This window comes from Astatotilapia calliptera, chromosome 6 (genome assembly GCF_964374335.1).
Source record: "Astatotilapia calliptera chromosome 6, fAstCal68.1, whole genome shotgun sequence".
Classification (NCBI taxonomy): domain Eukaryota; kingdom Metazoa; phylum Chordata; class Actinopteri; order Cichliformes; family Cichlidae; genus Astatotilapia; species Astatotilapia calliptera.
Window position 1 is genome coordinate 19,231,153 of NC_137427.1, and position 144,179 is coordinate 19,375,331.

Consider the following 144,179-nt stretch of genomic DNA (forward strand, 5'->3'; position numbering starts at 1 on the left):
AAATATACTTGTTAAATGACAAAAATCTGAAAAAAAAATTATTACAGCCACACAATCACAAATATGTACACATGAGGAAACACACATGCACAGAGAGACCCACACACAAGATCCAATTCAGTCAACCAGTCTAAATATATTGAATTTAAATCTTAGAATGAGATCATCCCATTAAAAGCCTTTCTCTCTCTCTCTCTCTCTCTCTCTCTCTGTCACACATACACACACACACACACACACACACACACACACACACACACACACACACACACACACACACAGGGAGAGAGAAGTTTCTAGGTCAGCCTGGGAGCTGGTGAATTTGAATCCACCAATCAGAGAGGCTGTGCACTTTTCCCCACCAAAACAGGTGCATCTGTTTACACACGCAGCAGCACAGAGAGACACAGGATTTTTGCAGTCTATTTCTCATAGTGACGACTCCCCTCAAACAAATGACCGTAATTTCCTAACCGTAGGGGCTAGAACGGTCATTCTTACACCGTTTTGTTCAGAAGAGATGGGGGAATCTTCAAGTGTTGACAATTTAATATTAAAATATGAATTTTTAGAGATATATGACATGGATGACTTGTTGACTTAGAAGCCACGAATTCCCCAATATGCAAATTTGAATGCCTGAGACCACATATGTGATTGGCTGGCTGGGAAGCCGTGCAGGCCCTGATTTGTGGATTTGAATTCCTCAGCCCTCAGATATGATTGGCTGGCTTAGAAGCCACGAAGGCCCCAATATGCAAATTTGAATGCCTCAGGACACTTATTTGATTGGCTGGGAAACTGTGCAGGCCCTGATTTGAAAATTTGAATGTCTCAGTCCTCACAGAGGATTGGCTGCCTGGGGACCTGGCAGAAATATATAGAAATACTATTATTAAGCATAAATACTACATTTAGTAGAAATACTATGTTTTAGCACAAATACTATAAAAAGAAGAAAAACTATAATTTAGCAGAAATACTATATTAAGCACAAATCCTATAAAAAGCAGAAATACTATAATTTAGAACAAATAGTATAAAAAGCAGAAATACTATAATTTAGCAGAAATACTATGTTAGGCACAAATCCTATAAAAAGCAGAAATACTATAATTTAGCAGAAATACTATATTAGGCATAAATCCTATGAAAAGCAGAAATACTGTATTTAGCACAAGTACCGAAAAGTACCAGAAATACTATGATTTAGCAGAAATACTGTATTTAGCACAAGTACCGAAAAGTACCAGAAACACTATGATTTAGCAGAATAGTAATAACTTATTGAAACACAAATGCACAGAGGGACACACAAACACAGGCTCTAATCCAGTCAACCACATGCTGTCAAATAAGGGCAGGGTCCTCTCTCTCCCACTAAACACACACACACACACACACACACACACACACACACACACACACACACACACACACACACACACACACACACACACACAGGGAGAGAGGACTAAGTTTCTAGGTCAGCCTGGGAGCTGCTGAATTTGAATCCACCAATCAGAGAGGCTGTTTTCGTTTTCCCGCCAAAACAGGTGCATCTGTTTTACACACGCAGCACAGAGACATAGACCTGCTTCTTTCAGTTTATTTCACATAGTGAGGATTCCCCTCAAACAAATGACCATAATTTCCTAACCATAGGGGCTAGAGCGGTCATTCTTACACCGTTTTGTTCAGAAGAGATGGGGGAATCTTCAAGTGTTGACAATTTATCATTAAAATATGAATTTTTAGAGATATATGACATGGATGACTTGTTGACTTAGAAGCCACGAATTCCCCAATATGCAAATTTGAATACCTGGAGCCCACATACATGATTGGCTGGCTGGGAAGCTGTGCAGGCCCTGATTTGTGGATTTGAATTCCTCAGCCCTCAGATATGATTGGCTGGCTTAGAAGCCATGAAGGCCCCAATATGCAAATTTGAATGCCTCAGGACACATATATGATTGGCTGGGAAGCCGTGCAGGCCCTGATTTGAAAATTTGAATTTCTCAGTCCTCACAGAGGATTGGCTGCCTGGGGACCTGGCAGAAATATATAGAAATACTATGATTAAGCATAAATACTACATTTAGTAGAAATACTATGTTTTAGCACAAATACTATAAAAAGCAGAAATACTATAATTTAGCAGAAATACTATATTAAGCACAAATCCTATAAAAAGCAGAAATACCATATTAAGCACAAATTCTATAAAAAGCAGAAATACTATATTAAGCACAAATTCTATAAAAAGCAGAAATACTATATTAAGCACAAATCCTATAAAAAGCAGAAATACTATATTAAGCACAAATCTTATAAAATAGCAGAAACAGTATGATTTAGCACAATAGTAATAAGTTAAACAGAAAAATTGGAAAAGCAAAATGGACAGCTGAAAAAATGCTGAACATGCTGAGGGTCCCTCAAATATACTTGTTAAATGAAAAAATCAGCATAAAAATGCACAGGGAGAGAGAAGTAAGTTTCTAGGTCAGCCTGGGAGCTGCTGAATTTGAATCCACCAATCAGAGAGCCTGTGTACTTTTTCCCGCCAAAACAGGTGCATCTTTTTACACACGCAGCAGAGAGAGGCACAGGATTATTGCAGCCTATTTCTCATAGTGAGGACTCCCCTCAAACAAATGACCATAATTTCCTAACCGTAGGGGCTAGAGCGGTCATTCTTACACCGTTTTGTTCAGAAGAGATGGGGGAATCTTCCAGTGTTAACAATTTATCATTAAAATGTGAATTTTTAGAGATATACGACATGGATGACTTGTTGACTTAGAAGCCACGAATTCCCCCAATATGCAAATTTGAATGCCTGAGGCCACATATATGATTGGCTGCCTGGGAAGCCGTGCAGGCCCTGATTTGTGGATTTGAATTCCTCAGCCCTCAGATATGATTGGCTGGCTTAGAAGCCATGAAGGCCCCAATATGCAAATTTGAATGCCTCAGGACACATATATGATTGGCTGGGAAACCGTGCAGGCCCTGATTTGAAAATTTGAATGTCTAAGTCCTCACAGAGGATTGGCTGCCTGGGGACCTGGCAGAAATATATAGAAATACTATGATTAAGCATAAATACTACATTTAGTAGAAATACTATGTTTTAGCACAAATACTATAAAAAGCAGAAATACTATAATTTAGCAGAAATACTATATTAAGCACAAATCCTATAAAAAGCAGAAATAGGATGATTAAGCATAAACACTACATTTAGTAGAAATACTATGTTTGAGCAAAAATCCTATAAAAAGCAGAAATACTATATTAGGCACAAATCCCATAAAAAGCAGAACTAGTATGATTAAGCATAAATACTACATTTAGTAGAAATACTATGTTTTAGCACAAATAGTATAAAAAGCAGAAATACTGTAATTTAGCAGAAATACTATATTAGGCACAAATCTTATAAAATAGCAGAAATAGTATGATTTAGCACAATAGTAATAAGTTAAACAGAAAAATTGGAAAAGCAAAATGGACAGCTGAAAAAATGCTGCACATGCTGAGGGTCCCTCAAATATACTTGTTAAATGAAAAATTCAGCAAAAAAATGCACAGGGAGAGAGAAGTAAGTTTCTAGGTCAGCCTGGGAGCTGCTGAATTTGAATCCACCAATCAGAGAGCCTGTGTACTTTTTCCCGCCAAAACATGTGCCTCTTTTTACACACGCAGCACAGAGGGGCACAGGATTATTGCAGCCTATTTCTCATAGTGAGGACTCCCCTCAAACAAATGACCATAATTTCCAAACCGTAGGGGCTAGAGCGGTCATTCTTACACCGTTTTGTTCAGAAGAGATGGGGGAATCTTCCAGTGTTTACAATTTATCATTAAAATATGAATTATTAAAGATATTTGACTTCTAATGCACCATAACTGAGTAGAGCGAAGCAAAAACTGCCTTGACTTGCCCTCAAACAACGCTTTGTAACTCGAAATCTATTTGGAGTATCGATATCATTCTTTCACCGTAAGAGACAGCAGGCTTTGGTGAACAGTCATGGAAATTTTCAGGTCTCTGTGGAAATCCAAAAAAAAGTTATGACGAGAGAAAAAAGTGGTTCATTTCCAGAGTTTGAAATCTGAAGAAATCTGAGCGAAGGACGAATTTCCTACCCTCAAACAAGTCCAACTCATTTCAGAACGGTAATAGGTGAGAAAGAAATTCTTGAATTGTGAGCGTCAGGGGTGTCTGAAGATATTCGGGGACAAGCCTCATGTCTTAACTTTGCTTCGTTAAGGAGATATGACGATTCGAATATGCCTCTCATTACAGAAATCCAGCGATGATTTTGAACAAGCTCTCCATTGACTTTATATGGAGAGTTTTGAGACCTTGTGTTGGTCTGAGGAGATTTGCAAAAATTCTATAAATCCCACAACAATGATAGTGACATTTTCTGAAAGCCAGCAAAAATACCTACGTTTTGATGTATAATTTGTGGAAGTTGAGTGAAAATTGAGCAAGTAGCAAGAAGTTGTTCGGACATGAAGTGAAAATTGCAAAACCTTCAGTGGCACACTGGAAGCCAAGAGCATAGCAACCATAACAACGCATGTATTTTGTGAAAAATCACAATTTTGCAACTGAAAACTTTAAGAGGCATAAAAGTAAAACAGTAAAAGATTTGAAAAAGCTGAATCATACCTGAATAGCCCAATAATTTATGAACATTTTAAAGTTTGAATGGTTGTTCTAGGTGAAAATATGAGGAAGTAGTTAAGTTTCAAAAACAAGCAAATTTTAGCAGAATTGCAGAAGTTTCCCATTCATTTCAATGGGACAAATTAAAGGAAAAAAGTGGAATATTTTAAAAAGTATAATAGTTAAAAATAGCAAAAATCATAGCAAGAAAGAGCAAAAATAGCAGAATAGTTTAAAATTTGAACGGTGAAAATCGGCTGAAAATTGTGGAAGTAGTTAAGTGCCAAAAAGTGTACGGAAGCAACTGGAATAATAAAAATAATAATAAAGTATAAAGAATAAAGAGAAACAGGAACTCAATAGTGTGGATGCTTAAAGCATCCACACAATAAAGAATAAAGAGAAACAGGAACTCAATAGTGTGGATGCTTAAAGCATCCACACAATAACTAGAAAGTGCATTTTCTGAAGAAACTGCAGTGTGAATGCTTGAATCTGAATGTATGCACTGAAATGAATTAATTGCTGAATTTTGAGTTAAAAATATTGAATGAGATTAAAAAAAACCAAAAAAAAACCCGAATTTAACCTGAAAACAAAGGTGCTGAACTGCTAAAAGCTGAAGGTTACACAGAAGAAGGAGTTGGAAAAAAACTGAAAATGTTTTAAATGTAAATTAGAAAACCCTAAGAAATGAGAAAAGAACATTTAGAGTCAGAAAACATCTGAATGAATATTAAAAGGTCATATTCTTTGAATCACTGAATGACTCAAATGTGATCCCTCCACTTTGATACACACAGTTTAAAAAGTTTAAATGCCTGAGCTTTGAAAGATACGGTGTTGGAAAGAGAACAATAATGGCGACAATTTGAGGGTAAAATGATGGCTGTAACACTGTGGACACAGCAGCAGTTGAAAGAGAAGTGCTTAAGATGAATCTTGGTACAGTGGCAGGCAGAGCTCGTTAAGCAGGCAGGTGTGAGCCTGGTTGCTATAGTGACCGCACCCAATGGCTCCATACACACGTACACAGACATGCGCCTCACTTTTGCTGCTTAAAATGAACAGAAAAGTCAGGCCGAAACAAATCGTTCCCAAATGAAAAGTAAAAGTCGTATTGACAAAATTCTTTCACCGTGAGCGACAGCAGCTTCTAGTCTACTGAATTCTCAGTTTTCATGCCTGTGGAGTTTATTATATGGACGTGGTGACAGTGGAAAGACACCATGCTCTTCTGATTTTCAAACGAACCTTCTGAGCCATTTTAACATTAGAGTCTATGGAAGAGTTGGAGGGAGGAGGCTGTGCATTGGTGACATTTATGAAAGAACCATAACACCTAGTACAATAGTAAACACATTGGATGAAAGAGGACAGCCATGGCTACGTTTTGAGGGTAAAATCATACCTGTAGAGCAAACGCTGCAGACACAGCAGCAGTTTTAAAAAATATTTTAAGATTAATTTTTTTGCTCCTCTCACTCTAGCAGTTGAGCTGCCTCACTCTAGCCCCAACATTCCGTCCCATACACACCCATTATAAACTCTGAAACGGGTGAAAAAACATCATGAAACTTAAACTGGAACTGAAGAAAAAGTATAATAGATATTGAAAAGATAAATACAAGTTGAATAGTTGAATGTCTTGTCTTCGTTTTAAAGTTTGAATGGTGGCTCTATGTCAACGTATGTTGAAGTAGTAAGAGTTTAAAAATGAGTAAGTTGAATGAGAATTTGAAGGGTCTCCCCATTGAAATACATGGGAAATTTTTGTTGAATAAAGTTGAATAAAATTAAAAATATAAATGTTAAAAATGAGAAAAATAGAAGCAATGTTGTCCAAAATAATAGGAATCTAACGATGTTTGAATGGTTTTTCTAAGTTGAACGGTTTTGAAGGAGTAGGCTTTCAAAAAACGTACGGAAAAATAAAATATAACTAGAAAGTGCATTTTCTGAAGAAACTGCAGTGTGAATGCTTGAATCTGAATGTATGCACTGAAATGAATTAATTGCTGAATTTTGAGTTAAAAATATTGAATGAGATTAAAAAAAAACAACAAAAAAAACCAAATTTAACCTGAAAACAAAGGTGCTGAACTGCTAAAAGCTGAAGGTTACACAGAAGGAGTTGGAAAAAAACTGAAAATGTTTTAAATGTAAATTAGAAAACCCTAAGAAATGAGAAAAGAACATTTAGAGTCAGAAAACATCTGAATGAATATTAAAAGGTCATATTCTTTGAATCACTGAATGAAGAAAATGTGATCCCTCCACTTTGATCCACACAGTTTAAAAAGTTTAAATGTCTGAGCTTTGAAAGACAAGATGTTGGAAAGAGAACAACGATGGCGACGTTTTGAGGGTAAAATGATGGCTTTAACACTGTGGACACAGCAGCAGTTGAAAGAGAAGTGTTTAAGATGAATCTTGGCAGAGTGGCAGGCAGAGCTCGTTAAGCAGGCAGGTGTGAGCCTGGTTGCTATAGTGACCGCACCCAATGGCTCCATACACACGACACAGACATGCACCTCACTTTTGCTGCTTAAAATGAACAGAAAAGTCAGGCCGAAACAAATCGTTCCCAAATGAAAAGTACATGTCGTATTGACAAAATTCTTTCACCGTGAGCGACAGCCATGTCTAGTCTACCTAATTCTCAGTTTTCATGCCTGTGGAGCTTATTATATGGACGTGGTGACAGTGTAAAGACACCATGCTCTTCTGATTTTCAAACGAACCTTCTGAGCCATTTTAACATTAGAGTCTATGGAAGAGTTGGAGGGAGGAGGCTGTGCATTGGTGACATTTATGAAAGAACCATAACACCTAGGACAATAGTAAACACATTGGATGAAAGAGGACAGCCATGGCTACGTTTTGAGGGTAAAATCATACCTGTAGAGCAAACGCTGCGGACACAGCAGCAGTTTTAAAAAAGATTTTAAGATTAATTTTTTTGCTCCTCTCACTCTAGCAGTTGAGCTGCCTCACTCTAGCCCCAACATTCCGTCCCATACACACCCATTATAAACTCTGAAACGGGTGAAAAAACATCATGAAACTTAAACTGGAACTGAAGAAAAAGTATAATAGATATTGAAAAGATAAATACAAGTTCAATAGTTGAATGTCTTGTCTTCGTTTTAAAGTTTGAATGGTGGCTCTATGTCAATGTATGTGGAAGTAGTAAGAGTTTAAAAATGAGTAAGTTGAATGAGGATTTGAAGGGTCTCCCCATTGAAATACATTATAAATTTTTCTTGAATAAAGTTGAATAAAATTAAAAATATAAATGTTAAAAATATGAAAAATAGAAGCAGTGTTGTCCAAAAGAATAGGAATCTAACGGTGTTTGAATGGTTTTTCTAAGTTGAACGGTTTTGAAGGAGTAGGATTACAAAAAACGTACGGAAGAATAATAAAATATAATAATAATAATAAAGATTCGAATAACAATACTGTGAATGCTTTTCAAGCATTCACACTAACTAGAAAAATTTGCATTTCCTGCGAAAATGCAGTGTGGATGCTTAAAGCTGAAGCTGTATGCAAAAAGTAGCTGAAAAAGCTGAAAAGTTGCAGAAATTGTAAAAACTTTGCAGAAGCAAAAGAAGTTTGCTAAAATGGAATAACTTAGCAGAACTGCAATATCTTAGAGGAAACATAATACTTGGCAGAAATACAATAGCATAGCAGAATTTATCAGAAATATTGTAACTTACCAGAAACATGATAACTTCTCAAAAATACAAGAATTTAGGAGAAATAGTATAAGATAACAGAAAGAATATATTTAGCCAAAAATACTTAAACATTACAGAAACACTATGATTTAGAAAAATAGTACAACAGAGCAGAAATATTGTGATTTACCAGAGACACTGTGATGAACTATGAATATTGTAATTTTAAATTGAGACTATGTTTTAGCACAAATATTATAATTTGGCAGAAATACTATAATTTAGCAGAAATACTATATTAAGCACAAATCCTATAAAAAGCAGAAATGGCATGATTAAGCACAAATACTACATTTAGTAGAAATACTTTGTTTTAGCACAAATCCCATAAAAAGCAGAAATACTGTACTATGATTTAGTAGAAAAACTATAATTAATCAGAAATACTAAATTTAGCAGAAATACTATATTAAGCACAAATACTATGAAAAGCAGAAATAGTATATTAAGCACAAATCTTATAAAATAGCAGAAATGCTATGATTTAGCACAATAGTAATAAGTTAAACAGAAAAATTGGAAAAGCAAAATGGACAGCTGAAAAAATGCTGAACATGCTGAGGGTCCCTCAAATATACTTGTTAAATGACAAAAATCTGCAAAAAAATTTATTACAGCCACACAATCACAAATATGTACACATGAGGAAACACACATGCACATAGAGACCCACACACAAGATCCAATTCAGTCAACCAGTCTAAATATATTGAATTTAAATCTTAGAATGAGATCATCCCATTAAAAGCGCCTCTCTCTCTCTCTCTCTCTCTCTCTCTCTCTCTGTCACAGACACACACACACACACACACACACACAGGGAGAGAGGACTAAGTTTCTAGGTCAGCCTGGGAACTGATGAATTTGAATCCACCAATCAGAGAGCCTGTGCACTTTTCCCCACCAAAACAGGTGCATCTGTTTACACACGCAGCAGCACAGAGAGACACAGGATTTTTGCAGTCTATTTCTCATAGTGACGACTCCCTCAAACAAATGACCGTAATTTCCTAACCGTAGGGGCTAGAACGGTCATTCTTACACCGTTTTGTTCAGAAGAGGTGGGGGAATCTTCAAGTGTTGACAATTTAATATTAAAATATGAATTTTTAGAGATATATGACATGGATGACTTGTTGACTTAGAAGCCACGAATTCCCCAATATGCAAATTTGAATGCCTGAGACCACATATGTGATTGGCTGGCTGGGAAGCCGTGCAGGCCCTGATTTGTGGATTTGAATTCCTCAGCCCTCAGATATGATTGGCTGGCTTAGAAGCCATGAAGTCCCCAATATGCAAATTTGAATGCCTCAGGACACATATATGATTGGCTGGGAAACCGTGCAGGACCTGATTTGAAAATTTGAATGTCTAAGTCCTCACAGAGGATTGGCTGCCTGGGGACCAGGCAGAAATATATAGAAATACTATGATTAAGCATAAATACTACATTTAGTAGAAATACTATGTTTTAGCACAAATCCTATAAAAAGCAGAAATACTATAATTTAGCAGAAATACTATATTAAGCACAAATCATATAAAAAGCAGAAATACTATATTAAGCACAAATCCTATAAAAAGCAGAAATACTATATTAAGCACAAATTCTATAAAAAGCAGAAATACTATATTAAGCACAAATTCTATAAAAAGCAGAAATACTATATTAAGCACAAATCCTATTAAAAGCAGAAATACTATATTAAGCACAAATCTTATAAAATAGCAGAAATGCTATGATTTAGCACAATAGTAATAAGTTAAACAGAAAAATTGGAAAAGCAAAATGGACAGCTGAAAAAATGCTGAACATGCTGAGGGTCCCTCAAATATACTTGTTAAATGAAAAAATCAGCAAAAAAATGCACAGGGAGAGAGAAGTGAGTTTCTAGGTCAGCCTGGGAGCTGCTGAATTTGAATCCACCAATCAGAGAGCCTGTGTACTTTTTCCCGCCAAAACATGTGCCTCTTTTTACACACGCAGGACAGAGAGGCACAGGATTATTGCAGCCTATTTCTCATAGTGAGGACTCCCCTCAAACAAATGACCATAATTTCCTAACCATAGGGGCTAGAGCGGTCATTCTTACACCGTTTTGTTCAGAAGAGATGGGGGAATCTTCAAGTGTTGACAATTTATCATTAAAATATGAATTTTTAGAGATATATGACATGGATGACTTGTTGACTTAGAAGCCACGAATTCCCCAATATGCAAATTTGAATACCTGGAGCCCACATACATGATTGGCTGGCTGGGAAGCTGTGCAGGCCCTGATTTGTGGATTTGAATTCCTCAGCCCTCAGATATGATTGGCTGGCTTAGAAGCCATGAAGGCCCCAATATGCAAATTTGAATGCCTCAGGACACATATATGATTGGCTGGGAAACCGTGCAGGCCCTGATTTGAAAATTTGAATGTCTAAGTCCTCACAGAGGATTGGCTGCCTGGGGACCTGGCAGAAATATATAGAAATACTATGATTAAGCATAAATACTACATTTAGTAGAAATACTATGTTTTAGCACAAATACTATAAAAAGCAGAAATACTATAATTTAGCAGAAATACTATATTAAGCACAAATCCTATAAAAAGCAGAAATACTATATTAGGTACAAATCCTATAAAAAGCAGAAATACTATATTAGGCACAAATAGTATAAAAAGCAGAAATACTATAATTTAACAGAAATACTATGTTTGGCACAAATCCTATAAAAATAATAAATACTATAATTTAGCAGAAATACTATATTAGGCACAAATCTTATGAAAAGCAGAAATAGTATCATTTAGCAGAATAGTAATAACTTACAAAATTACAAATATGAAGGCATATTGAAACACAAATGCACAGAGGGACACACAAACACAGGCTCTAATCCAGTCAACCAGTCTAACTATATTCAATTTAAATCCTACAATGACATGCTGCCAAATAAGGGCAGGGTCCTCTCTCTCCCACTAAACACACACACACACACACACACACACACACACACACACACACACACACACACACACACACACACACACAGACAGACACAGAGGGAGAGAGCTGCCGAATTTAAATCCACCAATCAGAGTGGCTGTTTACGTTTTCCCGCCAAAACAGGTGCATCTTTTTACACACGCAGGACAGAGAGGCACAGGATTATTGCAGCCTATTTCTCATAGTGAGGACTTCCCTCAAACAAATGACCATAATTTCCTAACCGTAGGGGCTAGAGCGGTCATTCTTACACCGTTTTGTTCAGAAGAGATGGGGGAATCTTCCAGTGTTAACAACTTATCATTAAAATATGAATTATTAAAGATATTAGACTTCTAATGCACCATAACTGAGCAGAGCGAAGCAAAAACTGCCTTGACTTGCCCTCAAACAACGCTTTCTAACTCTAAATCTATTTGGAGTATCGATATCATTCTTTCACCGTAAGAGACAGCAGGCTTTGGTGAACAGTCAGAGAAATTTTCAGGTCTCTGTGGAAATCCAACAAAAAGTTATGACGAGAGAAAAAAGTGGTTCATTTCCACAGTTTGAAATCTGAAGAAATCTGAGCGAAGGACAAATTTCCTACCCTCAAACAAGTCCAACTCATTTCAGAACGGTAATAGGTGAGAAAGAAATTCTTGAATTGTGAGCGTCAGGAGTGTCTGAAGATATACCGGGACAAGCCTCATGTCTTAACTTTGCTTCGTTAAGGAGATATGACGATTCGAATATGCCTCTCATTACAGAAATGCAGCGATGATTTTGAACAAGCTCTCCATTCACTTTATATGGAGAGTTTTCTGACATTGTGTTAGTCTGAGGAGATTTGCAAAAATTCTATAAATCCCACAACAATGATGGTGACATTTTCTGAAAGCCAGCAAAAATACCTACGTTTTGATGTATAATTTGTGGAAGTTGAGTGAAAATTGAGCAAGTAGCAAGAAGTTGTTCGGACATGAAGTGAAAATTGCAAAACCTTCAGTGACACACTGGAAGCCAAGAGCATAGCAACCATAACAACGCATGTATTTTGTGAAAAATCACAATTTTGCAACTCAAAACTTTAAGAGGCATAAAAGTAAAACAGTAAAAGATTTCAAAAAGCTGAATCATACCTGAATAGCCCAATAATTTATGAACATTTTAAAGTTTGAATGGTTGTTCTAGGTGAAAATATGAGGAAGTAGTTAAGTTTCAAAAACAAGCAAATTTTAGCAGAATTGCAGAAGTTTCCCATTCATTTCAATGGGACAAATTAAAGGAAAAAAGTGGAATATTTTAAAAAGTATAATAGTTAAAAATAGCAAAAATCATAGCTAGAAAGAGCAAAAATAGCAGAATAGTTTAAAATTTGAACGGTGAAAATCGGCTGAAAATTGTGGAAGTAGTTAAGTGCCAAAAAGTGTACGGAAGCAACTGGAATAATAATAATAATAAAGTATAAAGAATAAAGAGAAACAGGAACTCAATAGTGTGGATGCTTAAAGCATCCACACAATAATAAAGATTACAACAACAATACTGTGAATGCTTTTCAAGCATTCACACTAATAATAAAGATTAGAAGAACAATACTGTGAATGCTTTTCAAGCATTCACACTAATTAGAAGAACAATACTGTGAATGCTTTTCAAGCATTCACACTAATAAATTGGACTGGGTTAAAACACCACTGCACTCTACAGAAAGCGCCAGAGTCTTCTCTATTTTCTGAGGCGGCTGAGGTCTTTCAACATCTGTCAGGACAATGCTCAGGATTTTCTGTGAGTCTGTTGTGGCCAGTGCCATCCTCTATGCTGTTGCATACTGGGGCAGCAGGTTGAGGGTCGCAGATGCTAACAGACTCAATAAACTGATCCACAAGGCCAGTAATGTTTCCATGATGGAGCTGTATTCCCTTAAGCTGGTGTCAGAGAAGCGGATGTTGTCCAAGATAAGGACAACATCATGAGGACCTCCCACCCAGGCCATGATGTGCTGGGCAGTCACAAGAGCACGTTCAGTGAGAGAATGGGATTACCCCAATGCACCACTGCACGACAAATCATTCCTCCCTGTACAACCTGCACAGTACACACTGCAATAGTTACAACCTTTTACATATCCTCTACATTGAAAGTAACACGGTTTTACAATTTAGAGTAAAATGTCAGTCATCTATATTTTATCTGTGTAATATTCTGGATATTTATTATTGAGCTCTTTGTATATGTTACAGCTATTTCTTATATTTTGTAACATATTGCATTATTTAATTTAGTTCAGTCTGTTACTGTTCTTGTTGTCTTGGAGCAACACTAACCACATAATTTCCTTAGGGGTTAATACAGTATCCTGATTCTCAAATGCATTTGCTCTCCTTTTTCCACATCCACCACTGATCTCCCACATGTGAACTCCATCCATCCATCCATTCGCTTCCGCTTATCCTTTTCAGGGTCGCGGGGGGCACTGGAGCCTATCCCAGTTGTCATAGGGCGAGAGGCGGGGTACACCTTGGACAGGTCGCCAGTCTGTCGCAGGGCCAACACACAGGGACGGACAACCATTCGCACTCACATTCACTCGCACATTCACACCTAGTGGCAATTTGGATTATCCAATTAACCTATCCCCACAAGTTGCATGTCTTTGGACGGTGGGAGGAAGCCGGAGTACCCGGAGTGAACCCACGCAAACACGGGGAGAACATGCAAACTCCACACAGAAAGACCCCGGCCTGATGGTAGAATTGAACTCAGGACCTTCTTGCTGTGCGGCAACAGTGCTAACCACCGTGCCACCGTGCTGCCCCACATGTGAACTCATCTTTTGTAATGATGCGCTGCCAATCTACTAAAATCTATATTATTCTATTAATGATCCTGCATTAAGATGTAACTGAGGAAGAGCTACTCTTCCTCAGTTTTTCCTGACACTTTACACAGTGTGCCTGAGAATCACAATTTAAATGTGGTGATGTATCCCATATATCTAAATCCAGCTGCCTTACTCGCTATTACAACACAACACAACACAACACAACTCACTGATGTCTTCACAGACATCTTCAACATATCACTCATCCAGGCTGTCGTCCCCACATGTTTTAAAGCCACCACAATCATTCCGGTTCCAAAAAAGTCATCTCCCTCCTGCTTTAATGACTACCGTCCTGTTGCACTTACTCCCATCCTGATGAAGTGCTTCGAACGACTAGTCATGCAACACATCAAGACTGTCCTGCCCCCCTCCCTGGATCCCTTCCAGTTTGCGTATCGGCCCAACCGCTCAACCGATGATGCCATCTCCACTGCACTCCACTCAGCACTCACACACCTGGACAAAAAAGACTCATATGTTCGAATGCTGTTCATAGATTTCAGTTCAGCATTCAACACTATAATCCCCCAACAGCTCACTCAAAAACTGGTCCAGCTGGGGCTCAACACCTCACTGTGCAACTGGCTGTTGGATTTCCTCACCGGAAGACCTCAAACAGTACGGGTCGGCAGTAACACATCCAGCACCATCATTTTAAACACGGGGGATGTGTGCTGAGCCCCCTCCTCTTCACTCTGCTGACCCATGACTGCACTCCATCATACAGCTCCAACCTCTTCATCAAGTTTGCGGACGACACAACGGTGGTGGGTCTCATTAGCAACAGGGATGAGACCGACTACAGAAGTGAGGTGAGACGCCTGGCCACGTGGTGTGCTGACAACAATCTCTCTCTGAATGTGGAGAAGACAAAGGAGATTGTTGTGGACTTCAGGAGAATGCACACCCAACATGCTCCTCTGACCATTGACGGAGCGTCTGTGGAGAGAGTGAGCAGCACCAAGTTCTTGGGTGTGCACATCACAGAGGATCTCTCCTGGACGTACAACACCACAGCACTGGCCAAGAAATCACAGCAGCGTCTCTTCTTTCTCCGCAAACTAAGAAGAGCAGGAGCACCAGCCCCCATCATGCACACTTTCTACAGAGGCACCATCGAGAGCATCCTGTCGAGCTGCATCACTGTGTGGTTTGGAGCCTGCAATGCGTCCTGTCATAGAACCCTCCAACGCATAGTGAGAGCTGCAGAGAGGATCATTGGTGTCTCTCTCCCCTCCCTCCAGGACATTTACAGCACCCGTCTCACTAAAAAAGCCCTTTGCATAGCGGCTGATCCCACGCACCCAATGCAAAGCTTCTTCAAGCTGCTGCCGTCGGGGAGGAGACTGCGGAGTCTCCGGGCCAGGACCAGCAGGCTGAAGGACAGCTTCATCCATCAGGCCCCCTCTCCCCTCTCTCCTCCACGGTCTCACTGAACTCTGTCACACACACTCACACACACACACTCTCTGACTCACTCACTGGCCTGCACCAGTTACCAGTCACTTTGTGGAGCATTGGACTGCCATTACCTCATAAGACTTTGTGTTACACTATCTCATACCGTACATTACCAAATCTCCATTTGCACTATTTGCCTATTTGCACTACTCTGCCTGGTTTGCACTCAATGTCATTTACCCTTATATTGTATATTGTATAGCTTTCTTGTTACAGTGGGGCAAAAAAGTATTTAGTCAGCCACCGATTGTGCAAGTTTCCCCACTTAAAATGATGACAGAGGTCAGTAATTTGCACCAGAGGTACACTTCAACTGTGAGAGACAGAATGTGAAAAAAAAAAATCCATGAATCCACATGGTAGGATTTGTAAAGAATTTATTCATAAATCAGGGTGGAAAATAAGTATTTGGTCAATAACAAAAATACAACTCAATACTTTGTAACATAACCTTTGTTGGCAATAACAGAGGTCAAACGTTTACTATAGGTCTTTACCAGGTTTGCACACACAGTAGCTGGTATTTTGGCCCATTCCTCCATGCAGATCTTCTCGAGAGCAGTGATGTTTTGGGGCTGTCGCCGAGCAACACGGACTTTCAACTCCCGCCACAGATTTTCTATGGGGTTGAGGTCTGGAGACTGGCTAGGCCACTCCAGGACTTTCAAATGCTTCTTACGGAGCCACTCCTTTGTTGCCCGGGCGGTGTGTTTTGGATCATTGTCATGTTGGAAGACCCAGCCTCGTTTCATCTTCAAAGTTCTCACTGATGGAAGGAGGTTTTGGCTCAAAATCTCACGATACATGGCCCCATTCATTCTGTCCTTAACACGGATCAGTCGTCCTGTCCCCTTGGCAGAAAAACAGCCCCATAGCATGATGTTTCCACCCCCATGCTTCACAGTAGGTATGGTGTTCTTGGGATGCAACTCACTATTCTTCTTCCTCCAAACACGACGAATCAGAATCAGAATCAGAATCAGAATACTTTATTGATCCCTGGGGGAAATTATTTTTTGTTACAGTGCTCCATTTTAAACCAACATTAAGACAAGACAGACAATACGCTAACTAAGAATAGTACAATATATACATATATATACATACATACATACATAAGTCACTTATAAATAAATAAATAAATAAATATTTGGAAAAGAGTTGAGTTTATACCAAAACGTTCTACTTTGGTTTCATCTGACCACATGACATTCTCCCAATCCTCTGCTGTATCATCCATGTGCTCTCTGGCAAACTTCAGATGGGCCTGGACATGCACTGGCTTCAGCAGCGGAACACGTCTGGCACTGCGGGATTTGATTCCCTGCCGTTGTAGTGTGTTACTGATGGTGACCTTTGTTACTTTGGTCCCAGCTCTCTGCAGGTCATTCACCAGGTCCCCCCGTGTGGTTCTGGGATCTTTGCTCACCGTTCTCATGATCATTTTGACCCCACGGGATGAGATCTTGCGTGGAGCCCCAGATCGAGGGAGATTATCAGTGGTCTTGTATGTCTTCCATTTTCTGATGATTGCTCCCACAGTTGATTTTTTCACACCAAGCTGCTTGCCTATTGTAGATTCACTCTTCCCAGTCTGGTGCAGGTCTACAATACTTTTCCTGGTGTCCTTCGAAAGCTCTTTGGTCTTGGCCATGGCGGCGTTTGGAGTCTGACTGTTTGAGGCTGTGGACAGGTGTCTTTTATACAGATGATGAGTTCAAACAGGTGCCATTCATACAGGTAACGAGTGGGGGACAGAAAAGCTTCTTACAGAAGACGTTACAGGTCTGTGAGAGCCAGAGATTTTCCTTGTTTGAGGTGACCAAATACTTATTTTCCACCCTAATTTACGAATAAATTCTTTACAAATCCTACCATGTGAATTCATGGATTTTTTTTTCACATTCTGTCTCTCACAGTTGAAGTGTACCTCTGGTGCAAATTACTGACCTCTGTCATCATTTTAAGTGGGGGAACTTGCACAATCGGTGGCTGACTAAATACTTTTTTGCCCCACTGTATATGTAAAATTGTATTATATTATTTAATTTTTTTTACTTTAAAATATTTTACTTGCATTTTTAATCACTCTTATATTTAAATGTTCATTTTCTATTTTATCTAGGGATTGAGAGTAACGAAGTTTCTATTCTCTGTATGTCCTGTACATGTGGCAGAATTGACAATAAAGTTGACTTTGACTTTGACAAGCGGGTTAAGCAATCTTTGACCCTCCTTCTAGACTACGTTATTGTAGATATTCCCTCTTGGCCTCTTTTACTTGTAACAGGCTCTGTGGAAGCATCTGCATTCACTGTGATTCTCCACTCTTCCCATTTAAGGTCTGTGCTTTAATCTTCCACTCTCCCATATATTTCCAGGGCTGTAGTTCATATAACACATATCTATCCCGTGGCCGTGTTTCTAGCTCCTCAGCACAGAAAGGTGCAGCCTGCTTCGTTGCTCAATAAGCGTGGGAATCGAGTTACAGCGCGCGCGCCCTGTGGGAAAAAAACAGAGCGAGTTGTGAAGGCGGTAGATCTCGCGATAAAACTACCCTTCCTTCATGCGTGTGTATTGTGAGAGTTTTTCCGTTCTCGCGCGACGCTGCAACTTTCCCACGCCTGTTGTTGTGGCGTCTGCCCTCTGCCCGTCGCCCCTCCCTCGCCCTCTTCTCACCCCCTTTTGCCCCGTCACTCTCCCCTCCCTCCCTCTTTCGTTCCCTTCTTTTCCTTCCAGTCTGCTTCTTCTTCTGTTGTGCCGTTGGCTTTGGTCAGGGAACTGGGGGAGGGATCTCGCGATTGTTGGGACTTTTTTTTTTTCCGGGGGGGGGGGGGGGAGAGTTATTCGGAAGATGGCGCCCGTTGTAACGGGGTAAGTGCAGAAATTTAAAGCTGTATGTTTTCAAAACCTGACTGTTTTTATTTGGGGAAGATATTGGCAGTTGGTACTACTTTTTTGGTGGGGGAGCGATGTTTTTCGGTGTTGTTAGTAGGCATATCACACATTATAGTACTACCTTGTGGCACGGTGCGGGCTCAGTTGTGCAAAACTATTCTTCGAAGTATCGCCTGCTTTCTATACAGTTTATTGAACTGCCCTATCAAGAAAGTTTCAAACAATTTCAGAAACTTTTTTTGCCAGTTTAAGTTTTTTATTTTGGCTTAATATTTTTTAAGAGTTGACTACATCAGCATAACACCCTCAGAGAAAACTGCAACTTTGTCAGATACTGAAGAAAGAAATAAAATTTGGCTTAGCTCATTAAAACAAACGATTCCCATTTTGTTCAAAGGCTTTCTTTCTTCAGCGTTTTTCCTAATTTTCTTCTAATCCAAAAAACGTTTAAAGAAAATCACATCGCCTCTATTAAATCTGTTTTTTTACATACTCTCCCTCAAGCTTATTTTACGTTTCTGCTGCACTAACCCCAGCACTAAAACCACGTGTAAAAGACTTTTCCCCTGATGTTTTTGTTTTGCAGGAAGTTTGGTGAGCGACCTCAGCCACAGCGATTAACAAGGTGGAGTGTGAGAAACACAGCCAGCTGTTCCCCGTGCAATCTTAGACTTTATAATCTAGGGGAAAAATGATCATGTCATTAAAAAGTGCTCTAAAAGGTTTAATGCGTTTCTCCACATTGCAGGGAAGCCATGAGGAACTACTTGAAGGACAAAGATGATCAAACGGTGCTCATTCTACACGCAAAAGTCGCACAAAAGTCATATGGCAATGAAAAAAGGTTTGTGTGGCACTGCTAAGTTTCATTGTGTTTAAAGAAAAATGTCTCACTTTACTTCTTCTTGTGCCACTTAGGTTTTTCTGTCCTCCACCGTGTGTATATCTGATGGGCACCGGATGGCAAAAGAAGTTGGAAAAAATGGAGAAGGAGGGCTGTACTGAGCAGGAGGCCCAGCCTTGTGCCTTCATTGGAATTGGCAACAGTGAGCAGGAGATGCAGCAGCTCAATCTGGAGGGCAAGGTGGGTAGTTATAATGGCACTACAGATTCAGTGATTTAGAGGCTAAACATCTGTGTCAGATAGTTGCCTTGTTGACTGCTATCAGGAGTTTGCTTTTTCTGAGATAAGATGACTTCCATCGATGGCAGTGCCTGATGTTTGTCTGCTGTCTTATTAATTTTCCTGTGTGGGATCCAGTTACAATTTGTATGATTAAATTTGTGTTCAGTTTGTGATAAGAGGTTGACAGATGTTAAAATGGTTCTTTTAAGTGAAGATTTATTGTCTCCCTGACAACACTCTTCACGTTGGATCTTTAAGATAGAGAAGAAAGAGATGTTATCTCTTTAGATCAGCTTTTGATTATTTTCTCAGCCGATGAATAAGCAGGTCGCTTGCTTTTTCTCAGTGCTCCATAAGTGCTATGCTAAGCAAAGTAACAGAAGTAACCACAGGGGTCAGATATACAGATGCTTTGCTGTGCAATTTCCCCTGTTGGCTGCTGCAGAAACCATGAAAACCAGAAACCAACCTTATTAACCATGTTCACGCTGTAGCTGATATTACTGCACATCGGCATGTTTTCGCATTGCACAGATGCTGCTAATGAGCCTGTTCTCCAGTAGGAGATATGAGAGAAGCAAAAATAAAAGTCCCCTAACCTTTGTCTTCTCCCCGGGTAGCACTTCTGCACAGCTAAGACGCTGTATATCAGTGACTCAGATAAAAGGAAGCACTTCATGCTATCTGTAAAGATGTTGTATGGAAACAGTGCCAACATTGGAGTCTTCTTCAGCAAGAGGATCAAGGTCATCTCCAAGCCCTCCAAGAAGAAACAGTCCTTGAAAAATGCTGATTGTGAGTTGCTGGACACACATAAATCGAAGAGTGCTGAATGGTTTCACAACAGCTTGATGTTTAAGTTGGATTTGAAAATGATTTTCTTTTTCCAGTTTCACTTTCTGTTTTTTATTCCCCTCCAGTATGTATAGCATCTGGGACAAAGGTGGCCTTGTTTAACCGCCTGCGTTCCCAGACGGTCAGTACCAGGTATCTCCATGTGGAGGGGGGAAACTTTCATGCCAGCTCTCAACAGTGGGGTGCCTTCTACATTCACCTCTGTGAGCTACACTTTTTTCTTTTATATCGTGTAAGATTTTAAATAAGAGACATTTAATCTTTTTTTAAATTGTTATTTTCTTTTATTTAGTGGACGATGATGAGTCTGAAGGGGAGGAGTTTGCTGTAAGAGATGGCTATATTCACTATGGCCAGACAGTCAAATTGGTTTGTTCTGTGACTGGCATGGCCCTGCCAAGACTGGTATGTGGCACTTTTTTATTTCTGTTGTCTGTTTGTGAGAAAATGAGCTGCTTGTAGTGGCGTCCAGGTGTCACTGTATCATACAAATGAGTGATTTCTATAAAAGAAAACACACAAAAAAGGGTATTCCCTGTAGCCTTGCCATAAATTACAAAATTAAATATAGAATCCAAAACTGTAAACAAATTTAATTTTGCTGGACAGCTGGCCAAATTCACATCGGAGTCTGTTGACTCACCTGTAGAGCAAAGCCTCAAGTGGCCAGTCAAGGAACTGCATTTCTATATTGGCAGAATAACAGTGGGGATTTGGGGGGAAAGAGAGCAAGGACCAGAGAGGTGATGATAAAATGAAGAATGATGCAAGTTTGACAGCGTGGGAAAGCAGAAATGACAAAGAGATTAATAATAGCAGTAAAAGCCCACACAGTCTAAATCAAGGTTTCCTAACATAGTCTGACATTCATGTGTGTGCCCAGTAGGGCTGGGTATCGTCACTGATTTCTAGAATCGATTCGATTCCGATTCACAAGGTCCCGAATCAATTCGATTCGAATCAATTTAAATCTTGGAAATTTTGCCTCAGACAGTCAGAAATATTATAATTCAGATCAGTACATTTACATATTTTTGTATCTATAAAAAGGAAGCTGACACTCGCAAAACTTTATCAAAGGTGTAAGCAAAGTAGCTGAAGATAAAACACAGAAAAACATGAAGGTGGTTTTCCTGGCCTGGGATTTTATAAAAATATTCTGCAGTACATCAAAAACGAAAGAAAACCATTAATCAACATATGAACATTACCTCTGAAGTTACAGGGGTTTTATCAGAGACACAGCTAAGTGTTTTGCATTTTGCATAATTTTAAAAAGTTTACATTTGTTCAGAAGCCTATTGAACAGCAGAAATGAGGATTTATTTTCGGTAGTAAGTAAAAGGGAAAAAAACAGCGGCCGACAGCGCTGTAAACAACGGTAGACTTGTGCGTAACAAGCAAGCGAATAATGCAGAAAACAGATTTTTAGATGGGAAACTGTTCTTGAAGTACAGAGAGAAAGTGAGAGAGAGCTGTGCATGAAGTGTGGTTGAAGCAAAACAGCAAAAGTCAGAGGGAATTCATGACGTTTTTTTTTTTTTTTTTATTGAAGCGTAACTCTTTTGCTGCTGGTTCGGTCAATAATGTTTGGAGAGAGATAAAACTAACAGCTTTAGAATCAGCGCAAAAAGGGCGTAAATACAAAGCGCGGACCCGCCGAAACATCGGTATCAGCGAGCTGTCGGCTTTCAGCCCCGACCGTGTCCGTGCCGTCGGGTGAGAAGGCGACATCTCACTGATTCTGGTCCGTCGGCGGGTCCGAGCTTTGTGTTTACATCTTTGTGCAGAATCTGTGTGCCTGCTCTCATTTACTGTTTTAGCTGTTTGGTGGTTCTTGAAATTTTGTGAGGTTTAACCTGAGATTCTGGCATTTCGGGCAAAATAAATTAATATTAAAAAAATCGATTCAAGATTTTAATGAATCGATATCACGTTATCCAAGCCAGAATCGATTTTAATCGATAAATCGATTATCAAAACCCACCCCTAGTGACCAGTACTTACAATAAGTGTGTTATGATCCCCAGATCATTCGAAAAGTGGACAAGCAAGCAGCTTTAATGGATGCTGATGACCCGGTGTCCCAGCTTCACAAGTGTGCCTTTTACCTGAAAGATACAGACAGGATGTATCTCTGTCTATCACAGGAGAGGATCATCCAGTTCCAGGTGTGCAAAGTCTGACACACATAGACATGTATATATTCAATTATTTCAACTTTGTTTTTGTGAAATCAAGTTATATTAGAATTTTTTTGTGATGAGCAGGTATCAAAACAGTAATAAATTGCTGCTGTTGCTAAGGAGAGGAAATCTGCCAGTAGTGCCGTTTGGAGTATTTTCTTGTTGAAGGGTGACTATGGACTGACTCAAAATCCAGACTGATCCAGAATTAAACAGGTTTGAAGTATGTCTAAAGCAGAAGTAAACATATTTTTTGAGTTTGTATCACTAAAGAAAATGCAATAACCACATGAATTATTCAGCTGGTAAATGCAGCTAGTAAATCTGAATTATTAAAAAAAAGAGAGAAGTGCACAAAATTAGGTCTTGATATTAAAATTAGGATTGGAAATCAAGAAGAAATAATCAGCATTCTGTGCTCTGAAATGTTTAAGGCATATCTGTAGTGCTGACTTGCAAGCTCTCATGTCAGCTCCACTGGAGTGTGGTGTGCTACTTACATTAACATAAAATCGCAATTTATACATAATAATTTTATTGGTGTTCTTAAGGAACAGTTACTATGGGCTGAATTGCCAACTGCAGTCTGTATTCTGTGACTAGTAGTGCTGATGTCAATGGGTCAGGATGATTCATTCCTCAGAGAAAGTTAGTCATGTGTCCTAGCCTATTTCAATAAATATAGTTTTCTGGTGTAAAATGATAACTGCAAAGGTTGATGTTGGTGTTGGTCATCAGGTCTTTGTCAGTGTGGATCTCCTTAAAACAAACCCCTTCTTTAGTTCTTCATTCTTAGGAAGTTTAAAAAAGTAGGCTGAACTATTTTGCAATTTCTGCAGTCCAAGGAAGAGCAGCTGCAGTAAAGGTTTTGAAAGCTGAAGGTGTAGCAACTTCATATACAGGAAGACTACTGATACTTATCCCCTGTAGCATTTATAAGTCTTAGGTTTGGGGCAGGATTCATGCTAAGGCTTGGTGAGTATGTTGCTGCGATTCTGACTCTAAAAATTGATTAAATAATAGAAACAAGCGACTTGTTTTTGTTGTTATTATTATTTTTTATTATTTCTAACAGTATAATGACTTAAGAAAACATTTGTAGTTTTGCTTTTCACAGACTTTTTGGAGCATTTCACTACCTGTAAATATTTGGGTTGTGAAATGCAGCCAATAGAATAGTCAGTAAAATGTTTTATGAGCTGAGTAACATCTTTTTAGTACTTAAGAGAAAGTCCTAACTGTTTTACCAACTCCTCTCCAAGCCCTTTGGTTTTTTGGTAATGTCGCTACATAAAGAAGAGTTGTATCATACTGTATGAAGGCATCAGGAAAAGCACAACCTATGACCGCATTTTAGAATGTAATGTTGAACTTACATTACCTTTTTGACCAGGACCGTGAATACCAAATGTTGTCAAACATTTTGACAAATGTTTTAATGACTGTGTGAATAATATTTAACTGCCACGTTTTCCTTCATATATTTTGTATACAGCAGGTAAAATGAGAACTGAACACGTCATCAGTTTTCAAAGTAAATATATTTCTAAAAGTGCTGTTGACATGATATTTTCACCAGATGTTGGTAACAACCCATCCAGTCTGACACATGCGGACAAATCAAACCATAGATGACCTGCTGTGTGTTATATGTGGCTGTTCCTACTTTTTTTTTTTATGTATCTATATACTACTGCAAATAATCAGTATATAGTTCAGTTAAAAATATAGGTAATTATTACTGAAGGTTTTTTTTCTTTACAGATAAGAGTTTGACATTTTTATTTTCTTATCCAGAGAAATTGTAATTTAAAAATAAAAACTATGTATGATTTTATTTGGCATGGGGCTACCTAAGAGTTTGTTATTAGAAACATTTTGGTTTTAGTTTTTTTTGGTTTTGTTTTTCTTGCAAAGACAGATTTGGTCGTATAAATATAAACAGTGTTGGTGTGTTTGAAACAAACCAATAATTAGAAGAATCTGTTTGTCACAGATAAATATTAATAGAGCTGTTTTAGAGCAGTACTTACAGCAGCCATTTGTATGATTTGAGCACCAGTTTCTAGAGTTAAACATAACAGTCCGAGCCTCTATCAGCCACCATGATGGTGCCTGGTTGGACATAACTGTACGGAATTAAAATTAATTGTGTTTCTTTTGTTTTTTGTTTTGTTTTTCAGGCTACACCGTGCTCCAAAGAGACCAACAAGGACATGATTAATGATGGTGCTTCATGGACTATCATTAGTACTGACAAAGCAGAGTACACCTTTTATGAGGGCATGGGCCCCGTGCCCACACCAGTAACACCTGTCCCTGTGGTTGAAAGCCTGCAGGTACACATACAGCCTTTTCCGGGGAAGATATGCTCTAGTTACCAGCAAACACGAGTGACACTCTTGATACCCAAGTATACGTCTCTTTTGTTTTTATTCAACTACTATGAATCTTCTAAGACTTGATTGATTTTATGTTTGTCTCTGTCCAGTTAAATGGTGGAGGAGATGTTGCTATGTTGGAGCTGACAGGACAGAACTTCACCCCTAACCTCAGAGTTTGGTTTGGAGATGTGGAGGCAGACACCATGTACAGGTAAATATGTCTGCGAGTGTTAACTTTGTTCCCGTGTGTTTTCATTTCATTTTTTTTTTAAGCCTTGTCCCATCCGCTTACTTCCTTAGATGTGGGGAGAGCATCCTTTGCGTGGTGCCAGACATCTCTGCCTTTAGGGAGGGTTGGCGCTGGGTGAGACAGCCAGTTCAGGTCCCTGTCACGCTGGTTCGCAGTGATGGAATCATCTACGCCACTGCCTTGACCTTCACGTATACCCCCGAACCAGGGCCAAGACCTCACTGCAGTGCTGCTGGAGCTATTCTGCGGTCACACAGCACCTCTTCATCATCACCCGCATCTTCATCCTCACCTTCATCTTTGATGGGTGTGCTTGGGGATGGCCACGGAGCCTACAGCAGTAGTGACTCTGGCATGTCGTCTGGGACTTCAGCTATGTCGGTGCTGTCATAGTAAAACGTGTTTTGTGATTGTGCTCTCAGTGACTGAGTGAGAAAATGTGAGCATGTTCTCCAAAGAGGCTCATGGACCTGTGAAGAATTGCACAGAAGCTAAGAAGTTCTTTGTTAGAGGAACTGTGAAACTATGAGGAGGAAAAAAAGACAACTTCAGAAGCAAGAGTTGTGATTTCTGATTGTACTGTATCACCCTCTTGTGGATTGATGTGGACATATCATAAGCTCCACTCAGAGTAACGTGATATCTATGCTCTTCATCTAAAAGAAGGTGAACTATCTAACTCCCATAGCAACATCATTTGTAAAATAACCTTTTTGTTTTGTTTTTATATACTTGGCAGGTTTGGAAGCTACTTTAACTGCTTTCTTACTACCAGCATTATGTTTGCAGATGAACACAAACTTGTAATTGCATTGAGCAAGGGAAAATTTGTAAGAATAACATAGTTTTATGGACCAAGGAATATTATTATATTATTTTATTCATATTGTATTTTATAAGTTTTTTCTGAGGTACATTTTTGTATGATACACTGCATAGTAAGATCAGTTTGTTACCAAGATAGTTTTTCATATTGTTGCCTCCCATTCCTGTTTTCTCTCAGTTGAGTCAAGATGAAAATTGCTTTTCATGTGTGTAATAGTCAGACAACAGCTTCTCACCTTTTTCTTTTCTTTTTTTTAAAGCTTACTTGCTGTCGTTAACAGTTGAGTGTGTTGCAATGAAAAAGAGTCAGTCAGTCTTTGGAAGCACTTTAGAAAATGAAGATATCTCTGTCTGCTTGCAGTTATTGGCTTGGCTGTTTTATGTTTTCCAGGCCACTGAACAGTTTTGGTTTCTCTTTTATATCAAAGATGAAATTTTTAATGAATGTAGAGTGTGTGAGTGTGTGTGTGTGAGAGAGAGAGGGAGAGAGAGGGAGAGAGGGAGAGAGAGGGAGAGAGAGAGAGAGAGAGAGAGGGGGAGAGAGAGAGAGAGAGAGAGGGAGAGAGAGAGAGGGGCAGGCCTGTAATACACTGTCAGAGTGTTCTCTCTTTAATGATTTTGCTCTTTTTGTACTCTCTGTACTGGGTCTCAAATCTAAACAAGCAGTTCCTCCTGTTACCATAGCAATGCATACAGCAGCAGTCATTTTTTTCTCCCACATATAAGTGAAGCCTTTTATAAAAAGTGTCTCATCGCTTGCATATTTTCAGAGAAAGTCAAGAAGCAAAGGAGGAATGTCAAAAATGTCTTGCTTTCTTGAAGAGCTGATCTTTAGTTTGAGCTGAGATTTAAAGGGTTTTAAAGTGAGCTCATGTACTGGGGGAAAGAAATACTATCTCTTCCCAGTAAACCAATTTATCATTAGTGTCATACTGATGCTGACCTTTTGTTGAATTTAGTTTTTTCAAACAATGCCTGAACAAAAGTTCAGCAGAGCTAATAGTCATCTTTGGCTGCCCTTTGGGTCATTAAGTGATGAGGTTGATAGGTTTGTAGCTTGAACCTATTCGCTGGAACGTTGAAGACAATATAATTACACAGCAAGCAAGACACGAAGTAGGCAAAGTTCTTGTTACTCATGCATGAGGGAGACCTGCCTGGAGCCAAGTGTCGTTCCACCACTTGACTTCCGTCAGACTCTCAGCCAGGTTCCCCATAGCACTCCTTTTATTGTGATTACATGAATATGCATAGGGTCATTAACATATAACATCTTACATAGGTATACATGTGAACAAAGAATACTGTGTGTGTGTGGGGGGGGTCAGAGTGTGACCCCATAAACGACTTCCCAGAGGTACAGGATAAAAGTTTGAACAATCATACCAAGGTGGTAACATCCTAGTCCTACAGGATCTGACTTGCTTAATTTTGTACAAGCTGACAAGATATTATTGCATTATGCTGTTATGCTGTATAAGTTGTAAATGCGTTTTCATGGCAATAATAACTAGTTTAGTACCAGTTATACCAAGAATAAGAGATAAGAAGAGTGAGAGGATGAAGAGAAGGGTACGGGTAGGAGAAGAATTCCCAGTGTGAATTATTTGTTTCAAGCCCTGCATGAACAGTCTTGAGTCAAACCTTCCTGAGACTGTTCTATGTGGGCTTTCCTTGTTCTGTCTGTATATGCATGATTCTTTTTTTACTTGGTGCTCTGTTTCAAAGACATGTTAGCTTAAATTGAATTATTACTTATTTCAAAATAGCTGTTGATGTGACAAAAGGTGCTTCTAGTAAAGGGTTAGACTGTAAAAACAAAGTGTAAATGTCCCTTCTGTGACCATCCTCTAAGCATACAACAACTGGACTCATCCGGTATGTAAAATAGGTGAATCATCTCTTAATTTCTTCCTTTCTTTCTTTTTCCTTTTCTTAGAAGCTCCAACTTTAATTGCCCTAAAAAACTGATGTCTTTGATCCTTCTCTTGGTCTGCAGGAGCAGAGGTATTTAAGATATTTGGAAATATACCTACCTGATGAAATATTTAATTGTGAATTACTGCATCACCAAGTCACAATATCCTGACTCAATTTTCCTCCAGTGTCCATGTCTTGGTGAATTGATAATATCAGTATCTGTGCATAATCTTGATGAATATGTATGCACTCTTTTCCTGTTTCTGTCTATCATGTAACCAAACATGCTGTATACTCACTTCCTGCTGGGGCCTGCTTAGACACTATCCACTGAAGCATGCTACCCGGGATAGAGGTCAAATCTGTCTGACTTATTTTTAAACTGGGAGCCGTATTGCTGGAATGAAACCTGACACTTTGTTGCTGTTAATGTTTGTGTGTTTGGTGTGTATGCCTGTGTATCCGTGTGGTCTGCTTTGGTCCATCTCTCTTTATGCTTCTAGCAATGCTTTTACTTTAACAAGAGTGTGCATCTGAGCATGTAATGGCATAGCTACATATAGACATCATTAATGAACAGCTGTGCAAACATTGGCAAAACCCTTTCAAATAGCTTGAAGAATTCCAATCACAGATACGACTCCCTCGCCCAGACAGTCAGGCGATGATATCAGGACAGCCAATCATTAGCTGATCTCAGGAAATACTTCCAATAGTGAGATCTATGGGATTTAATTGATCCTCATCCAAACATTAAGGGTTACACTCGACAGTGTACAGTGTATTATAGCGGTTGTCCCTACCTTAACGAAAAGGAAACTAACTCTGACCCCCATTTGTATGGCTGGGAAATATGTTAGGAAAACTAATTAAGAGGCCCCCATGCTGCAAATGGAGTGAGGGGGTGGAGTTCTGAGGAAGAACATGACATCTCTGGGAAAGGGCTGCAGGGAGAGAGAGGCCAGGGAACCTTTTGTACGACTAGTTGGATTATAAAAATCAGAAAACAGATCAACCACCATTTAAACTGCTGTGCCTTTAAGTTGTAACTGGATTGTTTAAAAAAAAAAAAAATTGTATCTCACCCAGGACCATTTATTCTGATGATTATATCACACTGAATATGGATTTATTATATCTGAATCAGATGTTTTGATGTTGTTTTTGTCTTTTTCCTGGAATATCATGCGCAAGTTTGAAAAACTTTGATTAATCCTTTTTGTGTTTGAATTACGCTTCGATTACAACTTTTTTATATATCATTTTTACCCACCTAAACTTTACGTTTCAATCTGCACACCAGTGCCACTGCCAGATCTCTCCAGTGAACATCAGCAGCCTATCACATCTCCCTTCTGGATGTACCCATAATAGCAACGCAGATCGCTTAACACTTTTTCGCAGACTGTCGCTGGTGCCTCCGAAACGGGGGTTTGGTTATGTATACGTTCTTTATTCGTTTTTTTTGAGAACTTTCTCAGCTTTGGACGACAACATTGCCATCCGTGTGAAATGTTCCCTCCGTCCCCGCTACTGCTCGTTTTCCCCGCTGCGCTCTTCTGGGCCGCACAAGTTGCCGGGGACCTCGAGGGTGTTACCATCCCCGGTGAGAGCGCAAGTTTCGACCCGGCGCGTATGTACTGAATGATGCATGGCGCCAACAAAAGAGAAAACACGAAATAAATTAAAGCATGCCTAAGTATTTAAACTGGATCTTAAGTCTGCACTATCACTGTTGATGTTGCGTCGATTATAGCGGTAATAGTCGGCTGTTTGACACTTACACTTAAGGAAAGACTCATTTTTTAAAATTTAACCTGGAAATTTAACCATGATCATTTATTTGTTTGTTTATTTTAAAAGAAAACCATCAGGTTATTAGAGCATCTGTTAGTAGAATTCCGTTTTGGGGTGTTTGTGCAACCTGCACGTGCTGCCAAAAATATATTTAGGAAACAGGAACTTTTTGTTTGTTGTTTTTGTTTATCTGTTAAAAACAAACAAACAAACACGTGTCCATTAATCGGGCACAAACTTGTTGCTGGGGTTAATAATAGCGTTCTGACAATTTAATCTAAATATACACGTGCCACAATGTGCTCCACTCTCTCAGGATTCCAGCAGCTTCCGCTCACCTGTGGAAAGTTTTTATGTGGAGGTCCTACAGGGACATCGTTAAACCCACACAATCCCCTGCGCACAAACTCACAGTTGTGTTTCCCATCGCTACAGAGGACATTTACGTCGACCTACAGCTATTTCCTGGAATCCTTTTCTACTCGTTGCTGCCCCAACCTTAACCCTGGCAGTAATTAATTCATTTTAATTGTTGTCCCTAAATATAAGTGATTCCTAACAGCACCACACATCAATTCTCACACAAAGTGAGCAGTAAAGGCACAAACACTGTTTTAGGTCCCTTTGTTTACACCACCTTGTGAGGCAGAAGAAGCTCCATCATCGAAGCAGCTTCTCCTTATTCTGGAATTCAAGTTTCATCAGCAAACGAGGGATAATATCTTTGCTTTTATAAAATATGTCGTTACTGTAGATTCTCCTGCCTGTGGTGATGATAAGAAGAACAAAAACATATAGCCTGTAACTGTCATAGATTTCTGTTATGACAGCAGCAAGTGAAACATCGGCTTACCAAATGTTCTGCTATAACATTTTAAATGAGTTTTCCCTCCTACTTATCATGAAAAGAGCACATCACTTGTGTTGAGTAGGAGATGCCTACATCATTCAAACAGTTAATAATCTGAAATCATTTTACTCCTACTTTCTGCTGTTCTTCCTTACTTGAGAAACCTTCTGAAAACACACCTTGTGTTTATGTATCTGTGTATGTTTTAAGATAATCTTGCACAGGAAGAAAACATATGGCTCGTGTGGTTGTAACTGTCTAAAAATGCAAAAATTCCCAGAGGATTTGCTTCATATTAAAAAACACAACAAGAACCTTCAGAGATAAATGCCGATATTTTTGTAAGAAGATTAAGGGCAGGATGCAGCGAAATGGGAATCCTCTGTTTGTTTGTTTGTTTTTTCCATAGAAGTCTCTCTCCCTCTTGCTTTCTCCCCTCTCTCTCTCTTTACTCATGGATTATTTCTTCATTACATTTTTGGCACAGAGTGGTTAGCATCACTGGAGGTGGCTCGAGGTGGGCTCAGCTAGCAGACCTTTGACTCTCAGCCTCTTGCCCCTTGAAACACTCAGACTTGAGAGTCACTGAGACGAAAATGGGCTGTGACTCAGCAAACTGACAGATGACGGAAAGCTATGCGTCATCTTCTAATGCATCAGTGTACTTGTACTCAAGCCAGGAACTCACTGTACGATTTAAACCAAATTACAACGGTCGATTTGATCATAATGAGTCGTCATTATGATTCAATGAAATGTATTTCCTGCACATTTTCTCATAGTGTGTTGCTTCATGGAGTGAAGGCTTGATCCTAAAACCTTATTTGTTTGCTAAAATTTGTGAAAGCTGTTTTAAGCCCATTTAACTCTAATAAATTCATTCAGAAAACTGGAACTTTAGACTTTGGGTAGTTTCCTAATGTCATAAAAAAGTACTAAAAGTACCAAAAAAGAATTTGAGTACAGTATTTATGAAATTATTTATATTAGAAACACCACATAACGATTAAATTCAATGCTTCTTGACATTGAATGCAGCCAGTGAAATAACCACCTCCGCAGTCTGTTTAACTAATAAGTAGATTTTAAAGGGAAACTGTTAACTCTCAGCTAATGTATTGTACTGACTGGGCACTTGGTTTAATTTCCATTTTGTCTTCCATTTTATTCTAATTTATCTGGGTTGAAATGGTGTTGCTTTTACTTTGGTTTTATTTTAATAGGTTGATAGGATTGTATTTTAAGTATATTGTTAGGAAAAAAGGGATACATACACAAAACAAAGCAAACATTAAGAGTGAAAAGGATGCAAGTAATGTACCTCCCTAGAATCAGACAGAGGACACTGAGATTTATTGTACTTTACTTCGGGACTCTTAACCATTTTTAAACAGAACAGTGTAATTCCCAGCGGATGAACATGCAATTTAGAATTGCTATTACATGGGATTTTTTTTTTTTTTGAGATATAGTGATAACTACCAAATGCACAAAGGAGACAGTAAGATATCCCAGGCTCTCCATGTTGATCTTGTGGACATTATAGATGATGCTATGTGAGCCAAAATAATGAAAAGCTCTTATAGATCAGCTTAAATAACGATGTAAAGTTGGCAAATTAAAGTTCTTTTGGAATAAACTGAGCAAAAATAATGAGATGTATTATTATTGCCTTTCCCACCCATGCAGACCCCTGCGCCGTAGTGTCTCCACCATGCATGAGCGAGGCTGATCGCTTCAGCTTGGAGGCCCTTCGGAGCATCCATCAGATGATGGATGATGACCAAGATGGGGGGATTGAGGTGGAAGAGAGTGTGGAGGTAGACACCTTGCTCTTCATGAAATATGTAACCCATTTTCTTATTTTATTTATTTATTGAATTATTTTACTTAATCCCTGTGCTTGTATGTTTTTGCATGATTGATGCACATAGTGTTTAGCAGTGCAACAACAGGTGTCATCACTGCTGCTAGAGTCAAATGCTCCTTCAAGGATAGCAGTATAACTTTGCCTTTGGCTGAGTGACAAAAATTAGTTTGCACAAATAGAAAACCGTTACACTGGTGACCTTTGTAGTCATTCGTAACAGTAAGCAGTGTGTCATGACAATTTTTTCCCCCCTGAGATTTCTTTGAATGGTAAACTACCTCAACGTTAATATGCTGCTATACTGTTTGTATGTGCGTCAGGTAATCAACCTAGACTTCTCTAATGCCTTTGCCTTCCAGAATGCAGCTCAGGGATACAGTATCCAGGGGCTCAGGTTGCAGTTACCATAGAGATGTCAGAGGAGGGGTCTGGGCTCATCAAAGTCCCAAAATTCCTCTAGCCTTCGTCTAGAGCCAAGCACACATTCCAAGACAGCACCAACACACACACGCAATCCCTGAAGTTTGCAACACACACTTATGGTTCTGCAACCATTCTAAATAAATGCAAACTAAAAACAACCGCTCCTTATTCCTAGATTGAAATCTAAGCACATGACTCACACCAGCACTCACTCTATTTATCCTGGACATAAAGTTCAAACAATATGATGTCCTTGTGACACTTATCTTCGCATTTTAGTGTTGTACCTCATAATAAAATTTTAAAAAGTCCTATTTTCACTCTGTTGTACTGTTTTTCTCCAATGTCGCAGTTCATTATTGAAGACATGAAGCAGCAACAGACTAACAAACACAGCAACCTGCACAGAGAAGACCAGCACATCACAGTTGAGGAGCTCTGGAGAAGCTGGAAGTCATCCGAAGGTATCCGGGTGTAACAGAGTGTGTGTGTGTGTTTGTGTCCAGTATCATGTTTTATCTGAAACTTGATCTTGTTTTGTTTTAGTACATAATTGGACTCAGGATGACGTGCTCCGCTGGCTGAAGGATTTTGTTGAATTGCCACAGTATGAGAGAAATTTTAAAGAGTTTAAGGTCAATGGAAACACACTCCCCAGGTGAGAATAACTGAAGAGGGTGTACAGGCAATTCGCCACATAAACAAGTTGGTCTTCTAGAAACTATATTCTCAGATTAAGTTTTGAAGGAACCACATTCTCTCCCGTTTGTTTGATTCACAGTGATATCTGTAGTCAACATGTGTCGCCATTGTTCTTCTTCTTTTGCTACTGTTAACTCTCTTCTGGCAACCATACATATGTTATACAAGGCAGGGCTCGTCACCCTGGAAACCCTAAAAACACACATGTATGCATATTTTGGTAATCCCAAATAAGCCATTAAAATAAAAACCATAAAATCCATTTGTAGGATTGCAGCTAATGAGCCTTCATTCCTGAGTGGCCAGCTAAGAGTTCAGGACCAGAGAGACAAACAGAAGCTCACCATCAAAGCTCTGGATGTTGTTCTGTTCGGACCACCTACACGTAAGAAGAAATCCTCACTTTATTCCCTCAGACAGTAGCTTTGATGTCTTTGAAGCAGGAAAGATATATTCATGTCCTGTTGCCATTCTTTTCATTGCATAACTACTTTTGTATTACTCTTCCTCTTAACCTTTAATCTAAAATCAGCATTAAATGATGGATTAGGCAGCAAAGTTGCTAAATCGGTTTACATTTAAGGCCTTTCGTTTCAACTTACTTAATGTTCATATCGTTATTTCAAAACACAGCTGCACGTCTCTTAGCTGGTACTAGAAATTATGCCCACATCACATCAGTTTTAGCCAACTTACATTGGCTCCCTGTTGAATATCGCATCAATTTCCAAATTCTCTTGCTTACCTTTTAATTTACCTTAAATTTTAAACAATTTGGCTTCCAGCTATCTATGCGAACTCCTCCATTTGTCTATCCCTAATAAGGCACTTAGATCTTCCAATCATATGGTCCTGACGCAACCGAGGTCTCGTCTGAAGTCCAGAGGTGATCAGGCCTTTGCTGTCATAGCTGCCAGACTCTGGAATAACCTCCCTCCTTTTATTCGTTCCTCAGAGTCCAATCTTTCAAATTGCGTCTTATTATTATCACTTATTATTTTAGTCTAGCTTTTGATTCAAATTAGTATGCTATTTTGTGGCTAGTTATGTGGGTTTTTTTTTTACCCATATTGTTCATATTGTATCCTGCCCTCCTTTTAACTGTTTCTTTTATTCTGTCTTATGCTATTGCCCTGACTGAGTGTGAAGCACTTTGCTCAACTTTGTTGTATTATTATGTGCTATAGAAATACATTTTGATGTGATTATTATTTAAAGCAATCTGATGTCCATTCAATCATAGGGCCCCCTCATAACTACATGAAAGACCTGCTGCTCATTGTGTCAGTTGTGATGGGAGTCGGCGGCTGCTGGTTTGCCCAGGCTCAGAACAAAGCCAGCAAAGTCCACATATCTAAAATGATGAAAGATTTAGAAAGTCTCCAGAGGGCTGAACAGAGCCTCATAGAACTACAAGAACAGTAAGAACTGTGATTTTTTTTTCTTCTCTCTGTCAGTCTCTTAGCTACTGTAAGTTACCGGATTGCCTTTGCTTTGTGTGATTGAACTAAACACGCTTTGATTTACTCAGACTGGAGCGAGCCCAGGAAGAAAAGCGTAATGTGGCAGAAGAAAAACAGAGCCTAGAGGAGAAGATGAGAGATGAGATCATGGGGGCACAGGAAGAGGCTCATCGTCTGCATGAGCTGAGGCAGGGAGCTGTTAGTGAGCTGAGCCGCCTCAGATATGCAGAGGAGGAGCTGGAACAGGTAGAAATGCTGCAGCGAGAGCAAGCAGCTTCACAAATGCAAGACACTCATCATCCTAGTTTGGCAGGCCTGAAGATTTTACCCTAAATTATTTTCTGCATACTGATGATTTTTAACATTTGCCACCTCTTCAGGTCCGTGGAGCGCTGAAGCAGGCCGAGAAGGACATGCAAGCCAGCTGGACTGTCACAGAGGTGCTTCAGCAGTGGCTGCAGCTGACACATGAGGTAGAGGTGCAGTACTACAATGTTAAAAAGCAGAGTGCAGAACTACAGCTTGCCACTGCCAAGGAGGAGGTAATGCATAGCAACATAAGAGTAATAATGCTTATAGTGACTATCCTTCATATGTAAGTGCCCAGACTCATATGTATGCTTTTTTCTAGGCAGAGAAGATTAAGAAGAAGAGAAACTCTGTGCTGGGGACACTCCACGTGGCCCACAGCTCCTCTCTAGACCAAGTAGACCACAAGATTTTGGAGGCCAAGTGAGTCACAAAGTTACCTCTGTGCAGGTATTTGTGTCTGTCAATATAAAGATTCAACAAATTACATCACAAAGCTTTTTGGATCTCTTAAAGGAATGCCTTGTCTGAAGTAACAGCCTGCCTGCGGGAGCGTCTTCATCGCTGGCAACATATTGAGCTCCTCTGTGGGTTTCCCATCATCAGGAATCCGGGTTTAGCAAAACTCACTGCTCAACTCTACTCCGACTCAATTGCCCTGGGGTTGCCTAGAGTGTGCCAGTCATCTTGTTCGTGCCACAGCTCCATTCATGGCTCCATAGAGGATCTTTTAGATGAGCCTACCTCTCCTATTTTACCTCAGATACCAGGTAAGAAACAGGAAGTAGGAGCTTTTAAGGCTTTAGTTGAGTCCTTGTTATTGTCAGTGTCACACAGCGTTAGATTTGATTGGAATCTGGAACGTGATATGTGATTTGCACACTTCCAATCAATGCATTCAGAAGTATGCAAATAGGCGTTGAATTTAATATTTCACATTAAGTTATTTGGTTTGTATTGCCTGCAAATATGAGTTTAATAACAACCTGATATATGACAAAACTATCCTCTGTCTCAAAAAATATTCCAATATTAAATGGATCCCAGTTACAGCACATTTAAAACTTTTTAGAATGAAAGATAAATAACTCTAGTAACTGAATTTGTGATCAGAATCAAAGTACAATAGTGTATGCAGTGTTCAACCTCAAAACTCTGAAATATTTCCAAAGTGAAGGATTTGTTAAGTAGCTGATAAGTTTGTGTTTTGCTAAGAATACACAAACTCATTGACTGAAAAAGAAAAACAAGCACTCATAACAGAGCTCAGATTCCTTCCTTAATAACGCTTCACAAATAACAGAAATACTAAAGAGGTAAAAGAAATTGTTAACTATATTGTTAATGGGTGTTATTAGTATACGTACACATACATGTATATACCATCCTTGTTCCTACATCACCAAACTTCTCTAACCGTACGTTTACTGCAGCTTCACAGACAAAGTTTAATTAGTAGTGTTCTGGAATGAAAATTAGGGTACATATTAATTTCTGCTCTTACAGGATCTGCTCTGCATAAATTCTTCATTTTTAATAATTGTTTCTCACCAGTTGCAGTTGCACCACTTAAACGGTCTCCTCGAGCACGGGTATCCATACGTCGGTCACGTCGCTCAGGGATCATTCCTCAACCATCAGCCACCATGATCTCCCCAGACCCTGACCTTCTTATCCCCATCCGAACTCCCTACTCTTCCTATGACGAGGAAGAGGAACATTTTCGAAAAACACTAAAAAAACAGTATGTCTGCCTTTTCCCAACTTTTAAAAATGCACTTGCTGTGCATTTTTAAACCACTTTCTTATCCTACCTTTATACCAGCCTTAGCTGTCCTTTGATTTTTTTTTCCTTTCCTGTTTTCTTTGCTTATGCTTCCTTTCCTTTCTCTCACTAATAGAGATTCCCAAGAAAGGTTCTCAGATTCAGAGTATATGACTTCTCCTCCTCTCAGCAAACTGTTCCCTAGTTCTGCTGTTGACATCTCCTCTCGAAAGCTCTATCACGATGACACTGAGCTGCTTGCTGAGAGCCCTGTTACAAAAACTTTAACTAAAGAAGTAGAGGCTCTTGTTGAATCGCCACCTCACAAAATGTCAGTGGAAGACCTTGAAACTTCTGTTGATATTGCCTGTAGCAAGATGGTTAGAGACAAAACCTTGGATACTTCGTTGGAAACATCTTCTTTAAAAATGTCTGCAGAAGAGTCATGTACAGATTCAACATCAAGGAAGATGTCACGCAACAGGACTGGACTTTCCACTGATGTTGCGCTTAAAAAGGGAATTTCAAATGAGACAGATGCAGAGTTTTCACCCAGGAAAGTAGAGAAGGACACAGTGGGGGATTTGACAGAAGTTCCCTCAAAGAATACATTCAGAGAAAGAAGTGATTTGGGAATAGATGTGAGGAAGATGATATGGGATGAAGTAGAAGCATCAGTGGATCTAGCAAAAAGGAAGATATCAAAAGATATGATGGGCTCTTCAACTGACACTTCCTCAGGAAAGATGACAAGGGATGATCCTGAGCATCTATTTGACTCCAGAAGGATTACTAGAGATTCAATGGGAGTTTCCCAAGACACAGGTTCCAGGAAACATGCGTTCCATAAAGGGGAAAATCAATTTGATTCCTCTGTGAGGGGATCAGCAAAAGACAAAATAGTTGAGACAACCAGAATACCAACAAGAAAAATATCTAGAGATGAGCTGGAGTATTATACAGATGTTGCTTCAATGAAGATACTGCCCAGAGAGAGACTCGAAGCACTTGTGGACACCTCATCCTCTACAGAGATGCAAGAGTTTTGTTTAGAGCCATCAACAAGTAAAGGTTTACTGAGAAATGAACTTGAAATGTCTGCTGGTTCTCTCAGAAGGAGAATGCCAAGAATGCCGAGAGAGGATGCTGAAAGCACCATAGACACTCCTACTGGAAAAATCTCTTGGGATAGAGTTGATATCCCAAGGGAAATGCCTAAACAATTCATCTTGAGGGAAGAGTTATCAGAATCAAGTTCATTGGCAGCTCACAATGTGCAGCCTGATCTCATGTTAACTTCCCAGGTGCCATGGAAGTCTTCATCAGACTTTTTTACTGTTGGGCCACTGAGCCAGCTCGTTTATGATGGAATCCTTGAAAAATCATGCAGCTCCGTGTCTTCAGCAACAAACCTCTCTGCTGGCAGGCTGCGAGCAGAGATGGAGCCACCTCTGCCAAAACCAAGGGTTGTCCTTCCTGCTCCCTCATTGCCTTCGGAGGCCGCAGATGACAAGAACAAGGAAAAGGAAAAGAGCAAGAAACCTTTAAAGCTCAAAAATCTCTTTAAAAAGAAAAATGAGTCGAGTCCAGAGAAGCTTTAAGGTGCTCTTCGGAAACTCTGGCAATCAGCTGATTTTTTTCTTTCTTTCTTTTGAACATTTTATAGAAACTGAGTTTCGAATTGTCTTTGATGACATTCAGTAGTCAAGGTTTTACAAACCTTTTAGCTCAAGGGGTTCAACTATAGTGTTGCATTAGTTGTTAAGGAACTGGAGTCATTATATTATTATACACGCTATCCCAATTTTATGGGTAATCAAAAATAGTTAAGGTTAAAGTTAAGATTAAGTTAAGGGCTGTTTTTAATCCTTGGATGAAAGTCCTTTTTAGTTAATGAAATGTAAAACACATGGATTTCACCAAATTTTACATTTAATCTTTTGAGATGCCCTGCCAAGCATTTACTGCAACCACCTTAGGTTTCTTTATATGTTTTCTGAAGCTGTATATCGGACATGTATCCAGTTAATCTTGACCATCTTGTTTATAGAATAGCGGTTATATCTTAAAAGAAGATTCAAAGCCAACCCCATCTTCTTTTATCTAAACTCCTACAGAGTCAAAATGACAAAAAGCAAACTAACTAGTAATTGGTTTTACTTTCTATACTAAGTCTTATAGACACATGGTTGATATAGTAGTTTAGTTTTTTTTTATAGTTATGTGTGGTTGAAGGATTAAAAGTTTTAACAGATGCTTCTTTCCAGTATGACAGTGGCAATTCTTAAATTCATTTTAAAGATTAGAAACTCAATCAAAACTGTTTAATACAGTGCTAAAGTTAACACATTCTTGTGCAAAAGAAACTGAGTTAAACTTTGTGATGTCCGAATTAAATTTACCTTCCTAAACTTATCCAAATTGACTAGTTAGAAATTTTTGGGAAATTTTCAGTACAGCTGCATAATGTACATATATATCAACATTAAAGGACAATTTAAAGGAACTGGAATTGAATTTTGTGTAGGGTTTAGGGTTAAACTCCATGCTTTTAAATGAACATTAAAATAGAGACAGTTTTTATTTACCTATTTAATTTTTTTTTTTAATTTTAATTACCACAGCAATTGTTAGAGTCCTTAAACACGTTTGACGGCTGAATAGCTCTAAAAATATGCAGCACAATAAAGAATCATTTATTATACAACAAATATTTGTAATAGTTTCATACTATATTTTTTCATAGATGGTTCAGTATTATTTTCTTTAGCCCCTTTGCAATTAAATGGCATTTACAGTCGCCATCAGCACTTTTGATGTGTGGTTTGTGTCGCAAATGAAACTGCTGACTGTTTGCACTGCTAATATGGAGGATTTTTGACTACTTCTGTGTTAGGCAGAAAAAATTAAGTAAATAAGTGAGTAGCAAGATTTGAAATGGATCAGGATTCACAAAGTAAATAATCATAGTTTTTATTCTTTAAGAATTCTCCTTATGTTTTATGTTTGTTAGTTTTGCTTTGATAACTTACAAGCATAGAGATTAGTTTATTTTTTGTAAAACAACAAATGTAAAAAAAAATTATTATAACTGTCTTAGTTTCTGAAATTAATGTATTAAGATATTTAATTTCTAAATTGTTTATGTTATTGAATGATTAAAGCTCATTAATTGTTTTCAGGCATTAAATCGTTTTCTTGTTTTAACTTAGTTTTTTTTATTTAAGCGCTTCAAATATGAAGATTTTTCTTCAATAATTAAGTATTTTTATACCAGTTGTAATCAGAGGTGCAGTGCTGCTGAGTGCAAAGGAACAACACTGCACCACTATTTTTCCAAATGAGGAAATAAAATATTCACAGTTGGATTAATTGGTTGAAATTCGGTCTAATTCTTGCAAGAAAGCCATTAATAGCAAAATGAGTGGTCACAGCTGTCATCATGATATTTAGAGCCAGATTTGGCAATGGTGTGCAACAGTACAAAACCCTCTTTTCGCATCAGAAAGCTACCTGATGATGCATTCACAAAAATGCAAACAGTACACTAATTAACATATGCCATGAGCAGTCCAAAGTACTGGCTCAAAGTGAGCAGACCTGACGAAGGGGGTCAGTGATGTCATAAGAAAAATAATAATCTATAAGTTGAGGTTTTACACATGTGTTTCTCTCTGAAAACTGTGGAAATGAAAATAAATAACAGGAGGCTGAATGAGAAACAATATGTTTATGATATAAGAGATAACTCTTCTGAAATTTCTAGGGACTGTGTTAGGTCCTGATGACTAAGATTCAGGTAGAATGTATCAAGAGGGGTGCATTATTATTATCATGTGAGCAACAGCTGACCTGTTCATGTATAGAAGAACAACAAAAATGTATTTACCACCAGAACCCGAGGGACAAATAACTCAGATTGATGCTACAACAAAGAGAACTGCACTTTTGCTTGTAAGTTGTTTCAGTGTCAAGTACCATGAGTGTAAAATGTTTTCCCCTGTGTTAGAAAAGAAAAACTGATTAACTGTGTCATGAATAAATGGGCTGTTATTTACTGATTTATATGAAATTGATGATAACTCAGGTTACAAAATTGGTAAAATTTAAAAATGCTGTCCATTGTGTTAAAATAAAATCCTGAAAATAACTACAGCATCTTAAATGTGTCATTTGTGGAAAAAAAGACTTCCAAATTGCAGAATATTGGTTATCCCCACTTGCATAATAAGCAGACCTGCCTGTGAACTGCACTTCCTTGATGTCAAGAAGAAAATCACAGATATGAACTTTTTGGAAGCAGACAATGACCTCCTAATTTTTATTTTTAGTGTTTAGTTTTTTGAAAACTAAGTGTTTCGGAATAGCCAACAAGAATTCTGTCTCCTGAATATTTTATTTAATTAAAATTCAACAGAATAATGTAAAGATCCTCAAGTTCCGTTTTGTGGTATCAAAGTATATCATGGTCAGGACACATCATGATTATAAAATGTTTAAACCTCTTAAAACCATTATTAAAAAGCTGTAATCTCTGGTTCCATGGAGAGCACTACATAAAAACAGTCAATTCTGTAACTGAAGTAACTGCAATGGCTCAAAAACACTACACTAAAATCACAGTCAGTGTAAAGATTGTCACTGCAGCAGCCATACTCCTCTTGCATTTGAGAGGAACCTACATACACAGTTACACGGAAACTCATTAATGATTTCCCTACAGTGCATTACAGATTCATTAAAATGAAGAATATATATCACGCAGTCATGATGCAAACTTCCAGCAATCATTTGAGGACAAGAAAACAATATAATTTAGCTTTGACTGTTGAGAGAAGTGTTTGTTAAGAAGTTTTTAGTTCATTACCTGTCATCTCCAATAGATGTCAGGATTCTCTAGGTCAGCATGTGATGCTTCTGCATGATGTTGAGGGATCAGAAACCCTCCCTCTCCCACTCCCCTCTTCCTTTTACTCAGTAAAACCTTCCAAACTTACTGCTCTTAATATTGTCTAATTCTAGCTTGTTTCATTAGATTAAGATTAATTTGACATGCTGCATTGTTCTTTCTGTCCACAAACTCTTACTCAAAGGGTAAACAGGTCAGATACTAAACTCACAAAAACAAAGTCATAAAAAACAGCAACTAAAAGAAGATACAAATGAAATATTAATAGTAGCAGACTGTATGGCATTTAGTTTTTACCTTTGTTAGGTGTAAGAGAGTGCATCTGTTAATATTTAATGACTGTTTTATTTTTTGGCATAGATGAGATCAGTGTCAAAGGAGAATATAGACCACACATGCATTATTTAGTTAGTAATTGACTATCATATATTGCATTAAAATAGCACAGACTTTCCTGAAGCTATTGTGCTAATTTTCCATGACTTTTAGTGTTAGTGTTATGTTCTGCAGGGTCAGGACCTACCTGCTCGCTCACCATAAAATATACACACTACTCACAGAAAAAGCTTAAGCTTTCCAGGTGGTGCAAAGCAGGAACCTTGTGCTGTGATATGATTATCATATTTCCTGTCCACCTGTAAAACTTTGTTTTTTTTTTTTTAAATATTGTTTTCAGAAATCTTTGTAAAGTATATTGCTTATTCAATATGCAAAAATTTATATATACACCACGTTCCAAATTATTATACAAATTGTGTTGAAGTGTCATAAAGATTAAATAAGTTGTTTTTCAATTAAGCCCATGGATGGAATAGTGTCTCAGGACTCTTTGCATCACTGAAATCAATCTCGGACACCTATGATCATTAGTTTGCCAGGTGAGCCCAATTAAAGGAAAAACTACTAAAGAAGGATGTTCCACATTATTAAGCAGACCACCATTTTCAAGCAATATAGGAAAGAAACATGATCTCTCTGCTGCTGAAAAGCGCGAAATAGTTGAATGCCTTGGACACGTAATGAAAAGCTTAGATATTTCACGAAAATTTAAGCGTGATCACCGTAATGTTAAGAGATTTGTGGCTGAGTCAGAGCACAGATGGGCTTGTGCAGATAAAGGCACAATGATGAAGGTTTCTGCCAGACAAATACATCAGATTAAGAGAGCAGCTGCTAAAAGGCCATTACAAAGCAGCAAACACATATTTGAAGCTGCTGGTGCCTCTGGAGCCCTGCGAACATCAAGGTGTACAATCCTCCAGAGACTTGCAGTTGTGCATAAACCTTCTATTCGGCCACCCCTAACCAATGCTCACAAGCAGAAATGGCTGCAGTGGGCCCAGAACTCCATGAAGACTAATTTTCAAACAGTCTTGTTCACTGATGAGTGCAGTGCAAGCCTGGATGGTCCAGATGGACATGTTTTGAACTGGAATCACAGGGAGAGAGCTGGTCGGCCCCTTTAGGGTCCCTGAAGGTGTGAAAATGACCTCTGCAAAGTATGTGGAGTTTCTGACTGACCACTTTCTTCCATGGTAGAAACAGAAGAACTGTGCCTCTGCAACAAAACCATCTTCGTGCAAGTCAATGCACCATCTCATGCTATAAGGAATACCTCTGCATCATTGGCTGGTAAAAGGAGAGGAACTTATGGTGTGGTCCACATTCTTCCCTGACTTCAATCCTATTGGGAACCTTTGGAACATCCTCAAGCAAAGAAATATGAGGGTGGGAAGCAGTTCACATCCAAACAGCAGCTCTGGGAGGCTATTCTGACATCCTGCAAAGACATTCAAGTAGACATTTTCCCAAAACGTACAAGTTCCATGGATGCAAGAATTGTAAAACTGCTATCAAATAAGGGGTCCTATGTTAATATGTAACTTGACCTGTTACGATGTTTTTGATTAAATAGCTTTTGATTTCAGTGAAATTGATCTACTAATGCTGCAAATTCAACAAATGACCATTTTCAATTCTCTACAACCTATTAAATCTTTTGAAACTCTGTGTGCGTAATTATTTGGAACAGTGGATTTTAAGTTTTTTATTTTTGAAAAACATACTGTTTTCATTGGGAGTTTTGTTCAGTAACATTTGAAATATACTCTATTGGTCGATGACTCGAAAATTATGCCAACTGTCATTTGAATTGACTATTTAAGAAAAACAGAGAAAAATATAATTTGCATAATAATTTGGAACGCGGTGTATATATATTTTTAATTAAGAAGTAGCCAAGAACATATATGACTGCAGGAATGATGACAAAAACACAGTGACAGAGTTACCAAAAATGAGAGATTGAAAAAAAAACAACGTGTACTTTTGATTGTAAACCTTACAAATATAACTTAAAGACAAAGCTAGTTATTTATTTCTTCTTTGTCATCTGAATGATGTGTTTGTGCGTCCTGAGACAGGAACACAACTGTTGTTAAACACAGATCTTCATCCTGAAAAACAATATAACATTTGTAATTAGTTAGTTAGTTTAGTTTTGCAATGCTAGTTTTCCATTTAACAAGCGTGTTAATATTAACGACCTGTGAATGTGACGCATAAGGTACAAAAGCACAAATCAAAATTATGAAGGGAACCTTGGTTACCATATTTTGCCTTGATTGTCGTTTGATACTCAATCTTTTCTGATGATGATGCGATTTCTTTTCTGCACAAATGAACACAACAGCAGTGTAATATTAAACAGATTAAAAGCATCTATCTATTGGGTTTGTGGAAAAAAAATAACAAGTATGACTCTGCAAAATGACTGAATAAAACATTTCAAAAAAAAAAAAAAGCTATTATGCACAAAAATAGGAAAGATAGTAAGTATGTACCTGCTTTCTGACAAGTGTGATATACCAGAATAAAGGAGAATGAGGTGAGAATGGTAAAGGCTGGAGTGAACATCATCATCCATGACAGACGGGTTACACCAACATCCATGACACGCTGTTCTTGCACGATTAATGGTTTTCCTATAGTGACTAAAACATACATATTGTCACCTTAGGCCCAACAAACAAACAAAAAAGTAATATTGCATAATAACATTGAAACATGGTAATTTTGTAATAGTTTAAATCTTGCATATTTTCGATAAATGACAGACTTTGCTTTCTTTTCAACAGCAAATCTTTTCCTATTTAATCTTAATACATACAAATGCAACCCACTGCATTTATTAAAAGAAAAAACTTACCTAAGCACCATAAGGAAACTTTTGTTGTGATTAGGTGCTATATAAATAAAACTGAATTGCATTGAATTCAATTACCTAATTTGAGTCTTGTTGTGGAATTTCCATATGTGTAAACAAATCTGCAGTCTTTATTTTCCCCATGCTGTTCTTCTGTTCCACAGTAGTAGAGACCTTCATCAGAATCAGTGATATTTAAAATCACAAGGTCTCGGGAATTAGAGGACTCATTCTTCACAAAGTGCAAATGAGACAAAGGTTCCAAAGGAAACCAAGACGCAGATTTGTACCGTAAAACAACAGTGTTATCATGAGAACACTTCCTGTACCATATTATATGTACTCCAATGGTCATTTTGCAGTCGCAATACAGAGTGATGTTGTCTCCAGGTTGGGCTCTCACTTCCAGTACTGATACAGAAATTCCATTTTGACTGCAGGAAACAACTCCTACAAAAAAATAGAATTATATGTAAATGTGACAAATAACATAAAACACTGAAAGTCTGTTGATTAAAAGATTGTGACTTCAATGCCAAAATTACCTAAAAGAACAAGAAGAATAACATGCAATCCATCCATTAGTGAAGACCATGGGGAGTTGAAAGACAGCCTCTGAAGCACACAGATATGATGTATGTACAGTTTTCCAGGAAATGTAGTTGATTGGCTAGTTACTAAGTGGTTTATATTGAGGCTGCTGTGCACAATGACTGTGGAGACTGTGACTTTATAGTTAACAGTTAACATTAACTTAGTTAGTGGTACAGCCAGTGGCCTACATTGGCTATACCACATGGTAAATACATATATTTAACTGATTAGTTAAGAGGAGCACTTTTCTACTCTAATTGAGCACTCAAATAGCTTATATAACATGCATCATTCACTAAGTTCTTTCTATCTAACATTCAAATATTCTGTTGTCTGTGGTTTTAGGGGTTTTGTCATGTCAACAAACATATTTTAAGTGCAAAAAAGCAATGAGGCAACACCTTCACTGACTGGGGGATAGGACAGGGAGAAAGAAAGAATGAACGAAAGAGAGGGAGAGAAAGACAAAATAGAGGGGAGAGAGACAAACAAACAAACAAACAAAAAAGAAAAAAACAAACAAAAAAACCAACTGGATCACCTGTCGAGAGAAGAAAAAAAAACAGAAGAGAAAACAAATAAAAAAGAGCAACATAATAAATACAACAAAATCACAATAAACTAGCTAACAGTAGTTAACAGTAGGTACTAAATATTAAATGTTATTGTGCAGCACGCAAGATTGGCTACCTTTCAGATAGCAGCCAAGAAAGTTGTAGTTTGTGTCTGTGAACACATGTGTGTACACCTGTGTGCACACCTGTGTGGATCAGCACGCTTGTATTCAAAAGGTTTCTCCATGTAATGATCTGCTAGGGAGTGTGGGGAGCCATAGCCCCATCCCCCAGGGCATGAAGCAGGTATGGAGGAGATCCAGGCCCCAGACATCCAAAGGGCCCAGAGTACGAGAACCCAAGGAGGACCACCAAAGGGGCAACCATGCCACCCTCCTGGGAAGAGCTGAGGAGAGCCCCAGACGAGGGGTCACCCAGCAGCCATGGAGCAGAGGCCAGAGGGGGTTGCAGTGACGTGCCCACGGGCTCTGCCGGCAGCCAGCTGTGCCAGAGAGGACCGAGCCCCAGGCCCAGAGGCCAGAGGCCTGAGGGCGCCCCACCCCCAAGAAGGGGCCCAGCCGGGCCACAGGCGCCAGGCCCAGCCAATCAGCCACCAGGAGTGAGCTGGTACATACATGAGCTCCCAGCCCCAGACACCAAGAACCACCAACGCACCGACGTCTGAGGGCATCAGCCACCAGGGAATGTGGTGAGGGGAGATAGGCCTCCATACCTTGGAGAGCCTGAGATGTTCCCAGAGAGGTGGAGTCTAAGACCCGACCTGACATATAGACACAGACGAACAGGCGCACACAGACACAAACGTGTATTCCCTCCCCTATATACACATAAGCAAATATTCGGCACTCACCCAACGTGTACACAGACAGAAATAGACACTGTACACACAATCACACTCCCCAAACATACTCTATATCCCAGGTTCAGGTACCCTCGCCCCCAGAGGGGCAAACCATACCTAGACCCAGGAGATGTAACCGTTTTCCCTGGGGTGGAGGCAAGCAGACAGCCACCTTATCTGCAGTAGCAGGGAGGCCCCGCATCGCAGAGCCCAATCTGAGTGAAGACCCCAAACCTCCCTCCGCTCGCTCATATGTAGTGCTGCTGTGTGTTGTACTAAAGTGCATTTAAAACACAGGAGGGCACGGTGCTTCCTGCCAGAGAGCAGCACGGCTCCTCCCGAAAACCCTCAGTGTCTATATGCATTTAAAATTGAGGGTTGGGCACCAGCGCCAGAGATGGGTTTGAATACACAGACCATCCTCTGGATGCTGTATAACGTACCCACCCCCAAGGCCCTATATGTATGAGTAATGTGGATGTCTAGGTCGTGGAGTAAAATTGGGGCACAGGCGGCCAGAAGGGGACAGAGGGGGAGTGCTTCCCCTGCACCCTGGTGACACACCTGGAACCCAAGCCCTGCATGTGCGGGTGGGTGTGGTGGAGCGGGAAGAGGGAGGCAGCTGAGGATGGGGAGGGAAAAAAGGAAGGGGCATGTTGCCCCTCCTTGGGGCCAGCTCCCCCACTGACCCCAGTAGGCACCCCCACACCCTGGAACCCACCAGGGCAAGGGGCCCCCCAGGCCCATCTGGACCGGGACCCACAGCAGCAGTACCGCCCAGCCCCACAGAGTCCGGGGCAGCCCACCCGACCTCACCGCAGAGAAAACTGCACCCACCCCATCATCCACTCATCTCCCAGACTACACAAGACAATAGACACCCAGATTGAGTTCATTCTCCACCTCTCCAATATCTCTCCCCCACCTGCAGAGTGAGCTCCTGGAGAGAGGAGACCACCTGTATAGATATAACAGCCTCCTCACCGGTTGAAGAACCCTCCAGTTGAGCCAATGCACTAGAGGTCCCCCGCACCAGGGCTGAGTCCCCATGCACCCAACCGCCCACCCACAACCCTGGCGACACAATAACCAGGATCCAGACCCCCAAGCCCCCACGCCCGTCCCGGACCCACCCAGGGGCAACCAGGCCAGTAACCAACGTCCGCTAGCACAGACCCTCCCCCATCTACGCTGTACGCAGCCACAAGGAAAACACCATCTAAGAGCCACCAGAGCCCCTAACCAGGTCATGGCAACAACCCCCGGGTTAGGCCCTCCAGGGAAAACGTCCCTAGGGAATCCCCAGACGCCCTAAGCCTGTCCCTACCCCCATATCTACCACAGTAGCGAAGGCAGGACCAAACCATGACCCCCCCCCCCCCCCACCCCCACTAGGCGATGAAGGCGATCAAAGGAGCCCAGAGGGATTGATCAAATGTGGTGGCAGAGGCTGTATCAAGACTAATGTGATGTATTAGATGGCTTTTAAATTGTTTAGAATTAAGGGCCGATCGTGGCTCAAGAGTTAGCAGTTCGTCTTGTAATCGGAAGGTTGCCGGTTCGAACCCCGGCTCAGACAGTCGCGGTTGTTGCGTCCTTGGGCAAGACACTTTGCCTACTGGTGAGGGGCTGATAGTGCAATATGAAAACCTTGCTTCTGTCAGTCTGCCCCAGGGCAGCTGTGGCTACAACTGTAGCTTGCCTCCACCAGTGTGTGCGAGTGAATGAATAGTGGAATTGAAAAGCACTATATAAATTAAGATTATTTTTATTTTTCCAGTTAATGAGGATTGTGGGCTGTGTTTATTTCTGTAGTGACCTCATCCAAGTTGCCCAGCAAGCACACTAAAGGGGAGGCTGGAATGTTACATTTCAGACACTTTGATAAGTCTTCACATATCTCGCGCCAAAACTTCTGAACTGGTGGACAGAACCAAAGAGCGTGGATTATCCGGTGCATTGCCTTCATAGTGTGAGCAGTTGTTGCAAGACGTAAAGCCCATCTTGAACATCCTATGACAAATATAGTGCACTCTATATAGTATTTGTATTGTATTAATTGCAAACTGGGATTTCTGATCCATTGAAAGGTTTTTAAGCATATCTGAGACCAGAAGATTTGGTCTAAGCTGATCAAAAAATCCGCTTCCCATTTTGCAATAGGATGGGATATTGATTCATCTGTTTTAGAAATTGTTCTGTATATTTTAGACAATAATTTTGGGGGGGGGGGGGGGGGGTTAGATTAAAAGATTGTACCACACTTTGTGGCGTTTGTAATTCAGCTTCACTGGGTTTAAATTTCTTTTTTCTCCTTTGTCCTTGGTCCTTTGTAATGTTTTTAAGCTGATATGTGGGGGTTTATCTTTCCAAAGGAATTTAGAAATATACGAGTCTAGAGATCTGAGCCAATCTTGTGATGGCTTACTCGGGATCATTGAAAATAAATAGTTTATTTTTGGCAAAACCATCATTTTTATAGCGGCGACCCTTCCCATGAGTGATATGGGTAGAGATTTCCATCTAGCCAGATCGCCTTCTACTGTCTTTAAAAGTGGGATGTGGTTTAAATTTAGTTAATTCTGCAAGCTTAGGAGAGATATTGATACCTAAATATTTAATATTTCCAGATTGCAGTGGGGTAGATGAAGAATTATAGAAGGAGCAATTAATCGGAAGAACTGTAGATTTTGACCAGTTAATTGAATAATCTGAGACTTTTGAGAAAGAGTTTATCAATGCAATTACCCCAGAGAGATTATTTTTTGAGTTTTGGAGAAAAAGCAACACATCATCTGCATAAAGGCTGATTTTATTTTCTACATTCTTACATTGTATGCCCTTAATTGTTGTAGCCTGTCTAAATGCTGCTGCTAGTGGCTCAATAAAAATTGCAAACAATGAAGGGGAGAGTGGGCATCCCTGCCTGGTGCCCCTTAGGAGACAGAAGCTGGAGGATGTTTGGTCATTTGTTCTGACACATGCTGTTGGGGAATTATATAATATTTTTAACCAGTTTATGAAAGAGTTTCCGAAACCAAATTTGTGTAAAGTTGCAAATAGAAATTTCCAGTTAACTCTGTCAAACGCCTTTTCTGCATCAAGAGACAATATTATGATTTCAATGTTTTTACTGCACGAGTAGTCTATTAAATTAAATAATCTACAAGTATTTGTTGATGAGTGCTTACCTTTTATGAAACCAGTTTGGTCAGGATGAATTAAAAGGGGGGTTATTTTCTCCAATCTCTTTGAGAGAGCTTTGCAGATTATTTTGAGATCTACAAGGGATCTCAAAATAATCTATAAGGGATATTGGATGATAGCTGGAGGGAAATAAAGGGTCTTTGCCTGGTTTTAGTAAGAGATTAATATTTGCAGAATTCACATTTGGTGGTCTTCTGCCATTTTCCTTGATTTCCTGCAGCATTCTGTGAAACATTGGTGCCAGAGTTGTCCAGAATTCTTTGTAAAATTCTGCAGGAAAGCCGTCTGGACCTGGAGCCTTATTATTGGGCATACTTATCAGGGCTTCCTGGAGTTCACCTGGTGTCAGTGGCGAATCCAGTGCCATTGCTTGAGTGTCTAATAATTTAGAAAAGAAGAGTTACGTTGTCAAGAAATTGATCAATTTTGTTTTTAGAGGGGTTTATTTGTGGTGTTTCATAGAAATCCCTAAAAAGACCTGGGTCTGGGTGCAGTTCCCCCCTCCAGGGGCAAGGGTACCTAGACCCGGTTTGTAGAGTACGCTTGTGGAGTGTGATTGTGTGTACAGCGTCTCTTCATGTCTGTCTCCACGTTGGTTGAGTGTGGAGTAAGTGCATATGAGAGCATGAGGGTGGGAATGGATGTTTGTATCTGTGTGTGCCTGTATGTCTGTGTCTATATGTCAGGTTGGGTGTCAGGCGCCACCTCTCTGGGGACACCTCAGGCCCTCCAAGGTTTGGAGGCCTATCTCCACCCACCACCACTTCCCCTGCCAGTGGCGGACTCCCTCAGACATCGGTGCGTTGGTGGTTCTTTGTGTCCGGGGATGGGCGTCCAGGTACACACCGGCTCACTCCTTGGCGGCCGCTTAGCGGGGCCTGGAGCCTGGGGCTCGCTCGGGCCACTTCGGAGGTGGGGTGCCCCCGGCCTCTCGGCCTGGGGCTCGGTCACTCAGGCACGGCTGGCTGCCGGCGGAGCTCACGGGCGCGTCACTGCAACTCCCCCTGGCTTCTGCTCCGCGGCTGCTGAGTGAGCCCTCATCTGGGACTCTCCTCAACTCTTTCTGGGACAGTGGCGCGGCTGCCCCTCTGTTGGTCTTCCTTGGTCTCTTGTGTTCTGGGGGCCTCTGGATGTCTGGAGTTTTGATCTCCTCCATACCTGCTTCATGCCCTGAAGGACGGGGCTGTGGCCCCCCCACACCCTCTAGCAGATTATTACATGAAGGAACCTTTTAAAAAAACAAGCGCGTCCATGCTCACAGGTGTACACACGGATGATCACACCCACAAACTACACCTTTTTTGGCTCCTACCTCAAAGCACACTGTGTTCTGTTGATCTTATGTGCTGCACAATAATGTTTAATATTTAGTATTTACTGTCATATTCCCATATATCATTGTGATGTTGTTTATTCTATTACTCTTGTTCTCTTCTGCTTGTTTTCTTTTTTCTTTCTCAGCAGGTGACCCAGGTGATTGATATATGCATTTTTTTTTCTTTTTCTTTTTTTCTGCCCGTTCTGTTGGTTTTTGTCTTTTGCCCTTCTTCCCCGTCCCTCTTCTCAGCTGTTTCTCTTTCCCTCTTTCTTTCTCCCCTTCTTTCCCCCAGTCAAGTCTGTCCCGTATTCAGTAAGTGAAAATAAAATAAACAATAAAAGGTGAATCAAATGGACCATTACGGCAAGGCTGGGATGGTCAATTTGGTAAAGTAAATCCGTTGGGCATCTTTCTTTGCCTTTAGACAACAATTCTGATGGCAAAAGAGCCAAACGGGACAGGCAAAAAGAAAAAAAAAAAGAAAAAAAAAAAAAAAGAAATCCCTAAAAAATTTGGTTTTTTTTTTAGGGTCATATATTGTTTTCCCAGATAAATCTTTAACAGCACATATGGTTGTTTTTTCTTCATTGATTTTTAACTGGTTAGCTAGAAATTGACTGGATTTGTTACCGTGTTCAAAATTTTGCAAGCGAAGTCTTTGTACTAAGAATTGAGTCTTTTTATTAATAATTATATTTAATTCTAGTTTTGTTTTGCGTATTTTGTTCAATATTTCTTGATCTTGGTGTGACACGTAGGCTTCTTCTAGGGATTTGATGGTTTTTTCTAGTTCCTGAATATTTTTGTTTTCTTCTTTCTTCTTATGTGATGAGAAAGAAATTATTTTACCTCTCATCACAGCTTTCCCTGCTTACCAGAAGACAGATGCTGATGTCATTATAGCCTAAATAAAGAGTCCATTCTTTTTTAAAGTATTTGATGATAGGGCTGCTCGATTATGGCAAAAATGATAATCACGATTATTTTCACTGAAATTGAGATCACGATTATTTGACGATATTTATTTAAGCCCTTAAGACCTACCATAGAACCAAGTCTGCCAGAGCTTATATTATTTTTTTACATGCTGTAGTGCCATTTGTGGGAGCATTTCAAGTTGCTATACATCAATACAACTGTTATAGCCCATATTTTAATAATATGTATGCATTAAGTCCATAGTAACTACATTAATTGCAAACAAGTGGGGTGGCTCAGGTGGCAGAGCAGGTCAGCCACTAATCAGAAGGTCAGTGGTTCGATCCCAGGCTGCCTCCTGGCTGCATGCCAAATATCCTTGGGCAAGATACTAACCCTGTGTTTGCCTACTGGTGGTGGTCAGAGGGCCCGGTGGCGCCAGTGTCCGGTAGCCTCGCCTCTGTCAGTGCGCCCCAGGGCAGCTGTGGCTACAATGTAGCTTGCTATCGCCAGTGTGTGAATGTGTGTGTGAATGGGTGAATGACTGAATGTAGTGTAAAGCGCTTTGGGGTCCTATGGACTAGAAAAGCGCTATACAAATGCAGGCCATTTACCATTTACCACAAGTGCAATAAACTACAAAATTGTTTTGTTTACATATATTTCTACTTGGAGAAATTTAAGAGGTTTATCCCTCAAAACTTTAAATACAAAAAAGTTGCAAAAAATACTTTACAACAACAGGAAATTTATTTTGAGTGTCTTCATAGTTTTATTTTGGAGATACAGCAATTTTTATATACTGCAGGAAAAACAAAAAAACAATCCTATGATGCAAATTTGCAAAGAAAACAGCACGTGCATCAAAATAAATTATTTCCAGCAGTGCAATTCGAGTTCTAAGCATCCCAGCAACTATTCAGAAAAGTCAAACATGACTTATAAAAACACTAGTATAGGCTTTTAAGGCCTACAAGTAAAAAGCTACATTTTCCGCGAGAATGACGTCACTTCCGGTTTCGGGCAGGAAATGCGATAGTTCGCGCTGACTTCTTTTTCAATGTGGGAAGTGTTAAGAACAGCTGATCGGATTGGCAAAGGGTGTTTCTGGAATATTATGTTTTTGTTCCTGCAAGGCTTTTTATGCAATTTTTGCATATGTGGAAGGAAACTGTGACCTAGGACAAGCTGATGGTATAAGATGTAAGTACAACTCCTCCGGTTTCATATGCAAAACAAATTATTGCGCTAGCTTACATGGTTCAGGTTCTACAGGGATTTAAAAATAGTTACACAAAACAGAGCATGCTGCTCTGACCGGCTTTAAAGGGTTAACAATAACAATGTGTTGAATAATGACTTTAAAAAAATAATATAAAATAGTGTGCAAATACTGATAACAGTGCAAATGTTTGCAATATAAAAAATAAATGAAAAATGTAAACATCTATGTGTAGTGAACTTTGCAGTGTTGCTCTGTGGTGCAGCTACAACACTGTAGCAAAGTTTACACACTATGTCTACTTGATCCACGTCTGACTCCGCGAACCCATAATGTTTCCACACCACTGAAGTTTTTTTTTTTTTACCTCTCTTTTCAACCAACGGCAGTCACTCTCCTCTCCAAACAACTTCTGCTTAGCTTTCCGGTCCTCTTAATTGTTGTGATGCGTGTTCGAAATGGAGAGCGGTGCGCTTGATTTACCACACGGAGCAGCGCGAGAGTAAAGCATGAGGGAGGGGCTAATAATCGGCTCAGTCATTTTTAATGATCGTTGAAAGCCCAGATCGTAATCGTGATTAAAATTCGATTAATTGAGCAGCCCTATTTGATGACGTCTCCATCTTTGAGTAGTGATGTGTTAAATCTCCAGTTTTTACTTGGTGTAGCGTTCTTCTTATGTTAAGGACACAGGAGCATGATCGCTGACAGTTATAGGGTGAATCTCAGTGTCTGAGATATCACTCAGCAGTGAGCTACTGACTAGGAGATAATCCAGACGAGAGTAGGAGTGATGGACATGTGAGAAGAAAGTATATTCCTTACTGTTGGGGCCAAGGGAGCGCCATGCATCGCAAAGACCAAAGTCGCTCATATACTGTTTGATTATATTTGTGGACTGCTAATTGCGCTGAGTTCCTGCTGCATTAAGCCTATCCATTTCTTCATTTAGAAGCCACTCATCTGGACTCAGCCTACATGTAGGTTTTTTTTGTCTCTGTGGATTTCCTGTTGGCCCGATTTCATGGGTGTAATGATGCATGTTGGTATCTCTTGCAGAAAGCGCTTTTTTTGGTCTGCAAGTGACTTTTGATTGCAGAATAGGTGCAGATCTTTGGTTTCTGTTATTTCTCCATCGCATTTATGTAAATGAGAGTAGGCCAAATAACAGCAAAATACCTTTGTAATCCCAGAAAATAAACCTTTATACTTTATAAACTTTGACAACATATTGTGCAGATAATATCTGGCACACATGCATCATGTTGTAATGCTTGTGGTCTGCTACATAGCAGGGGTCTCTACTACAGTTATAGTTTGACCCTGGTAAGTGTTAGCCATTTAATATTGCAGACTGAAAAATTAGAGTAGAATGCATATTGAATGGGATTGTTGTTGTTATATTGTCATGTAATTATATTTTTTCTTGCCTCCTGCCTTGGCTGTTTCTAAATGAAGTAAAAATAAGGCCGTGACTACAGTGCTTTGTTTCCATGAGTCACTGTTTAGTTTCACAGCAAGAGAAACTTGTTCACATGATAATAACTCTCTATATATTTTCCATTTGATGTTTTACAATTGGCTTCTGGTCTGACTGTCACTTCCAACACTGATCCACTGATTAAATTATGAATGCAGGACACAACACCTGGAATACAAACAGAATCCCAAAATGTGGAGATATTGAAATGCCTGTTGCTCTTTACAAGACTAATAAGGTAACCAACCAAACTTTGTTAAATGTATCAAAAAGCAACTAGGGGGTTTTGTATCTTGCTCAAGAACGTTTTGACATGCAGGTTGGAGCAGCCAGCGATCGAGCCACCAACCTTTGAACTGACCTACTAGATGACCTAGATGCCCTGCTCTACCTCCTGAGCTACCACCACATCTATAAATGCCATTTTAATTATATCCTTAAACAGTGTTCTAACTTCCAATATTCACAAGTGTAAGGTTGTTCTCTGAATAATTTAATGGATTCTAAATGTGCAATAGACTCTAACTTAATTTACAATAGAACTATGTGTTGTGTAACAAATATTTTGCAGTCACCACAGAGACTGTTACTTCCACTGAACAGATATGGTGACTCGAAGATGAACATTTTATAATCACAAATACTTTTCTTCATTGTCATAGCATTTATCTGAATGCTATGAAGGATTTGAAGCTATGAAGCATTGAGAATATAATTTTTGTTTTTAAAGTTGAATCTAAAATGTGAGATTTTTAACCCAAAAGAGACAAATAACAATAATTACAAACAAATGTTCAGATAAAACTATGCAACCAACTTATATGTTTGTTTATTTTTTAAATAATACAGACAGTTTCTGTTTAACATCCCACAGAAGTACACAAGAGTGAGCACTGCTTTATATGTATTTACACATCCTGTATAATACATCATGTAGGGGAAATTATTAATTAAAACACAATGAATTTATATATATTCATATATTTTGGTCCCCAAGTGTCTTTTGATTGCAGGATAGGTGCAGATCTTTGGTTTCTGTCCATCGCATTTATGTAAATGAGAGTAGGCCAAATAACAGCGACATACCTTTGTAAAATGCAACACAGTTCAACAGAACCTCAAACTACATTCTCCAAAATTATCACACAGCTGTATCAACCAGTCTCAAGACAATCCCAGAAAATAAACCTTTATACGTTATAAACTTTGACAATGTATTGTGCAGATAATATCTGGCACACATGCATCATGTTGTAATGCTTGTGGTCTGTTACATAGCAGGGGTCTCTACTATTGTTACTGGTAAAGTAACCATGGCACATATTCATTGTGCAAACAGAATAAATGTAATATTTAAATCCCAAATAATGCTGCTAAAGATCTAAATGCCAAACTTCTTGAAAACATTCAGCATCGACTTCCTCACACAACCACTAGAGGTCACTTAACATTGGAAAGTAACTGTAGATCTTCCTAAAGTGTTTGCACTGAAGTCTTCTTGCTTACATTCCAAAGAAGTGAACAAAATTCCAACAGCATCATCATGAAAATGATAAAAGTTTGAGAAATTATAAATCTATATGAAGATTAGAAGTGTGAGTAATTTTACTATTTTTATTTTTTATGCTGTTTTCTTATGCTATACTGATACTTTGTGTATCTGTGGTCATATATGGGTGTGATTTGCACAGCAACCACTTCTGAGCTTTAGGTTCAAAGCAATCCACTTTCCATATATGCATGCAGAGTATGTTATGGCAGTTTATTAATAGGAGCAAAACTGGCATCTAATAACAGAACTGTCATTTAGGTTTAACTGTTGCGTTTCAGTGTTTACCAAAAGAAATATTTTGTGATTCATTAGTATTTCAACCTCAGACTCCTCATTTCTGGCTCATTTGAAAAGAACATATAGAAAAAAATAAAGCATTTTTCATTACTTCTTATTGTAATGTATGTTATGAGCCTGGCCATCAGTCAAGAATGCACAAATTGAAGGATGCATGAAAGCATTCAACAGGCCACCAGTGTGCAGATTGTGTTGTTCTGCATGCTGCAGTCAGCTGTCCGAGGGCATGCTTATTCTGTGGTTTTCCTGTGAGCCTGCTGCTCACTAGATGGTCTACATTATGGTTATGATTTGTCAACTCTGTTATCTCGAACCCTTGAAATGCACCATTCATAGATTAAAGTTGAAGATGAAGTGGAAATTTAAAGTATAATCATTGCAAATACAAAAAGACAGCTAGAAGAGAAAAGAGTTATATCATGTCACATTCATCCTCAGACTCATACTCTGTTCTCTGGTTTAAGATATTTCTCGCTCTGCAGCTCTGTTAACAGAGACCACTGAAAGGGCATCTGTGTGTTAGGCTTACAGTGTAATTCTGTTCGATTCACAGTAATTTTTCTGAACTTATGGCTTACCAGCACAGTGCAAGGGACGACATGTGAAGTTGTACAGAATTTTTAAAACGATATCTTATAACAACTAAGAGTCAGTGTAATATTATGAAGTACAGATTTCTGCGTCAAAACAAATGGATTGAATTAGAATCTAAAGGGGCCGTGTGTGTTCAGCTGTTTAATGTAAAAAGAAAAACCATATCAAATTAACGGGCTTCTTTCAATGTGGAGAAATAGCGGCTCTACTCTGAGCCCCACCCCAATGGCCAAACTTCTCACGCTATCCCTTGTCTTGGGGCCAGGGCGACCATGGCTCAGGGGGTTGGGAATCGCATCTGTAACCAGAAGGTCACCGGTTCGATCCCTGGGCTCTCTGTCCTGGTCGTTGTGTCCCTGGGCAAGACACTTTACCCTACTTGCCTACTGGTGTTGGCCAGAGGGGCCGATGGCGCGATATGGCAGCCTCGCTTCTGTCAGTCTGCCCCAGGGCAGCTGTGGCTACAACCGTAGCTGCCTCCACCAGTGTATGAATGTGAGAGTGAATGAATAGTGGCATTGTAAAGCGCTTTGGGTGCCTTGAAAAGCGCTATATAAATCCAATCCATTATTATTATTGGTTGACATGCCTCTTCAGTGTCTCATGAAAATCAGGGACAGTACTGCTGAATTAGCAGACCAGGTGGTGGTTCCTGTCTTTAAGAAAGGGGACTGGAGTGTGTGCCCCAACTATGAGTGGATCACATTCATCAGCCCCAGGAAAGTCTATGCCAGGGTGTTGGAAAAGAGAGTCCCACAACTCTCTGCTAATCCAGGGTTGGGTAGCAGGGCATCCAACCCCGTGAAGAAAATATGGTGGAGACTGTTGTTTCACCCCTTCTGTCTTGAAGAATGTCCCCTTATCAGCAGTGTTGGGACTAACGCGTTATTAAGTAACGCGTTACAGTAACTACGTTATTATTGTGGTAACGAGCACGGTAACTAGTTATTATGCCAAAACCGGGAACGCGTTACTCGTTACTGGGATTTAGATAGGCTCGTTATTCGTTACTTCGTGTGGTGGCTATCGCGGAGCTTCCACAGATTCAATAACATTAGCAAGTGGTGGAGGCCAGCAGGTGGATGAAGGAAAAGGGAGGAGAGACCCGAAGCGGGAGCGTCATTGCACTGGATTCCAGCCATAGCCCGCTGCGTACCATAAGAACGCCGAAGGTCTCCTTTCGCGTTCCTCAGGAACGCCGCGGGACGTGACAAAACGTCGACATATTACGCCTCGGGAGTGAGAACGGGCTGGTGGGTGCTATGTTACTGATGTTGAACTTTATTTTGTTCATAAGGTTAATTATTAGAGTTGCCAACCATCCCGTAAAAAATGGAATCGTCTCGTATTCAGAGAAAATATTACGGGTTTCGTATTGAGGTGAAAAGGAACACAGTTTGTCCCGGACTTCAGCTACAATGAAAAAGACACAAAGCTGGAGTTATTCTGTGTTTACGCTGCACAGCTGCCTCTTCTTCTCTCATCCTCTCACCCTCCCTCTCCTGTTTCTACTTCAATCATGAAACTGATCAATGATCAGCTGATCGGCTTTTCTCTCTTGTTTATTTATCGCCCACTTTGCGCCAGAAAGAGGAAACCAGCGGATGTCGCGGTAAACAACAGCAGCACTTTTAAGCTTGATCAGCTGTTGTTAGAATTCATTTAATATTAATTTCTAGTATCAGCTGATGTTGGCTGGAGCCACAGCTGTAAACCTGCTGGTCATGATATCGGTTTGGTTATGTGATGAGAGGGAAATATGAAGATGAAACCAGGAGATGTCCTTACTGAATCATCAGAGCTGTGATGGAGAAACAGGTTTACCTTTTAGGTTGATCTGATATCCTCGTGTTGGTGTTGTTCCCAGATCATCATACTAAATGTTGTTCCAGGATCAACATTGCAAGTGACCAATCAGAATGTTGTGACGTCATACTTTTGCGACTTCGGGAAAAACCGGCGTAAAACAAAAAACTGTACTAAAGCTACGTGAAACCGCCTCTGTCCGCCGATCAACGGACCCTAACCCTAACCCTAACCGTAACCCTTTAATAAACAGTAAGCAGAATTGATATTGTCCTTGCAACATTGGAATTTCATAAATGCAGGAATGGCTTGGCGCGCAAAAGAATAACGTCACAACAATGTGATTGGTCACTTGCAATGTTGAACCTAGAACAACATTTTCATGATGGTCTGGGAACAACACCAACACGAGGATATCAGATCATCCTTACCTTTTAGGTGACATGAATGAGTTGAAGGGAAGTTATGAACTGTTTCTGAGAGACAAATAACACCAGGATCCTTTTCTAAGTAGCTGACAGCTGGTAACTATGCAGGGGCGGGTCTAGCAAAGTGTTGCCAGGGGTCCATGTAGGGCATTAAAAGGGAAAGGGGGGCACAAGGAAATACTTTCTTATTCTCATTTAAAATGTCTCACTTTTAAAAAAATAATTATCTGAGTCTTGCAACAAACAATTGATAGATTATAATGGATTGGATTTTTATATAGCGCTTTTCTAGGCACCCAAAGCGCTTTACAATACCACTATTCATTCACTCTCACATTCATACACTGGTGGAGGCAGCTACAGTTGTAGCCACAGCTGCCCTGGGGCAGACTGACAGAAGCGAGGCTGCCATATCGCGCCATCGGCCCCTCTGGCCAGATTGATACATATATATCATCAGAACAGTGTACATCACTGTCACAACAGTGTTTATTTTTATTCAAAGGCTTTATGGTTTTTCCTATAATGGTGGGCCGGTCTTTAGTCAAAATGCCCGGGACAATTTTTTTGTCCCAGTCCAGCTCTGTATGCAGCTCATCTTCAGTCTGGTGTTACCTACATCTTCCTATTCAGAAGGCAGAATTTCAGAGTTCTGAGTACAATCGAAAGCACCACCACTGCAGTTTTTGTGTTGGATGTAAAAAGCAGGCTAGGATAGAATCAGGCGTGGGATTTCTCTCGTGGAAATGTGCACATTATCTTTTCCTTTCTATTGGTAGGTGGCACAGTGCACTTGTGGCAAGTAAGCAAGCTAGAAGACTGGCAATCTTGCTGGATATCCAGTTACGGAAGCAACACATTAACAAGAGAATTCTGAGAAAAACCAAAGTTACTTTCCCTAGTAACTAGTTACTCTGAAAGTAACGAGTAACTTGAAGTAACTGAGTTACTTTTGATAGAAGTAACTAGTAATGTAACTAAGTTACTAATTTAAAGTAACTTACCCAACACTGCTTATCAGAGGGTAACAAGATCAGCATTGCTGACACACTTTGTCTGGGTCTTCCAGGATATGACTGCTGTCCCATGTGCTCACCCTGTCTCAGTTCCATCTACCTTCTTTTGCATTTGCGTCTCTCTCAGAAATGAACCATCTATGTATTTTTGATATCGCAGACATCGTCATATTCCAAATCCCGTGAGCTGCTTTGTGTTGCTTTGATTTGATATGATATGTTTTGTAATTATAGTTTGCATGGCAATTTATTTCCAAATAAAGGCCAAGGAAAATATTAGAACACACCATTGGTTTGGTATGAGATGTTATGCTTGTGCATAAATATCTTTATAAAGTACAACAGTGAAAATATGTTTGCATATTGAGGCTTGTGGTGGTGTGTCCGCAGACACAAAAGATAACCAAAAACTGATTGAAATCTAAAAAAATAGTGATAATAATTTTAGAGAGTATATAATTTCAAGGATTAGTCTAAATCAACAATTAAAAAAAAGGCAAAGGAAGTATACTCTTTAAAGACATTCAACAGACCATGGGTACGAAAAGATATTTTTTATTTAAAAAATTTAGTTTCCTATAATAAGCGCTGTAATTTACACAAATCTGACAAAATCATCAGAATTCATCACTCTTTTTCTGGATACTTTGTTAGTTTTACTTCTAAAGTTATTTACATGCATCAGTCACCAAAACTACAATTTAAGGAAAACATAAAGAACAATTAAAACTAAAAATTAAAATTCAATAATGACTAACTCTGTTCAGTTACAAATAAATAAAACAAACTACGTATATCATTTTCAGTGGAAGACAGCGTTTTCTCCATCTTGAATCCGTCTAAAGATTTTTTTGTCCATTTTGAGCCTGGAACCAGACTTGTGTTAAACACAAATCTTCATCCTGAGAAACAATTTGACATTTAGAATCATAACTTCTTCTGATATTAAGTAATTACTTAAATGAATACTGCAATCATTAGAACAATATGGAATTTTAAAAAGGACGTTCTGTTTGAATGCCATATGTCATTAAAAAAGTACTGACACATTATTTGTGTTTATCAGTGTTGTGTGTAATGTATTACAAACTAATAAACTGTTATAATCACATTATAGTTAGGGATGGGAATTGATAAGAATTTAGCAATTCTGATTCCATTATTGATATCACTTATCAATTTTATTCCTTATCGGCTCCACTTTGAGAGCCAGCACCATCAGTAAGAAACATATCAAAGACATTACATTTGTGCAAGTTATTCATGCTGTGTGGACTAATGTCTGCGAATGTTGCAGGTATTTCCCCTCTTTGTTGTGATCAGTGTTGCAGTCATTCCTCTAATGAAATAGTGTATTAATGAAATTAATTTATTACATTACATTCGCATTTATCCTGAAATTATCTGATATTAGTGGTCATTTAACAATATAAACCTACGAGCTACAGCCCCCCCACCCCACCCACTCACACACAATACAAGTACTTGTGCTAATAAGGACACACAATTGATCTTTCTCTTAGTTTTTAGGTATGAACCCAAAGCTGACAGCACATAGCAAAGTTGAAAACAAGCACAAACAGACTTGATTCTGTTGAAACATGAACAGGTAGAAATGGAGGCTTCAGCCTGACTGCTAATCACTTCTTTTGTTATATAAGTTCAGGGTCTGGCTGTTTTGCTGGGGTCAGCACTCATTTAACTTTAATGTTACTCCGGGATTTTGGCTATCTTAGCACTAGGTAGCGTTGGCATGCTTTCAAAGCACTGAAGTTATGTTATTTGCATAATACAATTGTTTCTGTTCTGGACACAGTTTGCACTTCTGCTCCTGCTCTCATCCTTTTGTGCATTAAAACTAAAAGTAATGTCTATATAAAGGCTGCAGACTAGTTAATTTCCAAGGAAGTGAACTGAATTCCAAGGAACTGAACTACTGAGAAGAGTTGGTTCTACTCAATTCCCAAGTATAGTAATGTAATGAATAACTGTAATAAATTCAGTAATCACATGAGTCACATCAGTAATTATCCCCCCTTGCATTTGTGGTATAATGAGCTCACTTTAGAGTATGTGGTGGGAAACGATAAACTGTACAGCAGTCTACAGATTTTAAAGAGACTGGATATTTTTATTTCACAAAAAGACATGCATGTGGTGACAGAGTTGAAACTGTGCCCAGGCCACAACAACAATCCTTTTTTTTGTGTAGATACTTATGTAACTTTGCAGAAACTTAAGTCTATTTTATCTTATTCTCCTATCCTAAAAGAATTCTAATCTAAATCTACATGGTGCAAAACTGTGTCTCATTGTTCTTGTAACAGTGACAATAAAGATCTATTCTATTCTATTCTATTTGGTCTGTTTTCTAACGCTGTCAGCTTTTTGTTAAAAGTTTTTTTCCCCTTTCCTTTTCTTTATGTTAAAAGTTAATCACCTGGGTTCATTCCCATTAGGATAGAGATTATGTTAATGTGTGGGACTGTAACAGAAGGTTTATATAGTTAACTGCTAGCTATGTGATGTAAAAACATTGTAATGACTAGCTAAAAAAATTATCCATCATTTTGTAATTTTGTACAGTAATTGATGATCTTATAGTAAGTAATTGATAATAATGTGTATTACATTACTCTTTTGAATAGTGACCCACACACAGCTGTTTATGCAATAAAAAAACAAAAACAAGTGTAGATAAGAAAATGAAGAAGAGAAAGTTTACCTCATTCTGTCTCCTTTGATTATTGTGATCTGGTCTGTTCTGAAAAAATTGAAGTTCTTTTTCTGCATAAACAAAAATGCACTATCATACTGGAGCATTCAGCAGCAACAGTGCCATTAAGAATTTGCCATTTAATGGTTGTAGATAGTTTTGTGGAGGACTGTGTGTGTGTGTGTGTGTTTGAAGGTGAGTCAAACAATTCGAAAAATTAAATTCTAATAATTAAAATATACAGTACCTGTTTTCCGACACAACTGATAAATAAAAATAAAGGAAAAAAATGAAATGAGAATAGAAAATCCTGGTGTAAACATCATCAGCCAGGGCACGAGACTGGAACCACAGGTTCTGTCGTAGACAGCACGAGGAGTGGAGTCAGGTCGAGTATTGGAGTCAGAGTGAAGAGTGGAGTCAGGGCAAGGACTGGAATCAGGGCAAGGACTTGTGTGAGGTGAATCTGCATGAAATAAGTTGTGTATTAGATCTACATTTTTACTACAATCCACTTATGTATAGTGCTTTGTATAGTGTGTTTAGTTTACACAATATAGAAACACTGTGTAGCAATCTAGTTTAGTACTGACTTTAGTTATTGTACGTCTTAAGTGGCAAGCACACTGCTCTGTTTACTTCATGTAAGATGACTTTCAATCACAAGAAAGCCCCACACTAAAGTATATCCTGCTTTATCGTCTTTTCTACTCTAAACGGACTATTATTTACAAAAGTAATACCATAATGCATATTCAAACACTTCAAACCAGCAAATAAAATTATAAACACATTAAGAAACATTTTTTACAGCAAGACTTACCTTTGCATTCCCATTTGAAAAAAATTCAGGTTTAATAATATTAACATCATTTGCAGTTTATTATTTTCCTTTACGTATTTTACTGGATATTAAACATGAGTGTTTTTTAACTAAGAAGGTGATGCAAAAACAATAGCCAAAAACTTGGTGTGCAGTGTGTACTTAAAAGTTTGTGGAAACTGGACAAGTGCAGGACAAAAGAAGTGGAAGACCTAAAACACTATCTGCACCAAATGAACTGCATTTGAAAGTGATTTCCTTAAGAAAATGTTAAAAAACAATCCACCAAGACTTGCAGCTGGAAATGCAGCTGGCCCTTCAGTTGATACATGTATGGTTCACCTAGGCTAGGGGTCGGCAACTTTCAACATCATAAGAGCAATTTTAGCTCTTTCTACCAAAGAACTGGCCAAATTACCCAAGAGTTGCACTGAAAATCAGGGACAAAATAAAAAATAAATAAAAATGAGGGATGGGTAAAGATTTTTGCTTATGTCAGAATTAAATACAGTAGATGCACAGAAGCAATGTCTTTGTTAAACAGACTTCAGCAGGACAATGTCCCCAAACCTACAGTCAAAGTCATTAAGAACTATCTTCAGCCTAAAGAAGAACAAGAAGTACTAGAAGTGATGGTATGGCCCCCACAGAGCCATGATCTCACCATCGAGTGTATGAAAAGACAGAAGGATGTGAGGAAGCCAACATCCACAGGAGATCTGTGGTTAGTTCTCCAACATGTTTGGAACAACCTACCAGCCGAGTTCCTTCAAAAACTGTGTGCAAGTTTACCTAGAAAATTTGATGCTGTTTTAAAGTTGGTCACACCAAATATTGATTTGATTGAGATTTATCTTTCATTTGTTCATTTACTGCATTTTGTGGATTGATGAAAATAAATGATTAACACTTCCATTTCTGAAAGCGTTCTTTGTTTACAGCATTTTTCCTCACCTGCCTAAAAGTTTTTCACAGTACTGTATGCATATATATAACAAACCAACAAAAAAACCCCAATCACACATGAGTACTTACTGATTAAGATTCTTGTTGCGATACTGGCATATCTGTGGTCATATCTGACCTGAACGCTTGTGCCATCTACCCACTGTTCCTTTTCAGTTCCACAGTAATAGAGGCCCTCATCAGAATCAGAAATATTCATGATCAGCAGATCATAGGATCCAGAGGACTGATTCTTTTTAAAGTGGAAGCGTAATAGAGAATTCACTGAAATTGCTCGGTCACTGATTTTTTTCCATGCATCTTCTTTTAGTTTCAGAACAAGAGGAGGCTGATTTTCATGGGTACAATTTCTGTACCACACAATATATTCCTCAGAAAATGCTTCACAGTCACAATTCAGAGTGACGTTCTGTCCTGATGTCACTGTCAAATCCACCACTGATCCAGAAATCCAATGACCTCCTGAAATACAAACACAATAACAAATTTTGCCAGTGTTGAGTACAAGATGTGATGTAGAATTCCAAATAGAGTTGACACATTCATTTAATGTTTTATAATATTAATGTATAATTTAATTAGTTGTACAAAATATTACCTAAAAGAAGGACAAGAATGACATGAAGGCTGTCCATGTTTGATGATTACCTGCAGTTAAAAGACAGTAAGAATGGTGTGACTCTCGAATGTCATCGCCTACGCATTACTTTTCCACTAAAGGAAATGCAAGTTGCGATCGGGTGGTGGAGTGGAACCTTCTATTCTGTGGTTACACTGTGTCAGTGCAATGTCATGTGATGGTCTGGATGTAAAAATTAAAGTTCTTTTAACATGACAGACTGCTTTTCAACATGCTTTTCAGTCTTAGCCATTATAGACATGAACAAGAACACTCAGGGATTGCATCTTCTCCCAAAGGACAAGAGGTACACACGAATTTTGATGAGCTATGATTTTTTTTATTACAACATTCTGACATCAGTCTTTTATGGCATCATTCTGATGTCATATGGTATCATATTAAAAAGGTTAAAAGTTTGCTGTACAGTAAAATGACATATTACTTGATATGCATCCTTGAAACTTTATTTAAGGTCAACTTTGACCTTGAGCACTAACAATATAAAGGCCAAGGTGAAATGCTTAGCCAACCTAGATACTCATGTACCCCAAGGTCTAGCATACTGTGAAGTTTGAAGGCGATCCATAAAAACTTTTATTGATTTTTACATCTGGTGTGTTCTTGACCCAATTTGAAAAAACAAACAGACAAACAAACAGAACTGATTATTATTTATTAAGATAAAGACACAGTGTAATATGTCGTGTATTCTAGTTCATCTATGTGACCATCTAAGTTCATTAAATGATGACTATGTGACAATGTAATTTATTTAGAGAACACATGACAGAAACATTTGGTTTTATCAGCTGTAGGTTACCTTCTGTGTGCCACGCAGGGAGAGGGTTGGGGGAGGTTTACCAAGATCTAGTGTGACACTTGCACAAATCTCCACGTTACAAACTATTTTCAGTGTGCTAGCATATCCGCTTCATACTTCAATAAAAATGAACAAATCAAGTTGCTAGATGCATATGAATACAGATGTAAACTTTATCTGACTCGAAACTACTTCTATTACTACTAAAATGTTTCAGTTATTCTTTTTTTAGTTCAATTCAATTCAATTAATTTTTATTTATATAGCGCCAAATCACAACAAAAGTCGCCTCAATGGCCTGTAGAATTACTGCTTTGGCTCAGTCTTACAGCAATGATCGAAAACACTATTTTCCAAAAACAGCATAAAAAGCTATGAGCTGGTAAATTTAGTGGAACATTCAACAACTGAAGAGTAACGTTTTTGTCGTGAGTTGGTCAAACTCACTTAGCATAGAGTTATAAAAATATGACATGTCTATAGTGATGGTGATTTCTGTACTTGAAAGAACAGAGTGCGTCCCTCTTATCAGAAATCTGTTCTGTCTTTTGGTTTTAGAATTAAAAAATAAAGATTGAATAAAGTACGGGGTTCACAAAAACATGTTGCATTCTGTCGTCCGAGTAGACATTTGTTTCTGTGGTTTTCCTGTGAGCCTACTGCTCACTATATCGTCTACAATGGTGGTGGTTTGTGAGCACCTTCAACTTGTGAGAGTTTCCAAAAATATGGGGCATGCGTTAAAGCTGAAGTGGAAATTTAAAGCGTAGCTTAAAAAAAATTACAAGAAAAAAAAAAAAAAAGAGTCTTGTTTTATATCAAGAATCAACATTGTGCAGATTTCTGCCAACCAAATGGTAAATGGGGGATTCTTTGAAAAATACATATCTTGCATTTTGTCTTGTAGCTGTTAGTAAACAGAATGAAAAGTTTGATCTTTACCTCACTCCTACAGATTCCAGACTCACATTTTGATCTGAATTTTTTTGTTTTGCCTTCATCGTGTAGCAAAGACACATATCAGTCAATTCAGGAACATAACACAGTGTAGAAATATATGAGGTTTCATTTCAGATCTTTTAATAATCTTTAATATGAATTTTGGTTTTAATATGAATTATACACTGGTGCTGAACTGCGTGGTTATTCTCCACCATCATGGTGATAATCAGCCCCTTTTGGTTTGAGATTCCCTTACTTCACCCCTGCCTGCCTGCCCAGCTACCCGTCTTTTGTGCTCATCCATGTCTGGAAACCTTGTTCAGGATTTTTCTGTCCAGAATACCACATTTTGTCACGGCTGCCGAGGCGAGCCGTGTGGATTTAGAAGGAGGACCCAAGATGCAGGCAGTGGATGAGATACCGGTGGTTTTATTTACAGAGGTGTAGTGGCAAACAAACAGTGGGGCATAACAAACAACTAAAGACACCTAAACTGGGAGAACTAAAAATAACAGACCTGGGAGCATATGACAACGGATGATGAATAGCAGAGAGATGCAGACGAGGAACAGGACACCGTGGAACACAGGGTCACAGACTGACACGGCGGAATACAGACGAACCGGCAACAGGCAGGAGAACACACAGGGCTTAAATACACACACCAGTAATCAGGGGATGAGAGACAGGAGGGCAACACAGCTGGGAGGAATCTGGGCTGACGGGACAGGGGAAACGTAAACTGATCACACTCACATACGACGCGGACCTTCACAATAAAACAGGAAACTCAGACACATGGAACCAGACAAGACATTGAACTAAACAGACAGATTCACAAACAGATGGGGTGACACCATAGACAGAGACACAGACTCAAAGGCAGACCAAATATAACACACAGAACTCAAACAATAATAATCATCATCATAAACTAGAAAATGATAACTAAAAGCGCTGGGTCACCGACCCAGGACCATGACACATTTGACTTCATCTGCACACCTTCTTCTCTCTGGCACCTCTGGTAATACTTCTGCTAAGCCCATCCTTAATCTACCTGTTTACTCACCACTTGGCTATAATTTGGAACAGTATTGTCAACTGTCAACTCCCCCCACGCTTGTCCGGCCTGGTAAAACACTAAGGCAGAATCCAGCTTAATTTAATTAATTGATTAATGAATTAATGAATTGATTAATTAATTAATTTTGACAGAACTCCTGAGACCACCCTTAAGTTGAGCCCTGTCGTGTTCCTCATAACCCTGCCCCTTTACACCTGCCTATTCCACAATAAAGTTGGTTTAACTGCTAGCACTGCTCCGAGCATGCTCCTTGACCCTTGCCTGAACTGAGCTATAAACATCAGACAGATGGCCTCACATTTCAATTAATTTTTATTTATATATTGCCAAATCATAACAAAAGTCACCTCAAGGCCTCATTTCACTTCAAAAGCTCACAAGAATAGAATAGTTTGTTATACAGAGGAGTTTGTTGTCTATTCAGTGCCCAAATCCTGCGGCTGGAAAACAAGTCCAAATCATCACCTCTCTACCACTATGTTTGACAGTTGAGAAGAAGTATTGTTTTTGAAGAGTAACAGCTGGAACGCCTTTATTTTATTTTATTTTTTTATTCCTTTTGGGTTTTGTTTTTGCATTTTTGTTGCAGAGTCTCACCCTTTGGTAAATTTCCTGTGATGTCCACTCCTGGAAGGCTTTAAAAACTAATGTCAGCAGAAAAGAAGAATTTTAATATTAATCAAGTTAGTTCTGGATTATTTTTCAAATTTCAGTGCTTAATAATTTCTCAGTACAGTGTAAAAGACCTTGCTGTGGTTGAAACTGTGCATTTTGTTATCAAGGACAAGGAAGAAGTGTAGAATTTTTTACAATCACATTTATTATTTATACTACTAATTAGAGAGGCTTAAAAAACACAGTAGAAGGAGAATCGCACCACAAATACAATCGCAATTTAATATATTAGCTGCATGAACAGATAACATAATATTTCTGCTTCAGTAAACTTCTGTAAAGGTCTGTAAAACAAATTTCCCACGTGTGGGACTAATAAAGGTTATCTTATCTTATCTTATCTTATCTTATCTTATTCTTTGGTATACTGTAAACTACTACAACTGATTTGAAAAAACAAAACACTCAAACATCATAAACGACAAACACCACTGTTTGTTGTTTATGATACGTTTCTTTTGTCATCTTTTAGATGATTAAGCAAAAATATATAATTAAACATTTTAACAAAGAAAAAACAAACATCTAATCAAAAAAGCTAAAGCTACTGATTTTGCTATTAAAAATGGCAAAAAAAAAATACACAAATGAACAATCTTAGAATTAAAACAAAACAAAACAGGAATACAAATGATACTAATTGTTTACATGTATACACCGATCATCCAAACCACGATCATTCACAGAGAAGATGAAAAATATTAATTATCTTGCATCAACAGCACTGTGTGTTTGGCTTCCTTGCAGTTTACACCAGACATCATCCTCAGTGATTAAAAGCTCTATAGGCTCTAGAATAGCTTTGCATAGGATTGTGCTAATCTCAATCCTTGCAGAAGTTTTTGGTTTAACCAGCATAATTCATTATGCATTTTTAAATGAAACAATGAACAATCTAGAGCCCAGAGGTGTTGATAGCAGAATAAGTACAGAAGTCAGAACTATGCGTTATCTTCTTCTTTTGTCTTTGTGTGGCTTGACGGGTTTCCACTGTAGCATAAAACACATCTTCATCCTGTGAATGAACATCTGTCATTTACAGTCAATAATCAGATGGTCAAATGCATGACATGATTGTCTATAAATCTTTCTAGGGGCATATAAATCTGGTCGCCATTGTGAGTGTTAAGCATCACAATTAAAACAGCCAGCATCTTCTCTCTGATTAAAGAAACATGCCAGATCCAATGGTTCTAAATGTTCTCACCTTATATGTTACCTCAGGCTCATGCACTATTGTTCCAAAGGCATCTCCTATTATCACTATGTTGGTAAGACAAAGCTGTACTTTTCTCTTAACCACCCCAATAGCTTCTCCTACCTCAGTGAATGCTTCACTGAGTGATTGTGCCTTGTCTGTTTTCTGTGTATTATTGTAGGGCTTTTACATTACAATATAAAGCGCTTTGAGGCAACTGTTGTTGTGATTTGGAGCCATTACCTCATAAGACTTTGTTGTTACACTTTCTCTTACCGTACATTACTAAATCTCCATTTGCACTATTTGCCTATTTGCACTACTCTGCCTGGTTTACACTCAATGTCACTTACCCATTATATTGTATATTGTATAGCTTTCTTGTTATATGTAAAATTGTATTTATTTAAATTTTTACTTTTTAATTATTTTACTTGCATTTTTAATCACTTTTATATTTAAATATATTTAAATGTTCATTTGCTATTTATCTAGGGATTGAGAGTAACGCAATTTCTATTCTCTGTATGTCCTGTACATGTGGCAGAATCGACAAATAAAGTTGACTTTGACTTTGATATAAATACAATTTAATTTAATGTAACAGAATGGTCATTTTTAGAGGTTAGATTTTCCTTAAACTTTCTGGCATTATTTTTTTAGCTATAGTTCACATCTATTTATGTAGGAGTAAATATAAGACTATTTGTTTGAGCTTGTGTCTGTATGCTGGTACATGTTTACTTTATATTTAATGTGCAGTTTTATCCAAACTGTTAAGCACTTATTTAAACTTTGTGTGTGTTTTAAGATGCAAAACAAATGAAGTTATTCTTATTATTTATATTCTTTTTATCGATGAAATAATGAAAATATGTGAATCTATAACACATTAAGTCATTTTTCCTTATTATTGCAGGAAAGGGATAGGACACTGATCATGATGAGTAATTGGTACAGAATATTTACAAGATGCGCAGGTTCCGCATACCATGTGTCAAATTGTACTTGATAAATACGCTATCAAGTTCAATTTCCAAATAGATCAGTATAAATACAAATTCTGCCATTAAAATGCTATATGTAAATTTTAATTATTAGTAGGAGAATTAGTTATGAAAATACCAAAAATTGAATATGAATGTGATTTACCTGATTTTTTCTTGTTTGCTGACTGGTTTTAGGTCGTTGGTGATCAACTTTTGGTCACAGAAAGAAAGGAATACAACAAAATAATAAAAAATAATATCAAACATCAGACAGACTTAAATATAGTATGTAACGTGTGTGAAGCTTTACTTGGTGATTAAAATACTTAATACTTAAAATACCAGATTTTGGACAATAATTTGAGATTACAAACTGATGTAGTGAACAGTGATGTAGTGAACTGATGACAGAATTGATACAATAAACAAAATTAAATAAAAGTACCATTACTAGCAATTACCTGTTTTCTGGCAGTAGTGATGAACAAGAAGTGAGACAAGAAGAGAGGGGACAACAGCAAAAGTTGGGCACAGGACAAACAGCAGTTTCCAACACATGCCGCAAGCTTCAACCTGTGGAGTCCTCTCATGGGTTGGAGTTGTATCACTGGCCTCTAAATTGTTAATAAACATGTTTCAGTTATGGTCTGTGTGTATATTCTTGGTACTTCACTATTATACAAATCTCAAAAATCAGTACCCAGTAAATGTAGTTTAAATAGATAAATAGATGCCAATCAAAATATTTTTTCTGCCTCTAAGCTGCAGAGGATTGTTTGGAAAACCATTCTTCATCTCTTTTGGATAGCCATTATGTGCACAATGCATGTACATATAAAATGTATCTAACATTTTAGTATTTAATGGCTTTTTAAATTAAAAACTGCCAAAAAATTCCATAATCATACAATTAACTTCAGTATTTTTTCTTTATAAAAATAAAAATGCTTTCTGACAATGATCCCGAGTGTTACTGTTTTTAGGATCCAGAAATTTCTCTTACTTAACATTTAAAAGATTAAATTTAAGCAATTGTATGTGTACAAAATTCTACTCAAATATTTACTACAAAAATAATACAACCTCATAATGGTTGTTTGTGACTCGATCATTAAAATTTACTTTAAACTGAACACAAGCACACGTTCATTAGTTCATCAGTTAGTCATAGTTAAATTCCTTAATATACATATTTATCACACAAGTACTTACTGATTAGGATTCTTGTTCTGATGTTGCTGTATCTGTGAACATATTTGACCTGAACACTTTTATCCTCCTCCTTCCAGTGTTCCTTCTCAGTTCCACAGTAATAGAGACCCTCATCAGAATCAGAAATATTCATGATCAGCAGATCATACGATCCAGACAAGTTATTCTCTACAAAGTGGAAGCGGGCTAGAGAATTCAGCAGACTTTTTTGGTCGCTGATTTGTTCCCATGGATCTTCTTTTTGCTTTAAAACAAGAGGAGGCTGGTTTTCATGCGTACAATTTCTGTACCAAACAATATATTCCTTGATGTTCGTTGATGTTTTACAGTCACAATTCAGAGTGACGTTCCCTCCTGATCTCACTCTCAAATCCACCACTGATCCAGAAATCCAATGACCTCCTGTAATACAAACACAACAACATATGTGGCCAGTGTTTAAAACCACACCAAATGGTTGTAACTGTTGAGTAAAAAAGTTAATTTAGAATGTTATATATAATTAATTAAATAGTTTATTCTATAATAAATTGTATATTTAATTACCCATTCTAAATATTACCTAAAAGCAGAACAAGAACAATGTGAAGTCTTTCCATGTTTGACGATGACATGCAGTAAAGAGACAGTAAAACCGGCCTAATTCTCAAATTTCATGACCTGTGCAGACTTTTCCATTAAAGGTAATTCTAGATGTGATTGGCTCGTTGAGTGGAACCTTTTGTTCTGTGGTTGTTTTCTGTGAATGTAATGGTATGCTGTGTTCTTTTTTTTTAGACGACAGTGTGTCAAACATTCACATTCACCATTAGACACATGAAGAGTCTGATGTTTATGATGCAAAATGAGATAAACTTAGTAGCTTTCACAAAGAATGTGACTGGGATACGTGAAAACATGTCATAATCACCCATCCATCCATCCTAGTCATCAGTCTAAAAAACGCAAGCTAAATTTATTTACATAACTTGTGTTTTTGTCTTTGTAAGAAGATTAGATTTTGTGCTTGTCACCGTTTCTGTGTGTGGAAAAAAAAGGCTATAGTTTGTCATATAGCACTGTGTTGCTAATTTAATTATATTTTGCTCTAAATGTAGAACATGTCAGGAGCATTGTTACACCTGAGATCATCAAACACAGCTGTATTTGGGTTATAACATTTTTACTAACATTTGATGATTAATCAATTTATTATTTAACATGTGTGTCATAACCACTCAAATGTTTAGCATAAAGCCTAATAATTACCTGACTTGGGCTTTTATATCTTCACATGTAATCCTAGTTTTTTTTTTTTTTACTTCAGAAATAAAACAAAAGAAGACGCACAACAACAAAAAAGGTGGCACTTTATAGCACAGTCGGTAATGATGTGGTACTATTGGGAAAACAATGTGTAAATAAGGATATTATTAACACCATGTTTTTACAATGTCCATCCATCCAATACTTTGTCCAAGTCAGGATTGCGGGGGAGCTGGAGCCTATCCCAGCTGCTGTAGAGTGGTATTTACCATGTAAGAACCAACATAATATCTGAGTAATAGCATTCAAAAATAGTTCTTACATCAGTTCTTTTGGTATCTATATTACATGTTTTTAATGGGTTTTTTTTGTATGAAATAGTTTCAGTCTACTGTAGATTAATCAGTGGCTCCCCTCTGCCACCCCCAGAGGCCATCCAGGTGGAGGAGCGCCTGCTTCAAGGACCCCCCAGAGCCAGATGAGTCCTGTAGAAGATATGCTTATACTCCGGTATGAGTCATGGTTTCCACCTCAGCTTCCCATAATGCACGCGACCAAAAGGTTATCAAAATAAAACAGGAAACACATGGGAAAATAAACAGTGACAAAAGTCCAAACTAAAAGCACTGTGTCAGGGACCCAGGTACCCTGACACTTCCAAGCCCTTTGTTCTCCACTGTGGGCCTTTCTCTTGTTTAAAATAAAAAAAAAAAAAAAAAAAAAAAAAAAATATATATATATATATATATATATATGTATATATATATATATATATATATATATATATATATATATATATATCTCCTGTTTGTTATTTACTCCTTCTTACTATTTATATTTTATTCCTGCACAGTGTAGATGAGGTAGACCCAAAAGCACGGTGGAGACAGCACTAAGTTTCCAAAAATAAAGCGAGCCTTTACTGTGGCTGATGGCATGAGAACAACTCTAGAGACACACTGAAACTGGGAAAACTAAGGGGACTAAGAAGATTGTGTAAACTAAAAGACTATGACACTCTGTGAAAGAACTATGAAAAACTATGAACGCAGAGTAACTAGGAATGCTATGAAACACAGTGAAACAAAGAGGAAAAACTATGAAATCTGTGGCGAGGATAACAGACGATCTGACAAAGAACGGTAAGAGACAAAGGAGTTAAATATACACATGGGGTGATCAGGGGGAGTGGAGACACACGAGGAAACAGCTGACTAGGATGAACATAATGATGCACAGGAAATGTAAACACAAACACAAAGATATGAAAACTGGACTTTCAAAATAAACAGGAAAACATGACAAGAAGCTGGCATGACACGAACTTGACAACATTAACCAGGCAGGCAAGAAACATGAGCAATAACACCCAATAAACAACAAGATGAACCCAGAAGACCCAGAACACAATACGCTGTTAAAAAAAAGCATGCAAAATTGCACCAAAAAAAAATCCGCGAAACAGCGAGGCTGCAAGAGGTGAACTGCGTTATAGGAAGGGATCACTGTACTTATAAATTTCTAACACAGTGTTTATGACCCTGCTCTAGTTGTCACAGGGTATTTAAGTGTGGAATTTGTTTACAATTGTATGTTTGTTATTTAAACTACTAATTAGACAAAATAAACAAAATAAAAATGAACTACAAGGAGCATCAGACCACAAATACAATCACACTCTAGTATGTTAACTGCATCAACAGATAACATTACATCTCTGCATTGGTAAACTACTTCTGTTTCTGTTTAAATTCTGTTTTTTGTTTAGTAAATGTTTCTTTTTTCAGCTGTTAAGTTATTCAATTAAAATATATAATTACACATTTTACTCAGGGAGAAGCAAAAATGTAATGTATAAAGCTAAAACTATTTAGATTTTGCTATTATAATTGCTTAAAAATATATAAATGAACAACAATAAAAAAAACGAGACAAATGATACAAATTGTTTTGCATGTATATACCAATGATCCAAAGCATGAACATTCACAGATAAGATGCATAACTTTAATTTACTGGCATCAACATCTAGTACTGGCACCTAGAGATTCTGATATGATGCCTAAACAGGACAGCGAGGAGATTGTGGTTTAGGCTATGTGCACACAGTCAGGTCACTACAGTTTTCACTCATTTATAGATGAGGGGAAAAGCAAAGGACCTACTGTCAATCCTTGCGGATTATTAAAGTTGGTTTAACAAACATAATTCATTATGCATAATTGAATGAAACAAAGTTAAATCTAGACCCTAGAGATGTTGATAGCAGAATAGGTACAGAAATCAGAACTATGCATTATCTTCTTCTTTGATTTCTGTGTTGCTTGACTGGTTTCCACTGTAGCATAAAAGACATCTTCATCCTGTGAACGGACATTTGTTATTTACAGTCAGGACAGTAGCCAAATGCTCCAATGCTTGACAGTGATAATGTTCTTTAAGTCTTTATATTGACATTTAAATCTGGCAACCAGAATTTTAAGCCTCAAAATAAAAAGAGCTAGTGTATTACATATTGTTAAAAAAACAGAAACTTTGTTAGCGCCCACAGTGTTAGATAATTACATTTCCAAACTTCCATTCATTTGAATTTTTTTTTGAGAAAGTCATTGCTGATCAGTTACTTTGACTGGTTGAGCGACATGGGATACTTGCTAAATCCCAATTTAGTTATTGACAGAAACACATCACTTCTCTGTGATATTTAAAAAAAAAATTGTCTTATTTTCTGTCTTTTATGTGAAGCACTTTGGTATACCGTTTGTTTTTAAATTTGCTCTATAAATAAAGTTGTATTGTATTGTATAACTTGGTAAAAGGTAAATTTCCTTTTTGTCTGAACACTTTTTCACCAATAATTGAGCTAGTCTGATTGACAGATTTGGAACAGAGTGGGCATCTCTGGCTCTATTATCATTTGGTTCTCATCATATTCATCTGACATAAAATTAATATAAATCACAATTTGTCCTCTCCTGTGCCCCTTGTATGAGGGGTCACGCAAAGCTAAATCCGTGGACCAGTTTTGTTCTCAGTTTATACGTTACCCATGGGATATGTAATTATTAGCTGCAAAGCCATCTCCTATCATTGCTATGCTAGTGATACAAAGCTGTACTTTTTTGTTAAGCCTAACAACCTTGATAGCTTCTCCAATCTCAGTGAAAACTTCATTGCGATTTTTTTTATAGATTAGCTTTTACTTAATCTTTTACCCATTATTTTTCTTTATAGTTCACATCTAATATGTGTATAGAATTATTTATGTCAGAATTAATGTAAGACAATGTATTTGAATATATATTTGTACAGTGGGACATGATCACTTATATTTAATATGTTATTGTATCCAAACTGCGAAGCACTTTTTAACTGTGTGTATGTTTTAAAGGACTAAAAGTACAAATAAAGTTTTTTTTAATCACTATCATTAATAGTATTGATTAAATAATAAATATATGTCAGTCAAAAAGGAAATGAAGTCATTGGTTTGGGTTACCATTGAAGGAAATGGATAGGACACTGTTCATGATTAGTTCTTGTTAAAGAGAATTCACAATAAATTTTACATACTAGTGTGTCATCAAGCACAATTGCCAAGTAGATTGCTGCCATTACAAATGCCATATGTAGAATAAAAAAAAAAAGAGAAATAATTATGAAAAAATTATCTGTGCTATTACAGAAATTGAATATGAATGTAATTTACCTGATTTCTTCTTGTTTGCTTGCTGGTTTCAGGTCTTTGGTGATAAACTTTCAGCCACAGAAATTATTATACAACATCATTAGGCAACAACATCCAACATTACTATGGGATTAAAAATACTCTTAGATTTTGATCAATAATTTGAGATTATAAACTGAGTATATCAAAAACCTCAGTGATGTAGTGAACTGATGATGGACTAATTGAATACAAGTACAATTTATAGTAATTACCTGTTTTCTGGCAATAGTGATGGACAAGAAGCGAGACAAGAAGAGAGGGGAGAACGGCAAAAGTTGGACACAGGACAAAGAGCAGTTTCCAACACATGGTGCAATCTTCAACCTGTGGAGTCCTCTCATGGGTTGAAGTTGTATCACTGGCATCTTAATTGTTCACAAACATGTTTCAGTTAGGTATGAGTATATTTATGATACTTCTCTTTTACAAAAAACTCAAACATTAGTACCCTGTCAGTCTAGTTTCAAAAGAATTATGCCATGTCAATAAAAAAATATTTGTCTGCTTGTAAACAATTCTTTTTTCTGTAATAACGATCTAACTTAGCCATTGTGTAAACACTGCACAGTATGTCCTATTTGCAGAGTAATCAATTGGATATATACGCAACATGTGTTTAACATTTTAATATTAAGGGATTTTTAAAATAAAAATTGCCAAATAGTTACCAAAAGGTTGATTCTGTTCATCTGAGTGTTACTTTTTAAGATACAAATTTGGTTTCCTTTTTTTGGTCACACTGTGGGTTTCTTTGAAAAAATAACCATATTGATCAATCATGGTATATTAATCTTCCCTTACAGTAAAAAATTGAAAATCAAGAGCAAGTTGACTTAATTTATGTTGGTTTTCTGTATTATTGTGAAGCACTTTGGTGTGCCTTCGGGTTTATAAATGTGCAATATAAATAAAACTGTATTGTGTTGTATTGTATTATTAACTTCACTTTTGTCCTTTATAAAAATGCTTTCTGAAAACGATCCTGACTGTTATTTTCTGTTAAGATACAGATAGTTTGCTTTATATTGGTCACCCTGTTGTTCTCTTTGAAAAAGAAAACTACTGAGCAATCAGATATATTACTCTGACATAATAGTGCATGGTTGAACTCACTTAAATATACCGAATTTGACTTTATAATGGTCATTTGTCACTTCATCATTAATAAATAAATAATTCTCTACTGAACACCTGAGAACACTTCCCTATAATGTTAATTGCTAAGTCATGGATATATTCCTTTAGATCATTGAAAAAAAAATCAGATGAGTACTTACTGATTAAGATTCTTGTTGCGATACTGGCATATCTGTGGTCATATCTGACCTGAACGTCTGTGGCATCTGCCCACTGTTCCTTTTCAGTTCCACAGTAATAGAGGCCCTCATCAGAATCAGAAATATTCATGATCAGCAGATCATAGGATCCAGAGGACTGATTCTTTATAAAGTGGAAGCGTAATAGAGAATTCACTGAAATTGCTCGGTCACTGTTTTTTTTCCATGCATCTTCTTTTAGTTTCAGAACAAGAGGAGGCTGATTTTCATGGGTACAATTTCTGTACCACACAATATATTCCTCAGATAATGCTTCACAGTCACAATTCAGAGTGACGTTCTGTCCTGTTGTCACTGTCAAATCCACCACTGATCCAGAAATCAAATGACCTCCTGAAATACAAACACAAAACCATGCCAAATGCTTTTAACTGTTAAATACAAAATTTTATTTTGATTGTAAATATAATCAATTAAATAATGTATTGTTTAATACCTAAAAGCAGGACAAGAACAACGTGAAGTCTATCCATGTTTGATGATGATCTGCAGTAAAAAGACACTAAAGCTTGCCTGACTCTTGAATGTCATGGTCTGCGCAGACTTTTCCATTAAAGGTAATGCTTGCTGTGATTGGCTCGTTGAGTGGAACCTTTTGTTCTGTGGTTGTTTTCTGTTGACGTTACTGTTGTAACAGTATACAATTTTTTTTGTGTTCAAGATGACAGTGTGTCAGATATGTACTTTTCAGTCTTAACCGTTAGAGCATGAACAGTCTGATAACAAATTGGCAAAGAAAACATGCAAACATCTTTTAAATTCCTGATGCTGATCAACAATAAGATTAATCCACCCAATATTCAGTCTAGGAAAGAGCAAGCAAAATATATTTGTTTAGCACTGCTCAATGACATGACTCACAAAATCTTTTACCAATTCATAGTACAATTACAGATTTAAAAGCAACACAAAATTAAAAATAGAACAAATACAACATGACAAATTGTCAGTTTTTCCACTAGGGAAAAGCAGAAATCAATCAATGACATGTGATTTCATTGAGCAGTGATAATCCCAGCTCCCAGTGATTCATCTCCCAAGAGCGATTATGTGCAAAGGCCAATGCTCTCTCTCCAAAATTGCTCCACAGTTTTCCTAAACAGAAAGGAGAATGAAGGGTAAGTTTCTACCAAGGGTTGCTAAGACAAACCTTTACTCATGAACCAGGATTTTACTGAATATTGGACATTTAATGATCCAACATTGACTGAAGCTCAGCCACTCCTCTAAATATGGTTTGATGCATGCTCAATCATCCAGGTAAGGAAATCCCAAATAGTTCATTCTTTTTATCTGCAAATAGTGTTTTCATGGAAGAAATGTTTTGTCACTCATCCAAGTGGCTTCTTCAGTCTCAGCTGACTGCAGGTTTCCACAGCCTTTGTTGTAAACAGTGCATTTGCACAATGACTGAAACTACCACTGAATGAACAACTTCACCACTGAATGAACAATGGGCCATGAGGTCAGTTTCATGATCAGTAATATACAAATTGTCATGACCACTAATCAACAACCACTGATCAAAGACTACTGATTAATGACAATTGATCAGTGGCCATGAATACCATTCATAGAGAGTTGGGGAATGGATGCAGTCAAAGCATTGTAAAATGGTGAAACAAGTAACCTTAGGTCCTCTACTCGACTCATTCGTTTTGCAGATAAGTGGTCCCCTTGTTCTATGCTCAAACCAGCATTCCTCGTTGTGCAGGATGTGCACATTGTCATTACTGAAAGAGTGGCTTGTAGGTGTAAATAGACTGATAGGCTAGGACAGGATAGACTAGATGACCCCCATTACTTATAGAAATCTCATAGTCTCAGAAGGCTAACCTGCCACTTTTCATAGTCTCTCTGGTGAATTTGACGTGCTGGTTCACCGAGTTAATGTGATTAGTGAATTGCGGTATGTCCTGCGATTTGATTTTCACCCAGGTGTCATCCACATACCTGAACCAATGACCAGTGGTTTTTCAGGGTAGGATAACAGAGCCTTCTTTTCCACATCTTCCATGTACAAGTTGGCCACAATGTGTGAAACTGGGGAACCCATGGCACAACGTGCAATGCTACAGTAACTTTTATACAAGATGATTTCAAGCAGGCAACCAAAAACAGCAATCCATGTAAGCCTCTGACTCCGACAGCTATGACATCAGTAGTTTGTCAAAAAAAAGAAGAAAAAAAAAGAACAGAGCTTATATTGCAAACAGTGCTAACCATTACATAAGATGCAATATATCTATACCTGGTGTTTAAATATGTTATACAACAGGAGGTATTTTAGTATGTATGTGTTAATTCTCAAAAACTCTGGGGCCTGTGTGTTGTAAAGTCTCATGTTAAAATGCCCAAGGTTACTGCAGAAATGACTAAGTTCTGCAGTAACATTTTTGTTTCTGTGTTGAAAGCTTTTACAAATCTAATTACCAATTTAAAATGTTTTTGTTATCAATTCATGAACACTAGTCAACTAATTAGTGATGAAAGAAACACTGTAAATGAGACTCATTCAGAGGGAAGTGCAACCTCATTAGGTCTAATGTCTGTTTTTTCTGTATAAGCATTCAAGGCTTCATGCTTGGATAATAGTTAACTCTTGAAGAAAGTGATTTTCATGAGCCTAGTTTTTGTTTGTAGCCACAAGCGGATCTGTTTGTCAGGTAACTGATACTCATGTCGGTGTGGAATTCCTGTATAGCTTAATGATCACACAGACTACATTTCATGATGGCTGTGTCATGATCCTGGGTCTGCTGACCCAGCGTTTTGTGTTTAGTTTATGTAGCCTTCAGGTTTCCTAAGTTCATCGTTATCATGCCTAGTTGTTTCCAGTTCATTTTACCCCTCGTGTTCCCACTATGTTAAGTCTATCATGCCTAGGTGTTTCTAGTTATTTTCCCCTCGTGTTTCCACTATGTTAAGTCTCCCCTGCTTTTCATGTATTTCATGTCTGTGGCTTATGTTGTCAGTTCAGGTTGTCATGTCTATATCTCACTGTGTTTCCTGTTTTATTGTGAAGAGGTCGGGTGTGTCTGTGTTCATCATGTTCAGTTACTCTCCTCCTGTGACGTAATTATGTTCATGTGTCAGCTGGGTTCCCATGTGTTGCCACTTCCCTCATTATCCTCCTGCGTCCATTTAGTCTGTGTGTTCTCAGTCATTCTTTGTCAGGTCGTCCGTTGTACTGCTCCGTTGTTCCTATGTCTCCGCTCCAGGTATCCCTGTCAGTTCGTTATGTTTAGAGTTTTGTATGTTTCGTTTTAGTTCACCCAGTTTAGGTCATTGTTTAGTTTTCATCGATTCCCTATTATTTTGTACCCTCGTTTCTTGCCTTAATAAACGGCTTGTTTTGTTATTCATATCTCATTTCGGTCTGCGCTTGAGTCCTTCCCTGCAACATACGGTCTGCCCTAGCCAGACCGTGACAGTACGACCTGACCACTATGGACTCAGCAGACCGCGAGCTTTACGAGCGTCGGGAGGCAGCCTTCGCCCAGCTGGAGGAGGAGCTCCGCTGGAAGCCGTGGCGCGCCCCCGACTATGAGTGCATTTTCCACGGGACTCGGCTGGCTCTCGGAGGTCCCAAGAGCTGCCGTAAGTCCCCGCCTGTTTCCAAACCTCGTCCGCTTCAGGTGGGAGTTTTTCGCGTGGCTACAGGCGCTCACGCTCCAGCCTCGTTGTCGCCGTGTTGTGCACCGGGGGCTCAGTCGCTCGCTCCGCCGGCTTCCTCCACTCGAAGGAAGCGGCGCGCCCGTCGCCATAAACTGGACAATGCCGAGCTCACGGTGGTGAGTAACAATGACTATTACCCTCACGTCCCGTCTGATGCTAACAACAATCGGCTCACTTCCGATCCATGGGGAATTTCCCTTATGGATGACGACGTGGACTGGGAGGATCCGTTTTGTTTTACTCCCTCTACACAGGGAGGGATGAAAGACAATTCCCGCTCACCTAAGCCTGCACATACGGTTAAGGGAAAGACTGTTAATCACGCTACCAGGACAAACACACTCGGTTCCGCTTCCGTCTGTTCAGGTTCTGTCAGGTCCGTTTCAGTTATCCCTGAGTCAACCCGCTTTGCTACCACTAACCCACGGATTTCGAAAGCTGTTAAAACTAGGACTGCAAATGCTAAGACTGCTAAACATGAAGTGGACGGCGGGTTCATTTTTGATAGATCCGTTTTTGTCGACCCTGTATGTGTTGACCCTGAGCCTGCCGTTTCTGCGACTGTTTTTTCTGAGCCTACTCCCGTTCCTGCTCGTGTTTCTCCTCCCGGGGCAACTCGGGCCCAGCGTACCTCTGCACCCGTGTCTGTTCCTCGGGTGGGGGAGACTGAGGCCCAGTTGGCTCTGGTTTCCAGGCCGGCTGAGGCTCTGACCCTTTCTGCACCCGTACCTGCTCCTCGGGTGGGAAGGGCAGTTGCCCAGCCGTTGCCGGTACCTGTTCCGGTCCCCAGGGTGAGGGCAGCCAGGATACAGCCCGTCTCCGCACCCGTACCTACTCCTCGGGTGGGAGTGGCTAGTGTCCGGCATGCTCCTGCACCCGTCCCTGTCTCTACTGAGGGCTCAGGAGAATTCAGTCTGCGATCCACACCGCCATCGCTACTGCATGCCTTTCAGTCATTAGCTCAGTCATTAGCTCTGTTAGCAGCCCGGTCCGTAGCTTACATTCCTGTGCTTCCGTTAGCCCAGCCCTTAACCCACTGTGCAGCTCAGTCATTTGCTCCATCACCTGCTCAGCCTTCTGTCCAGCCGGTGGTCTCTACACCTGCTGGTCATGCCTCGACAGCTGGAGGGCCCGAGGGGCCCGCCCAGCCTCATGCCTCGTCAGCTGGAGGGTCCGAGGGGCCCGTTCAGCCTCCTGTCTCCGCTGGAGGGTCCGAGGGGCCCGTTCAGCCTCCTGTCTCCGCTGGGGGGTCCGAGGGGCCCGTACAGCCTCCTGTCTCTGCTGGAGGGTCCGAGGGGCCCGTTCAGCCACCAGCTGCTCCACCGGCAGCCTCGTCCACGTCTGCTGCAGCTCCAGCCTGTGCTTCGTCTGCTGCAGCTCCAGCCTGTGCTTCGTCTGCTGCAGCTCCAGCCTGTGCTTCGCCTGCTGCAGCTCCAGCCTGTGCTTCGCCTGCTGCAGCTCCAGCCTGTGCTTCGCCTGCTGCAGCTCCAGCCTGTGCTTCGTCTGCTGCGGCCTCCGTGTCTTCAGCCTCGTCTGCTGCGGCCTCCGTGTCTTCAGCCTCGTCTGGTCCGGCCTCCGTGTCTTCATCTTCATCTTCGTCTGGTCCGGCTTCCGTGTCTTCTTCTGTGACAGCACTGAGCAGCTCCTTCAGTGGGAGACTGCGGCACCCACGGTGTGGGACGGAGAGATTTCGCAGGTCTTTCCTCCCCACTGCTGTCAGACTCCATAATAAAGACTTTAACTGATCAAGCACACACATCCATACATATGCAATAATACTAAGTGCAATAATCCTTTCTGTCATCGTTGTATTTTTACTCAGTTGTATATAGTATTTGTATTTGTATTCTATTTTTATCTTATTGTATATTTATTTTATTTTATTCTACTGTATATAGTATTTTATTTTATTCTATTCTGTACAGTTGTGTACTGTATTTATTCTTATTGTGTTCTAATTTTTGCCTCATAACTTTTGCACTGTCCACTTCCTGCTGTGACAAAACAAATTTCCCACGTGTGGGACTAATAAAGGTTATCTTATCTTATCTTATCTTCGTCTGGTCCGGCTTCCGTGTCTTCCTCTTCGTCTGGTCCGGCTTCCGTGTCTTCCTCTTCGTCTGGTCCGGCTTCGTCAGAGTCTTCCTCTTCGCCTGGTCCGGCTTTTGCTTCTGCCTTGTCTGGTCCAGCCTCGGCCTCAGCTCCTGCTTCGCCGTCGCCTGGTCAAGCTTCAGCCTCTGCTTCTGTGTCGGCCTCGCCTGGTCCTGCAGCTGTGTTGCCGCCGCCCAAGCCGCGTTTTGCCCCTTGGAATCGCCGGCCGCTTTCCGGGCCATTAGCTGGACATTGTTGCCATCGGGGTCGGCCGCCTGAGCTGTTGAACTGTGACCTGTGGTGCTCGCGACCTCCGGGTCGGCCCCCTGAACCTTGGAACTATGACCTGCTATGCTGTCGGCCTCCGGGTCGGCCCCCTGAGCTCGTGGACTATGGGCTACTGGACCGTTGGCCTCCTGGTCGGCCGCCTGAACCATGTGAACTCTTGTGCTGCTGTCGTCCAGGTAGGCCACCTGAACTGTTTGGCGATGAACTCCTGTGCCGTCGGCCCCCGGGCCGGCCCCCTGATCAACTGAACTATGAATTTCTGGGCCGTCACCCTCCGGGTCGGCCCCCTGAGGAGTCATGAACTGTTCCCTGCGCTCCTGTGCTTTTGGTGGACATTTTGGTTTTGTGGCCTTGTTTCTGGCCCTCCGTCCTGGGCCCCCGCCGCCCGCCCTCGGTGGGTTGTCTTTTGGTTTTGTCTTTTCGGGGTTTTGGGCGTCTGGAATCCGCCCTTGAAGGGGGGGCTCTGTCATGATCCTGGGTCTGCTGACCCAGCGTTTTGTGTTTAGTTTATGTAGCCTTCAGGTTTCCTAAGTTCATCGTTATCATGCCTAGTTGTTTCCAGTTCATTTTACCCCTCGTGTTCCCACTATGTTAAGTCTATCATGCCTAGGTGTTTCTAGTTATTTTCCCCTCGTGTTTCCACTATGTTAAGTCTATCATGCCTAGGTGTTTCTAGTTATTTTCCCCTCATGTTTCCACTATGTTAAGTCTCCCCTGCTTTTCATGTATTTCATGTCTGTGGCTTATGTTGTCAGTTCAGGTTGTCATGTCTATATCTCACTGTGTTTCCTGTTTTATTGTGAAGAGGTCGGGTGTGTCTGTGTTCATCATGTTCAGTTACTCTCCCCCTGTGACGTAATTATGTTCATGTGTCAGCTGGGTTCCCATGTGTTGCCACTTCCCTCATTATCCTCCTGTGTCCATTTAGTCTGTGTGTTCTCAGTCATTCTTTGTCAGGTCGTCCGTTGTACTGCTCCGTTGTTCCTATGTCTCCGCTCCAGGTATCCCTGTCAGTTCGTTATGTTTAGAGTTTTGTATGTTTCGTTTTAGTTCACCCAGTTTAGGTCATTGTTTAGTTTTCATCAATTCCCTATTATTTTGTACCCTCGTTTCTTGCCTTAATAAACGGCTTGTTTTGTTATTCATATCTCATTTCGGTCTGTGCTTGAGTCCTTCCCTGCAACATACGGTCTGCCCTAGCCAGACCGTGACAGGCTGAGGTCTTTGTCGAACTTCATTTAAAATATTATTAATAATACAATATTAACAATTTAAAATAAATAAATATATATATATATATACATATATATATAGCAAAATGTATATATGATTACTATCTTGTGTAGTTAGTTCATGATTTTAATGCTAAGAAATGCTTGATATAGAGTGCCAAAGACCCTGCACCAACTGACGGAAGGAATTTTGTTATAAATAAGAACAAAAAACTCTTAAGTGTAGCATTTATTTCATGTACGTGTTCCTTTTCATGTTTATTACTTATACTACTAATTATACCACAAAACAACAGACACTGCAAACAGTGTCACATCACAAATAAAATCACATTTTAGTATTCAATTCAAATTTATTTACATGGTGCCAAACAAAACAACTGTCACCTCAGGGCACTTTACATTGTAAGGTAAAGACGCTTCTATAATGCAGAGAAAACACAAAAAAATCAGATCACCTTCAATGAACAAGCACTAATGTAGGCAGGTGAAATTCCCCTAACAGGGAAAAAGCTCCAGCAGAACCAGGTTCAGGGATGGGGAGCAATCTGGCACAACCAGTAGGATACAAGGTGAGGAAGACAGGAAAAAAGATTAATAATAACAAACGACTAAATGCAAAGTACAAAACACAGAGAGTGAAAAAAGTTTAGTTAAGAAGAAACACTCCAGCAGCACAGGCAGGGCCGGCCCGTGGCATAGGCCGTATAGGCAAATGCTAAGGGCGCCGTCCATCAGGGGGCGCCACGCCAGTGCCACAAATGTTGAAAAAAAAAAAAGTTGGTACTATTATTTCTAAATACAAAAAATAATCCCACGTTAATTAAAATGCAAAGTAAAGCTTATTTAATAGAAATATTATTTGTTACAACATTACACTACACTGCTGATGTAGGGGGGCGCCACCTAAAATCTTGCCTAGGGCGCCAGATTGGTTAGGGCCGTTTCTGAGCACAGGCCTATTGCAATGTTGCAAATAATCAAGTTGCTTCATCTTTCAGTGAGGTAACTTCTCCATAACGGCAAAAGGCCAGCGCTTGTCAATTCTTGTGGTAAAGCTAAGAAAGCTGACAAATTCACAACATGAAATACTGTTAAATCTATATGCCAGAGGTGTTGATAGCAGAATAGGTGCAGATGTCAGAACTATAGGTTATCTTCTTTGATTTGTGTGCTGCTTGACGGGTTTCCACTGTAGCATAAAACACATCTTCATCCTGTGAGGGGACATTTGTTGTTTACAGTCATAATCAGATGCTTAGCACTCACTCACATTTTTCTGGTCAGAATTACGAAGGTGAAGCCTCACGTTTGTAACAACCAGCATTTTCCCTTTTAATAACAAAACCCTCGCTAGATCCCATCATTTAAAAAAATCTTGAGATCACTCTTCTATCGCTCTTTCTCTTGGATCGGTTAAGGAAAACAATATTTAATAAATTCCAATCTGGGTACTGAAAACACTGAAACAATATTACTAAAAATTACTGACAATATTCTTTTGAGTTTGGATAAAGTCAAATATTCCATTTGACTCAGGTGCACAGTTTTTCACCAATAGTCATGCTATTTTGATTGACAGATTATAAAACTGGGTTGGCATCTCTGACACTGCTCTCAAATGCTATTCATACTGATTTGATAGACATTACCAAATTTAAATAAATAGCTGTATGTTATTAATATAAACCACCCTGTATAGATGTGGTCCCTCAAGGCTCAATCCTTAGATCGCTTCTGTGCTCAGTTTATAAGTTACCCCTGTGTCATTTTCCTATCATTGCTATGCTGACGACCCTAACCCTAACCCAGACAGCTGTACTTTTCTGTTATGCTTAATAATCTCCTCCCTCCTTCCTCAGTGAGTACTTGGCTACCATTTCTAGCAGGTAGCTTTAAAGTAATCTTAACCACCTAAAATTATTCACTGTAGTTCACATCTTACGTGTGTATATAAGTATTTATTTATCATTGCTGGATTTTGTTGCTCACAGTCTAATTTCATGGCACTATACCAGGGAAGATTTTTTTTTTAATGTCTACACAGGGTATGATGTATAGGTAAGTAGGTACAGAAGTTAATATAATGTCAAATTATTATTTGCGATTGTTGCTGCAGAAAATAAATAGAATGCTGTTTATGATGAGTAATTATCAGAGATACAAAGTCTGCATATATTGCATATACATATAACTCACTGCAGACATTATACAGGGTGGGCCATTTATATGGATACACCGTAATAAAATGGGAATGGTTGGTGATATTAAAGTCCTGTTTGTGGCACATTAGTATATGTGAGGGGGCAAACTCCTCAAGATGGGTGGTGACCATGGTGGCCATTTAGAAGTCGGCCATCTTGGATACAACTTTTGTTTTTTCAATAGGAAGAGGGCCATGTGACACATCAAACTTATTGGTAATGTCACAAGAAAAACAATGGTGTGCTTGGTTTCAACGTAGCTTTATTCTTTCATGAGTTATTTACAAGTTTCTCTTTGTTTGGACTTTAATATCACCAACCATTCCCATGTTATTACGGTGTATCCATATAAATGGCCCACCCTGTACATTTGGTTTGTTTAGGGAAAGAAAAAATTGAGAGGGAATGAATTATGAAAGTGACTAAAAAAATAATCTAAAACAATACACATATAAAAATCAAATTTGATACTGATGTAATTTACCTGATTCCTTCTTGTTTGCCCACTGGTTTCAAATCTGGGCTGATCATCTTTTAGCCACAAAAAGGAATACAACATTATTAAACAATAACATCTAACATTACAAATGACTTTAGTAGCAATTGTATGTGAAGCTTTATTGTGTAATTAAAAGTCCTTTTAGACTTCAGAAAAAAAATTGATATTGCATATAGAACCAATCACAAAACTAAGTCATGGAATTAAGTAAAGGATCCAGTGAATAAAACTACTTCATTTAGTATTTACCTGTTTTCTGGCAGAGGCGATGAACAAGAAGGGAGATAAGTAGAGAGGACAGAACAGCAAAAGTTGGACACAGGATGAACAGCAGCTTCCAACATATGCTGCAGTCTTGTAGAGTTGGGTGATCAGTTGAAATTTGTTCACTGGCCTCTAAATTGTTCACAAACTGTTTCAGTTAGCTCTTTGTATATTTTTATACTTCTCTTTTACACAAATCTCATACATCAGTACCAGATAACAGCTATTTAAAGAGATTAAACACATAGCAACCATTTTTTTCTGCTTTTATACCACAAAGGTGTTTTTCATAAAAAGCTCTTCTTTGCTAATAATGAGTCAACATTGCCATTATGTGCACAATACACAGCAGTGCAGCTATCCGTGGGGTATTTAACCTGCACATGTGTATAAAATGTATTTAAAATTTTAGTATTTGATGGCCTTTTAAAATTAAAATAGCAAAAATAATAAAATAATCACATAATTAGCATCGGCATTTTTCCTTCTAGCCTCCTTCATTTTACTGTCTAGCACAAGTTGTTTTGCTTTTGACTTTCAACTTGTTCAAATAAACCATATTTATATACATATTCTATTACTGTATATGTAGTTTAAGCTCGGTGCAACCTCAAGAGGGTTATGTTGCACCATCGAATATAATTTCCACTAAATACAAGAGCACACTCTCTTATTTGTCATAGGCAAAGGCATTATTTAAAAAAAAATTGAAGAATAGAAGAGTACTTACTGAATCGGATCCGTGTTGTAGCATTGCTATATCCGTAAATATATTTGTGTTTATTTCCACCAACTGATTGTGACCGCTCAGTTCCACAGTAATAGAGGCCCTCATCAGTATCAGAAGTATTCATGATCAGTAGATCATAGGAACTAGAGGACTGGTTTTCTACAAAATGGAAGCGAGGTAGCAAATTCACTAGAGTTGCATGGCCACTGGTGGGTTTGAATGGATCCTTTTCTTTTTCTAGAACAAGAGGAGGCTGATTTTCATGTGTACAGTTTCTGTACCACATAATAATTTCATCAGTCAATATTTTACAGTCACAGTACAGAGTAATGTTTTCTCCTGATCCCACTGTCACATTCACTACTGATCCAAAAATCCAACGATGTCCTGAAATACAAACACAACAGCAAATGTCGGCAGTGTTTTTTTTATCATACTAAATGCTTGTAGCTGTTGAGTACAGAAGTGAATGTAGATTGCCAAATAGAATCAGTATAATAAATAGTTTATTAAAAGTACTAAAGTATTACCTAAAAGAAGGACAAGAAGGGTGTGAAGCCTCTCCATGTTTGATGACTTGCAGCAAAAAGACACTAAAACTGGCATCTTTCTTGACTCTTGGGTGTTGCCTGCACAAACTTTTCCATTTAAGGAAATGCAAGTCATGATTGGCTAGTTGAATGAAACCGTTCATTCTGTGGTTGTTTTCTATTGGTGTGATGTTTTGTGACTGTCTAGACATCAAGAGCAAAGTTTATTTCCAGATGATACTTAAGTAGAGTATCAGTCAAAAACATCTCTGTATTAAGTTACTAGGAACATAGCGTTACCCTCGGTTGTGTTTTTTGCAGTCTTGACAGTTGCACACTTCAATTGTCTGATGTGTATTATGAAAAAATACACAACTGTAAATTTATAGCTTTCAAAAAGAATGTAGCAAGTGTAGTGTTTGGGCCTTACCTGCTCACCTTTTGCATGCAGCACCTAAAAAATGCACCCTCCAAGAAATACTTTGAAACTTGGGCCATTTCTCCAGCCACAACAAAGCTAGCTTTCAGTGTTGCATTATTTTGGGCTGTAGCTTTCATGAAAGTATATTCTGCTGAGGTTGCAGTCTACCTTTTATTTATTTATTTATTTTTTAATTCCCCCCCGCCTGTCCCGTTTGGTTCTTTTGTCATCAGAATTATTGTCTAAAGTCAAAGAAAGATGCCCAATGGATTTACTTTACCAAATGGACCATCCCGGCCTTGCCATATTGGTCTATTTGATTCACCTTTGCTTTTATTGTTTATTTTATTTTATTTTCACTTGCTACACATGGGACAGACATGACTGGGCGAAAGAAAAGGGAAAAAGAAAGAGGGAAAGAAAAACAGCGGAGAAGAGGAACGGTGATAAAGGGCAAAAACCAACAAAACAAACAGACAAAAAATACATATATCAATCACCTGGATCACCTGTTAAGAAAGAAAAAGAGAAAGAAAGCAAAAAAAGAGAGAGCAATATAATAAACAACATCCTCGTGATGATCTATGTGAATATAACAGTAAATACTAAATATTGAATATTATTGTGCAGCACGTAGAATCGATAGCGCATAGTGTGCTTTGAGGTAGGAGCCAAAAAGGGTGTAGTTTGTGTCTGTGAGCACACTTGTGAGTATGAGCGCGCTTGTATTTAAAAGGTTCCTTCATGTAATGATCTGCTAGAGGGTGTGGGGAGCCACATAAAACCCAGGAGGTTTAGTTGGGATCATTGAAAATAAATAATTTATTTTTAGTAAGACCATCATTTTTATAGTGGCAACCCTTCCCATGAGTGATATGGTTAGACCTTTGCATCTAGCCAGATCGCCTTCTACTTTCTTTAAAAGTAACACATCATCCGCATAAAGGCTGATTTTATGTTCCACGTTCTTGCATTTTATGCCCTTAATTACTGTATTCTGTCTAATTGCTGCTGCTAGTGGTTCATTAAAAATTGCAAACAGTCAAGGGGAGAGTGGGCATCCCTGCCTGGTGCCCCTCAGGAGACAGAAGCTGGAGGATGTCTGGTCATTTGTTTTGTAGTGATGGGATTTCCGGCTCTTTCGGCTCGGATCACTAAAAAGAACCGGCTCTTCAGGTTGTTTTGTTGCTTTAATTAATTTATTATTAACAATAATATAAAATTATGCACAAAAGGAATTACTAATGTAAAAAAAGTGGTTTTATTTATATATGTTTATATATAAATATATACAGTGGCCCCTAGAGACAAAGCACATACAAACTCCAAAACACATTTCTAGCGTTAACTGAACTTCCAAAGCAGAGCTACTAGATCACTTAATTTACAAGATTGAAAGCATATGTGTATTGTTTGTGTATTTATACACAAGCACTCATATATATATTCAAAAAATTAAAAAAAAAATTTCATTTACCTGTTACTACCACACACCAAATCCAGTCGTTGGTACTTGTTGGCTTGTGTAGCCTCTAGGTAACAAAAGCTCAACACTGGGCCTAGCATCCTGGAGCACTTCTGTTGTGTTTTGTACTTGCTTTGGAGTTTTTACGTGTTTTGGAGTTTGTACGTGTTTTGAAGTTTTTACGTGTTTTGTCTCTAGGGGCCACCATAAATATACTTTTATTTATTCACTCCACATAAAATGTAATAAATAAATCATATAACACAAAAACCAACTAGTCACAGTTCAACTTTTAACTATTTAAATTTTCAGCTTTTTCCTTTTAAAATGAAATAACACAAAACGCTGCAAACCACAACACAATTAAATATAAATTAAAATATGAAAACAAAAAGAAGATTCATATTCTCTGTCATATGGACCTGCATGAATAAACTTTCTGAATCGTTTATCATCCGCAACTGAAAATAGTTGTGGATGATTACTATACCTTTCTAATGTGACATTGTTGTCCCTGGCTCTGTTTCTCTCTCTCTCCCTCCTGCTCTGTTCCTGTGCTACTAAGAGTGTAACTACCGCCCCTCCCCCCTCTGCCCAGCACAAAGCACAAGGCTCGCATACGGAGTGAAGTGGGAAAAAAGTGCGAGAGAGAGGGTGAGAGAAAGAAAAAAAACAAACCATGGCTCGCGATAAGGAGCCGGCTCGTGTCGTTCATGTCAAAGACCCGGCTCTAAGAGCCATTTCGTTTGCAACCGACACATCACTATTGTTTTGACACAAGCTGTTGGGGAATTGTATAGCCCCGTCCACCAAAACCAAATTTGTGTAAAGTTGCAAATAGAAATTTCCAGTTAACTCCATCAAACGCTTTTTCTGAATCTAAAGAAAATATTGTAGTTTCGATGTTTATACTGTATGAGTAGTCCATCAAATTAAGTAATCTACGTGTATTTGTTGATGAGTGCCTACCTTTTATGAAACCAGTTTGGTCAGGATGAATTAATGAATTAATTACAATTCTTTGTAGAATTCTGCAGGAAAGCCGTCTGGACCTGGAGCTTTATTATTGGGCACACTTATCAAGGGTTCCTGGAGTTCACCTGGCGTCAGTGGCGAATCCAGTGCCATTGTTTGAGTGTCTAATAATTTTGGAAGCGTTATGTTGTTCAAAAACTGATCAGTTTCGTTTTTAGATGGGTTTATTTGTGGTGAATAAATGTCAAGAGATTTATTCTAAATGACACTTCTTCAGCTGAGAGTCTAAGAGTGAAGACACACACAGACGCTGCAGCTTTTACTTGCAAGGGCGATCACAGAACGCTCACACCAGAGTGGGGGCCCTGTGATGTGTGCTCTGTTCCTGCACTTGTCTTTATTTATATACAAAAATAATACGACAGTGAATACGTCTATTCATAGACAGAAGAATGTTAGTGCGTATGTATGTGTGTGTGTGTGTGTGTGTGTGTGTGTGTGTGTGTGTGTGTGTGATTCTGAAGGACGTGGCCCCTCTTCTTGTTAGGGAGTGCAGATAAGAGTGTCCAGCTCTCCTCTTCCTGGCAGGAGTGAAATAATAACAGCTTGTTCAGCTATTATTGCTGTGAGAAAGAATTTATAAAACAAGTCTTGTAGTGGACAACAGACTAAGTCATAAAAAGGTCATCATGCAGTATTCTATCATATGCAAACTTATATCATTAAAAGCTTATACTGACTACTAAGTACAATTTTATATTGACAAATACTAAGTTTTATAGAAATCCCTGAAAATGTTGTTTATTTTTTCCGGGTCATATCATGTGTTCCCAGATAAATCTTGAACAGCACATATAGTTGTTTTTTCTTTATTTATTTTTAGCTGGTTTGTTAGAAATTGACCGGATTTATTACCATGTTCATAATTTTGTAAGCGTAGTCTTTGTACTAAGAATTTTGTTTTTTTTATTAATTATCTCATTTCATTCTAGTTTTGTTTTGCGTATTTTGCTCAATGTTTCCTGATCTTGGTGTGACACGTAGGCTTCTTAAAGGGATTTGATGTTTTTTTCTAATTCCTGAATATTTTTGTTTTCTTCTTTCTTTTCATGTGATGAGAAAGAAATTATTTTACCTCTCATCACAGCTTTCCCTGCTTCCCATAGGACAGAAGCTGACGTTCCGGGAGTGTCATTAAAGTCTAAATATAGAGTCCATTCCTTTTAAAAAATATTTAATAAAGTCTTCATCTTTTTTTTTTTTTTTTGTGTCCCGTTTGGATCTTTAGCCATCAGAATTGTTGTCTTAAGGCCAAGAAAGATGCCAAGCGGATTTATTTTACCAAGTGGATCATCATAGCCTTGCCATATTGGTCCATTTGATTGACCTTTATTATAATTATGAATTTATTTTATTTTCAGTTGCTACAAACGGGACAGACATGACTGGGGGATAGGACAGGGAGAAAGAATGAAAGAAAGAGAGGGAGAGAAAGAAAACCAAAGGGGAGAAGAGACGGTGAGAAGGGGGGGAAGAAAGAGAAAAAAAAAAACAAACAAAAAAAAACAAAACACCTGGGTCACCTGTATGGAGAAAAAAAACAGAAGAGAAAGCAAACAACAAAGAGCAACATAATAAAAAAAACGGCACCATCACAATAAACTAGCTATCAGTAGATACTAAATAATAAACGATATTGTGCAGCACGCAAGATAGACAGCGCACAATGTGCTTTGAGGCAGCAGCCAAGAAAGCTGTAGTCCGCGTCTGTGAATACCCGTGTGTACACCTGTGTGGATCAGCATGCTTGCATTCCAAAGGTTTCTCCATGTAACAATCTGCTAGGGAGTGTGGGGAGCCACAGCCCCGTCCTCCAGGGTATGAAGCAGGTATGGAGGAGATCAAAACTCCAGACATCCAGAGGCCCCCAGAACACAAGAGACCAAGGAAGACCAACAGAGGGGCAGCCGCGCCACTGTCCCAGTAAGAGCTGAGGAGAGTCCCAGATGAGGGCTCACTCAGCAGCCGCGGAGCAGAAGCCAGGGGGAGTTGCAGTGACGCGCCCGTGAGCTCCGCCGGCAGCCAGCTGTGCCTGAGTGACCGAGCCCCAGACTGAGAGGCCGGGGGCGCCCCACCTCCGAAGTGGCCCGAGCAAGCCCCAGGCTCCAGGCCCCGATAAGCGGCCGCCAAGGAGTGAGCCGGTGTGTACCCGGACGCCCATCCCCAGACACAAAGAACCACCAACGCACCGACACCTGAGGGAGTCCGCCACTGGCAGGGGAAGTGGTGGTGGGTGGAGATAGGCCTCCAAACCTTGGAGGGCCTGAGATGTCCCCAGAGAGGTGGCGTCTGATACCCAACCTGACATATAGACACAGACATACAGGCACACACAGACACAAACATCCATTCCCACCCTCATGCTCTCATATGCACTTACTCCACACTCAACCAACGTGGAGACAGACATAAAGAGACGCTGTACACACGATCACACTCCCCAAGCGTACTCTACGAACCGGGTCTACGTACCCTTGCCCCTGGAGGGGGGAACTGCACCCAGACCCAGGTGGTGTTACCCTTTTCCCTGCGGTGGGGAGAGGCAGACCACCCCGACTCCGCAGCAGCAGGGAGGCCCCACACTCCAGACCGCAGTCGGACGGCCAACTCCTCCTAGCCCCCCCGCTCCAGCAGGCCGCAGAGAACGCGGGTGAGAGAAGAGTCCAAACCTCCCTCCACCCGCTCATTGTAGTGTTGATGCATGTGTGTTCTAAGGTGCAATTAAAACCCAGGAGGGCAGAGAGCAGCAGGTAAGCGCATAGTCCCTCCTGCTAGCCCTCAATGTCTACGTGTATTCAAAATTGAGAGGTGGGCAACGACGCCAGGGGTGAGGTGTACACCCTGATGGTAATTTGGATCGTGCCCACCCCCAAGATCCTATATGTATGTGTAATGAGAGTGTGAGTAATGTGAATGTTTTAGTTGTTGGATAAAATTGAGGCAGAGGCAGCCAGAAGGGGACAGAGGGGGGGGGGGGGGGGTAGCCTCCTCTGCACCCTGGTGACATACCCCTACTCCAAGGCCCTGCATGTGTGGGTGGTTGTGGTGGAGCGGGAAGAGGGAGGCAGCTGGAGATGGGGAGGGAAGGAAGGGAGGGGCAGGTGACCCCTCCCTGGGGCCAGCTCCCCCGCTGACCCCAGTAGGCACTCCCATACTCCGCGACCCGCAAGGGAAAGGGGGCCCAGGCCCATCCAGACCGGGGGCCAGCGCAGCAGCGCCCCCCGGCCCCACAGAGCCCGGGACAGTCCACCCAACCCCACCACAGAGAAAACTGCACCCACCCCACCATCCACTCATCTTCCAGACTACATAAGACAATAAACGCCCAGGCTGAGATCTTCCTCCACCTCTCCTGTATCTCCCCCTCCTGCAGAGAGAGTTCCTGAAGAGAGGAAAGTTCCTGCAAGATGTGACAATCTCCCCCACCAGTTGAAGAGCCCCCAGGTGGCTCGATGCACCGGCGGCACCCTGCTCCAGGGCTGGGTCCCCATGCACCCACCCGCCCACAACCCCGGCAACACACCAACCAGGACCCAAGCCCCCGAGGCCCGGCCAGGGCCCCAGCCCAGAGATGGAGCGCCCCCAGAACCTCACGCCCATCCCGGACCCACCCAGGGGCAGACAGGCTACCAGGTCAGTAACCCACGTCCATCAGCACAGACCCTCCCCTAGCCCCGCTGCACGCAGCCACGAGGAAACAGTCACCTGAGAGCCAACAGAGCCCCCAACCGGACATGACCGCTACCCCGGGTTGAGCCCCCAAAGGAAGATGCCTCCGGGGAACCCCCCGACGCCCTAAGCCTGTCCCTACCCCCACACCAATCACAACAGTGAAGGCGGGACCAAACTATGACCCCCCACCCCCACTAGGTGATGGAGCTGATCAAAGGAGCCCAGAGCAATTGATCTGATGTGGTGGCAGAGGCTGTATCAAGACTAATGTAATCTAATAGATAATTTCTATATTGGTTAGAATTAAGATTGTTTTTATTTTTCCAGTTCATGAGGACTGTTTTCTTGGCTATGCATAGGGCAGTGAAAACCATATGGGCTATATTCTTTTCTGAAGTGACATTATCTAAGCTGCCCAACAAACACACTAAGGGGGAAGTTGGAATGTTACATTTCAGACACTTTGATAAGTCTTCACATATCTTGCGCCAAAACTTCTGCAATGGTGGACAGAACCAAAGAGCGTGAATGTAATTGTCTGGTGTATTGCCTTGACAGTGTGAGCAGTTGTTGGAAGATGTGAAGCCCATCTTGAACATCCGATGACCTGTATAGTGCACTCTATGTAGTATTTTGTATTGTATTAATTGCAGACTGGGATTTTTTACTCCTCCTTGAATCGCTACCTTATCGTGGTGGAGGGGTTTGTGTGTCACAGGGATCCCAGGGGCTATGTTGTCTGGGGGCTTTTGCCCCCTGGTAGGGTCTCCCATGGCAAATTGGCCCTGGGTGAGGGACCAGACAAAGAGCGATTCATAAGACCCTTATGAAAAGGACACCGAGGGAACAGTTTACCCTGCCCGGGATAGGGTTACCGGGGCCTCGCCCTGGAGCCAGGCCCGGGGAGGGTGCCCGAGGGCGAGCGTCTGGTGGCCGGGCCTTAGTACATGGGGCCCGGCCGGGCACAGCCCGAAGAGGAGACATGGGCCCATCCTCCCGCAGGCCCACCACCCGCAGGAGGCGCCATAGGGGTCGGGTGCATTGTGTGCCGGGTGGCGGCCAGGAGCGGAGGCCCTGGCGGACTGACCCCCGGCTGCCAAGACTGGCAATAGGGACATGGAATGTCACCTCTCTGGTGGGGAAGGAGCCTGAGTTAGTGCGTGAGGTTGAGAGGTACCGGCTAGATATAGTCGGGCTCACCTCTACACATGGCTTGGGCTCTGGAACCAGTCTCCTGGAGAGGGGCTGGACTCTGTCTCAGTCTGGAGTTGCCCTTGGTGAGAGGCGGCGGGCTGGGGTGGGTATCCTAATATCCCCTCGGCTTGCTGCCGGTACGTTGGGGTTTTTCCCGGTGGACGAGAGGGTTTGTTCCCTGCGCCTTAGGGTCGGGGAACGGGTCCTGACTGTCATCTGCGCTTATGCGCCAAGTGGCAGTTCAGAGTACCCAGCCTTCTTAGAGTCCCTGGGGGGGGGGTTGCTGGAGGGTGCTCCACCTGGAGACTCTGTTGTCCTGCTGGGAGACTTCAATGCTCACGTGGGTAACGACAGCGAGACCGGGAGGGGCGTGATTGGGAGGAACGGCCTCCCTGATCTGAACCCGAGAGGTGCTCTGTTATTAGACTTCTGTGCTAATCACAGTTTGGCCATAACGAACACCCTGTTCGAACATAAGAGTGTCCATAAGTGCACGTGGCACCAGGACGCTCTAGGCCGTAGGTCGATGATCGATTTTGTAATCGTATCAGCAGACCTGCGACCATATGTTCTGGACACTCGGGTAAAGAGAGGGGCTGAGCTGTCAACTGATCACCACCTGGTGGTGAGTTGGATCAGGTGGCGGGGGAAGACGCTGGACAGACCTGGTGCACCTAAACGCGTAGTGAGGGTGTGCTGGGAACGTCTAGCAGAGGCCCCAGTCCGCGAGATCTTCAACGCACACCTCCGGCAGAGCTTCAACAGCATTCCGAGGGAGACTGGGGACATTGAGTCCGAATGGACCATGTTCAGCGTCTCCATTGCCGAAGCTGCTGCATTGAGCTGCGGCCGCAAGGTGGTTGGTGCCTGCTGTGGTGGTAATCCCCGAACCAAATGGTGGACACCAGGTGAAGGGAGCCACTAGGCTGAAGAAGGAGTCCTATCGGGCTTGGTTAGCCTGTGGGACTCCGGAGGCAGCCGACAGGTATCGACAGGCCAAGCGGAATGCGGCTCGGGCAGTGGCTGAAGCAAAAACTCGGGTGTGGGAGGAGTTTGGAGAGGCCATGGAAAAAGACTTTCGGACTGCCTCGAAGAGATTCTGGCAAACCGTCAGACGTCTCAGGAGGGGAAAGCGGTGCTCTACCTGCACTGTGTATAGTGCTGGCGGAGCGCTGCTGACGTCGACTGAGAAAATTGTCAGGCGGTGGAAGGAATACTTCGAGGACCTCCTTAATCCCACTGACACGTCTTCCGAGGAGGAAGCAGAGTCTGGGGATGAGGGGAATGACCCGCCAATTTCCGGGGGCGAGGTCACTGAGGCAGTTAAACAACTCCTTGGTGGCAGAGCCCCTGGTGTTGATGAGGTCCGCCCCGAGTTCCTGAAGGCTCTGGACGTTGTAGGGCTGTCCTGGTTGACACGCCTCTGCAATGTTGCGTGGAGATCAGGGGCAGTACCTGTGGACTGGCAGACCGGGGTGGTGGTCCCCATCTTTAAGAAAGGGGACCGGAGGGTGTGTTCCAACTACAGGGGGATCACACTCCTCAGCCTCCCTGGGAAAGTCTATGCCAGGGTGCTGGAAAGGAGAGTTCGTCCGTTAGTCGAACCTCGGATACAGGAGGAACAATGCGGTTTTCGTCCTGGTCGCGGAACACTGGACCAGCTCTTTATCCTCTCCAGGATACTTGAGGGTGCATGGGAGTTTGCCCAACCAGTCTACATGTGTTTTGTGGACTTGGAGAAGGCATTCGACCGTGTCCCTCGGGGTGTCCTGTGGGAGGTGTTGCGGGAATATGGGGTGTCTGGCCCATTGCTACGGGCCATTCGATCCCTATACAACCGTTGCAAGAGCTTGGTTCGCATTGCCGGCAATAAGTCGGACTCGTTCCCGGTGGGTGATGGGCTCCGCCAGGGCTGCCCTTTGTCACCGGTTCTGTTCATAATTTTTATGGACAGGATTTCTAGGCGCAGCCAAGTGGCGGAGGGCTTTCGCTTTGGTGGCCTCAGAATCTCATCTCTGATTTTTGCAGATGATGTGGTTCTGTTGGCTTCATCGGGTGAGGGCCTCCAGCTCGCACTGGAACGGTTCGCAGCCGAGTGTGAAGCAGCGGGAATGAGGATCAGCACCTCCAAATCTGAGGCCATGGTTCTCAGCCGGAAAAGGGTGGAGTGCCCACTCCGGGTCGGGGATGAGTTCCTGCCCCAAGTGGAGGAGTTCAAGTATCTCGGGGTCTTGTTCGCGAGTGATGGGAGAAGGGAGCCGGAGATCGACAGACGGATTGTGGCTGCAGCTGCAGTAATGCGGACGCTGCACCGGTCCATCGTGGTGAAGAGGGAGCTGAGTGTAAAAGCGAAGCTCTCAATTTACCGGTCGGTCTACGTCCCTACCCTCACCTATGGCCACGAGCTGTGGGTAGTGACCGAAAGAACGAGATCGCGGATACAAGCGGCAGAAATGAGCTTCCTCCGAAGGGTGGCTGGCCTCTCCCTTAGAGATAGGGTGAGAAGTTCGGCCATCCGGGAGGGGCTCAGAGTAGAGCAGCTGCTGCTCCACATCGAAAGGAGCCAGCTGAGGTGGTTCGGGCATCTGACAAGGATGCCCCCTGCACTGCAAAAAACGATTTTCAAGAAATTAAAAAAACCCTTGTTTATGGACATTTTTTCTTATTTTTTGTCTAAAAAGAAAATATATTCTTAATAAGCAAGTTTTGCACAAGAAAATAAATCTTATTCTAGGAAAATATGTCTAACTTTTCCTTAAAAGGATATTTCAGCTCATCTTGAGCTTTATTTACCAGTTACAAGGTATGAAAACCGTTTGGTTGAAATTCCCTAATAAAAACAAGATTATTTTTCTCATTTCAAGAGTAAGGCCACTTAAACAGCTGCTCAGTTTAAGAAATGTATTTATTGACACTAAAGTGTAATAAAACTGCTGTCAAGTTTGACAAAACATGCACAAAAGCTGGAACTAAAAGCACATGATAAACATGAAATACAGGCCCATTTGAAAAACAGAAACGGCATAACTCATTCACTTTAGGCCATGTCAAACAGATTAATAGATCAGCATCAGACAAGTATCAGTACACATATCTTCACTGTGGCAATGCTACAATCGCATTCAACTGTCAGATTTGATAGAAAACCCAACAACAAAACTGTCCAAAACAATAACCTGATAATACAGTTCATGCATGTAAAGCAGTGTGCCTTTTATAAAACATCTGTTGAACTCATGTGTAGTCCAATTACATCACACAGGTAATATTTCATGACTGCATATGTCATATCTTTGTGTGTGAAACTGTAATATGGAGTGAAATCCATAAGATTATCAGCGGATATCAGCTCCGTTGCTTGTGCCATGTTTGGAATCTCTATCTTATATGACATGTAATCTTTGTCATAACAAATGGTATTGTGCTGCTGGAATTTAAAACAGTACAATGATGAATTGATCACATAGATATTTTTCACAAGCCCAAATATAGGTAAACCACTAGAACCAACAGCACAAACAATTAATGACCTATCCCTTATGTATTTGTTACCATTTAGATTAAGCCATTTAACAGTCACTGCATGGTTTACTTCATCATTTCCAAGGAAGGCCCTCATTTTTTCTTTTAAGTATGACATTATGCTTACTTCTGAGGTTGGTCCTAATGTGCATTCATTGGAAAAAATGGGGTGATCAAAACTATCCACATTCTGACAACATTCATACATTTGATTATGCTTTATTAAAGATTTGCAAATATTTTTAAAATTTATTTTGAAGCCCATTGTTTGAAAAAGCAATGTTTCGATTCAAATCTCATGCACATATGATGGACCATTGGTCCCAAACGTTTAATTTGGCTTGGTGTATGAATCAAATAATGTTGTTTTGGTGTGATGTTGTTATATGGGAATAGGGCTTTCATGTGCTTCAAGTGCTGTTCAATTAGGATTTTCAACTTGTTAATAGTCTGCAGACTGATGACAGGAGCAAGTAAAATCTGAACTATCTCAATGAGTTCAAGAATGAATGCGTAGTGTTCAGTACCTTTGGCTGCATCAATCAGAAATGGCAAAATTTTCAGAAGAACAATCATTTGCCCCGAGGACTGCTTCAACTTATTGTCACTGGAAGCTAATGTACTGTAGGTAATAACACTTGGTTTATCTCTAATATCAACTGGAGAGTATGGGAAACCAGTCACTGCAGCATTGAAGAGATCTAAGTCTAGCTCTCCCATGAGAACTAAGTGTTTCAACACACACTTTATTTCTAATGGAGCAATCCCTTCAAAAATTACATGCATCATGTCTTGGGGTGTTTGTTGGATCAAGTTGAATGCTGGGAAATTAATAAGTTTGCTTCTTCTGTTTATTCCATATGTTGTTTTTAAGCTGCTTCTTAGATACTCTGTGTTGGCCTTCTCAATTTCGCTACATTGCCGGACATGTCGTTCAAATGTCCGTTCCTCAAAGTTATCCTCATCAAAATAAATTTGCATGTCCTCAAATGAACATTCACACTGCCTGCATTTACTATGAGCAAACCCAACACCCTCTTTAAACCCGCAAAGCTCATGTTGCGCCAAAGTGTCTCCACATAATGAAACTAATGCTCCAAATATTTCACGTTCACCATTTCCAGTTTGAATTTTAACTCCATTATATAGCTTCACTAAGTCCTCATGCAGCCTTTGCAAGATTCCATCTACACCACATTCAGAAAGCGCACTCTTTTTTGCAATGGCAAGTAGACGAATAGCAGCTAGTTTTGATCGATATTTAGGATTAATGTTTCCCAAAGTATAATAGAACATTACCAACTTATTTTTGGAGGCATGAGACCCAAGTGGGTTACAAATTTCAATTTCATCTGAGTAAAGGATAATCTCTAAGGCAGAGGGGTGTGCAGAAAATAAACGGTGAGACTTCATGAGTTCTCCATCTATGATATCATATAAATACTCATTTCTGTAATTTTTCTGCTCATCTATCAATGCCAAAACTCTTGGATGGGACAATAACTGCTCCAAACTTCTGACAAGCGGAACATAATGAAAACATTTGGGCACAGTAGTGAGGAATCTTTTTTTCCCTTTTTTTCCCATGACAGCAGTATACCCAACACAAACCTCCTCGGACTCCACAAAATTGAAATTTCTCTTTATCACATCATCCTGCCTGTATGTTGTTGAAACAGAGGCAAATGGATCCTCAATCTGGTCGAAGACTGCCAAAACATCTTTTTCAAGTCCACTTCCATGATGCTGCTGGAAAACCTTTTGTACCTGACTTCTCAGATTATTGACCAACGATGCCTGATACTGTTGTAATGCTGCAACGACATCATTCACACCACTCTGAAAAACAGACAGAAAGGACAAACGACATCTTAGTTGTAAAAAAAATTTAAATTCCTTCTCGGATTTCTTGCAAAACTCAAATTTTTAGTTTAATTAAGATTACAATTTTCCTTTTTAAACTGAGACTAAGAGCTGTGGGTAGTGACCGAAAGAACGAGATCGCGGATACAAGCGGCAGAAATGAGCTTCCTCCGAAGGGTGGCTGGCCTCTCCCTTAGAGATAGGGTGAGAAGTTCGGCCATCCGGGAGGGGCTCAGAGTAGAGCAGCTGCTGCTCCACATCGAAAGGAGCCAGCTGAGGTGGTTCGGGCATCTGACAAGGATGCCCCCTGGGCGCCTCCTGGGTGAGGTGTTCCAGGCATGTCCCACCGGGAGGAGGCCCCGGGGCAGACCCAGGACACGCTGGAGAGATTATATCTCTCGGCTGGCCTGGGAACGCCTTGGTATTCCCCCGGATAAGCTGGAGGAGGTGGCTGGGGAGAGGGAGGTCTGGGCCTCTTTGCTTAGGCTGCTGCCCCCGCGACCCGGCCCCGGACAAAGCGGATGAGGATGGATGGATTTTTAATCAATTTAAAGGTTTTTAAGCAAACCTGAGACCAGAAGTTTTGGTCTAAGCTGACTGATAAATCTGCTTCCCACTTTGCAATAGGAAGGGATATTGATTCATCTAATTTAGAAAGTGTTCTGTATATTTTAGATAATAATTTGGGGGATTTAAGAGTAAGGAAATGTGCCGCACTTGGTGGTGTTTGTAATTCAACTTGACTGAGGTTAAATTTCTTTTTTACTATGGATTTAATTTGTTGATATTCTAAAAATCTTTTCTTGTTGATCCCATATTGTGCAACTAGTCTGTCAAATGGAATAAATTCTGTTCCCTCTAATATATGTTCTAAGTATTCATCTTTAAGCAGTGATGTATTCAATCTCCAGTTTTTACCTGGCGTAGTGTTATTCTTATGCATTAGTGTTAAAGATACAGGAGCATGATCGCTGACAGCTATAGGGTGAATCTCAGTGTCTGAAATGTCGCTCAGCAGTGAGCTGCTGACCAAAAAATAATCCAGACGAGAGTAGGAGTGATGGACATGTGAGAAAAAAGTATATTCCTTACTGGTGGGGTGAAGGGAGTGCCATACATCGCAAAGGCCAAAGTTGCTCATATACTGTTTGATTATATTTGTGGACTGCCAATTACGCTGAGTTCCTGCTGTATTGAGCCTATCCATTTCTTCATTTAGTCCAAGGTTGAGGTCGCCTCCAAGAACAAGTGCTCTAAGTGTTCAGAGAGTGCACTGAAAAAAACGTGAAAGAATGAGGGATCATCAACATTTGGACCATATACACTTACAATACATAGCTTTTTATCAAGTATAGATATTTTAATGATTAAGAATCTGCCCTCTGCATCTATAACTGTATCGAGTACTGTGAAATTAAATTTTTTATGTATTAAAATTGCTACTCCTTTTTGTCAAGAAGTATAACAAGCTGAGAACACATTAGATTTCTGATTTACAGAAATTGTGCAATAATTGTTTAAACAAAATCAGGCAGGTGCATAAATTTGGGCACTGTTGTCATTTTATTGATTCCAAAACCTTTAGAACTAATTATTGGAACTCAAATTAGCTTGGTAAGCTCAGTGACCCCTGACTTACATACACAGGTGAATCCAATCATGAGAAAGAGTATTTAAGGGGGTCAATTTTAAGTTTCCCTCCTCTTTTAATTTTCTCTGAAGAGTAGCAACATGGGGGTCTCAAAACAACTCTCAAATGACCTGAAGACAAAGATTGTTCACCATTATAGTTTAGGGGAAGGATACAGAAAGCTGTCTCAGAGATTCAAGCTGTCTGTTTCCACAGTTAGGAACATATTGAGGAAATGGAAGACCACAGGCTCAGTTCAAGTTAAGGCTCAAAGTGGCAGACCAAGAAAAATCTCGGATAGACAGAAGTGACGAATGGTGAGAACAGTCAGAGTCGATCCACAGACCAGCACCAAAGACCTACAACATCATCTTGCAGCAGATGGAGTCACTGTGCATCGTTCAACCATTCGGTGCACTTTACACAAGGAAATGCTGTACGTGAGAGTGATGCAGAGGAAGCCTTTTCTCCGCCTACAGCACAAACAGAGCCTCTTGAGGTATACTAAAGCACATTTGGACAAGCCAGCATCATTCTGGAATAAGGTGCTGTGGACTGATGAAACTAAGATTGAGTTATCTGGGCATAACAAGGGGCGTTATGCATGGAGGAAAAAGAACACAGCATTCCAAGAAAAACATCTGCTACCTACAGTAAAATATGGTGGTGGTTCCATCATGCTGTGGGGCTGTGTGGCCAGTGCAGGGACTGGGAATCTTGTCAAAGTTGGGGGATACATGGATTCCATTCAGTATCAGCAAATTCTGGAGACCAATGTCCAGGAATCAGTGACAAAGCTGAAGCTGCAACGGGGCTGGATCTTTCAACAAGACAACGCCCCAAAAACACTGCTCAAAATCCACTAAGGCATTCATGCAGAGGAACAAGTACAACGTTCTGGAATGGCCATCTCAGCCCAGACCTGAATATTATTGAAAACCTGTGGTGTGAGTTAAAGAGAGCTGTCCATGCTCGGAAGCCATCAAACCTGAATGAACTGGAGATGTTTTGTAAAGAGGAATGGCCCAAAATACCTTCAACCACAATCCAGACTCTCATTGAAACCTACAGGAAGCGTTTGGAGGCTGTAATTTCTGCAAAAGGCGGATCTACTAAATACTGATTTCATTTCTTTTTTTGTTGTGCCCAAATTTATGCACCTGCCTGATTTTGTTTAAACAATTATTGCACACTTTCTGTAAATCCAATAAACTTCATTTCACTTCTCAAATATCACTGTGTGTATCTCCTATATGATATATTTAACTGACATTTTTTATTGTAACAGCCAACGATTTATATAAGAAAATAATGACTATTAACAAGGTTGCCCAAACTTTTGCATCCCACTGTAATTAATACATAGTGGGCTTGGATTTACAACATTATGAATTAAATGTGCATAGCCCACTCCCTCCCCTTTGTGTTGTGTATGAGCAGCAGCAGCAAGCAGGCGCACCAAATATCTGTATTTGAAACAACTGACTGCATCCCTCTGCTCGGAAATCAGTTTTGTGTGTGTTTTCGGCATCATATGCATGTGGCTTCTAAAAATAAAGAATGAAGACTGAAAAAAAGAGGGGTGCACAAATGCATTGGACCACCACCACTGGTCTGTTGTATTCGTTGTTTGGGTTGTTTGTTTCTGTGGTTTTGCTGTAAGCCTGCTGCTCACATACAAAATGGTTGTGGTTTGTGAGCTCTATTATCTTGTGACATGAAAGTGAATGTAATGTAGCTGTTTGAAATACGCACAAGAAGAAATCAACAAGAGAAAAGAATGAGATGTAAATGTATATCATGTTAAACACTGTGGATTTATGTTACCAAAATCAGGGTAGAAATATCAGATATTTTGAAAATAGATTGTAAGTGTTAAGTGGTGGTACCAGCAGTGTCTAAATAGTTAAACTAATGTTGGATGGGAAACATGCAGTGTAACTGCCAGACTACATAAAGTGGACAGGCAACCAACTTTGATAAGGTAGCATTTGGCTTCAGTCACACAATTTGATGCATCAACCCCAGTGTGTACGTGGTGGGGTTAGAAGATCAGTGTGAACTTGTTGGGAGGAGAATTAGCACATCCATGCTATGCTTCTCAGCCAGTAAAAGGTGGAGTACCTAATGTGGGTCAGGAACAAATTGTGGAGTTTAAGTATTATTGGGTCTTGTTCATATTTCAAAGGAGAGTTGATCAGGAAATTAACATACTGATTGGTGCAGTGTTAACAGTGATACAGAAAGTGTCCTGTCTGTTGTGGTAACAGAGAGCTGAGCTTAGTAATGATACTGTCGAGTTACTGGTCAATCTACATTCTCAACCTCATAACCACAAACTTTGGGACCAAAGTTGCAAGTTTTGTTAAGGAAAAGTATTGATTTTTCATCTTTAAAATATGCTATTTTTATTGTATAGTTGCAATAACAATTCAATTTGAGTAAATGAATTACATAACTAGTAATGAAGAAAGATGTTTTGATATCCATGTGGACCTGCCAATTTCCTTTTTTTTTCACTCCACCTTATAGTTTTCTGCCTCTCCTCTTTTGGTATCTGTGTGTGTGTATACAGTGGGTGATCGTGGCTTAAGAGTTGGGTGTTTGTTTTGTAATCGGAAGGTTGCCGGTTTGAGCCCTGGCTCGGACAGTCTCGGTCGTTGTGTCCTTGGGCAAGACACTTCACCTACCGCCTACTGGTGATGGCCAGAGGGGCCGATGGCGCAATATGGCAGCCTCGCCTCTGTCAGTCTGCCTTCACCAGTGTGTGAATGTGTGAGTGAATGAATAGTGGTATTGTAAAGCGCTTTGAGGGGTCCTGAAAAGCACTATATAAATGCAATCCATTATATTATTTGTGTAGTGGCAGGACTCTGCCTAGGCTGCCCAGAGTTGCAGAAAAGCAACCTGTTGTAGAGAAACAGTCTAGGAAACCTCGGTGAGAGGATTTCAGGAAACATGAGAGTCCCCTGAGGTTTAAAAGACAAAAAAAAAAAAAAAAAAAACATACAAAGAAAGAAAACAATGGACGACAAAGAAAATTTATTTTGTAATGACATTTCATTAATACATATTCTGACCAGAAAAATACTTATCTGACAGGCAGACATTTTTTTGTAATTTGTAAAGGTTTTTTCCCCAAATATTAAGTACTGCAGTCCATTACAATCAATATGCAAGAGTATACAATAAAAAAAACAGACTATATTATAGTTTCTGGATGTGTGAACATTAACAACTACAACTATTTTTTTAACACTTCACAATTCATCCATCCATCCATTCGCATCCGCTTATCCTTTTCAGGTTCGCGGGGGGTGCTGGAGCCTATCCCAGCTGTCATAGGGCGAGAGGCGGGGTACACCCTGGACAGGTTGCAGTCGCAGGTTTCTGTCGCAGGGCCAACACACAGGGACAGACAACCATTCGCACTCACATTCACTCGCACATTCACACCTATGGGCAATTTGGATTAACCAATTAACCTATCCCCACTAAGTGCATGTCTTTGGACAGTGGGAGGAAGCTGGAGTACCCGGAGAGAACCCACGCAAACACGGGGAGAACATGCAAACTCCTCACAGAAAGACCCCGGCCTGATGGTGGAATTGAACTCAGGACCTTCTTGCTGTGCGGCAACAGTGCTAACCACTGTGCCACTGTGCTGCCACTTCACAATTCATTGAAATGAAAAGCAGCAAAAAAGAAGATAGAAGCTAAAACTGCAAAACCGTCACGTGCGGCTGTGTGGCAGGCAGGATGAGGACCCAAACACAGGACTCAAGCAAAAGTTTGAACTCAAAATTGCAGCTTTATTTGCTGGGGATAACTCAGACATCTAATACAAAGACTAACTGGGAACTAGAAACAAGAAACTCAAAACTAGAAAACAAACCAAGAGCAGAAAACTAGGAATTGTCAGGTGCACAGAGGAGACACACAGCAACGAGGGTGTTCAACACAACAAAGGACAGAAGAAAACACATGGTTTAAATACACAAGGGAGTAATGAGGGAATGGGAAACAGGAGGGAAACACAATTGGGACTAATCTGTCATAATGAGACAAGGGGGAATCAGAACTCAAAACACTGAACACAGGACACAAGACTATCAAAGTAAAATAGGAAAGACAAGTCAGGCATGGAGAAACAGACTTGACAAGAAAACCATGAGAAGCACAAACATGAAAACATAACTTGACAAGACGTGAGACACAAGAGAGGCACAATGACAAAACCTAAGATCTTAAAATCATTAAAGAAAACCAGAAACTAACTAAAGAATATTAATAATCAAAAAACACAAACATGGAATCACCAGACTCCGGACCATGACAATAAGACTGGCAAGTCACAACTATTAAGTAATACACTGGGATTTTAATTTTTCTGTGAAAATGTGGAAAATTCCCACTGTTTTCTTCATCTTGTTTATTGATGTTTATATCCATCCTGAGCCCAGAACAACACTTGTGTTAAACATAAGTCTTCATCCTAAAAAAAACAATACGACATTTGTTATTTAGAATTATCACTGCTATTACAATCAATTAGTTCATGAAATTTCAAAATAGTTTTTTTTATTTAGTTAAGAAAACTTAATAGTGAGTACTAGTTAAAAATGATTTTAAAACAATTTTTAAAATAGACACGTTCTGCTTGAGTAGCATATATCATTAAAAGAATGGGGATAGACATGATACATCCATATGCGCTCATGTTAAAAAATCTAATGCTAATTAACAGATGAAGAAGAATTCATACATAAGGCGCACCGGATTATAAGGCGCACTGTCGATTTTTGAGAAAATTAGGATTTTAAGTGCGCCTTATAGTGCAGAAAATACGGTATTATAAATATTAAATATCAGTACATATAAAGACTGATGAAAGTTCTTAATTACCTCATTCCATCTTTTCTGTACTCTTTTGCTATATCTTTTCTCATCATCCTGAGGTGTCTTAGCTATAGAAATTAACATAGTGTTATTATAATTCAGTACACCAAAAGAAAACAACTATAACCAGATCAAAGGAAAAATCATAGTAAAATTATAATATCAGAATTATAGAGAAAGTGAAAATATTTCAATTTTAGAGACAAAAACTTAATTTAATCATGATGGCAAAATGAGCACGGAAATAAAGAGATGAAAAATAATTTGGTAGACAAATTAAACGTTGAGGACTTACTTGTCTTCTGACAGTAATAAATCAAAAGAGAAGAGAGAAGTGATGAGATAACAGCAAAAGCTGGACACAAGGAATAAAGTAGAATCCAACAAGTTTCATGATGGTGCTCACTTGAAGCTGTAAAACAGCGGTTCTCACTTGAACCTGAAAAACAGAAGTTATCGAGGTTAGCTCATTGTGTAGACTGATGATACAAGAAACTGTGACAATTTTGAAACTCTGGAATGAAACAATTAAAATTCTTGATCCATGCATATGGCATCACATGTAAGAAATAGTGCACACTGTCCAGTTCTGTTTGTGAATATGTCACATAAACCTAATGATTCTGACGTGTAGAGGGATATACTTTCTACAGTTGTGGTTCACATAAACTCATCACAGGCAGCTGCATATGTCAGTCGAGCTTGAAGATGTCGATTTTGGAGCAGGGACTTCTTTACTGGTCAACACCCTCTCAGTCCATGGCAATGTAAAACTCAATTCACTGTGGGAAGTGATGCTGGCATTTGAGGAGTTTTCAGTTCATGGCATGTTTGAGCACTGAATTGCCCCTGAACATCCTAACCAGATTCCTCTTATTTCAGGGTTTGTCTGGGTCTTCTTCCTTGGCAAAATGGCAACATCCAAATAAGTTGCACTTATTTATAATTGTCTCAACTGATAATCTTGGACTCTACAGTCATTTAGAAAGGTCTCCAAGAGACCTTCCCAACTTATACAATTCTCTTTCTTAGGTCTTCACTTAGTTCCTTGGACTTTCCCATTGTTCTGAGTTTGGTCAATCCAAAGATTGCTAACAAATAAATTATTATGGTTATAATTATTGTACAAATTGTTATGTTTGCAAAAAGAAACTACCAAATGTAGTCAGTTGTGATCACTAATGAGACATTAATATGCCTTGACTTTGTCTGGTTCAAAGACATTGTAGAACCTTCAGCACCTCTTTTTAATACATTACTTGTTACTTTACTTAAAAGTAATGCTATGCTTTGCATAATTACTTGCCAGGAAAAATTATTTGTTACACTACTCATATGTTACATTAAGTTAGTCATTACTCCATAAAATGACCTGAAACACATCGTTTGATAATAACCAACTAATGTAGGCTACAGCCTCATGTACCAACACAAATCTCGATCTTAATGGGGACACACGTACAATATTTCTTTCAGTTTTTAGATAGGAACACTAACCTGACAACACAAAGCAAAGATTAAAACCAGCTCAAAGAAACTTGAAAATGATCGACACAGTCATTCTACTTTAGAAACATGAACAGGTAGAAATGGTGACTATTAGCCTCAATGCTCATCACTGTTTTTTGTCCCTGTTGAAGATCAGTCAGTTTGTTCTCAGCTTTAAAATTTCTCTCAGTTCTTGTCTAGCTTTGTGTTAGCATGTTGTGTATGTAGATGCTTGCAAAGAGTTAATGTTGTGTTAGCAGTATAATGTGGTTGTTTCTGTCCTGGAAGCTGTTTCCGCTTGACCATCGTGCTTGTGTCCTTTTGTGCAATAAAAATGTAATTAATGTCCACTCCTCAAAAGCTGTATTGCTGTACTGCTCCACCAATTTTCTCCTCTCAGACATGAACTGAAATCACCTGATTTTAACAATGTGCAAATGGTTTCTGCCGCACAGCAAATGAATGAACCTTTGTAACGCAAGTGACAACATAATTGTAACTGTAATGTGCTGCATTATTGAATTTGTACAGTAAAATGTTACTGGAAAATATAATGTGATTACAGTAATGTGTTATTTTTTAATGTGTCACAGCCACCACTATACATATTTGAACCTGTACATATAATTTTGACCCTGTGTGAATGAGTGAAAATCCAAACAAATGCAGGAACCCTCTGTGAATTTTTGCATCAGACCTCACCAAAATCTCAACTGCTTTCAGCTCAGATTAAGCCAAATGCTATTTAGGTTGTGGACAGTGAATCACAACACAAAATACAACTTTTAAATATAGGAGCAAGTGATATAAAATTTTTATGTTCGAAATAAACATATTAGCTCCTCTAAAAAATTGCAACCAAAGTTGCAAGAAAAACAGTTTTTAAGTAATCTCAAAATCTGAAGCTCAAGTTTATTTTTTATTCTATTGCTCTAATGCCAGCATTGAACATTACTATATATGATAGTTTCAATAGTAAAACTAATTGTCTATGAATTATCATAACAAAGTAGAAATTAGAGTACAAAAGATCATATAACCTTGCAAGATATGTGCTTTAAAACTTCAGACGAAGTTGTACAGTATAAATGTTCTCATTTTTACCTACATTCTGACACCAGGCTCATCTTTTAGCCACAAAGATGAGGGCTTTTTACAGATGTAGTTGATATTATAGAGGATAACCCAGAATGTGCTGTAACAGCATCTAGCTTGTTTTAAAGAAGTAAAATGAATAAATAAATAAATAAAATATTTAGTAACGGCCACGTCATTGACTTGATTTCAGTTTAGAATGCAGTTTGCTTACTGGCAAAAGCTTAAGACAGCTTTATTTAAGGCCAAGCAAAGCATTCTGAGGGACGGAAAGTGTTAAAACACCACAAAGAAAACATAAAAAATTTGCATTTCATTTACAACTCCGTTTGTCAAAAAATTAAAAAAAATTGCATCTTTCTTGTTTCATTTTAAATTTATTCTGGTGGCATGCAAATCATCATAATCATTCACCTACTATCTACTAAACAATCAAACTGTCCATTTTAAAATGCATCATAATGTAGGATCATATCTTCTTACTGTGGTTAGTTTTTCAAAGGGCTAAAAAACAGTGCACAGATAATGCAAGACTCACCAGAATCCTTATGAAGCAGGATCTTTGTTGTGATATTACTATATGTGCGCACATATCTTTGGATAATTTTTTCTTCATCCTTAACCTTGAGCTCTTCAGTTCCGCAGTAGTAAAGGCCTTCATCAGTCTCAGTGATGTTTGTGATCAGCAGGTCATAAGATTGAGAGAAATTGTTCTTTACCAGATGAAAATCAGGAAATGGATTCAGGAGATGGAAGAAAGTAGACTGATAATCTGAGTGTGGGGCACCATATCTCCGATCCAGCCTGGTTTTTAATACCAGGGAAGGCTGCTTCTCATGAGAACAATTCCTGTACCACACTATGTATACTCCAACTGATGATTTACAATCACAGTAGAGAGTGATGTTTTCTCCTGGTCTCACTCTCATCTCTATCACTGATTCATTTCTCAGATCTTGACTCGAAGATAAAGCTCCTGGAAGATAGAAACAAAAAAATGTTCACATATGCACATTTTAAAAAAAAAAATTCAGAATGAAAAAATGTTCATTGTTAAAATGGGACCAAAATGGATATCTTCAAAATGTTTAGACGATTTACCGAAAAGAACAACCAGAAATGCATGCACCCCGTCCATGTCTAATGACGATAACTTGGAGTTAGAAGACAGCAACACGTCCTATTAACAGATGTCATGACACATGAACATTTTCCGTTAAAGGAAATGTGAGTTGTGATTGGCCTGCTGAATGGAACATTTCTTCGTGGTTGTTTTCTATAGGTGCAACACCAAGTGAAGTTATGATGGTAACCTGAAAGCTAATTTTCCAAAAACAAAGAAAATGAAAAAACAAAACAAAAACAAAAGAAAGAAAGAAAACAACAAAACACACACAACCTATAAAATAAAATGAATAAGCCTTACCCTTTATTGAAAACTTTTATTGAAATCAATTTATAAATGCATTTTAAATATTTATACAAACCTAAACTTTCTGGTCATGCAAGAATATTATTTAACCTTGTTTTATATCAATGAAATCTGAAGAAGTTGCTCTCTATTGGGTTATAAATAAGGGAAATTTTTCCACATTAGCAAAGCTGGAGAGCACAAACAGAATGAAAAAATGAATATTACATTTTTGCTTTAAGAGCCTCCCTGAAACAGAGTGTCTATCACTATGTTATTGGTTCCCTTTAGGCGGTAACTCAGTGTTAAAATTTGGCAGCAATAATGACCAGTGCATAAGCCTTTGATTGATATTATCTATGCAAGATAGGAATATCAGGGGACTATGGGCAGTGTGAATAACTTGGGCGGTGCCTGAATCAAAATACCCTTCAAAACACTGCAGTATGAAAAGTAATGCTGAGGTTTCTTGATGCTCCTGTAATTCACTTGGTGTTGATTACGTTTCTTTGAATAACACTACACTGGATGATCTCTGTCATTCTGCAGCATGAGACAGAGCCTGTATGATGGTCAATCTTGACTTTAAGGACACAAGGAAAATGTTTACAACTTCTTTCAAATATCATTTCTTGGAAAAATAAAAAAGGTAATCTTGAAAGTGCTGGTACAAAAAATACTTCCTAATTAAGCCGTCATCACGATTAATGCGATAAAAAAAATGTAACGCTATTAACGTATCTCGAGTGCAGAATGACTCAAAATATCCCTGAAATGTTTCTGTCAACGCATTTCGGGCAATTTGTCCAAGTAGAGTTACCTTCGCACATGTGCAAATGGGCAGTTGATCTGGTGGTGACGGACAGCTGAACCAATCAACTCAATTTGGAAGATGATAAACGCACATTGGCCCTCTCAATGGGAAATTTGAGTATTAAAAAAATAACAAAATGGAGCAGTCGACTGACGTAAAGTATTATGCACAAAGGTAAGGACAAACCACTCACGGAGCACCGGGGACTCAGTAAGGCTACCTCGGAGATATTGACTCACACAGTGCCAAGTGGATTGCAACAAATTGCAGACCATATCGTTGAGAACACGCACTTTAAATAGCTTTAATTAGTTAGTGTAGGAATGTTTAGCTTATTTTAGAGTTTAGAAATGTGTTATCATAGAATGTAGAACTATTGTAGAGATACTGACACTGCCCTCAATATAATAAAGGCCTCACTGTGTCGTGAACTTAGGAGTAGATTGTAGGAGACCCCTCCCCCACTTGAACTGTGAAAGTAAAACAGAGAGGAATTAATGCTGAGTGGAAATTCCCCAGAGAATGTTTGGGTGGGGGTCTCAACATTTGTAACTGGATAACTGTGGTCTGGAAGGGAGATGGGTTTTATGACCTAGGGAGTCACCTATACCCACAGTGTTTTAACTGTCATGCACACACATCCACGCGCACACTCACTCATGTGCACACACATACACACAGGTATGCGTACACAGTCACACACGAGCACTCACATAGACACGTGGGAATGCGCACATGTAGGCATTCATGTGCTCGTGCACATAAACACAGACAGAGTTTGCAGCACACCGTGGGGGGTTTTATGATAGGCTCGCCCCTACAAAACTGTGTTTCACAGACAAAGGAGTGAAGATTTTTTGCAGAGGGACACACCAGCCTCGTCTTCTCTTCTAGAAGTGCATGCTTAAATGAAGATGAATAAAGATGAATAAAGGTTTTGTGAAATGACTACTGAGTTCCGGTGGCATCTCTGGAAGTTTCGACGAATAAAAGAAACGGGGTAAAACTGATTTCGTAACATTAGTTATTGACACATTTACTTATTTATTGATGTATTTATTTAATTCATTTGGCACTCCTGGCCCTGCGGCTGTGTTCATGAGTTGTGTTTATCTGTCACTCCCACCGATCAAAGGGGGAAGGGTTAAAACCTGATCGAGTGAAAACCACTGTTTCAGTGGGCATTTCTCAACACCAACAATGGACATATGAAAATCAACTAAACTATAATTTGAAATACCCTGTTTGTGTGTCACCAAATACACTTTTAATATTTCTTTAGCAGAATTTAGTGGTTTAATCTTCAGATATCTGCATGGCAGCTCCGTCGGTCTGCTATGGGTCCGGTGGCAACGTTGTTGCGGCTCAGGTGGCCTCCCACGGGCCCAGTGGCGGCGACGATGTTGCGGCTCTGGCGGTCTGCCACGGGTCTGGCGGCGGTGCAGCTCTGGTGAGTGAGAGTGTAGAATGGCCCATGATCCCCGATGTGCTGGCCGTGGAGGGCATGCTAGACGCGTTGGACGTGCTGGACATGGACAATGTGGAGGGCGCGCTGGACGTGGACGAAGTGGAGGGCGCATGGACGCGGGGGTCCCTTTGGCTTGCTGACCTCCAGCTTGGTTTAAGCAGGTCCACGTGGCACTGCAGCTGCAGGTGGAGGAGACGATTGTGGTGTAGTGGTTGCAGGTAGGTGAAAGGGCCGTGGTGTAGCAGCTGCAGACAGATGAGATGATGGCAGAAGCAGCCCCTCTGACCCTCCAGCGGTGACTGATGTGGGACCAGCAGGTGTATCGACCTCTGGCTGAGGGTGTAGATGAGTGGCTCACTGGACTAAAGACTGGTCTACAGGTAGCGGGGCTAGGGTTGCCAACTCCCTGAAAAATAAATAAGGGACACCTCGTGGCCAGGGCCGGGCAACCCAGTTGTCTTCACCCTTCCCAGTGTGGTGAATTTTCTAGCTCTTTTTTTGTGTGTGAAATTATTTTTTTTAACCATTTGACTTGAATTTGATTTAAGTAGATGTGTATTCTTTGTGATATGAACACATGTGAAACAAATGATCATTTAGCCATTTATTTTTAGCTCAAAATGACAACATTAACACATAAAACAGGTCTCTTTCTTAAACAGAAGCCTGTCATGCTTAACTTTTGAGAATATAAGTAAATCTTTCTTTAAAAGAACTCTGTCCTGCTTAACTTAAAATAATAGAAAACAATAGAAAGAAAAATATTCTTGTAACAGTGCACATTTAGTGCATTTAGTACAATTGGCTTCAGCTGAGGTATTATTTCAGCTTTTCTAATGCTAATCAGCTGCTCCCGTTTGAAAACCCGCTTGTTCCCATGATTACGCATCTTAACTCATCATCATTATTCATCTATGTATTACTTTTATGTATTAGTCATCTATTTGTTGTAATCATCTATCCTTGCAGTCGTTTATTACACAAAATAAATTATATTATCACACTTCTGGCCACATAGCGCTGATATTCACTGCACATGCCCATATTAACTTTTTCCAGCCAGGTGTTTTCCTTTTCCCATTCTTTCCTTTCTCTGAGGGGAACAAACATTGCTGCTCTAACGCTGGGCTCACACTGTGCGGTTTTAGGCCCATTTTGAGCCGATTTTTGAGTGATCGGACCGATTTTGGCCTTCATCGTGCGTCGTGTAGTATACGTGGGGTAACGAGAAGTGATTAACACCTCACGACCAGCTCCCGATCATCAATCGCTCGTGAGGGTGTCACCACAGCCGCTCACACTGCACACGCGCAAACACATAAACACCGTGAAAAAGACGGAGCAGCACTGCTGTGCAGCGTGTGATCTGGACACAAGCGATGGAGGCACAACTTGTAGAACTTTGAAAAGCTCATCCGAGCCTTTTCGATGTGGCCTCACAAAATTATCACGACCACAACAACCGTGAAAATAGTTGGATCTACATCGCTGCTAAATCACAGCTGCCTGATCATGTTTTTCATTAGCAATTTAGCAAAGTTGATGGTGGTGGTGTGTCTGTGTGAGTGAGAGACAGAGAGAGCGAGCGACAGATTTTCTGTTATAACCTTAATTTTATGGACGCACAGTGTGAGCACTCAGGTCGCATCAGAGCATCGGGCGGTATAGTGTGAGACCTGCATCGTGACCTACCAACGTCTAACCCCTGCGAGTCAATCGTGCAGTTTGAGCAGGAGCTGAATAACGCGACTGAAAAAATCGCAGTGTCTGCCCAGCTTTAGGTGTACTGTCGTCCGAGACTTGCACCGCAGTGACGGCGTTTGTTTCCCTGTTGGCCGTGCTTCTTGTTGTGGTCATCTGTTGTCTTCCGGTATTTTCTCCGTAAGCGACCTTTCCTCGACCAATGAGATGAGCGGTAATCTGAATTGTCATACTCGAATTGTCATAAGTGTGCTGTCAGCTCATTGGTCACAAAGCAGGAGAGGGGCTGGGAATTATGTTTTCAAACAAAGCGTTAATTCCATAAACATTTATAGACTACTTTTGATTCTCACTGTATTACGGGACAAAGTGCGTCCCTTATTAGCTCAATACGGGACGTGTACTTTTGTTTCTAAATACGGGACGATTCCGTATTTTAAGGGACGGTTGGCAACCCTAAGCGGGGCTGAAGACTGAGCTACATGCTGGACAGCTGACTGAGCTACGGCTACGGGGTTAGCATTCACACAGTCAGTGGTCGAATACCCAGATAAGGTTAGTGAAGAAGAATTGTCCATATTACTCTCCACAGCCGGCTGATAAAAGGTCTGGGATTCCGGTGAGGAGCACCGGCGGCGCGAGCGTCGCTTCTTTAACGATGCCGGGGCTGGCGTGTCAGGCTGAGGATCCACCAGCTGGTCGGGATGGAGAGCAGCTGTGTAGTTCTGTGCTGCCGGTCTTTTGTCTACTGACTCAGCAGATGAGTGGAGTGGAGATGTGGTGGAGTGCCGATGGCGTGGGAATGTCTCCCCCGCAATGGAGGGTCCAACAAGTGAGTCACAAGCGACGGTGGGGAAATCGTCTGCCTATGAAGAAAAAAACAGGCGGCAAGGGCTCCCAGGGAGGCAGCCGCGTCCTCCTTGCCCAGACCGCCCAAACCAAACAGCTCAAAGCTGGAGCTTGCCCTCAGCATGGTTACAATTTGAATTAGGTTGTTAATGTCCAAAAAGCTCGCCAAAAAGGTAGTGGATGACAGGAAAGTATCAAAAAACACTACCTGTATGTGTCTCTGATGCTGATTGGCTGCCTGGATTACGTTCCGGCAGTAACTCCAGAGCTGGTCGGGCAACTCCTCCTCTGAGGCGACATTTGAGTCCGCTGGGTCCATTATGTGGCTGGATCATTCTGTCATGGTCCGTGGGTGTGTGGGGAAGGAGTACCCAAAATGCCGAACTCTGTGTAATGAATGCAGTGCGTTTATTTACAGTGAAGTAAATAACACACAACAACAAAATCCCGGGCCATGTCTCCTTCTCAGTGCTCGTGCTCCGTGTCTCTGCTCCTGTGAAACTTGTACTCGCTGCTCTCCGGTTCCCGCACTCCTGCTGGAAAATCCACAGAGGCAGCCATTAACATACAATTACAAAGCAACACACTAGCTGATTTTGCTGGAAACACTGACGGGTAGTCACTCAACGATCCAGCGTCGAGGAGCTCTCAGCCACACTGCTTTGTAGCTCCTCCGACGGTCCAAGGGGAACGTCCAGCCTTTGTCTGCCTCCGCTGGAGGGTCTAAGCCACCCAATCAGCCTTTGCTTGTTTCCAACAGTAACAAACAAAAATAACCGACAGTTATTGTTGATGGAAAGAATGTAGTACCATGAGTGAGTTCAGGCATGTAGTTATTGACCCTTTCATACACAGTGTAGTGCAGATGAAGTGTTCAATAAAGAGCTCTCGCTATCAGTTTGGGGTAGAACAGCAAGCTCGAGCTCTGTGTGGGTGCTTTGTTGTTAAGATTACTCAGCTTGCCACAATATGGTAACTTCTACCTTCCTTTTAACATGTTTACTACCGCAGGTGCCTTTGACGGTGCAACACGTTTTGTCGACATTGTTGTGTTTGTTGGAGAGAAAACTTACAAAGATACACTACAGCACTTCAGAGTCACACTGCTAGCAATCAAAGATTTATGTAAATGTAACAAGCTGAAGGCATTCTGTACTGTACAGGAGATTGGCTGTAGACCATTGTCAATCAATCAGGACGCAGTAGAAAATGCGCTGTAAGAACCCCCAAAACAAAACAAAAAGCACGCAAGATTGAACAAAAAAATCAGCGATAATATGGATAATTTAGCGTAGACTGATCATCCAAAGCATGACCACTCATAGAAGGAATCAATAACAATGGACTTTGGGGTCAGGATAAATAAGCTTTTATAGAGGCAACAGAGGGAACCATCTTAATGGATATACTATTTACATGTATGTGTTTAAAAGAAAATATATTTCTCAAAATTATGATATCAAACCTTCTGAAGTATTTGACATAGGTGGTGGGTTTTGTATCACAGACTACATAACTTTCTGCACCGACTCCATTGTTCCAGCTCAGACTGTTCATTGTTACCCAAATAACAAGCCGTGGGTGACTAAGGACATCAAAGCCCTCCTCAACAACAAGAAGAGGGCTTTCAGAGGGGGCAACAAAGAGGAGGTGAGGAAGATCCAGGTGTTACTAAAGGACAAGATCAGAGAGGCTAAGGACAATTACAGGAGGAAGCTGGAGTGGAAACTCCAGCAGAACAGCATGAGAGAGGTGTGGAGGGGCATGAAGACCATCACTGGATTCAGGCCAACCAACAGCAGGGGAGCTGAGGGAGGTGAGAATAGAGCCAATGAGTTGAATCTGTTTTTCAATAGATTCGACACCACAGTGTCTGCTCCTACCCCCACAACCTCACCTGTAGTCAGCCTGGAATCCAGAGCCACACCACTGTGCCAGCCTCTCTCTTCACATGGCGCTGTTGCCTCCTGTGAGATTCCTGACACCCCTCCCCCACCCATCACCTTCACTCAATACCAGGTTGAGATGCAAATGAGGAGACTTCACTCAGGCAAGTCTGCTGGACCAGACGGAGTGAGTCCCCTTGTCCTCAAGACCTGTGCCCCCCAGCTGTGTGGAGTCTTTCATAAACTGTTTATGCTGAGTCTGAGTCTGCAGAGGGTCCCGGTGATGTGGAAGACATCATGCCTCGTCCCTGTACCAAAGACGCCACGTCCCAGTGGCCCCCAGGATTACAGGCCCGTGGCATTGACCTCCCACATCATGAAGACCCTGGAAAGGCTCATCCTGGACCAGCTGCGACCCATAGTAAGACCACACCTGGATCCCCTTCAGTTCGCTTATCAGCCTCGTCTCGGAACTGAGGACGCCATCATCTACCTGCTCAATCGTGTCTACACCCATCTGGACCAGCCGGCGAGCACTGTGAGGGTCATGTTTTTTGACTTTTCCAGTGCTTTCAACACCATCAGGCCGACCCTCCTGGGTGATAAGTTAGCAGCGATGCAGGTGGATGCTTCTCTGGTGTCCTGGATTGTTGATTACCTGACAGGAAGACCACAATATGTACGTCTCCCACAGTGTGTGTCTGACAAGGTGATCAGCAACACAGGGGCACCACAGGGGACTGTCCTCTCCCCCTTCCTCTTCACCCTCTACACCACAGACTTCAGCCACTGCACAGAGACATGCCATCTTCAGAAGTTTTCTGATGACTCTGCGGTGGTTGGATGCATCAGCAGGGATGATGAGACAGAGTACCGGGCTGTGGTCGACTCCGTTGTCACGTGGTGTGAGCAGAATCATCTGCAGCTCAACGTGGCAAAGACCAAGGAACTGATCGTGGACTTCAGGAAGACCAGGAAACACTTGACCCCTGTTTCAATTCAGGGGGTCAGTGTTGACATTGTGGAGGACTATAAATACCTTGGAGTACACATTGACAATAAACTGGACTGGGCTAAAAACACCACAGCACTTTACAGGAAGGGCCAGAGTCGTCTCTATTTTTTGAGGCGACTGAGGTCCTTCAACATCTGCCAGAAAATGCTGAGGATTTTCTATGAGTCTGTTGTGGCCAGTGCGATCCTCTATGCTGTTGCATGCTGGGGGAGCAGGCTGAGGGTCGCAGATGCCAACAGACTTAATAAACTAATCCGTAAGGCCAGCAATGTTGTGGGGATGGAGCTGGACTCCCTCAAGGTGGTGTCGGAGAGGCGGATGCTGTCCAAGATAAAGACAATGTTGGATAACACCTCCCACCCACTCCATGACATGCTGGTCAGTCACAGGAGCACGTTCAGTGAGAGACTGAGATTACCGAAAAGCACCACTGAACGACACAGGAAATCATTCCTGCCTGTGGCCATCTCCCTGTACAACGCATCCACTTAACACACTGTTTGCTGCTACAACTACACATGTTTCTTTTCCAACTATTTATTTATGAGTGACTTATGTATGTATGTATGTATATATATGTATATATTGTACTATTCTTAGTTAGTGTATTGTCTGTCTTGTCTTAATGTTGGTTTAAAAAAAATTTTAATGGAGCACTGTAACAAAAAATAATTTCCCCCAGGGATCAATAAAGTATTCTGATTCTGATTTTAACTCTAGACTGACACAGATGTTCATGTTGAATGGACATTAATTGTTTGAAATTATCTTTATAAAGTTTAAAACACTATTCTTTATATTGGCATAAATATAGTAAGTAAAAAAAATCCTAAAAAAAAAACAGTAATATTCCGGCAGCTGGGGCACCAAAATAATACCAGAAAATAACAGAAAATAACTTTCTCATGAAAATACGGTTATTTTCAGTAATGACAATACAGTTTGTTGCCCTAATTTTACATGGGATTTTGCCTTTTTCAAGTGCTTTTAAACATTAAATTAGGTACATTTTAATGTGATCAAACAATGAAATTACCTATAAACAAGGTCAATGAATGCAGCAATATGAATAATAATACTTAAATGTACAGAAATATACAGTTAACAGTTGGTTTAAATAATAATGGATTGTATTCATATAGTGCTTTTTGAGACCCTCAAAGTGCTTTACAATTCCCCTCGGGCCATCACCAGTAGGTGAAGTGTCTTGCCCAAAGAACGTCCGAGCTGGGGCACGAACCGGCAACCTTCTGATTACAAGGCGAACTGCCAACGCTTGAGCCACGATCGCCCTAGACAACAATAATAATTGTTTATGAGAATCATTTTATATATTTTTCCATAGCATTACATTTGAATTTAACAGTTCAATCTTTCAAATAATGGACAAATATTTGTGAAATTATGATACATTTGTGAATGTGTTTTAACAATCTAAATATGCATTTGTACAGACAAATACATTTAAAAAACAAGAAAATGATGTTTTATTACATTTACAGTGATTTTACGTTAATTTACATTTGAAATGTAAAATCACAGTCTATTTATGTAAATTTAATGATATTCTAGAAGAACAGTACAAAACTGTAAAATACACAGTAAAATACTTTTATATCACTTTTTTTTTTTACAGTGTATGACACTTGACACTATTCACAAGGATTAAATATTAGAGGTTATCCATATGCATCTCCTACAAACAAAATCTACACACAAGAATGTCATCATACACAATCACCAATGGACTGCTGTCATTATAAATGCCATTTGTTCAATTAAAACAACTGAAAATATAATACAAATTGGATACTAATCTAATTTATCTGAGTTTTTCTCTTTTGCCCGCTGATTTCAGGTGCAGTAACAAATGCACTAAGGTTTTCACATTATACCAAATTCTTGTAAATGCTGAGTTCAGTTTGTTGGAGAAATTTTATTAAAAGTTGTTGTTGTGCTTAAAATTTGTAAACCTTGCCTTAAACTGCAGGCACACTTGCATGTAAGATTCTGGTTTCCTTATTTGCTAAGGAATGTTCACTTCCTGGCCTTTATGGGCTCACCTGTGCTTGTATATGGTTGACCATTAAAGGGTTTAAGCCATATATTGGGTGAGGGGACATGACCCTTTTATGACTAGGGATGTCGTTAAACGGTTGTAACCAGGAAGTCACATATACAGACACACATGCGCACACACATACACACACACATTCACTCACATGCTCGCATGTGCATGCACATACACACACAGTGCCGTAGCTTTTATGACACATCATATGGGTTTTTACAGTGGGGTGTTTGTGTAACTGTTTTCACTGAATAAAAGGCTGCGAGGGAAGACTGGATTTGAAGTTGGCTGGGATCAGGTGAGAAGCTTGCAGCTCTGGATCCTGACCGGACCAGCTTCCCTTGCAAGTTCAAATGGACTGAGCTCTGAGTGTCTTGCTTTGTTCATGGTGATAAGTCTCTGAGCTAGCAAGGCCTGCGGGTGCAGACCTAACACGGTTAGATGTTTAACGTTTAATAAATATACCCAAAAAATATTACCTAAAAGAAGGACAAGAACAATGTGAAATCTGACCACTTTTACTGTTTGAACTGCAGGCCATCGTCAAACATGGAGTCTCAGATGTCATGACTTGGGTAGACATTTCCATGAAAGAAAAAGTGATTTGCTTGCTAAATGCAACCTTTATTCTGTGTTGTTTTTCTATTGGTGTAATGTTATAAGGTTTTTTTCAAGCTTACCATTTGTGATTATTACAATAAAAAAGTCTACTTTTCATTTTACAGTGACCTACCTTTTACACTCATTTGTCTCAGTCTTAGTCTTGACTGTTATAGGCTTGAAAACTGTCACATATTGTCACAAGTTTTGAAAATTGTTTAATATTTCAATGACAATTTCAATGAATTACAGAAGAATGGCTTAGCTTGTTTTGTCTGGTAAGACAATTAACTTGGAAACTACATCTGAATTTAGACTATTGTGACATATATATCTACATGTACGGTTCCACTAGAGGTCAGAAAAGCTTTGTTCTCATTTGGTTGTTCCCATTTCCGTCTCTCAATGACAAATAGTAAGATGTCCAAATTTTATGGAGGTTTTCTTGAGTGATATAAAGCACAGTATTTAGTCTGATATTTACTTGTCGCGACCACTGTCGCTCCCGACCCTTTGATTCTGACCTGTAAAGACACACACGACTCGAGACAGAATACCTCACTTCCAATGTTACTTTATTAACCCATGTGCATGCAGAGAGCACCGTGCACGGTGAAGCCTCCTGCAGATCTGAAGGGTGCTCCTTCAGTCTGTTACATTTGTAACCTATGTCGCACAATACACACACTTTGAACTGACCCCTCACATGTGACTATGATTATTGAATCCATATACTCCATCCCGTGTATAACTGTGTTGTCTCTTACCCTCACATGTCCTAGCTCCATACTCCTGCTATTCTTAGAAATGAAAATGTCCCTTGTCACGGCCTTTGGTCTTGCAATTTTTAGTGTTAATGTAAATGGCTGTTTCTGGTTTGTGCCACAAATTTATTGTTACGCTCTTGAAGAAAGGGCAGAAATCATCTTTAGCATCGCAAAATGGTGTCTCCTCACTGAGAATTTCTATTCAAAAGACATTATTCAAAAATATACAGAGTATTCAAATGACCCTATAAAATGCAAGTATGTATACATCTCTGAATTATATTGTTGTTACCTAAGTCTAATAATGAATGAAGTGTTGAGTCTGTTTAAAAAAAACAAACAATCAAATAAACCAACTTCATTTTAATAGACTTAAATGCAGAATTAGATAAAAAGTTTGAGAAATCAGAAATAAAATCTGGTAAACAGGCTAAGAGGAAGCAAAACCATTAAACACTGAGAATGATAAGGACCAGTCTAGGAAAATAAGTTCAAATGTCAACTTTGCTTTAGAAAAGATCAATTCATTAGTGGTACAAATGCAAGAAGTTTAATCACTTTCAGAATTAATCATCTCTTATCACAACCTACATAAATGCTTCCAAAGCAGTGGGGCCCCATCATGCCAAACAAGGCAAGCAGTGGTTGTCTAGTGAAATCTAAAAATAGACATAAATTAAAAATGTACAAAAGTGAAAGCAATCTCTTTCCTTTCATCTCCAACAGTGTTCTGTCAGAAAAACTTCTCGCCTATTTGCACCATGCTCTAAATGAGTGCCCCTGCTTGACAGCAAACCACTGAAATCTGTTTGCGGTTAGCATTTTTAATGGGCATTTCCATGTATTGTCAACAGTGGCTTAAGCTTTTCAAGCTGAGACTACTGGTCTTGAGTAAACCTTCTGGTCTTTGATGGGACACTGTTGGGAAACTAGAGTGCTAGACAAGCTCCCATTAGCTCTGATTTAACTTCTCTGAGATAAGTACCATTGGTTTATGGAAACAGAGGTAGTATTAGCAAGCCCCCCTGCATTTATCACAAACTGATAAGTTTCTTTGTACTGTATGCTCTTCACTTGAAATAGAGACGTGAAGTGATCTTGAAGACGTGAAGTTGTTGGGGGTGGGGATGGGTAGATGTCTTTTCTGATAATGCTGCAGAAAACTTATGTAGGCACCATTTACCAGCATGTCTACCACAATGATTTGCAGTGGCATTCAGTTGTGGTATGCAGCTAGTGTGATACTAAACAACATGTCAAGGCCTAATCTAAGTGGGACATCAGAGTGCTACAACCTGTTAGCCAATAAATGTTTTCATTTAAATTTTTGAATTTTTATTAACAGTGTCTAAACCTGAGAGTAAACTTCTATAAAATAGGTTTGGATTTAGGTGTTTTAGGTCACTTATTGACAATATTCAAGAAAACAGAAACTTTTTTTTCCAGCTTCAGTTTGTCAGCATTCTGCACTTTGTAATGTACGAATGACTGTTGCTGCTGTGGATTTGGTGTACGCTTTACAGGTTATTAAAGGGTACCCTTCTCAGGCTCAAGACTCATTTTAAACACAAGTCCTCACCCTGAGAAGCATACCCTGCTTTATCGTCCATTTTAGACAGACAGTCCTATATTAGTAAATTTTGAATATTTGCACCGGCAAATAGGTAGCAGCATAAGCAAAAGCATAAAAAGCCATGTGTAAAAAAACATAGCAGTAAAAAATAATTAGAAGAAAACTCACAGTATTAAAGGTAGACAAAACGTCTTATCACAATGGTTTACGTTATTTAGGCCTAGAGACTCAAGCAACCAAAAAAGGTAAAAAAAACATACGTATTCTGTCACCAGTTGGCGAGTGGTTTCTGGAGGTTAATGGCAACTGCTAGTTTGAAATTGTGCCAATGTGGTGCTGTACTAAAAAAAAAACCTCCTTCTGATTGCTCTACTAGTTTGACACTGTAGTTTGCGCCACAAATTTGTGTCAGATTTCCAAGCTGGGATTCTATGGGGATCGACTTTTTTTTGGAGTCAGTTCTCCACTGGCTTCATGCTTTTTTGGCAAAACAGATCACTATTAACACATGCACACAGAAACTTAAAGGTGAAACTAAATTACTTTTTGCTGTGTAGTTCTATTATCTTATTTCAGTTGCAGTCATTATATTGATTCTATCTGGGCAACAAATGTATATCTACATTATCTGTTTTGTATTGAGCAGGGTGGAGTCAACATATGTATTTGCTTGGTTGTCATATTGATTTAGTAGGTGTTTCTTGCAGTACAAATGAGTTTCTGGATCAGTGCCGAAAGTGACAATAAGACCAAGAGACGACAGAATTCTTTATTTGAACTGCAAATATCAGCTAGGATGATGTGGTTATGATGTGGCACAAAAATTGTGCTAAAAAAATAGCTCAACTTTTTGATCATCTCAAAGAAAGACCAATAGGTTCATCCAGATATTCAAGTACTTGCTGGCATGATATGGAGTAAAAACTTACCTTTAATGGAGTCTAAGCAAATCTCCAAGTGGTGCAAAAATCACAGGAAACAATCGCAGACTTGACACATAGGAGACAGGATAACGCAGACAAGGAAAATAAATTAAATGAACAGAAACTAGATTGGAAAAGTAATTGAATTTCAACTGCAAGATTGGAAATCCACAACTCAAAAACACTGGGTTAAAAACTGCTGGACCAGGAGATAAATAAAGATTCAAATAAAACAAGAAAAAAGCTTAAACATAAAGTTATTCATTTTCAAAAGGAAATTAATAGAATAGAATAGAATAGAATAGAATTCAACTTTATTGTCATTGCACATGCACAGGTACAGGGCAACGAAATGCAGTAAGAAAATGTGTGATACTTGGACGGACTGTGACATTTGGATTTTCAATGTCCCATCATATTTTTGTAACCTTGTTACAATGAGAAACACTTCTCTTGTTCTAACACTGACCTTTGTTGCATGGTGGCAAATCCTACAAAAATATATACAAAAGGTTAACATATCCTTTAACCCTTTAGAGCCGGTCGGAGCGGGCACGCTCTGATTTGCGTAACTATTTTTAAATCCCGGTAGCTCTGCAACTACGTAAGCTAGCGCAATAATTTTTTTTGCATATGAAACCGGAGGAGTTGTACTTACATCTTATGCCATCAGCTTGTCCTCGGTCACAGTTTCCTTCCACATAAAGCTTTGCAAAAACTGCATAAAAAGCACTTGCAGCAACAAAAACATAATATTCCAGAAACACGCTTTGCCGATCCGATCAGCTGTTCATAACACTTCCTACGTTGGAATAGACATCAGCACGAACTTTTGCATGTCCGCCATTACTTGCCCGAAACCGGAAGTGACGTCATTTTCGCGGAAATGTAGTCTTTTTACCATCAGGGCCTGAGGGCCTATACTGGTCTTTTTAAAAGTTATCTTTGACTTTATGACTTTCTGTGTCGTTTCTGGGATGCTTAGGACTCATATTGCACTGCTGGAAATAGTTTATTTTGATGCATATGCTGCTTTTTTTGCAAATTTGCAGTATAATATTTATTTTCGTTTTTCCTGCAGTATATAAAAATTGGTATATTTCAAAAATAAAACTATGAAGACACTCAAAATAAATTTCCTGTGGTAGGAAACTATTTTGTGCAACTTTTTTGTATTTACAGTTTTGAGGGATAAGCCTCTTAAATTTCTCTAACTAGAAATATATGTTAAAAAAGCGAAAACGATTTTCAGTTTTTTTGTACTTTATTGCACTTTTTTGCAATTTATGTAATTACTATGCACTTAATGAATACATATTATTAAAATCTGGGCTATAATTGTTGTATTGATGTATAGCAACTTGAAATGCTCCCAAAAATGGCACCACACCATGTAAAAATATAATATAAGCTCTGGCGGACTTGGTTCTATGGTAGGTCTTAAAGGGTTAAACCAGAGGAGTGTAAGTGCGTTAAACCTCCAGTTATTCTATTGGTCAGCATGGGGTGACTACTCTGGCTGCAAAAAAGCCTGAATTTTCAAAAGTATATTAATGGTTTCAGTCCTCTGAGAGGAGATTGATGGCTAGGCTATCAACTCTCATGGAAATCCCACACCATGTACAAAACAGTGACAACGCTGGGCAGTTCCTTCAGTGACAGACTGATTCACCTGCAAAATCCAAAAAAGGTACAGTCCCGATCAAAAAGTTTAAGATATTTTGCATGGATCTTAACAAGGTTACAAGTAGAGTTTCAACATGCAACGAGAAGAAATGGGAGTGAAAACATTTTCTGAGCACACAATTTATTGGAAACAACACTGAAACTGAACAAAAGGTTTTGACTGTATGCCAAAAGGCCAAATCTGTGCAAAAATGTGGATTCATTGTCATTTTCGTTCAGGTAGTTACACTGTCATGATGTCCTGATGGCAAAGGCAAAAAAACGTTCCCTTTTTGAACGTGTTGGGTTGTTGAACTGCATAAGCAGGGTCTCTTGCAGCGTGCCTTTGCTGCTGAGGTGGGATGCAGTAAGAGAGTCATTTGGAATTTCTTAAAAGATCCTGAGGGTTGTGGAACAAAAAAGTCAAGTGGAAGACCCCCAAAAAATTCACCAGCACTCAGCTGGAGCTCAAGATACTGGACGATCCTCGACTTAAATTAAGACCATTACTGGTGCCGACTGCAGCCCCATAACCATCGGATGGCATCTGAGACTGAAAGGCTTCAAAAATAAAATTGTCTTCAAAGGCCTCGTCTCCATGAACGCCAGAGAACTGACCGTTTGGACTTTGCAAGAGAGCACCAAACATGCAACACTGAAAGGTGGAAGAAAGTTTTATTCTCTGATAAGAAAAAAAAGTAACCTTGATGGTCATGATGGTTCCCAACTTTATTGGCATGACAATCAGATCCCACCTGAGATGTTTTCTACATGCCACAGTGGAGGCGGGGCCTTAATGGTCTGGGGTGCCTTTTCCTTCAGTGGAACAATGGAGCTTCAGGAGGTGCCGGGGGATCAAACGACCGCTGGCTATGTCCAGATGTTGCAGAGACCATCCCTCATGACTGAAGGCCTTCGTCTGGATTTTTCAACAGGACAGTGCTACAGTATTCAATGCCTGCAGGACAAGGGACTTCTTCCTAGAGAATAACATCATTTGGACCATCCTGCTTGTTCCCCTGATCTAAATTGAATTGAGAACCTTTGGGGATGGATGGCAAGAGAAGTTTACAAAAATGGACAACAGTTCCAGAAAGTAGATGCCCTTCGTGCGGCCGTCTTTACCACTTGGAGAAATGTTCCCACTCACCTCATGGAAATGCTTGCATCAAGCGTGCCACAATGAACTTTTGAAGTGATCAGCAATAACGGTGGAGCTACTCATTACCGAGTTCATGTTTGGAACTTTGAATTCTGTTTTGGGGGAGTTTATGGTTTTTTTTTGGAGGTGTAGCCCATAGAATCCTAGCTTGAACCAATCTGGCCATTCTCCTTTGACCTCCAGCAGTATGGTTTTTTTTTTGTTCTGTCTGCCTCCAGAAACTATATGCAGCATGGATTTTGATAAATACCACTCTACTGCTTATTGCTTGCTTAATTACACTTTATTTATTACAATACTAAACAAAGAAACAAAAGAAAACAAACAGTTAAACATTTTACACAGGAAGAAGCAGATATGTAATTTATAAGGCAGTAGAAATAGACCTGTGTAAGTGTAAAGAGCATTACAGCTGGGTTTTATATCAGAAGGCACCATCAGAGGACGTGAACAGCCAACGATTCATCACTAAGGTATTTGTGATGTAATTGACACTGATGTTATTGGTATTTACTCAGTTTTACTTTGTATAATATCAGTATAGATTTATGTATCAAATGGAAAGATATTTAATCATGCCATGAGACATACATTAGTACTTAGTACTGAAGACGTAAACCATAGAGATGGGAAAATCCTATTGAAATAAGTGTCTACTTCCATTGTGTTATATGCAGTTATAGGGGCTGCATAGTGAATTGGTTTAAACAGTCATGTAACAACCAAGATCCCTGGTTTGAGACCTAAACGAGAAAGCAGGCAACTTCAGTATCACTGGTGCCAGTGTTTACTTTCTCTTTATCCCAGTGTTGGTCATGTTGTCTCTTTTCTTTGTGTATTTGCTTCTTTGATGAATGGGACCCCTACTCAAATGAAAAAACACAGACATGATGAAACAAGCCGAAATTGAAATTTGTCTCCACACAAATGCCTGTGAGGTGTCCTGTCTTCTGTTTTTGGCATACAGGATATGAGACCAGTCTCTAGCCACATACATAAAATGTGATTAGGCAGAAAGGTGATTTTCATCACAGGCACTATTCATGATGGCAGGGCAACATGGGAGCTTTCACAAGCACTCATGTATTTTCATATGTATTTTTAATGGATTAATGATGATACATCAGTCTGTCGGAAATTACAAGAACAATATTTTTTGCATAAAATAATAAAAAAAATGTCTGACTATATACCTTTAAATATCATCTAAACCAAGCAGCTCACTGAAGAAGAAATAGACGATTATAATTATTACTAAGCTTGATAGGTAGAGGAAAAATGGCAAAAGCAAAAAACTTAATGACTTCTGATTAATTCATAATGCACTTTTGAATGTAAAATCTAGACCCCAGAGGTCTTGACAGTAGAATAGGTGCATAAGTCAGAACTATAGGTTATCTTCTTCTTGGATCGCTCTGTTGCTTGACGTGTTTCCACTGTAGCATAAAGCACATCTTCATCCTGTGAATGAATTTGTTTGTAATTATGAATATGATTGGTTTTCTATAAATAATTCATTTTGTTAGAATTAATTATTAATTATGACAAGCGCTGAAAAAATACGGATTGAATATTAATGTAATTTACCTGAGTTCTTCTTGTTTTCCCACTGGTTTCTGGTCTTTGTTGATCAACTTCTGGCCACAGAAATGAATACATCATTAAAAAATAAAATCCACCATTATACTGACTTAGATGTAGTAACCTCATTGCCTGGAATTTTCTTATGTTAGCAAAATGCTTTTAAATTTTGCACAAATTGTTAAGTTTACAAATTGAGCTGATGAAAAAACTAAGTAATATACTAATTTGATGATAAGAGGATTGATTGAAAAAAGTACCATATTTAGCAATTACCTGTTTTCTGGCAGAGGTAATGAACAAGAAGAGAGACAAGAAGAGAGGAGAGAGCTGCAAAAGTTGGACACAGGATGAAGAGCAGTTTCCAACACATGCCGCAGTCTTGTGGAGATGTTTGACCAGTTAAAATTGAAGAATGTGGATCACTGAAATCTAAATTGTTCACAAACATGTTTCAATTAGGTCTCTGTGTATATTTTTTTTTATCATTCTAAGGTTTGAGATGTTGAATCTCAGTCATCAGAAAACTAGAAAAACTCATTTGAAAAGAAAACATGCATGGCAATCAAAATATTTGTTTCGTTTAAAAATAGTTAATCTTGCTTTTCATTATTAATGGTCTGACACTTCATATTAAATATGTCAGCAATGCACAATGTTACTGATAGAATATTTAAACTGCAATTCATATAAAATGCATTTTGACAATTTTAACCTAAAAAGTTTCAAATAATTGTGTAATCATGTAATGGTTTCAGAATATGTCATTTTTAAAATTGTTTTTGACAATTAACCTGAGTCTAAGTTACAGTTACATTTTTTAAATATTGATACTAATGTTTAATGTTAAAAAAAAATCACATGAGCACTTACTGATTTTAATCCTTGTCACCACACTGCCATAACTCTGAACAAATTCAAGGTTAATATCCTTTTTATCCTGTAGCTGTTTCTGCTCAGTTCCACAGTAATAGAGGCCCTCATCAGAATCAGAAATATTCACAATCAGCAGGTCATACGATCCAGAGGACTGGTTGTTTACAAAGTGGAAGCGAGGTAGAGAATTCACTAAAGTTGCTCGGTTACAGATGGGTTTCCACGAATCCTTTGTTAGTTTTAGGACAAGAGGAGGCTGATTTTCATGGGTACAATTTCTGTACCACACAATATATTCCTCAGGTGGTTTTGTAGAGTCACAATACAGAGTTATGTTTTCACCCAATCTCACTGTCAGATCCACCACTGATCCAGAAATCCAATCACCTCCTGAAATAGAAAACACAATAACACATTTTGCCAGTGTTTCACATTGTACAACATAGTTGTAAGTGTTGACTAAAGAAGTAGATTTAGATGATGTCAAATATAATCAGTAGAACAGGTAAATGTTAAATAAAATGAATGTTTCATAAAAGCTCCTTCCAAAATATTACCTAAAAAAAGGACAAAAATGATGTGAAGTCTGTCCATGTTTGACGACGACTTGCAGTTAAAAGATATCAAAAATGGTCTCACTCTTGAGTGTCCCCTTCACAGACGTTTCCTTTTAAGGAAATTCAAGTTCTGATTGGCTTGTTGAATGGAACCTTTTATTCTGTGGCTGTTTTCTGTTCGTTTGATTTTATGTGAATGAAAATAACACATGGACACAATTGCACTGCATGCATAGATCCATAATAAAATCAGGAAGCATGAATGAAATTATGTATTAGACTTGAAGTGTGCAAAATATGTTTTAGTTTGTGCTTGGTAGGGCTGCCACAAACGATTATTTTGATAGTCGACTAGTCACCGATTATTTATGCGATTAGTCGACTAATCAGATCATCATCCACTGGACGTAAAATGCACAGCTTATTGCACCAGCAGCATCTGCTCTTATATAACTATCATTAGCTTACAGCTTTAAGCTTTTAAGGTGCTAACTAAAAATAAAGCTAAGATGATAGTTTATTAAATTTTAATGAAATTTGCAGATTGTTTCGGTAAAGTTTAATAAACTCCTTGCTATCTAAAATATAACAGGACACCGGAGTATATTCTCCAGCATCTCACACTTCTGATAATCAGTTGTCTGCTTGACGTTTATTCAGCTGTGTAAAAACTATAACTTTAATCTCAGCCAAACCGATTTACTCAGGAACAAATAAAATACTAAAAAAAAGCCAAACAATAACATTTTTAATTTATCTAAGTGACTCATATATATTTAACCTGAGTCGCGAAAGACGGCGGTGGGTTTGAAAACAATTTGCCGGGAGTCCGGTGTTCTCACGGCGCTAGTGACCTAGCCCCCGGCTAGCTATCGAGCTAGTGGGTAACAGACGTCTCCGAAAACGTCGGAGCGCTTTTGAAAATATGTGGTGTCCTGATAAACTGAGCAGATATTTGAGGTTTACACAGCTACATTCTCGCCTGAAAATATGTTAAACGTTTATTTTTTGACCCAGAAAGAATAATAAGAGTAATATTAAAACTAACTAGCTACCGCCATTGTTGGAAACTAAGCTGGGCCGCGCTATGAATTCTGGGACACAGCTGCGTCTTCTTCTTCGGGGTTTAACGGCAGCTGGCATCCTTGTACATGCTGTGCTGCCATCTTCTCTTTCAGTCCGTTATTACACTCTTAAATCCTGCTATTATTCCTGCGTCTTTCGCGATCTTACAAAGCTTCAAACGACACGTCGACTATTAAATCAGTCGTCGACGATTTTGATAGTCGACGTAATCGTGACTAGTCGACAAATCGTGGCAGCCCTAGTGCTTGGAACATATTAAAAACTAGATTTGGATTTAGAAAACATGTAATGCTAATGTCACATTTTCACAAGCAGTCAGGACAGTTTAACCCAGTTCCATCCCTCCATTTTTACCTCCAAAGAGATCACTTAAGCAGCAGTTCAGTAGCCCATGTCCATATAAGTGAGGTGAGGAATGTTTATTCACCAGCACTGAATCAAGAAAAAAAGCAAGTAAAACTTGTGACACTTTTCACTGATGCCAGTCACAATGATCTTTATAAAGGTCATGCATAACACAAAATTGGAAATTAAACCAACACAACTCTAAAGAAGAAAAATCAGGACAAAAGTTGAAGAATTTAAACAATTAATTAAGTCTCTGCATTAAAACAGACCTATTCAGCTTGTATATTGTTGCAGATGGTTCATTGATCAGCATGTCAGTATCTTGCTCATTTCTTCCTACACTTGTGACCAAGACTCTAAACTGTGCGTAAAATGGACTGAACCGAACAGGCTATAGCTGGAAGACATAAAAAATGCGAATTCTTGTATTGTGTAACATAGACAAAGAGAGACAGGGTTAAATAGAGACTTGATTTCATCATAACCCGTTTAGTTTGGAGAGGGATTTTTCTTAGATTCAAACTGTAAAGGGAGATTTTTAGTGGATAACCAGAACTGACTTGGAAGGTAGCTCAGTGAAGGTTTTTGGTGGAAGTCAGCCAGATACTTGTTCTTCCGCTTGATTCTAAGAAAGAGGGGACAGATTTTCTCAATTTCTCACCACACCAGGGAAAAGCAGAGGTTAGTAGCCCGTTGAAGACTTGAATGGGAGGAAGTCATTAGTAGTGGTATTCACCTGATCCAGGACAACGGAGAGCTCCAGGTTGACGGGTAGACTCATCGAGAACCTGGTTAGTTCTCTCCACTTGCCTGTTGATCTGGAGATGGAAGCCAGAAGAGAGACTAGCCCAGGGGTGGGCAACTCCAGGCCTCGAGGGCCGGTGTCCCTGCAGGTTTTAGATGTGTCCTTGATCCAACACAGCTGATTTAAATGGCTAAATTACCTCCTCAACATGTCCTGAAGTTCTCCAGAGGCTGGTAATGAAGTAATCATTTGATTCAGGTGTGTTGACCCAAGGTGAGATTTAAAACCTGCAGGACACCGGCCCTCGAGGCCTGGAATTGCCCACCCCTGGACTAGTCTGAGCTCCCAGTGCTGGACACAGCTCCTTCCAAAGAAATGAGGTTAACTGAGGTTCATGGGAAGAAACAATGTCCCGTGGGCAATCACATAGTCAGAAGAAAGGTGAGAAACTGGGCTGTTTTTACAACCAAGGAGAGTTTGAGAGGAGCAACAAAATGGACAGACTTAGAAAACTCTTCAATGATTTTCAAGATGACTGTGTTACCTGAGGAACATCAAAGACCAGTGACAAAATCTGGAGGATCAGCGTGTTTCTTGAGAGAGAAAGGCTTCCTGAGTAGTGGAGTTCTGGGAGATGTCAGTTTAGTAGCGGCTAAGCAAGCTTGCTGAAATTCCAGATGAAACAGCAATAAAACTTTTTAAAACCAAGGAAGTATTGATGCTGACCATACACACAAATCAGACCACACAATTTTCTTGTTATGGGTTTCTTTTTCTTTTATTCGGTTTGTGCACCGTTTTCTGTTTGGCACCAATGTCGTGTTGGACTCCCCTAACCCATCACAGCTCCCAGTGTCACTAAAAAGGGAGAAACCTAATTACTGCAAATGAGCTGGTGCTGGTCCATCAGCCTCCCTGGCATTGCCCCTTGAGCCTGTTGCACCACGCCTCCCCCTCCTAAAGACCTCACACCACCACAGACACCAATCAATACTGGGGTTAAAAGTACTGAGCCAGGGATGACCAAAGGCCAAGGTAGTGCGAGATGCTTCAAAAACAACTCACCTGATCTGCTTGATATGATTGCCAGATAGTGAGAGTGATAAAGGTTGTGTTTTCTCTAGCGCTCAGAGAGAATTTGTGAAGTTCTTGAGAGAGAACTTAGCTGAAATCATAAGTCTGGGTAGGGATAGAAAAGTTATAGAAAAGTTCATATTTCCAGAGCTGAGTGTAAAAGAAAAGCTCTCAATTTACAGGTCGATCTACGCCCCTACCCTCACCTATGGTCACAAGCGTTGGGTAGTGACCGAAAGAATGAGATTGTGAATACAAGCGGCAGAAATGGGCTTCTGGCTGGCCTCTCCCTTAGAGATAGGGTGAGAAGTTCGGCCATTCGGGAGGGGCTCAGAGTAGAGCCGCTGCTTCTCCACATTGAAAGAAGCCAGTTGAGGTGGTTCAGGCATCTGACAAGGATGCCCCCTGGGCGAGGTTTTCCTGGCATGTCCCACCGGGAGGAGGCCCCGGGGCAGACCCAGGACACGCCGGAGAGATTATATCTTTCGGCTGGCCTGGGAACGCCGTGGTGTTCCCCGGATAAGCTGGAGGAGGTGGCTGGGGAGAGGGAGGTCTGGGCTTCTCTGCTTGGGCTGCTGCCCATGCGACCTGGCCCTGGATAAGCGGAAGAAGATGGATGGATAGATGGAAGTTGTAGAAAATTCTCCAAATGAAAACTGACTTTGATGAGAACAATACCACTGAAGGGCTAAGTCTCACATCTGTTGTTCATAATAAATTCGTTAAAGTTAGAAGTCTCAGAATTTACACCTCCTGTCACTAGATGTTCTATCAGTGCTTCCAGTATCCTAACCAGAAACACCTTTTGATGTTCACTTTTTTATAGGGTCTTCGCTATGGGGAGTAGATTTCATCACAGTGGATGACTTTCTGAAAGTGCTGTAACTAAGTTTAAGAACATAATTCACCCACTGTTAACATCTTCAATGCGTTGCACCAACACAGAGCAGAGCAGCTACCTGAATGCTACTCCAACAGAGATCGATTATCTTGTTAATAATTTTAGCTCCTCACTACACATAACTCTGGATACTGTAGCTCCTGTAAAAAGAGAGCCTCAGATGAGAAGTACTTTATTCAGTATAACTCTCAAAAACGTAGCTTAAAGCAGATAACTCATAAGCTGGAGAGGAAATGACAAAACAAATTTAGAAGATCATCATTTAGCCTGGAGAAATAGTTTGCTGCTTTATAAGAAAGTCCTCCGGAAAGCTAGAATATCTTACTATTGATCACTGATTGAAGAAAACAACCAACTTTCCTCCAAACCATTGACGTGCCTTTTAGACTCCATTCCTACAAGACTGCTCAAGGATGTCCTACCATTGATTTATGCTTCTTAAATATGATCAGCCTATCTTCTATGTACCACAGGCCTTCAAGCTGGTAATAGTTAACCCTTTACTTAAAAAGCCATCTCTTGATCCAGCTATCTTAGCTAATCAGGCCAATCTCCAACCTTCCTTTCATATTAAAAAATCTTGAAAGAGTAATTGTCAAACAGCTAACAGGTCATCTGCAGAGGAATAGCTTATTTGAAGTGCCCCTGACAGTGGACACATCTCTGTGATTGTCATGTTAGACCTCAGTCCAGCATTCGATACTGTCGACCATAATATCCTATTAGCGCAATTAGAGCACACTGTAGGTATTACAGGTACTGCGCTGCAGTGGTTTGTATCATATCTAACAGACTTCAATTTGTTCATGTAAATGGAGAGTTTTCTTCATACACTTCATACAAGGTTAATTATGGAGTTCCATAGGGTTCAGTACTAGGACCAATTCTGTTGACTTTATACATGCTTCCCTTAGGTAGTATCATCAGAAGGCAAAACATTTATTTTCATTGCTTTGCAGATGTTACCGGCACCAGATCTAGGGGAATCTGGACCGGCAGCAAGCGGCACACAGGCTAGAGAGCACTGCGTAGCCAAATATGAGCAAACTGTGGCTTAATAGAGAGGACACCGAAGTTAGCGTCTTGCTCAGGCCGGAGCTCATTTATTTCTCTACATATACACAATACAAATCACACTAGACCATGCATTCTTCCCATAAAATAACAGAGTTCATAAACAAAAATGAAGTTACAAAAAGCATTCTCTCAAAAGCAAAATAAATACAAACTAATTCAAAATGACTTTACATACTCACAACTTAAACAAAACACTCACGGTTAAAGCATAACAACATACCAAAATAACCCATCTCACATTCACACAACCTTTCCCCACATTCGCGCCATATACGCTATTACTTTTGAACATGGCGTCCCTTGAACGCAACATAACATGGCGGCAGACGACTGCAACGTTGTTTCACCAACAAAAAGCTTTCCTCTTAATACATGTACTCAGTACTGCTTGGCTAACACTAAAACAAACACTACAACACATTTTCGGAAGTCGCAGGTTGCCACTGTCATAGCATATACTTATAGTGCTACGTAGCATTATAGCATTATGCCGATGATACACTAATACTCATTACAACAAAATACCACAAAACAACATCATCACTCTCATCTCAAAATATAGCCGAACAGTTGTTACTCAACTTACATGACATTTAGAACCAGTTCGGTAACATAAAAGTTTGTTTGTCAGTACCTGTGGATTAATAGAGAGGACACCGAAGTTAGCGTCTTGCTCAGGCCAGAGCTCATTTATTTCTGAGCTGCGCATGCGCAGAGCCTATAGCTAGAGTCTCTGGTAGTTCCACAACAGTGCAAGAGCACCATCTACTGGCATAATGAAATATAACCAATATAACAACACATAACAATGTCAAAATAAGTCACAATAATAAACAAAAAATAAGGGGGTAATTGGTTTTCTTACAAAAATAAACATGTAGCTTTTTTCAACCTGCTACACAGATGATACCCAACTTTATCTTTCCTTGAAGTCAGATAACACACACCAATGAATGGGAGGCAGAGCCTTCAGTTTTCAGGCCCCTCTTCTATGGAACCAGCTTCCAGTTTGGATTCGGGAGGCAGACACTATCTCTACTTTTAAGATTAGGCTTAAAGCTTTCCGTTTTGCTAAAGCATATAGTTAGGGCTGGATCAGGTGACCCTGTATACTCACTTAGTTACACTTCAATAGGCGTAGGCTGCTGGGGGGATTCCAATGATGCATTGAGTATTTCTTCTTCAGTCACCTTTCTCACTTAATAGACCTCTCTGCATTGAATCATACTTGTTATTAATCTCTGGCTCGCTTCCACAGCATGTCTTTTATCCTGTCTTCCTTCTCTCACCCCAACCGGTCACGGCAGATGGCCGCCCCTCCCTGAGCCTGGTTCTGTCAGAGGTTTTTTCCTGTTAAAAGGGAGTTTTTAACTGTCGCCAAAGTGCTCTCTCATAGGGGGTCATATGATTGTTGGGTTTTTCTCTGTAATTATTATTGAAAGGTCTGCCTTAAAATATAAACTGCCTTGATGTAACTGATGTTGTGATTTGGCGCTGTATAAATAAAATTGAATTGAATTTGTAAATTGTTCCTTCTTGGTTTAAACCTGCGCAGAAGACCAATATTGAAAGAGACTGATACAAATAAAACATCCATCCATCCATCCATCCATCCATCCGCTTCCGCTTATCCTTTTCAGGGTCGCGGGGGGCGCTGGAGCCTATCCCAGCTGTCATAGGGCGAGAGGCGGGGTACACCCTGGACAGGTCGCCAGTCTGTCGCAGGGCCAACACACAGGGACAGACAACCATTCGCACTCACATTCACTCGCACATTCACACCTAGTGACAATTTGGATTATCCAATTAACCTATCCCCACAAGCTGCATGTCTTTGGACGGTGGGAAGAAGCCGGAGTACCCGGAGGGAACCCACGCAAACACGGGAAGAACATGCAAGCTCCACACAGAAAGACCCCGGCCTGATGGTAGAATTGAACTCAGGACCTTCTTGCTGTGCGGCAACAGTGCTAACCACCGTGCCACCGTGCTGCCTCACAAATAAAACAAGTCAGAAAAAAAATGGATAGACGAGGGGAATTTTATATATTTAAGTTTGGTATGTCCACATTTCAATTTTTTGATTCTGGCCTTTTTGCAGAGAAGGTGAACAAATATCTGTATCTGTGTTCCCGCTGCGTGAGTGTGAGTGGGGTAACTTTGCATTTGGTGCAAAGTTACCCCACCTTCATGTTTCCCAACATGAAGGTGAACTGCCTTGAAAAAGCACAAAGGGAGATTGAGACAGGAGGGTGATTAGGGTAAGTGGAGACACAAGGGGAAAACCACATAACTGAAGTGAATCAAAACTAAAGCAAAACTTAAGACAACAAATAAGGAACACAACCTCCCAAAATAAAACAGGAAGTGAGTGAGTTATATTTAACACACCCGTGACTTCCTGCCAAACAGCAGCTCAAAGGGAGAATATCCAATGCAGCCCTTGGGTACCTCCCATACAAACAACAGAAGGTCTAACAATCAGTCCCAATTAGATTCATTACAAATCAAGTACTTTAAAGTCTTGTTCCGTTTGGTCTACCAACCCATCAGTCTGACGGTGATAGATGCTTGTTGGAACTGATTTAATGCACAATATTTCTTTTAAAGTGTGAGACATGAACGAGTTCCCCGATCAGTCAGGATCTCTTTTGGGATGCTGACTCAGAAGATGACCTGAAACACTGCTTGCACCACAGTCTGCAGAAATGCTGCACAGGGGCAATACTTCAGGATATTGTGTTGCATAATCCCTAGAACTAATGTGAAATGGTGCACTCTGGTGAAATGGCCCAATGAGCTCAAATGGGACCTCACTTAAAGGTTACTGTAATAGATCCACAGAAGATCAGACCACATTTTCATGCTTTCCATCATATTTTATTCACAGTTTCTGTTTTCCAGACACGGCTGCAGCTGAACATACACACCAACAACAACCCCAATCACAGAACCCTACACAAATTTTAAGCTGGCGTGCTCAGCCTAAACTCTGGTTAATTTTTATTCCTATTTATTTCTGTTATGTGACGGCTGTGTGCAGGCAAGAAAAGGACCCAAGGTGCAGACTCCAGAGACAAACGTAAACTGAAACAGCTTTAATGCTGAACTCAAACAGAACAAAAGTAAGAATCCAAATAACTTACACAGGCAGCCAAAACACACAGTAAAAATAAACGGTAGATCACGACAATGACAAACTGCAACAGAGGGCTTAAATACATAGAGGGAGCAATCAGGGAATGGACAACAGGAGGGAAACACAGCTGGGGCAATCAGAACTGACGAGAGAAGGAAGCGTAAACTGAACACACTGAGATAAGACAGAGACCTTCAAAACAGGAAACACATAACACAGACTGAACAAAGACACAGACTCACATGCAGGCACTACAACAGAGACGTGGGACCAGGGCAGACACAGACACTAACTGGACACGGGGAATAGTGGACAGGGGAGACAGCAACTAAGGATTACACAGAGACAAACCATAAGACATGACTCTAACAAAAACCCAAAGACTAGAAATTATAAATAAGATAATAAACTCAAAAACCCTGGGTCAACGACCCAGGCATCCTAACAATTTCCACTGGCACCATGGGATATTTGTCAGTGTCACCATGAACGTACCACCGAAAACTAGCTTTACTAGTGGATGCTTGCAACATGGCGCCTGTGTTCGGCTTGGCCGCTGTTGCTGCTCCGTGTTTTTGTCGACTGCTTCAGGATATTGTTTTTTATCTTGTCATCTCATCTGTGATATATCATGAAGGTCTAATTGCTACTCGGATCTACAGTTCACATACATTGTTGAGTATCAAAATATGTATGGAAAAAACTTTTGACAGCTGGCAGAGCTACCACCAGGCTTTCCCTCCGCCATTTGTCTGCCCTCCTCCCTCTCCCGACTACCGGTACCTGTTCTTAGCTCCAAACAATAACCCAGGAGCAAAAACAAGGTTAAGGAGATCGTCTAGAAGGGGCTGTAGGTCTGGTGTCAAGACTAAAAGGAAACGTGCCCGACAGAGGGGATTTCTTCCGCTCCATGGTAGAGAACGTCTCCGGTATTTGGTACCGGTTCCCCTCTAGGACGCGGATAAGGCCGATCGGTTACCACCTACCCGGCTTTTCATCACGGGCGAACAGAACGATTACCTGGATCGGCGTCTTGTCTGGAGATGCGGGATGTTTTCACTTTGGCCTATCATTCTACAAGACCACAGTTCCACAGCTAGAAGTACCGGGAGACTACGTCCTCTTTCCAGGTGTCTGCTGTCAATTCCCCGTCAATCAGCTGTTGATGACGTCAGCCTGTCACCTCCGCTTCAGATCGCTCTCCTGAACGCTCGCTCCATAGCCAACAAATCATTTGTACTGAATGACTTTTTTAGCAGTAATAATCTGGACTTCATGTTTCTCTTGGCAGCGGGAGAATGAATTTATCCACCTTAATGAGCTCTGCTCGGTCGGCTGTCGCTTCATTGGGACTCCGCGTTTGGACCGTCGTGG

The 144,179-nt window shown here is 39.9% G+C and overlaps 2 protein-coding genes and 4 long non-coding RNA genes across 7 annotated transcripts; 2 read left to right on the forward strand and 4 right to left on the reverse strand.

Moving 5' to 3' along the window:
• The first annotated feature begins 18,433 nt into the window (after positions 1-18,433).
• On the forward strand, positions 18,434-29,361 carry rbpja (recombination signal binding protein for immunoglobulin kappa J region a). Of its 2 annotated transcripts, XM_026170845.2 has the most exons (11): positions 18,440-18,643; positions 19,254-19,292; positions 19,416-19,511; positions 19,586-19,751; positions 20,414-20,588; positions 20,714-20,851; positions 20,941-21,053; positions 22,679-22,819; positions 25,018-25,173; positions 25,326-25,429; positions 25,519-29,361. In XM_026170845.2, exons 1-11 carry the CDS (start codon positions 18,624-18,626, stop codon positions 25,859-25,861), a joined length of 1,491 nt encoding a protein of 496 aa, XP_026026630.1. In that variant the 5' UTR covers positions 18,440-18,623; the 3' UTR covers positions 25,862-29,361. The 2 variants fall into 2 exon arrangements, with proteins under 2 accessions (XP_080159031.1, XP_026026630.1); XM_080302905.1 differs by lacking the exon at positions 22,679-22,819 and having other exon boundaries at positions 18,434-18,643; positions 25,519-28,115.
• A 151-nt stretch (positions 29,362-29,512) lies between these two features.
• On the forward strand, positions 29,513-41,542 carry stim2a (tromal interaction molecule 2a). Its single transcript, XM_026170844.2, has 12 exons — positions 29,513-29,819; positions 32,550-32,680; positions 33,506-33,617; positions 33,700-33,811; positions 34,125-34,240; positions 35,099-35,276; positions 35,387-35,564; positions 35,699-35,860; positions 35,950-36,050; positions 36,144-36,397; positions 37,182-37,371; positions 37,529-41,542. The coding sequence occupies exons 1-12, from the start codon at positions 29,726-29,728 to the stop codon at positions 38,991-38,993; spliced, it is 3,093 nt and encodes a 1,030-aa protein (XP_026026629.1). The 5' UTR covers positions 29,513-29,725; the 3' UTR covers positions 38,994-41,542.
• A 2,968-nt stretch (positions 41,543-44,510) lies between these two features.
• Positions 44,511-45,578, reverse strand: LOC113023278 (uncharacterized). Its single transcript, XR_013909678.1, has 2 exons — positions 44,911-45,578; positions 44,511-44,757 (listed from the first exon to the last, which is right to left on the reverse strand). It is a non-coding gene; the product is annotated as an uncharacterized LOC113023278 (long non-coding RNA).
• Positions 45,579-61,893: 16,315 nt separating this feature from the next.
• On the reverse strand, positions 61,894-66,598 carry LOC113023279 (uncharacterized). Its single transcript, XR_013909674.1, has 5 exons — positions 66,458-66,598; positions 65,929-66,321; positions 64,318-64,536; positions 64,080-64,141; positions 61,894-62,256 (listed from the first exon to the last, which is right to left on the reverse strand). It is a non-coding gene; the product is annotated as an uncharacterized LOC113023279 (long non-coding RNA).
• Positions 66,599-87,091: 20,493 nt separating this feature from the next.
• On the reverse strand, positions 87,092-91,332 carry LOC145429446 (uncharacterized). Its single transcript, XR_013909675.1, has 5 exons — positions 91,233-91,332; positions 90,703-91,089; positions 89,958-90,104; positions 89,694-89,740; positions 87,092-88,222 (listed from the first exon to the last, which is right to left on the reverse strand). It is a non-coding gene; the product is annotated as an uncharacterized LOC145429446 (long non-coding RNA).
• An 18,493-nt stretch (positions 91,333-109,825) lies between these two features.
• LOC113023280 (uncharacterized) lies at positions 109,826-111,064 on the reverse strand. Its single transcript, XR_013909679.1, has 2 exons — positions 110,940-111,064; positions 109,826-110,529 (listed from the first exon to the last, which is right to left on the reverse strand). It is a non-coding gene; the product is annotated as an uncharacterized LOC113023280 (long non-coding RNA).
• Between the last annotated feature and the right edge of the window lie 33,115 nt (positions 111,065-144,179).

Bases quoted from the DNA above. Each gene is read 5' to 3' on its own strand.
- rbpja (XM_026170845.2), top strand. From the start codon at position 18,624: ATGGCGCCCGTTGTAACGGG. The intron at 19,293-19,415 runs GTGGAGTGTGAG...TCCACATTGCAG, and splicing joins CAGCCACAGCGATTAACAAG to GGAAGCCATGAGGAACTACT. The intron at 20,589-20,713 runs GTGAGTTGCTGG...ATTCCCCTCCAG, and splicing joins GTCCTTGAAAAATGCTGATT to TATGTATAGCATCTGGGACA.
- stim2a (XM_026170844.2), top strand. From the start codon at position 29,726: ATGTTCCCTCCGTCCCCGCTACTGCTCGTTTTCCCCGCTGCGCTCTTC. The intron at 36,398-37,181 runs GTAAGAAACAGG...GTTTCTCACCAG, and splicing joins TATTTTACCTCAGATACCAG to TTGCAGTTGCACCACTTAAA. The intron at 37,372-37,528 runs GTATGTCTGCCT...TCTCACTAATAG, and splicing joins CGAAAAACACTAAAAAAACA to AGATTCCCAAGAAAGGTTCT.